The sequence below is a fragment of the Hippocampus bargibanti genome, linkage group LG19 (genome assembly GCF_051943395.1).
Source record: "Hippocampus bargibanti isolate YZ-2025 linkage group LG19, ASM5194339v1, whole genome shotgun sequence".
In the NCBI taxonomy this organism is placed as follows: domain Eukaryota; kingdom Metazoa; phylum Chordata; class Actinopteri; order Syngnathiformes; family Syngnathidae; genus Hippocampus; species Hippocampus bargibanti.
Window position 1 is genome coordinate 6,530,551 of NC_142752.1, and position 106,348 is coordinate 6,636,898.

At 42.5% G+C, this 106,348-nt stretch overlaps 6 protein-coding genes across 9 annotated transcripts; 3 read left to right on the forward strand and 3 right to left on the reverse strand.

The window, feature by feature from the left end:
* Window positions 1-7,166: 7,166 nt before the first annotated feature.
* Window positions 7,167-47,246, reverse strand: adgb (androglobin). The gene is made up of 35 exons (XM_089022458.1): window positions 46,484-47,246; window positions 46,179-46,375; window positions 45,429-45,549; window positions 45,265-45,357; window positions 44,545-44,616; window positions 43,574-43,753; window positions 41,900-42,066; window positions 39,875-39,961; window positions 39,227-39,384; window positions 38,594-38,670; window positions 38,125-38,302; window positions 37,751-37,844; window positions 37,466-37,610; window positions 30,105-30,153; window positions 29,342-29,432; window positions 29,181-29,244; window positions 26,937-27,042; window positions 26,533-26,671; window positions 25,904-26,018; window positions 24,764-24,928; window positions 24,532-24,670; window positions 24,142-24,276; window positions 22,253-22,346; window positions 20,661-20,792; window positions 20,419-20,572; window positions 20,143-20,330; window positions 19,800-20,005; window positions 18,123-18,280; window positions 16,733-16,835; window positions 15,147-15,283; window positions 13,141-13,296; window positions 11,945-12,035; window positions 11,766-11,865; window positions 7,751-7,984; window positions 7,167-7,682 (listed from the first exon to the last, which is right to left on the reverse strand). Exons 2-34 carry the CDS (start codon window positions 46,241-46,243, stop codon window positions 7,771-7,773), a joined length of 4,173 nt encoding a protein of 1,390 aa, XP_088878584.1. The 5' UTR covers window positions 46,244-46,375; window positions 46,484-47,246; the 3' UTR covers window positions 7,167-7,682; window positions 7,751-7,770.
* Window positions 47,247-47,630: 384 nt separating this feature from the next.
* On the reverse strand, window positions 47,631-60,429 carry rab32a (RAB32a, member RAS oncogene family). The gene is made up of 3 exons (XM_089022478.1): window positions 60,147-60,429; window positions 52,642-52,919; window positions 47,631-49,254 (listed from the first exon to the last, which is right to left on the reverse strand). The coding sequence occupies exons 1-3, from the start codon at window positions 60,358-60,360 to the stop codon at window positions 49,105-49,107; spliced, it is 642 nt and encodes a 213-aa protein (XP_088878604.1). The 5' UTR covers window positions 60,361-60,429; the 3' UTR covers window positions 47,631-49,104.
* An 845-nt stretch (window positions 60,430-61,274) lies between these two features.
* Window positions 61,275-86,588, reverse strand: grm1a (glutamate receptor, metabotropic 1a). Of its 3 annotated transcripts, none has more exons than XM_089022029.1 (9): window positions 85,770-86,587; window positions 84,206-85,009; window positions 81,526-81,775; window positions 71,064-71,299; window positions 70,144-70,390; window positions 69,661-69,829; window positions 68,607-68,733; window positions 66,448-67,384; window positions 61,275-63,846 (listed from the first exon to the last, which is right to left on the reverse strand). In XM_089022029.1, exons 2-9 carry the CDS (start codon window positions 84,903-84,905, stop codon window positions 63,255-63,257), a joined length of 3,258 nt encoding a protein of 1,085 aa, XP_088878155.1. In that variant the 5' UTR covers window positions 84,906-85,009; window positions 85,770-86,587; the 3' UTR covers window positions 61,275-63,254. The 3 variants fall into 3 exon arrangements, with proteins under 3 accessions (XP_088878155.1, XP_088878156.1, XP_088878157.1); XM_089022030.1 differs by having other exon boundaries at window positions 63,554-63,811; XM_089022031.1 differs by lacking the exon at window positions 61,275-63,846 and adding an exon at window positions 63,856-64,727 and having other exon boundaries at window positions 85,770-86,588.
* A 4,223-nt stretch (window positions 86,589-90,811) lies between these two features.
* On the forward strand, window positions 90,812-94,698 carry LOC148883788 (arachidonate 12-lipoxygenase, 12R-type-like). Its single transcript, XM_089021992.1, has 14 exons — window positions 90,812-91,172; window positions 91,246-91,450; window positions 91,517-91,598; window positions 91,667-91,786; window positions 91,860-91,963; window positions 92,032-92,204; window positions 92,278-92,421; window positions 92,504-92,707; window positions 93,139-93,225; window positions 93,328-93,494; window positions 93,567-93,688; window positions 93,769-93,869; window positions 94,005-94,175; window positions 94,258-94,698. Exons 1-14 carry the CDS (start codon window positions 91,026-91,028, stop codon window positions 94,435-94,437), a joined length of 2,007 nt encoding a protein of 668 aa, XP_088878118.1. The 5' UTR covers window positions 90,812-91,025; the 3' UTR covers window positions 94,438-94,698.
* Window positions 94,699-94,815: 117 nt separating this feature from the next.
* LOC148883789 (arachidonate 12-lipoxygenase, 12R-type-like) lies at window positions 94,816-101,170 on the forward strand. The gene is made up of 14 exons (XM_089021993.1): window positions 94,816-95,965; window positions 96,073-96,277; window positions 96,361-96,442; window positions 96,523-96,642; window positions 96,721-96,824; window positions 96,914-97,086; window positions 97,169-97,312; window positions 97,379-97,582; window positions 98,196-98,282; window positions 98,387-98,553; window positions 99,424-99,545; window positions 99,676-99,776; window positions 99,929-100,099; window positions 100,248-101,170. The coding sequence occupies exons 1-14, from the start codon at window positions 95,819-95,821 to the stop codon at window positions 100,425-100,427; spliced, it is 2,007 nt and encodes a 668-aa protein (XP_088878119.1). The 5' UTR covers window positions 94,816-95,818; the 3' UTR covers window positions 100,428-101,170.
* A 298-nt stretch (window positions 101,171-101,468) lies between these two features.
* epm2a (EPM2A glucan phosphatase, laforin) lies at window positions 101,469-106,115 on the forward strand. 2 transcript variants are annotated; one of them, XR_016118465.1, is made up of 5 exons: window positions 101,469-102,197; window positions 102,530-102,704; window positions 102,827-103,071; window positions 103,224-103,558; window positions 103,781-106,115. XR_016118465.1 is itself a non-coding variant. In XM_089021994.1 (4 exons), the coding sequence occupies exons 1-4, from the start codon at window positions 101,936-101,938 to the stop codon at window positions 103,499-103,501; spliced, it is 960 nt and encodes a 319-aa protein (XP_088878120.1). In that variant the 5' UTR covers window positions 101,469-101,935; the 3' UTR covers window positions 103,502-106,115. The 2 variants fall into 2 exon arrangements, 1 of the variants encoding a protein (XP_088878120.1); XM_089021994.1 differs by having other exon boundaries at window positions 103,224-106,115.
* The last annotated feature ends 233 nt before the right edge of the window (window positions 106,116-106,348 follow it).

Sequence of the window (106,348 nt, forward strand, 5' to 3'; positions counted from 1 at the left end):
CTTAGCTAGGTTCAAATCCAGTGTCCAGCCGTATGGTCCCAACTGGCAATGAGTTCCACGCAGCAATCAACTTCTTCTCAGAGCACAGCAATCGAGCTTGTGTTTCCCCAAGCTCCACACTCAGAGCCTCTCTGCCTTAAGAGCCTTGCTTGCCAATCAAGCCCTGATCAGCTGCAGGTGTGTGGTTTTAATAGCTGCCTTCCACCAGATGGGGCCAAGACTCTCTCTGGGTGGAGCCATCTTCGGGGGATGTATTTGCCCTCCAGGACACAGCCTCTCGTGACATCACAGTATGTATTGCATTGTATTTTGGATAGCCACCCTCGTTTCAAGTTCATATAACTCCAGCCCATATCATTTCGGAATTAACTCTTTTTTTCTGATGAAAGAAGAGAATCTATGGTTTCTTACACTGCATTGAATTTTTAGGTAGTCCGAAAATTCAATATTATGTGGGTCTTGGAATTTGAGTGACAACGAAGCGCTTCCTATTCCCCTCCTCCATAGACTCTCTTCTTTCATCAGGAAAAAAGAGTTAATTCCGAAATGATATGGGCTGGAGTTATATGAACTTGAAACGAGGGTGGCTATCCAAAATACAATGCACCGCATTTGCCGCACCGCTGTGTCCTTATTCAGCCACTGAAAACTATCATCAAATGACGCTAAGCACTCCTGATAGACGCATTCTCTGTGTCACCGTGTTGAGTCCTCACAACTCGACATGGTCATGTTTGACCCCCTACCCCTTTTGCTCTCTGGAGAAAAGTGGGGAAGAAACACCAGGAGGTCACAGCGGGTGAGGTTACGCAGAGTTGAGGCGTGGTGTGCGGGGAACCGAAGGCCTCGGGTTTTCTCGCATCACTGACAGCTGTAGTTAAATCAAGCCAATTGCAACGCACCTGAGAGCATCACCTACCCTATATGCCCGCGAGGTCGTGACAAGCCACCAAGTGCTTGATTTGAAGCACTAACAAGCAAAAGAAAACTGACTGTGTTGCCATGTGCAGACCATAAACAAGATGCTTGTGGACAGACAGAAGGGGGGGAGATGACTATTGCGCACGATCCATAGTGACAACTGCAATAACACCAGCACTAAAAAAAACATAAAAGACAAGACACAAAACTCACAATGATCCCCCAGAGGGATTTGAAGTTAATGAGCCGTTGCTGAAGAGCCGGCGGTCGACACGCGATCGACGCGCCGTCAAACAGGCACACAAATGAGTAGGATAAAGAATCTCTAACAAAGCTGCTCGCAACCCTTGTAACAGGAAACCTCCTCCTGTCAATCTGCTGTATCATGATATATTGAGCAAGACATCAAATTAATACATTTGATCAGACTTTTAACTCATTCACTGCCAGATGTGCAAAAAATGTGTCCACTCCAGTGCCAGGGTTTTTGTCATTGTATACTTGAATTACAGGACCCACAGAGTATTGAGTTTTAGGACTAGATAAACATGCAAGAAACCTTGGACTCTCTTCTGTCATCAGAAAAAAAGAGTTAATTCCAAAATTGTATGGATCTGGAGTTATCTCAGTTTAAAATTGGGGCATCTGTACAAAATACAATACATACATATTGGTTTATATAGCACTTGATCAACAGCTGAAGTTGGAACAAAGCGCTAACATGGAAAAAAAGGGAAATGCTCCCCCTTGTGGAACGGGAAAAAACAATACCAGAGGCCTAGCCAGAGTTTCATCGGCACTCTAGCAAGAAAACGAAAACCCGAACAAATTCGGGAATGGCGCTCGACGTCATATATCCAATTCCCAAATACATTCGGGAATGGCAGTGAATGAGTTAACACTATTAAACATCTTAGACAATATTAACTCATTCACTATCAGATGGTGTGCAAAAATGTGTCGGCTGTACAAAAAGCAAATGATGTCCCTTCGTGGGAGGGAAAACAATTATCAGAGACCTGACCAGCGCTTTATCAGAATAAATTCAGGAATGGCAGTGAATGAGTTAGAAGGACTGCAACCGCTTGACTGCATTCGCGATACCACAGCTGGTGCCCTTTTCGATAAAGCGTTAATCTGACCCGCTGGTGTCGTGGAGCAGATGGACACCAATGTTGAAAGAAAGGCCAGTGCCAGATTCAAAAGTCAAGAAGCAAGTGGATATTTTTCCCTTTCTTTTTCTCCACCTTCCGCAAAAGCACAATAACCAACTATCGCAGCCCGCAGGCTTCAGATGGTAAATTAAGCGCCGCAATAATCCTCCCAGATTTGCTCTTGCGCAAACCAATCCGGCGGGAGGAACCGGCGAGCTAACATTCTCTGGGCTCTGATGTGTAAACTGCAATCACTGACTTCATTTAGTCGTTTGCAACACAAAAGCAATTAAACTTCATCACATACCCCGGCCCCCCGCATTTATCTCACTATGACAACATCTGAAGAAGCTAAATCTGCCCAAAAAAGCAAGAACGTCGATCAGCTGCATGCAGCAAAGTCATTTCTGTATTACCACCACGGACAATTTGTAGCCGCTTTGACCCGGTTGTTGTTTTGGATCGCTGCCACCTTGCTTGATTGAAATGAGACTGACAGGTCTGCACACACAGAGGACATTTGTCATTTAAGACAAAAATCACATATGCCACTGTCAATTTACATTTTACAAGTATGTGAAGGAGAGCTGTCAACATTTGACACTGTCAAATACTGAGTGTGCACCTCCTCTCAGATGTAGAAATACGCTGCGCAAATATTGATGCCGTTCAAGCCTTTAAAGAGGAGGTTTATCTTCACGGCTAATGGGGAGGTAAAGGAGGATCTTGGGAGACATTGATAAGTGGGGAACGCAGGGGCAATTAGAAAGATCCATAGGAAGGCAATCTATGAGTGACAAAGTGGCAAAGTGAGAAAAAAGGAGCCTTAGCGGAGAGTGCCAATGCTTATGTGGAACTGACGCAGCTTGGAATTGAAGCGGATTTACGTGGTACAGGAGATGTGAGACAATCTCTTTTTGTCAATGGATGCTACAGCTTTGTGTTTGCTTTCAACATTTAGCTTGTAGCAGGCGTGCACATTTCACCATGAAATCCCTGTTCCACTGGTGAAAAGGACGCTTTGATCCTCTCCTCTTTCATCGAGAACTGCTTGAAATAACAAAGAAGGTACAGAAAGTTATTAAGATTGAATGACTGTCTGTGACTTTTGTGTTATAGTAATACATTTCATTCATAAGCGCTTTTCAAAACTCTCAAGGTAACTTTACAGTCACAGGATACGTTTTTTTTCTATGGGTGAGCAGCAGCAGCCACACTGAATAACTCCAATAGATAGAAAGCTAGCTAGCTAGCTAGCTAATAGAGATAGCGAGATAGCCAATAGCTAGATAGTTAGCTAATAGCTAGCTATCTATACATCTAATAGCTTGCTAGCCAATAGATAACTAGCTATATAGCTAATATATAACCAGCTAGAGAGCTAATAAATAGATAGCTAGATAGCCAGACAGCTAACTATTCCATTGTTGTTGTGATGCGTCACATTATTTGATACAGTAAAGTCGCGTTATATCGATATTCAAGGGAGTCCGAAAAAATATCGATATAACCGGGACTATCGATATATCCGACCCTGTTTGCATGTAATTTTCTCCGTGCATGCATAGAAATAGTATCGATGTAACCGGGACTATCGATATATCCGATATCGATATAACGAGACTTTACTGTATTTTGTTTTTTTTTGTTTTGACTTCAAGATGGCACCGCAAGAGTGCCTGCCTTGACAGCAGCTCCACCTTTCTTTTTTCTACTTCTTCCTTTCCTCTTCCTTTTATAACTTTGCTGCTGTGAAATGTAAATCACTCCATTGCGAGACTAATAAAGGCTAATCCAATCCCCCCCCCCCAAAAAAAAAAAAAAAAACACAGGAATTGGGCTATTGTACTTGATGACAACTACTATTTTGAGTACTTTTTATGCTTTTCATGGTTTGTGTATTGTTTTTATTATGACAATTTTAAGTTTTTTGAAGCACTTTGTGGTTTTACCTGTGAAAAGTGCTATATAAATAAATCTTACTTACTTACGGCACCCCCGTACTCCCAATCCAAAGTCTTCTCGGTTGTTTTACAAGCCGAAACACTCCCCACCCTTTCCGAATAACAAATTCCGTGTCTACAGGACTTGAGTTATGCGATCTGACGATGGCGCGGCTGGAGGTCGGCCAACGAACAGCTTAGAGACAGTGAAGTCAATGAGAGGCGATTCAAGGGAGAAGAATTCGCCAGTTTTACAAGAATGAGGTCGCAATTAAGTTAGGACGTCTGCCATTGCGTCCAGCCTCCGGTGCCGTCTGCAGCTTGTGAGGTGTGCGCCGTAGCGGGTGTTACACAGGGCTTGGGATGACAAGACGGAGGAAGAAAAAGCTTGTCAGTCTGTCGGCCTTCAGCTTTTGCTCCCTGGTGATTGTTTTCTATGAAGGTAAGGTCTTTTGCAGACTTTGAAAGGTCTTGCTCCTCGTTTTTTCTTTCAGAAGAGCCATCCTCTGAGACCTGACCTCTCAGCATTTTCACTAACAGCGGGTTGGCATGTACAATAGAGCGCGATGGAGGTGGGGGGGCATGGAATCATAAAATCAGACTGTCTGAAGACTGTCTGTAGCAAAGCCAGCAAGTCCCTGATACCGCCCTTTACCGTGCATGCGGAAATAAATCGATTAAGCCGGCCTTGATTTATTATCTCCTAAATGAAAGGTGAATTAAAGTCCCACCACCGTCCCTGCGCCATTCAGGGAATGTGAATCCAGTTCCCTTTAATTGCATCATCCTAATATGTGGCTCCATTGAAGAATCCAATATTTTCTTATTACTTGTGGGAAGTCAACTCGCACGCGTTTCCTTTCAAGGTTGCACGATCCTTTTGCCTGCCATCGTTGCGTCGTGCCAACAGCCGTCAATTAAGAAACAGCCTCTCCATTAAGATAGCCAATTACAGTGTAAGGGTAATATCTCAGGGCAAAAAAAAGAAGACGCACGGGCCATCCGTTGATCCCTATGGGAAGGTAAGATAGAGGATTTTGGATGGAAAAGCAGTTTTTTTGGGAGGGGGGGGATGAAGGTGAGGAAAGAAGTGGGAGAGTAGAGAGAGGCAAGGCAATGTTTCGAGGCAGGATTGGATTGGATTGGATTGGATATGCCTTTATTAGTCTCACAGTGGAGAAATTTACATTTCACAGCAGCAAAGTGATGAAAGGAATGGATGAAAGGATGAAGAACAAAATGGCGGCAGAATCAATGAGGCCTGACAGAGTGGAGTGAAATACACATTAACTCATTCACTGGCAGGCAATGTGAAAAAATGTGTCCAATCCAGTGCCAGGGTTTTTGTCATTTTCACTCAAATTGCTGCTCGGACCCACAAAATATTGAGTTTTAGGACTACATAAACATTCAATTCAGCGTAAGAAACCTTAGACTCACTTCTTTCATCAGGAAAAAAAATCGTTAATTCCGAAATGATATGGCTGTGGAGCTATCTGAGCTTGAAATACAATACATCGATTTATATAACGTTTTAACAACAGCTGAAGCGGTAACAAAGCACTAACATGGACAAAATGCCAATGCTGCCCCCTTGTGGAAAACCCAAACAAATTCTGGAAGGATTGCTCCACGTCACACTTTTCAATTCCCGAATAAATTCGGGAATGCAAGCGAATGAGTTAAGGAGGAACAGGGCACAAAAAACCACATGAACAAACACAATTTTCCAGTTTTGGACAGCAGAATCACATCGTTGTACATGTATTTGAATGTGAGCACCACTCAGAAAGAAATTTTTTTTCTTCCTTGTGACAAATGCAATTCCACACATTTCACATCAATAATAATATTACAGCCTCTTTCCATTGAACAGATGATACCATTGTGAACAGCTGTTCTATGGAGAAGAAATTACAGTGCATGCATCAGAGTGACAAGTTAGTACTATCCACCATCACTAGATGGCACCATAATCTCATTCATTCTCAACCACCATTTTTGAAATAATCACAACTCACTCAACACTACATATCAATATTAAAACCCCAAGCCACCTTTCAAATATTAATATTCATAAAATTGACTTACTTGGAGTCTTGCGCATGGAGCAGGGCACCCGCTTGGATTTTAAACAGACCAATCAATCAATCAGCAGCTGGCGGGAGGTTGCGTGACTTCGGGCCATCAAGTCAATAGGGTGACCTTTGAGAAAGCAAACGATTTGCAGAATATTATCATGCATGTCGGTGTCAGGGCGGCTGACAATGTCCTTGGATTCAATAAAATGGGTAGTTTACATGTAATGCTGAATTGCATTTGAAGTTTAGTTGGACTCAAATGATGTATTGATACGAGAGAGAGCGATTGGAATAGGCAAATATTGACAAAAACAACCCAATGACCTCTGCAATTGTTTGTAGGGCTCCTGCTATGGTCTTGCTTTCCCATTGGAGGGTGTCTGAAAGTTGACTGTGTTGCATCATTTCTTGACCACCTGTGGACTGATTGCAATTTGTTCTAATTGTAGTGTGAAAAACATACCTGAAGGAAGAGTCAAAGAATTGTCTTCTTTTGTATGAACACAAAAGGAATGTAAACAGAAATCACTTTAAAACACACATTGTCTGAGGTGCACAAGCAAAAAAATGTTTTAATTTGTTTAAAGCATTTTTGTTTTTATTTTGTTAAAAAAACATGGATACCATATTTTCTGATGTATAAGGCGCACAAGAGTATAAGGCGCATCCTCACTGAATGGTGTATTTTCAAACTTGTTCCATATATGAGGTGCACCGGAGTATCAAGCACACATCAATGAATGGAAAAAAGTGAACCAAATATATAAATATATAAAAGTTTTCAAAATATATGGGACACCATATTATGAGGCGCTACAGTAAAGTTTGTTGGTAAATTGTACAGTACAGTAAGTTTGTTTGCCTTGTGGACCAGAAAATACGGTATATTTTTTCACTCCATTACCTAACTGCAGACATGTAGTTGTGTACACAGAGATGTGACTAAGTTCTTTCTTTTTGGGGGGATTACTTAAAAAAAAGAGAATAAAAAATAATAATAATCCAGAATACAGTGAGAGCCCAAATAGTTGAGCGGTGATGGTGATGAAATACAACTATGCAGTCAGTTGATTTTTCATCAGTTTGTTTTGTATTTGTGCAACAGACTGACATATTTGCACACTTCTTCAAAATGTCCCTTCACAGTCAGAAAGAGCCGCCATTTTCTGACAGTCCGAAAACTCAATTCATTCCACGCCTTTACTCCTTTCATCAAGTGTTATTTTCCCCTCAACAATTCAATTTCTAGTGATCACTCTGAGGTCCATGAGTTGCAATACTTTGGTACACCGCAGCTGCCTATCTTCACTTCTTTGCTTCAGTCACTTGTCAATCAATAAAATGGTGTCAATAGTGACGGATTCGCATCTGAACGCGGCCAGCATAAATGCCCCGAGTTGAGTTTTCTTGGCATTGAAATAAAATTTAATGAGGCAGTGAGATGAGATGTTTGTTTCAATGGAGCGTCCGGTTACGTTTCATATCCACTGTAAGTTTATCCTTCCTCCTTTTTATGCCTTTGTGAAGCCATTTGCAGATGTCGTTGGATTTTTGATTTTCTCTTGCTCCTGTAACATCGCCGTCTGTAAAGATGGAAGAGAGATACTAAAGAGGGGCATCGTTTTGAGAGGAGTTTGAATTATATCTTCACCTGAGTCCAAACGAGGACCGCTAAGTTCCATCCGATGACGGTGAGGAAACCTGCGGCTCCTCATACTGCGTCAGAATCCCTTGCATCCGTTCCCTCCTGGTTGTGGCTTTGCGTTCGCGCTCCTCCACCAGCATGTCGCGCTCCACCTGGTAAGCCTGGATCTCTTCCAAGCGCTTCTTTCGCTGGCTCTCCTCCATCTCGGCGCTCAATAGGATCGGGGTATCGTATTTCTTCCTGTATGAATTACGGATTAAACTTGTTAACATGTCATATGGTTGGTTGAGCAATGATGAAATGTTTTTAAAACAAGGGTTCCATCTAAAAGCACCTAAAAGCTAGCAACCACTCATTTGATGACAATGAAGTTAAAATCTTAGCAAAAGAAAATGAATGATTTGAAAGGGGAGTAAAAGAAGCTATTTTTATGAAACAGCAAAACCATTCACTAAATTGCTATGGTGGTGTGAGGTTTAATTTGGATCGTTCTTACAACACACTCCTGAGATCGTTACCACGTAGGCTTAGTTATGCTGATGAGGTAATACCAGAGCAAATGGGGCAATCAGGCCAGTCGTAGACCATAAGCAGTGAGGACAATAGAAGTACAGTAATCAGTGTAGCCTCAAGAAATAGTCCTCTGCTCCCCCCAACCTGAGAGCAAGGACCTATCATAGCAGAGGTCTGGTACTGCCACCTCTGGACAGTAGGGATATATATATATATAGGGGGAGCTACCAGCAAAATTTTAGTTCGCTGACGAAGCCTCTTGAATGAGAAGTGAAATGTCCAACACCTTAAAAGAACTACAGATGACGGCTGAAGAAACCTTTTCATTGATAAAACAAGGGTTGTCATTGTTGGGGATTTTCATCTAGTTTTTATTTTGGTTGACTTTTAACTCAGTAAGGGTATTTGATTGACACTAGAGTGGAAGTTGTGCAGTGGTTGATGCACCCTTTTATTGACCTCTCCTTCAGAATATTTTAGACTATGTGGTGTGATCACAAAGTGCTACAAATAGTTTTTTTTTGTACTTCTAAACACTAAACCTTACAATTTAGACACTTGCCGGATGGGACGGGCAGCCGCGTGTATGCTTCGTGATTGCAAATGTGGCAGTCAGATGGAAAAGTATGCGGCGGAAATTGTAGCTTGACAATTCAGGCTTTATCTGACACACTCGGGCTGTAAATCCCGAATGAAATCAGTGAGAGTGTTGCTGCTTTTAAGGCTTCATTGTAATGCCACTGAACGATGGCACAAGAGTGGGTCTGTCTGTGTTTGATAAGAAGGCAGTGCCATTTGCCAAAGTTTGTCGTTGGAGGAAGAGAAAAGTACAAGTGGCCATCTGAGGTGCAAACAGAGGGGGGGGGGGGGGGTTGCTTTTTTTCTGAAGTTAATGATGAGGGGAAGCCTGTAGCAGTGCTACTGAAGTTAAGAGTTAATGAGCATTGGCCAGTGTGAACTATTTCAGCTGTGTGTGTGTCGTTTCGCCTTTGGACCATTTTGCAGGCCGCATTGTCGGTAGCCATTAACAGCGGCACGCACGCGCACGCACAAACACACACACACACACACACACACACACACACACACACACACACACACACACACACACACACACACACACACACACACACACACACACACACACACACACGCACGCACACACGCACACACACACACACACACACACACACACACACACACACACACACACACACACACACACACACACACACACACACACACACACACACACACACACACACACACACACACACACCCGCCCTGAGAGGGCACTTCTCACTGACGCGATGAGCTCAACGGGGGTCCTGAAATAGCTTTTTGATTAAGAGACCCAAATACCGGCTTCATTTGTCACGGCCTGGGGATGGCCTGCGTGAGGGGAAGGCGAAATGGTGAAAGGCTGAGACGATGACATGAGAGACAAAAACGCACGTCCTCCGGGATGGAGACGCTTGCTTTGTATTCTCGCTGACTTGACACTTTGGATACTGACAAGCCTAAAATATGGCGATATCTGTCAGTATAGTAAAATAAACTTGAGTCAAGCTCATTCATTTTTTTTTTTGTTCTTTTGACTGCAAGACGGCGCCGCAAGAGTAGCTGCCTTTCTAGCAGCTCATATATTTTGTTTTCCTACTTTCATTCCTTTCATCACTTTGCTGCTGTGAAATGTAAATTTCTCCACTGCGAGACTAATAAAGGAATATCCAATATCCAATATAGGGAAAATGTATTATTAGTTGTCAATTCTCCTCTGCATTTCTCTGCATGTCACGAACATCTGCAGCTGACAACAAGGCACTCTAAAGTGGTTACTCCAGGAGGATAAACAACAGGGAAAATGCCTTTTCAGGGTGTATGCATAGCTAGTGCATGTCATAATTAGTGCCGGATGAACTGAGGTACGCAAATATGTACCACATTCCAAAAAAAACTAACAAAATAAGGGATTTGAAAAACAGATGAATGTGATAGCGCCACTAGTGAATAAGACAAAGTTCTTAGTCTGTGTAGGTTTTTTTCCAGTAATGATCCTCCAATGTCATTATTAACTCATTCATTGCCAAATGATGTGCAAAAATGTGACCGCTCCAGTGCCAGGGTTTTTGTCATTTTCACTCAAATTGCAAGACCCACAGAATATTGAGTTTTAGGACTACATAAACATTTCATGCAGTGTTAAAAAAACTCAGACTCTCCTGTTTCATCAGAAAAAAAATGAGTTAATTCCTAAGTAAAATGGGTCTGGAGTTATCTATGGTTGAAGTGGGGGCAGTTGTACAAAATACAATACAATACATACATATTGATTTATATACATTTATTTTGGAGAGTTATCTGGATTGAAAATGGTAGCGGGTATACAAAAAGGAAATGCTGCCACCTCATGAGAGGGAAAAAATTGCCAGAGGTCCGATCGAAGCTTCAAATGCACACCCCGTCAGAAAAAAAAAACTGTGAATGGCGCTCCACATCATGCTTTTCAATTCCTGAATAAATTCGGGTATGGCAGTGAATGAGTTAATTTGAACAAATCACGGAAATTACAGAATTTTTAGTTTAACTCACTTCTAGGGATTTTAAGCAGTACGCATTTATGAGCAGGTAATGCAGCTTGAAGGACAACCGACACCACTTTTTTGTTTCCTGATATAAAAAAAAACGTTTTGTAGCATCTAAAATACCCAAAACACGTAGGATGATATTTTTAGTCAAATGCAAAACACCAGTAAAAATGACTTAGTGTCCAAGAACTACTTCAAATGGAACCCTGAAGTGGCCAGTTTCAGAAGGTCCCGCCCCCTTGTTCGTGATGTCACGCCAAGACGTCTTGCCTTGCTCGAGAATCAAAACAATGGCTTCAGATTCGGACACGATGCTTTCTTGTTACTCATCCAGTTATGAATATGATTCAAATAGTTCTGAAGAGGAAATCATAAATGTTTGCAATAGATTAAAGAAGTTAATCCGTGTCATTTTGAGGCATCTGGACAGAAAATGCAGAAAATGGCGCCAAAGCTCCGTTGGAAATGCGCTGATTTGTCAGCTGGGAATTTGTGTCAGCGAATATCAAATAGTTGTCTTGGTGCAACACACAATGATTCACCATCGCGTTATTTATGTGTTTTCCTTCTAATTTCGCCATCAGACTAATAAAGGCAAATCCAATCCAATCCAATACGGATCAACACGAAGTTTTCAGACCAAACAAAGTACCGCAAAATGCATTGTGTGTCGCTTTCTCGGTCAGGGGCGTTCCCTCCGTGACGTCAGGAATCGTCACCAACTCAAAAACAAGACTTCCTGAATATTCAGTGAGAGTCTTAAAACGTAAAATATAGCTATATGCGGTGGAATCTTTGTAAAATACACTCAGTAGAAGGCATTTGAAGTGATTTTACAAATTGGACACAACTTGTCCGAGGCGTCGGTTGTCCTTTAAGCAACTGTTTCAAAAAGTGACACGTTTAGCAGACAGACCCACCTGACGAACGGTGTGAAGTCCAAGGGAGGAACAACGATGCCTAACAGTTGTTCAATCGGAATACCGTGAGCGTCAGGAGGAATCGGGCTGCTGCCATCATCTTGTGAAGAACAAACATCACATTGAAAGCAAGATGGTTCAAATCTGCGGAAGAATTGATTTTGTTTTTTTTAATCTACCTGAGTCGCTGTCGTCCACCTCTGGAATTGGAATTTCGACATCTTTGGGTGGATAAAATTGACTGATCCAGTTGAGACGTAACTGCCATGCCTTCAACAACACAGAAATCATTACAACACCCCAAAACAGGAGCCGAAAACCAACTACGGGCATAAAAATTGGGACAGGGCTACAGCATATCCAGTATAAACCAGCGACTGATGCGCCATTCCCGATTTTTTGGGGGTTTTGTTTTTTGCCGATAAAGTGCTGGTCAGACCTCTGGCAATGTTATTTCCTCCCATGGGGGGGGGGGCAGCATCTGAATGTTGTACAGTTACCCCAATTTAAAGTTCATATAACTCCAGAACCATATAATTTAGGAATTAACTCTTGTTCTGGGTTTTTTTAGGGGGTACAGATAAAGCACTGGTCAGACCTCTGGCAATGTTTTTTTTTCCTTTCCACGAGGGGGCAGCATTTGCCTTTTGTCAATTTTAGTGCTTTGTTCCTGCATTGGCTGTTGTTAAAGAACTATATAAAACAGTATGTATTGCATTGTATTTTGGACAGCCACTCCCATTTCAAGTTCAGATGACTCAAGAACCATACAAGTTAGGAATTAACTCGTTTGCGTTTTGGTTTTTGCCGATAAAGCGCTGGTCAAACCTCTGGCAATGTTTTTTTTTCCTTCCACAAGGGGGCAGCATTTTCCTTTTGTCCATGTTAGCGCTTAGTTACAGTTTCAGCTGATGTTCAAGCGCTATATAAATCAATATGTATGATTTGTATTTTGTACAGCTGCCCTCATTTCAAGCTCAGATACCTCCAGGCTAATATAATTTAGTATTTTTTTTTATGAAAGAAGAGAGTCTAAGAGTTTTTTTACTCTGCATTGAAAGTTCATGTTTATGTAGTCCTAAAACTCAATATCTGTGGGGCCGGGAATTTGAGTGAAAATGACAAAAACCCTGGCAATGGAGTGAAAACGTTTTTTGCACATGTGGCAGTGAATAAATTAAGGGTGGAAAAAATGAAATTCGTAATGGTTTCGAACATCCAAATGCCCAAATATTTCAAACCTGTAACCACAAGCCTACTGTCCTGGCACAACTGTCCGAAATTGCTTGCAAAAACAAACACGGAGTTCCACTCCAAGGGTGAACTAAGGTAGAGTGTCCCGATACTTTTGCCTCCCATCTCGCCACTCAGTTACCTTGGCAGCGCGGCCCGGCTCAGCCGCCTCCCAGGCTCTTTTAATAGCCTTGATTTGCTCGATTCGCTCAACATCCTTCTTCACCACAATGTTCTCGGCTTGGCTCTTGTCGACAGCCACACGCAGCGTGTAGTTGGCCTTGGTCAGGTCGAGGCCCTGCACGCACACACAAACACACATGAGGGGGGGGACCCACAAAAATCACACACCGGCACAAACACATTTGAAGGTCACACAATGTAAACGCATGAGTCTACCTCCTTCAATGAGCAACCATGCCCGGATTTAGATTTTTATTTTATTTTTGTCTTGATGCACCGCTCGATGAATATTGTTCCGTTAATGTATTCGCAGTTCATGACATCGGCAGCTTCCAACAACGATGTGCCGCTAACGAAAGAAAACATATTCAAATGGAAATGGACTGCAGAGAGCGGGCGCGCCGGGGTGAAAAAAAAGGGAAAACATTTGCCTTTCAAATTTGATTGCAATTTGGATTAGATGTTGAGCAAACAAGAAGCACATCTTAATATTCTGTGATCATTGAAAGGGATATGTTTTAGTCCCATCCCAGATTAGTGAAAATTCACAATTTTGACAGACTAGATAAAATAATGATTACAATAATAATAATAATAATAATAATAATAATAATAATAATAATAATACATTTTATTTATCAGCGCCTTTCAAAACTTTCGAGGACACTTTACAGTTGCAGGATAAGAACAACATATTTTTCTGTCGGTGAGTAACGGCTTGTTGTTCATACCCTCAGGGCAGACAACCAGGCACTCTTAACTCATTCACCGCCATTCCCGAATTTGTTCGGGTTTTGTTTTTTCTCGTTTGTGTGACGATAACGCGCTGGCCATGGCCTCTGGCAATGTTTTTCCCTTCCACAAGGGGGCAGCATTTCCCCTTTTTCCATATTAGCGCTTTGTTCCAGCTTCAGTTGTCGTTAAAGCGCTATATAAAGCTTCATGATGCCTGGTTTTCTCATTACTTCCGATAAAGTGCTGGTCAGACCGACCTCTGACAATGTTTTTCTCTTCCATGGAGGGTGCAGCATTTGCCTTTTTCCCATGTAAGCACATTGTTACAGCTTCAGCGGTCGTTCAAGCACTGTATAAAGCTTCATGATGCCTGATTTTCCCATTACTACCCAGTGCAGACCTCTGACAATGTTTATCCCTTCCACAAAGGGGCAGCATTTGTCTTTTGTCGATGTTAGAGCTTTGTTACAGTTTCAGCTGTTGTTAAATCTCGATATAAATCAATATGTATGTATTGCATTGTATTTTGGATAGCCGCCCTCATTTCAAGCTCATATAACTCCCGACCCATATCATTTAGGAATTAACTCTTTTTTCGGATGAAAGAAGAGAGTCTACGGCACGGATGTCAAAGTCAAGGCCCAGGGGCCAAATCTGGCCCACGACATCATTGTACTCGGCCCGTGAGAACATATCAAACTTGTGAAATTACATGATGCTTGCTAAAGTTTGAACCAGAATTTCAAATGGTCCCATGTAAACAACAATAACAGTCATTATTATTATTCTTACTTCAAATTTGAAAACTAGTAATTCAGTACTTTGTTATGCGCTCTATATGTAAAATGTGGACGGGATTAAACATTTTAATGACTTCCCCAAATTCATAATGGCCCCCTGAGAGGAAACCGTAACTACAATGTGGTCCGCGGCAAAAAAAAAATACTTTGACACCCTTGGTCTAAGGTTTCTCAGGCTGTATTGAATGTTTATGTAGTCCTAAATCTCAATATCTTGTGGGTCCTCGAATTCGAGTGACGATGACCAAAACCCTGGCACTGGAGTGGGCACATTTTTGCACGTCTGGCAGTGAATGAGTTAAGATCCAGCAATGATGTGTTTAAGGTGTGTAGGCAAAGGTGGCTTGTTACATACATTACAGAATTGCCAAGCTTTTCAAAAAGAATCGATTCCTGCTGTAATTGATTATTTTTTTAAATTTGTCATTACCGTTTCTTCTTTGGAGACAGATGAACAACTGCCGGTGGCCTTGTCATCTTCACCTTTTCGGTTGCCTTTGCCTGTGTCAATGGTCGGTTCATCACTGCCTGACGAAACAGATTCCACCAATTCCTCTGGAAAAAACACTAATTTGCAGAAACAGAGGTTTAGGGCGCTATGTGTTTTATCTGCTTGTATTCATGTTTTTATTACAAGTAATTTTAGTGTGTTTATATTATCACCAATTCACAACAAATGGATAGGCGAAAATGCATGACTTTCCACAAGGTGACAGTATTGTTCTCTCGGAGGATTGCATGTCAGATCAAATTCAACTTTGGAGAGACCGTCAAATTGCTGTACATTCTTTTCCAGAGAGAAAAAAATGTCTTACTCGGGAGCAGGATGTGTTGTGTACGCATTCGTATGCCAGGTGGCAATGTTGCACTTCCAAGCTAAAATGAAACTGGGCGTTTAAAAAAAAAAAGTCTCCCTCCATCCAACAATCCATCATTTAACTAGACCTCCAACTTTACTCTCATTGAAGTCATTTGGAAATTCAGCACAATGTCATTTTTGGATAATAAAAGCCCCATACGATAATTGGTAATGTACTGTACAGGTGCACATACCCGTTAAATGAAAACAAAGCAATGTTGTTTAGCATTGAGGGCTTAAGCAATACATCGCAGGCAGCTGTGCATTAAACATGCATACACTACTATTTGGCTTGTTTAAAAGGGGTGGGGGGGTCGAAACACAGCACGGCGTGACCGAACCATGTAGCATATAGGGAGCACGATCAAGGGCACAGCCTCGCCGTTGAGACGTGGCTTAACTGGGCGAAATTAATTCACTTTCCTGCTGAGATATTTCCCAGGGCACTGTGAAAAGGGGTGGGGGCGGGGGTGGGGGCACGAAGAGCAAACTTCATTTGACTTCCCATTGACCCACTTCCTCAAGCCTGGTGGAGAAGCATCGGAGGGCTTCCGTGGTCGACATGATTCATTTATTGACATAGAAAGTAACTATCAAGACAAAGCAGTTGACCTGGCCTGTTAGTTACGGTATTTTCCGGTGTATTATATTATTTCACATACAGTAAAGTCTCGTTATATCGATATTCAAGGGAGTCCGAAAAATATCGATATAACCGGGACTATCGATATATCCGACCCTGTTTGCATGTAATTTTCTCCGTGCGTGCATAGAAATAGTATCGATATAACCGGGACTATCGATATATCCGATATCGATATAACGAGACTTTACTGTATAAGGCGCACCTGGATATAAGGCGCTGGGTCATCTTTAGAAGAAAATCAAGACTTTTGAGTGTGCCTTATACACCGAAAAATATGGAAATTGGCCACTTTAAAATTCTACAGGTTTTGTTCACTCCAGTGTGAGCAGGTTTTAAGGAATAGATGCAGATTTTCGGTACAATCCTACATGATATGTATTTGAGTTTAAAGAGGCAGTAACTTTTATTTCTATGATGCAGTTCAGTCAACTACCCACATATGCGTGTGCACAGCACTTTTTTACGTGTGATCTGAGACTTGGAATAGGTTTACTGCACAGTAGTACTTTACCTTGGGTTTCTTTGAAACTGAGCAGATGGGCAAAAGCCAATTGGGATTCATCCAAATCCCAGCTGTGGTGGAGTACCTCTGCCCTCAGCAAATATCTGTGATCCTGTCATACATACAAAAAAAGTTGAAGTGAAATACTGGAGGTGATGGGGGGGTGCATGGCAGACAAAAATATCACGCAGAGGATATTTAACTCATTCACTGCCAGTCGATGTGTAAAACTGTGTCCACTCCAGTGACAGCGTTTTTGTCATTTTCACTCAAATTCCAGGACCCACAGAATATTGAGTTTTAGAACTACATAAACATTCAATGCAGCGTAAGAAACCTTAGACTCTTTTTTTTTAATAGGAAAAAAAGTTAAGTCCTAAATTATATGGGTCTGGAGGTATATGAGATTGAAATTGGGGTGGGTGTAAAAAATGCAATACAATACATACATAAACTGAAGCTGTAACAAAGCGCGAACATTGACAAAAGGCAAATGCTGCCCCCTCGTTGAAGCGAAAAAACTTTGCCATAGGTCTGACCAGCGCTACCCCCCCCCCCCCCCTCCCAAGAACAAATTCAGGAATGGCACTCCACGTCATATTTCTATCTGTGTTTTTGTGTTGTGTCACATTATTTTTTTTTTTGTATTTGCTTCATGTTTATGTTGTTGTTTTTGACTTCAAGATGGCATTGCGAGAGTGGCTACAGTTACAGCGGCTCCTGTATATTGTTTTTGCTGTTATGGAATGTAAATTTCTTCACTGTGGAAAAAAATAAGGCTCATCTAATTTAATCTAATTTAATCTAAATTTGGGAATGGCAGTGAATGAATTAATGCTAAAACTAAGAATGTGTAATGTGTAATCCTGTCCCACTTTTGTTTTTTTAATAGCTCACACTCAAATTCAAAATGTCTCCCGTGGCTCTCTGCACCCAGTACCATCTCTTTAATCACAGACGTCCGTTTTAATTGATCAGTGGACTTCAGGACAATCAATACGGTATGCGAATGACTCCCGCCTGTAGATGCTTTAGTGGATTTGTCATGATTCGTCTCATTACCGTCCACACTGCTGCTCATTTTTCATTAGTGGCTCTGCATGTGGTGTATAAAATAAATAAATAAATAAATAAATAAATAAATCATGTCCTGCGTGTGATTGTTCATCGACGATTGAAGTGATTACTGCTCCCTGGCAAGTGCTGCAAAGTCAGAAGTGCCCTTCTACTTTCTGCTGCTCTCTCCTCTTGTGTGAGAATGTGAATTGAGTGAGTGAGTGGGTGGGTGGGTGCTGAAGTTCATATATGTGTCTGCAAGTAAGGTGCTATGAATATCTGGCATTAAAAACTGGATATGAAGACAAGCAGAAAGAAGAAGATGGGGGAGGAAGAACGTTACCGCTGCCTTGGTGGGCGGCGGCGAGTGGTCATCTTCGCTGTCTGATTTCCCTGACGTGCTGCTTTCCTCGTTTTCGTCCGTGTTGTCATCTAACACTTTGATCTCGTCCTCCTGGACCGGGGGCGTGTGCTGGTTCTCCTCTACCGCGCCACTGGGAGCTGTAACAGAAGAGAGTAAAGGGCCTGAGTTGGGAGGAAAAGAAAAAAAAATGTTGAGGTCTGTTATGGCGGCGGGAAGTGGAAAATGATATTAAGAGAGTTAGCAAAAGTTTCTCTATGATGGGTAGGTTGGAGACGGGCGCTATTCCAGTTTAGTTCATTCTCAGGACAATACATTGGAACCTAGGATATGGAACAATTTTTTTTGTGCTATTTTTTGTTTATTATTCTTTGTGCTGAATCAAATGAAAACTGTAATTTTTACAGTAATAATAATAATAATAATAATAATAATAATAATAATAATAATAATACATTTCATTTATAAGCGCCTTTCAAAACTCCCAAGGTCACTTTACGGTCACACGATACGTTTTTCGCCAAATAAGACACATTTTCTACATTGTTGTGCACAAAATCAAGGTTTTTTTTTTACATTTGTATGTTTTCTGGAGTGTTAATTGGAAGTCGTGTTGAGGTGAAATATCGTTTTGTTTATCAGATTCATTGAGAATTGGCTGATTTAAATAATCATTAGCGGTATGTACAAGGGCCGCCGTAAACTAGTGTTGTGCCCGACTCTGTCGAGGCTCCGAGACAAATTCCGAAACAATTTGCAAAGCACGATTCAAGGCGTGGGTCAATTTCACTTGTGGCTACGCCCAATGCCTCGCGAGACGGAATTCCGACGTCATCACCCGCTCGAAGATTTGAAATAAAATGGCGCCGGGCGTCAATGAGATCACATGTGGCATTGACACACCCAATTTGCATCGTCAATCGATTTGTTCTGCATTGGACGCACTGTTCACAATGAAAAAGAATATCCCTTGTCTGGGATAATTTGGAGATCTCTCTCAAAATGGTACAAATTACAAAAACAGCGCAAAAACATTACCGAAACTCCTGTGTATCCCTCACTTTAATGTCTTCTACTTGGTGATGTTTTAAAAGGTGAAGTGTCAACTTTGTTCTAAAGAACTTGAGTATTAACAGAACATCTTTCCCGCAACAAAAATGAATGAAAAGGATGTCTTGTTCCTTTTTTTGTATGTCAATGTCTAAAGTAAAGCAATTATTCTTTCAAGCAATACACGTAAATTCATTCACATCACAACCCCCTGCCATTTTTATGCAAGAGCATTAGGGCTAGCAAGAAAAACAATAAAGTTGTCATGATTTTGAATTTGATCTCAGAAATCTGACTTTATTCTTAGAATACTGACTTTAATCTTAAAATTCGGACTTTAAAGTGAGGATTCTCACTTTAAATTCTGAATCCTGAGATAAAAGTGAGAATGCTGCCATCTTTGTTTTATTTCCTTTATTGGCCCTAATCCTTTTCTGTACATTTTGACCCCATGAAATCCATGGTAGCATTTTAATCACTCTGTCATGACATTTAAATGAGGCCTCATGAAGCATTAACCAAAAAAAGCATTGCTTCAAGATCCCTCATTTTGCCATCACTCACGTAAACTCTGCCCCTCAAAAATAAAGAACACTAACAGTCCCAAACCTGTTAGCTCCTCCTCCTCCTTTTCCTCCTCCTCCTTCTCTTCATTAGGCAGAAAGTTGGCGACAGGAATGACAACGTGGCCTTGGCCGACGGCGCTGGCAACTACCGTCTCTTGCTCCAAGATTGACAGACGTATCTTGACATAACGGTTGGATGTTTGAAAGTGAACCGTGCCGACGAGAGGCACGGTCACCTTCAAAGTATAACTGCAGGGAGAAAACAAAAAAGATAATAATAATAATAATCGCAATTTAGAGATAGGAAGCAACACAATGGTGACTTTCACAGGTAGGCTGAAATTCGAGTCGTGGATGCGCTACTGTGGGTGTTTCGTGGGTCTTACCCACATATTATATTGTTATTGTTGGGAATGTAATAATCCTGGAATTCTTGCACGGCAAAAGTGATGAGCGGAGGCGCATGTGCTAATTTTGGGAGAGGCTCTCGTGTGCCAGTCAAGCGTAAAGTCCACTTGGCGTTAGCGAGCGGCGACTCGGGCGTGACGACCTCGGCAACAAACGTGTAACCCAGCTGCAGGCGAGAGACGCAAAAATGATTTGTCAATTGTTTTTCATTGTGTAAGCATCTTTCGCAGTTGCAAAAGTAAAAAGGTACAAACCTCATTGGGTTGATAAAGAAATGGCGGGACTCTTGTGATGAGCTCGCTCAGCTCTTCGCCGGTGTCGTTATTAATGATGTGTAGGCGAGAATACAAGACTGGACTGTAGACTTTTGGCAACATTAACGTCTCCTTTGTAAAAAAGAATACCTCTCTTCGCATGCATACAACATGGAGAAAAATACAAAGACTCAGAGATGAGGGGGAAAAATGCATCTGTCGCAATGATGAATATGTCCAACCTAAAGATCAAGAACCATGAGTTGGTTTTGTCCGGGAGGTTGACGGAGTAGTCGGTAAAGACGACTTTGGTCCATTCATCAAGCTGACATGGGTAGATAATGGTTTCTCTGTCGGATAGCTCAAACATGTACCTGTGTAGAAGAGAAATGATACTTTTGGACATTTCAGTAGTCATCCAGTTTTTTGCAGCGCTTGTCCTCATTTTGGCCGCCGAGAAGAGCTGGACCCGATCCCAGTTGACTTTGGGCAAGAGGCGGGTTACATCGAGGACTGAAATAGAATAACAAGATCTGTCCTGGCAACACAGTACACACAGCAGCAATAAAGCGGCAACAGTGAAAAAGAAGTTCAAGATGGCGGCCGAGTCGGCAGCTGCCAACAAGTTGTTTTTTCAGCATTTTTGGTCATGACATTCATCAAGGAGGAGACTGTGCTGAGCGGTTGCGCCATGAGCATGCCAGCACTGTTTTTGATTGAGAGGAATCTCTCGATGCCATTTGAATGTCATTGTTGGACAGCTTTGTGGTGATTGTGCTTTTTGGGCATGTAATAAGAAGCATTTTCACATCTCCGCTTTGTTTAGCGGAAAGGTCGGTGCTGTTGGGAAGTCTGCGGCTGGATGGATGTGGAACTGTCGCGGCTTGGAATTGAAGCGGATTTATGCAGGACAGGAGATGTGAGGCAATCTCATTTCATCAATGTATTCTACAGCTTCGTGTTCGCTTTCAACATTTATCTTGTAGCAGACGTGCACATTCCACCATGACGGCGCTGATCCACTGGTGAAAAGGACGCTTTGATCCTCTCCTGTTTCATCTAGAACTGCTTCATGCAACAAAGAGGGTGCAGAAAGTGCTTAACATTGAATAACTGTGTGTCTTTTGTGTTGTGTCACATTATTTGTTATTTAGTTTAGTTGTTCTTCTGACTTCAAGATGGTAGCAAGACTAGACTACCTTGACAGCAGGTCCTGTATTTAGTTTTTCTACTTCTTTCTTTCCTTTCCTTGCTCATGTACATTGCTCCACTGCAGGACTAATAAAGGCTAATCCAATCCAAGAAATAAAATGGAAATGCCGGTTTAGGTTTCGCCCAAAGTAATGCACTACTGAAAATAAAGGATCCTGTTTGGTTTATGAGAGATGGCTTGAGTCAGAAAAGCATTAATATTATCCCTCTGGAGGAAATAAACGTCCATCATTTTGAACAAATCAAACAAATGGATTACGTCAAATTTAACCGGACAATCTCCACAACCATCACCGCGGGGCCCTCGGCACTCAAGCACAAACATACTTCCTCCAGGCGGTGGGTCATACGGCAGACGCTGCGAGCGCGTTGGAACCACGTAAGGATAAACAGCAGATGGTACCGCTGGGAAAAAAAAGATGGAACACAATGTGGAAAATGCTCCCCGCCTGGCAGGCGTAACCAGGAGAGGGAGCCGAGGCAGAGCAGAGGAGCTCCAAAGGATGAAACGATATCAAATCGGGCTTGCCATGTTTTAACAGGCTCGCTGCTGGTTTGATGGCATACTGTCTGTGAAGAGGATGTGAAAGCTTGAGAGAAAAAAAGTGTAATCTTCATTTACCGGAGCAGGGATGCAGCGTGTTTGTCAATGTCACATTCCACCTTTGACCACATTTCTGACAGCACTGCGGACGCACGGATGTTCTCCTTGGTGCCTGCATGACACGAGGAGCGCATCAACGTGGGTAAAGTAGCATTAAAGATGAAAGACAATGCACATCGCCAATACATCAAACATTTATTGGGGTTGACCTACTTTTCAGTGGAAAGCCTATTTTGCTTCGCCGGGTGGGGGGTGGGGGGTACTGGGGTGGTATCGCAGCCTATTCCTACTGTACCTCCACGGAACACAAATTGTGTCGACATTGTGTCGCACTTGCACAGGTGTCGCCATGCTAATGAGCGGGCGGTCTGCCTCTTTTAAATTACTGCTTCTTTGAAAGTGATACATCGGGGCCAGGACAGGCCACTGAGAGATGAAGACCTACTATATTTATCACCAGCGGCAGGCTAGAGACAGACGGGAAGAGCGAGTGCGGAAAAAAAAAAATGGACAGGGGGAAAAAATAAAGCCGGCGTGTCAACCAAAAGAGTTGTTGCTGCTGCAGAAAAGCCTGAAGCCTAATTGACTCATTCACTGCCAGACAATGTCCAAAAGTGTGTCCACTCCAGTGCCAGGGTTTTTGTCATTTTCACTCAAATTGCAGGACCCACAGAATGTTGCGTTTTAGGACTACAGAAACATTCAACGCAGCGTTAGTAACATTAGACTCTGTTCTTTCATCAGGAAAAATACAGTTAATTCCTAAATTATATGGGTCTGTAATTATCTGAGCTTGCAATTGGGGCAGCTGTACAAAATACCATACAATGCATACATATTGATCTATATAGAGCTTTAACAGCAGCTTAGGCGGGAACAAAGCGCTAACATGGACAAAAGGCAGATGCTGCCCCCTCATGGAAGGGAAAAAAACATTTCAAGAGGTCTAACCAGCGTTTTATCTGCACCCCCCAAGTTAAGACAGGATCAATTTAACTCATTTACAAATTTATTCGGGAATTGATAAAATGACGTAGAGCACCATACTTGAATTTGTTCGGGTTTTGTTTTTTCATGCTTGGGTGCCGATAGAGCGCTGACTAGACCAATGGCAATGTTTTTCCCTTCCACAAGGGGGCATCATTTCCATTTTTTTCCCATGCTTGCGCTTTGTTCCAGCTTCAGCTGTTTTTCAAGCGCTATATAATATGTATGTATTGCATTGTATTTTGGACAGACGGCCTCATTTCAAACTCATATAACTCCAGACCCATATAATTTAAGAATTAACTGATAAAAGAAGAGAGTCTGGCTCTGTAAACCTGGCCCAAAATAATATATATATATATATATATATATATATATATATATATATACTTAACTTTCCAAATCATGATCATATTTTGAGTATCCACTGCGACATTGTGCAGAACTTGACGAGTAACACTCAATTAACAAAATATGCATTACATTTTTAATATTACATTGCACATAAATATGAATTGCACTTAAACAAATGTTCTCAGACAAACACTCAAAAGACAAAAAGCACACAGATGCAAAACGGGAACGAAAACTATCACCCAGCCCTCAGCCCACCGTGAACCACCGCAGGGATGCGGTGGCATGCATGTGTTTTGTCTTTGAGCGTGTTGATGTGTATGTATCAGCACAGTGGCGACCCGTAGCGTGTCAGAAAGTATTAGAAAGAGTGGCAGTCTCATCCTCCGCTCACAGGCTCAATACAAGCCACAGGGCTTGATCTAACCGTGACCAGAGGAAGCAGACGGTGCCTCGTACATGCTTTTATGCGTTTGGACAGCGCTACGGACTCTACTCATCAAGACAGATGGATTGCTCAGCATTCCCAATGATAAATTCGCAAGACTTTAGCAACGTGAATTTACCTGGTTTGGAGGAATTGTGCACCATTCGCACCAAGAGTCCTCTGAAGGCAGCCTGCAGGACCGTCACTGCCTTCACCTCTTCTGACGTCGGCTCCCTGTCAATCCATGTTTCCGGAGGCTTTAACTCCTGACGCGCTTTTAGGGAATGGCAAGGTGAGAATAACAAGGGGGAAAATGAATGCTTTGACTCCAATGAAGTGGTTCGCACAGTTTGTTCAGGACCACGTTAAATAATATATGCCAGTCAAGGCTTCTCATTGAAGAAATGCCAATTGCGATAAAATGAGGAAGTACTGATTTGTAGCACAGTGGTCATGTAGCGATAATATTACATAATTTGTGCCGAGTCAGCGATATCATCATATAAGCATGAAGAAAATGACATGTTACATGCAGGGGAATACGGTCTGCGTGCCCTAGCCAGCAGTGAAGGGTCAGCAGTCAGGGCCAGTACGGCAAAGCGCTCCGGCGGGGTCATTTCCCTGCCAAAGGCATCACACAGCATATGATAGACAGCCAAGCTGAACACCTGAGGAAGAACCCCCCCAGCACGCATCAGAGGAGAGATGATTTATATTAATAATGAGGAAAAAATAAAGAAATAAAATGGACGCATCCAAACCTTTCGTATCTTCCAGTTTTCCAGTGGGGTTTGTTTGGGACTGTAAGCTCCTTCCAAGTTGCGTCTTAAGTGAGGCTTTGGGCCATGCCGGTCGTGGAAGGAAGCAACTACTTTGGAGAGGGCACGCATGATAACCTTTGCTTTGTCATTGAAACGAAGACTTTCCTAGGAAACATAAATAATTTAGAGATCTCAGACCTCAGAAGTCCAAGACGGCCCCCCGAGTAGGCAGTCGTCAGCAAGTACTCTCACGAGCCGCGTCTTCTTTGTTGTTTTTGTGTTTTATTTTGTCACTGTGTCGTTGTGCATCATGTGGAACGGATACAGATTGTTTTCTGCATTTTTGGCCACGACATTCATCAAGGTGGAGACTGCGCTGAGCGGTTGCGCCTTTTCAGCAGCACAAATATGCCAGCACCGTTTTTGATTGCATTTTTCACAGCCTCGCTTTGTTCAACAGAAAGGTCGGGTTTGCGGCTGGATTGATGCATGGCCAGAGGGGCCCGTGATGAGAAGAAATCAGCGTCAGCGGAGAGCGGCGATGCGTATGTGGAGTGTCCGCGGCTTGGAATTGAAGCGTATTTACATGAGACAGAAGATGTGAGACATTCTCTTTTCGTCAATGGATGCTACAGCTTCATGTTTGCTTCCAAAACCTAGCTTGTAGCAGACGTGTATATATCATCATGACGTCCCTGATTCACTAGTGGAAAGGAGGCTTTGATCCTATCCTCTTTCATCTAGAACTGCTTCATACAACATAGCGGGTACAGAAAGGGATTAAGATTTAATGATTGTGTCTTTGTTTTGTCATATTATTTTGTTATTTTGACTTCAAGATTATTAGAGTGGCTGCCTTTCCAGCAGCTCCTGTATTGTTTTTCTACTTCTTCCTTTCCTTTCATCTTATTTTCATCACTTTGCTGCTGTGAAATGTAAATTTCTCCCCTGTGAGACTAATAAAGGCACATCTAACCTAATCCAAATAAATTATATTAAATGTTAATGGAGACTTCCCATTTATTGCCATTGATGGGTTGCAAAGTGCTCATCTGACTGTTGCTTGAATAGAAATTACACAGTTGTGGTCAGACTACTGGTTTGGGGGAGGTAATATAAAAAAAGGCTTGCGTGATTCACCTTGGTACAGAGCGACATGATGGCATCCTCCTCCCCAAAGGAAAAAGGTGTTTTGCTGAACAGGTGCACATGGTAGCCCAGCTCGGCATACGTGTGGAAGGACAAAACATGACGCCTGAAGGTTGGAGAGGAAGCATGCAATTGTGATTCGTTCGGACACTTTTTTTTAGCATGAACCCCCAGGAGCAGATTTCACGGTCTTTCCTGATACAAACAAATGAAAATTGTAGAAAAAAAAGGAAATCGCAAGAATGAATCGTGTTCCACTTTAGTGGTTGCACAGTGATTTGAAACATGTAATGATCTGGCGTCCTAGTTGAAGAAGTAGCAGCCTGACGTGCTCTCCTAAGCACCAAGAGTTCACAGTCTGGTCAAACCGAAGGAAAAGTAGAACTCCATTTCCAACGCTCCATTAGCGTTACATAATTCAGTGAGCGGATCCCAACTCGACGGATGAGCACTAGCAGGCGCTCTCTGGAATGGACGCTAAAAGTGAAATGATCCCGGATGGAGGGAAAGAAAAAACAACACAAAAATAGAAGAGACAGGGGGAGATGAGCTATTTTTTGTGGGTGTTTGTATTTCATCTTGCCCCAGGTGTAGAATTTGAATACAGAATATGTCCTTACCCCGCGGGTAGGTTCAGCACGGTGGCTTTGGTGCAGTTGGTCTCGATGGTGACGATGGGCAGTTGACACCGTCTGCTCTTCCAATGGAACGGGGCAGCCTGGAGAAGGGCGGGGCAGCGAGTTGCTGAAATGTCATTGGCTGAGAAGGGCACACAGATGCAGAGATGGAAAACGTGCTCATCTGTACGGCACTAATATGAACAGGTGATAAAGACCATATGACTCTGAGTACTATTCTGCTGTCTTTCTACATGTGCTATTCGACCATTTGCATTCAATCATTAGTTAAATTTAAAGTGTAAGAGAACCACAGCATGGAGCTCAAGGCAAAACTGTATTCAAATTGAGGCCGTTAGCGTTAAAATATATTTGTATATGGGTCATATGCATACGTGACTTCTTACAAGTGTTTATTCCTCCCCAGCGCAGCAGGCCAGAGAAACTGATGAGGATCTGGGAAGGCTGCAGGCTGTCCACACACAAGTAGTACGTCCCTCGCGCATAGGAGCACTGAGACAGACGCACATAAGCACACACACCGGGGTAACTTATCAGTAGAAAGGCAGACAAGGAGGTGAAAAGACGCAGTGGAAGCCACGGGCAGAGGGACAGTAGTTGAACTGAGAGAGGCTTGAGGAAGGGTGCGAGAGTGGAGTTAAGTCAGGCGAGATAGACAGGACAAAAGGAAAATACAAGCGGAGTGATAAAAGGAGACAACAAAGTTGTTGGTGGTGGTGGTCTTGACGTGTTGGGAATGACAATCAGAATCGTCCTTATTCCAGGAGATACACCTCCACAAACAACTTGAGGGTCTATTTACAACACCACGATATGGCAGAGAAGGCAATCGGGAATGAGCCGTGACTTAAATGTGGCCCTAAATATTAGCTTTGTGTGTAAAAGTTTGGGATACTGTATGTTACGGTGTATAAGGTGCAATAGATGACCCTGCGTCTTATACGCAGATGCGCCTTATACATATGTGAAGTCATATTGAGCCACAACAGATTTAACAACTACTGTCAGCAGCCATATATGTCTGTGTAAGCTCTCAGTCGTACAGGAGTGGTCCATCGATGACAAGGTTTCTTCAGCCGTCTTTTGTACTTTTTTGAAGGTGTCAGACGTTTTGCCTCCTATCCAAGAGGCTTCGTCGGCGAACTAAAGTCTAACTGGCCGTATCAGCCCTATTCATATATCCCTAATGTCCAGACATGAATCTCACTCCACCAGACCGGTTTAATGAAGGATTTAGTTGTTTTATGAGAATCGCTTCTTTTACTCCCCTTTCAAACCATCTATGTTCTTTCGCTAAGATTTTAACCTCATCGTCGTCAAATGAGTGGTTGCTCGCTTTTAGGTGCAAATGTACTGCCGATTGAGGCCCACTAGTATTACCCCTGCGATGTTGATAGTCTTTTTTTGAGAATGTGTTGAGTCTCCCCAATGTACTGCTCTTTACAATTTTCATTCTTACAATGTATCGAATAAACTACATTACTTTGTTTTTCATTTGGCAGCCTATCTTTTGGATGCACTAATTTTTGCCTTAACGTGTTTATCAGTTTGAAATAAGTAGGAATTTTGTGTTGCCAAAGGACTATTTGTAGTTTTTCAGAAACTCCTGCAATGTAAGGTACTGCTACTCCTCTCCTTCTTGTATCTTGAGAATTTTTGGTTTCATTCCCTATTCTTTCTTTCTGACATTTGTTGAATGAGCACTGAGGGTACCCAGAGTTAGTGAGTGCTCTCCTGATATGTTTTGACTCCTTTTCTCTATCTTCAATGCTTGTTGGTATTAGTTTAGCCCTATGCTGGAGGGTTCTGATAACTCCTAGTTTGTGTTGTAAAGTAAGTATTGGTCAGTGTGCATAGCCTTCCTAAAGACTTCTGTTTTTAGTGCTCTGTGCTTTACTAATTACTTTACAATCCAAGATGGCTAGTTGGTTCTCTTTAATGTCCTCACGAGTAAATTTAATGTTGATGTCCACCGAGTTGAGGTGATCTGTGAAGGATTGAATTTCTTGTTTTTTAATTATGCCAAAAGATCCGTCCACATATCTAAACCAGTGTCTAGGTTTTGTCCCCGGGAAGGATGTGAGGGCCTGTTTCTTCATCTCTTCCATGTACAGATTAGCCACTATGGGTGACGTCCGACACCTTCAAAAAAGTACAGATGACGGCTGAAGAACCTTCTCATCGATACTGTCAGCAGCCGTCAACATTTCACTCTGTAGAAGTATTGTGTAACAGCCTCTATTGTAGCATATATAATGTGGTGTGCCTTAAATTTGGAAAACTTTTATGTATTTATTATATTTGGAAAACTTTTTTCATTCACTGAAGGTGCGTGTGCCTTATAGTCCGGTGCACCTTATATATTGAAAAAGTTTGAAAACACATCATTCAATCGGAGTGCGGCTTATACTCCAGTGCACCTTATACACTGTAAAATACAGTATTTATTTACAATCAACGCATTTGAATCTAACTACTTCCCATTATAAGAACACAGTTTAAAGAAGACACTAAGTTGTCCGTAGGTGTGAATGTGAGCGTGAATTGGAGACACGGTACGGGAAATTACTGCATCTGCCTCATCATCATAATCATCATCATTATCATCCCTAAGTCAAAAAGCAGTGTACCTTAAAAAGGGACTTCTGGGCTTGGTGCGGGTAAGTTTCTGCATTATGGAACACCAACAACCGACTACATGAATTGGGAAAATACATTTTTTCAAAGGTCCTAAAACAGTCTTGAAAAGGTCTTGAAACATGTTTTGAATGTGTCTGCGTGTGCGTGTTACCAGAAACATTTTGGAAAGTCTTCCAGTTGCACCCAAGCTTCTGGTAGGATGGGTTTGACTATAGCTTCCTTTATTACACTTGCAGGTAGATCTGAAAAGACGAGATTAAATTCAATTTGAATAACACGGCATGAATTTCTTCTCTGAACCACTTATGAGCTATGTGTAGGCCTAAGCTTTTTTTCATTTCTTTACCATGAAAACTGATGAAGACTTATTAGTGGAATGGATGGAACAGTCGATTTAGACAATTTGCAGCAACTTTTGAGTTCTTTAGGTAGGAAGATCGACAGGGCGATCGGCAGAGCGATCGACAGGGCGATCGACAGGGCGATCGACAGAGCGATCGACCCCCCCCCCCCCCCCAAACACCCTCCTCTTCGACAGCTCGACAGATAAATAGTTCGATATTAATCAGCCCAATTTGATTTTGATGTCACACCTCCTACGAAAACTCAATGATCAAGGCCGTCATTTGCACATTGGTTGCCCGTTCATTCAAATCTGCAGGTGTTACTAGGCAACTGAATGAGGGCAGAGCAAACTGGCCGGCTGTCTAAAGGAATCATTTCAGCGCAGTCTCCATGCAAGTGTCTTGGCCAACTAAAAGGAGGCGTGTAGACCCAAGATGGATGCAGTGAAAAGTGGGTGATTCCAAACAAGGGCAAAAATCGCCGGTTAACCTTGTGGATTGGTTTTATCTTAGTTTGGCTCTCACAAGTCAATGTGGGCTCTATTTCAATTGCAAAGCGGCAACATTTACCAATGGAGACCACATCTTCGTCCTTCTTCTTATTGTCATCTGCGGGAACCTGAAGGGAAAGAGTGAGTGGGAGTGAGTGAATGTGTAAGAGTGAGCAGTTGAGTTGCAAAAGCATCCATAAGCACACCCGGGAGAGATGTCACAAATTCCTCTGGTGACTCCGTGACAGCTGTGGTGGTGCGCCGTCCCCAATGATCACCACAGGACAGCAGATAGGGTTTAATGTGACAAGAGCTGCTGCTCCTCCCATGCTGCTGCTCGACAACACCACCGGGGAATGGCGCGTCTAATTTACTCTGACTTTCACTAATAGATGAGGATTTATGATGTCCTTGTTTAGCATGTTATTTCTGGTCGAGGAAGAGGGATTACTCAAGTGCTCCAATGCCAATGTTCGTTTGCCGAACCAATAATTCCATTTTGTTATTATGTCATTAGCAAATTCCATCATATTGTATTTGGGGAGCCAGAAAGCACACAGGCACCTTGTTACCTTGTTGTTATACAAGTTTTGATTTATGAGTACCACTAATAATTTTGACCCTTTTAGAACCCATAAAGCGACAACTATTTGAAGACAATGCAATGCATTCTCTTGGGTCAAAATTCCATCTCAGAATCAGAATCATCTTTATTGGCCAAGTCTGTAGCGCACACAAATAAATTGTCTCTGGTAGAACATGCTGCACGAGTATCACCAGAAAAAAAAACATGACAAATAAGTATGGAGCACACTAATAAATGCTAATTTAATTTCATCTAATGGAATTCCTTAATGTTAGTGGGACAACTGTGAGACAATGTGCAAAGTATCAAGCAGACCGTGGTTCAAGTGACTACAGACCTGGAGCTACAGTGATTATAACGGGATGCTGTTTCGCAGGGTTGTGCAAAATTGCATAAAGGCACTATACAGTTATATCTGTGTCACTGTTTAGAGACTTAATGGCGACGGGGGAAGAAGCTGTTTAAATGTCTGCTGGATTTGGTCACGCCTGCCAGAGGGGAATAGCTGGAAAAGGTGGTGGGCAGGGTGCGGAGGGTTCAGTAGGATTTTCCGCACGCTTGTCTTGATTCTTGCAATTTGTAAGTCCTCGAGAGTGGGTAGGGCGGTGCCAATGATTTATTCCAGCGTCCTAACTGTTTGTTGAAGTCGTATTTCGGCCATTTTTGTGGACCGTAATGAAAGAACACAGGATTGATTCGATGACTGCCGTGTAGAAATGCTGTCACACCTTTTCAGAGAGTATTGGCATTCCGTATCCTATCCCCGATACTTGATCTGAATTGTCCCTCTTTCAGAAGCACAGAGTAGCAATCCGAGTGGAAGTTCAACATCTTATTCAGCTTTTGACGACAACTCAACCTTCCTGGGCAAGACTCTGATGACTCAGAACGAGTGTGTGTGCACGTTGGCGCGTGTGCGCGCTCGTGTTTCTGTGAGTCACCCCTTATTTGAATAAGCAGGGTGGGGAGTAAGAAAGAAAACTCAGAAAGAAAAGAGGCTCCTGTGATTAGGTTGGCACATTTTACTTTCTTTCTCCGGCACATAATTCCCGATGTAAATTCCATGTCACGCAAGTTTGAAATGAAAGTAATCACGAACAAGCATCTGGCGAGAGATCCATAGTGCATATTCACAATCTGTATTCCTTTCTGTCACACACCCTAAAGAGATTCACTAAATGTCACTGTCCCAGCGCCCATTCGAACAAACTTAGAAAGCGTCTTAAACTTGCTGCATTAAGACTTTCGGTCAAAATCAAAACAAACGTTACGCATCCTCTTTGCTCACAGATTGTTGGTGTTTCGTGAGAAATCGCATGCGCAAGACTCTTGAGGTGTTAATCTGCTGCCTCTTGATTAGAAAGCTTTTTTTTCTTTTTAAATGACAAAATCACAGTCCTGGGCGGAAAACGGGAGGAGAGACTATTTCTTTAATCCAGACTTCCTGAAGCTTTATTTGACAAAGTCAGCAGAGTTAAGTCGTCTTCTCCCCGAGTGACTTCGTATGAGAGATCTATTTTCTTCTTCTCCGCTGACGTTTTCCCAATTTTTGAATGAAATAAGAAAAGCAAAAACAATAAACTCTTCACCTATTTAGATTGTATCTCAAAGGCCCGTGTTGGAAATGGAACAGCACAGAAGACCTTCGGTGTTTAACCACATTCCGAGAATAGTCGGGGTTAAGGCGGTCTGCTTGCATAAGGGGCCTAATTCTTGAAATCATATTAAACCGGGAGGAAAAGAACTATTGGGTTGGTCATGTGACACCACCATCTTTTCTTTTTCTAATCCTGGCGTCGGGGGAGGGGGTGGCGGGTGGCTGAGCGCAGATGTTGATTCTTTTGGCAAGAGTTGACAGAAACAGAGGGAGGGGGTCAAAGTGGGCAAAAATAAATAAATAAAATGCCATCTCACATCGGCTACAAGAGGACGGCTTGATCCGCCATGTGCAATGTGGCACACACACGAAACGACAGCTTGTGTCCATGCTGCCCTGGTGTAACCTCGTTATTATTGGTCCCAGTTACACAAGAGAGCGATTCATCTAAGCTGTATAACTGTATGCCCAGAGTGATGTGTTACAATCACCCCCCTAATATCCCCCTCCTCTTCATACACACTGATGGCTCACCCTCTAATTACACAGCTTTTCGTTTTTTTTCCCCCTCTCTATCTGCACGACCCGACGCAACCGCCAAAGATTCTATTTCCGCATCTCACTTTCTTGCTCGGCTGCTTCCTCCCATTTTTCCCCCATTTGCTTGCCTCTTCATTTGTCACAATGCTGCCCTATCTTTGTCGATCTCGCTTTGCCGCCGCCACTACTGTCGTTGTAGGAACCACCACCCTTCATCTACCGCCTATTGCTGGCGCAGATGTGCCCCTGGTCACGAGTGGCCTGGCTGGGGGGACAACAGAAGTGACTTTGAGACTTGGTGACGGCTGCCTTGCTGTCACTGACAAAGAAAACCGACATGATGGGCTGCGCATGGATGCGAGGGCAAGAATTGGCCTTTTTTTTAGCTGTGGAGCTGTCCACAGCTAGCGATTACACCTGATCGCATAGTCTTTCCAAACTTAAATTTCGAACTTTGGGGTAAATATCAGTAATTTGAGAATTTTTAGCATAATTTTGTCTGTAATACAAAATATTACTGTGTAAATTCTCCTATGCTGTAGGTGGCGCTAGAGTGCGGCGGTTTGAGACCTCAGCAAATTATGTGCGAAAATGATTTGGTTACAATTTTTGTGTGAAATACTGTAAAATGGCATTGATCAAAAAGCATGAGAGGTTCGATTCCTGTTATCGTGCATCCTTCAGACGTCTGATGGCATTAATCAGAATCAGAATCAGAATCAGAATACCTTTATTCGTCCCGCAATGGGGAAATTTGCAGTCCACAGCAGCAATTGAAGAGGGATGGGGTTGGGGTGGGAGTGAAAGGATAGAAAACAAGATATTCTAAGCATAACAAAATAAAAATGTCAACTGTATACTGTGCAAATGTAGATGTGCAAAAACCGTTCTATAAACAAGACTGTACATAGTGCAGAATCAAGAGATGCATTTAGATATATTGCAACAACCCATATTTACAAGTGTCCAGTTTTTTTTTTGTTTTTTTTTCACATGTGATCATTGGGAATTGTGAAGCCTGACAGCAGTCGGTAGGAACGAGCGGCGGTACCTCTCCTTCTTGCAGCGCGGGTGTAATAGTCTCTGGCTAAAGGAGCTACCCAGAGCTGTCAGGATGGGCAGGAGGGGGTGGGAGGGGCTGTCCGTCATAGCTTTTAGTTTAGCTAGCGTCCGTCTGTTGCCCACCTCCTCAAGAGAGTCCAGCGAGCAGCCCACGACAGAACTGGCCTGCTTGACAAAGCGCTCCAGTCTTTTTCTGTCCCGGGTGGTGATGCTGCCTGACCAGCAGACAATGCCATAGTGGATGGCTGATGCCACCACAGAGTCATAGAAAGTCTTTAGGAGTGACCCCTGAACTCCAAAAGACCTCAGTTTCCTGAGGAGGAAGAGGTGACTCTGTCCCTTTTTGATTAGGGCATCCGTGTTTGTTGTCCAGTCCAGTTTATTGTTGAGAGTAACACCCAGGTACTTGTAGGAGGTCACCCTCTCAATGTCCGAACCCTGGATGTTCAATGGTGCAGGTGACGATTGTTTCCTGCAGAAATCCACCACCAGCTCCTTGGTTTTGCCAGTGTTGATCTGGAGGTGATTCTGCTGGCACCAGTCCACAAAGTCCTTTGTCAGTCCCCTGTACTCCCTATCGTCTCCCTCTGTAATGAGGCCGACAATAGCTGAGTCGTCAGAGAACTTCTGAAGGTGGCAGGTTGGGGTGTTGTAGTTGAAGTCCGAGGTGTAGAGGGTGAAGAGGAATGGAGCCAGGACTGTTCCCTGCGGCGCTCCGGTGCTGCAGAGAAGCCTGTCCGACTCACAGTTCTTTACCCTCACGTACTGTGGCCTGTTTGTGAGGTAGTCTGTAATCCAGGATGTGAGGTGATGGTCGACTCCGGCATGCTGCAGCTTGTCCCCCAGTAGACTGGGCTGGATGGTGTTGAAGGCACTGGAGAAATCGAAGAATGTGATCCTCACCGTGCTCCCAGCATTCTCCAGGTGCAGCGTATGGAGGAGGTAGATGATGGCATCCTCCACACCGATGCTGGGCTGGTAGGCAAACTGCAGCGGGTCCAGCGATGAGCTTGCCAGCGGTCACAGGTGGGCGAGGACGAGTCTCTCCAGCGTCTTCATCAGGTGAGACGTCAGCGCCACCGGTCTGTAGCTGTTGAGCTCTTTGGGGTTGGCAATCTTGGGCACTGGGACCAGGCATGACGTTTTCCACAGCTGTGGAACTCTGCCCAGCTTCAGGCTCAGGTTGAACAAGTGCTGGACAATGTCACACAGCTGGTCGGAGCAGGTCTTGAGGAGTCGGGAACTGATGTCATCCGGACCTCCTGCCTTCCTCACCTTCATCCTCCTCAGTTGGTTCCTCACCTGCGCAGTTGTGACAGACAGGCAGGAACCAGGAGGCAGAGTGGCGGCTGAGGGCGTGGCAACGGTTGGGAGGGCAGATGTTGGTTGTGGAAAGCTGGTCGTGAGAGGGGGCAGGGAGGGTAAGGCCACAGTGAGAGTTGGTGCAGGTGCAGCTACAGGTGAAGTTGACGGTGGGCCGGGGGCGGCTGGCGTCTTGTCAAACCGATTGAAAAAGCGGTTGAGTTCATCTGCCCAGTCCTTGTCTTTTTCGTTCAATGTCACTGGGCTTTTGTGGCCTGAGATGTTTTTCAGGCCCTTCCAGACACCAGCGACATTGCTGGCTTGCAGCTGCTCCTCCATTTTCATCCTGTAGGCCTTCTTCCCCTCTCTGATCTTCCTCCTCAGTTGGATCTGCACGGCCTTCAGTTCCTCTCTGTTGCCCGACACAAAAGCCCTTTTCTTCTCCTTCAGGAGGACTTTTATGTCGGGATTAATCCATGGTTTGTTGTTCGCAAAACACCGCACAGTCCTGGTGGGTACGGTGTTTTGTTCACAAAAGTTAATGTAGTCTGTGATGGTGTTGGTGAGTGAGTCAATGTCTTCCCCATGAATCTCAGTAAAGAGCTCCCACCTGGTTGAATCAAAACAGTCCCGCAGAGCTTCTTCAGCTTCTGTGGACCATCTTTTGATCGTGCGGGTCACAGCTGGTTGCCTCTGGACAAGGGGTTTGTACACAGGCTGGAGATAAACCATATTGTGGTCTGCTCTTCCGAGAGGGGGGAGGGGGGAGGGTTTGTATGCATCCTTGGCGTTTGAATAAAATAGGTCCAATATGTTATTGTCTCTGGTGGCACAAGTTACATACTGTGTGAATGTTGGGAGGGAGAATTTCAGGGAAATGTGATTGAAGTCCCCTGAGATGATAAACAAGGCGTTGGGGGACTGGGTTTGCAGCTTGTTTACAACAGATATGAGGGCATCGGAGGCAGCGCCGCCATTTGCCGTAGGGGGAATGTACGTCGTCACGGCTATGACGTGTGAGAATTCCCGTGGCAGGTAATGCGGCCGAAGGCTAACGGCTAGCAGCTCGATGTCCCGAGTGCAAAGTTTTTCCTTCACCGTGATGTGCCCAGGATTGCACCATTTGTCATTCACAAATACAGCAATCCCCCCTCCTTTCTGCTTACCGCTGCCTTCATTTCTGTCCGCTCGTACGAGTTGGAAGCCCTCCAACTCTGCGTGGGCGTCCGGAGTGATTGCCGAAAGCCATGTCTCCGTGACGAGTAGCAAGCTGGCTTCCCGGTACTCCCTCTGATGTCGCGTTAGCGCCGCCAGCTCGTCCATTTTATTTGGGAGCGATCTCACGTTCCCCATGATGACGGACGGGAGAACGTGTCGGTATTTCCTCGTTCTTTTGCGGCGATCTTTCCCGGCCCGACATCCTGGTTTCCTCCTCTTCAATTCATCGGGGATGTCTGGTGCGGCGGCCGCTAGTCCGCTATTAGCCCGCCACGCTAGTAGCTGGTCTCGACTGTAAACAATGGGATTCCGCGTGCGCGTGGATTCCCCGTTCACAGGAGCGATGAAAAAGTAAAAAATAACGGCGATGAGCAAAAGAAAAGATGCCCATCTCCTCTCCGTAGGTTTATGGAGCGAGATCAGGCAAAACAAAAACGGAAAAGTAAAGAAGTGAAAAAGTAGACAAGAAAGGGAAAGAGCTGCTGTGGAGGCAGCCACACAGGCGGGCGCCATCTTGTAGGCAGAAGAGCTCCTGTATTTTATTTTTCTACTTCTTTCTTTCCTTTCCTCTTCCTTTCATAACTTTGATGCTGTGAAATGAAAATGTCTCCACTGTGAGACGAATAAGGGCTAATCCAATCAAATTATTATTATTATTATTATTATTATTAGCCATCTATTAGCTAGCAAATAATTAGCTATCTATTAGCTAGCTAGCTTTCTATCTATTTGAGTTACTTCCGGGTTGAGTGAACACTGGTGCGTGTGGCTGCATTCTGCTGCTCACCCACAGAAAAACGTATCCTGTGACTGCAAGGTCACCTTGAGAGTTTTGAAAGACACTTAAAAATGAAATGTACTATTATTATTATTATTATTATTATTACAGTAAAGTCTCGTTATATCGATATCGGATATATCGATAGTCCCGGTTATATCGATACTATTTCTATGCACGCACGGAGAAAATTACATGCAAACAGGGTCGGATATATCGATAGTCCCGGTTATATCGATATTTTTTCGGACTCCCTTGAATATCGATATAACGAGACTTTACTGTATTATTATTATTATTAATATTAATATTATTTAAATGATGCCACACGTGCACTGGCAGAGAGATTAGCGGTACCTCGACTTCCTCGACGATAGTCTCACAGTTAACGTCGCTTTCAGCCGCGTTGGCGTCGGGATCTTCTTCGTTCTCTGCCGCTTCAGGGATGCCCTCCAGATGAGGTATGAAGGACCGTTTTTTAGGAATGCTCCACTTGTCCATTCTGACGTAAAAAATGCATAGCATGGGTGTGAAGGTCATGCGCAATCGTGACGTAAACACTAAGATCTTTACGGCTATGGACTGCATTATCTCGAGATATGATTCATTCATTCCTATCTAAATATTTGAGAGCACACCCACCGCTGTGGGGGTCGGTCCGGCGGGCACTTGACACGCTGGTCGATGAAGGGGCTGGCGATGCCAATGAACTCTTCGGGTTCAGGCACGGGAATGACTGCGAGAACAGGAAATAGGAAGGTTACAATCTCATTTCTTGGATGATATAAGTTCTCCACAAGTCTCACTATTAAAATATTGTGGCTCTCTTCCAACGCTGTGTAACCTTCCATGACACTGCTCGTCTTGATTTAGAATTTGCTTTGCTCCCTACTCGTTATTTAGCCATGACAGACACCTACACCTAATCACGGAATTTCACACAATGGTTTGATAAACGCCTGTGTATGCATACATCAGCCTCCTCTCGCCTTGTTTCTCCTCCTCTTGCCACTTACTTCTTGGTTCCGCGCTGATTACAGGCCTCGGGCCTTTTTTGCGGAACACTTTCCATTGCGGCTCAGGCGGAGGTTGGGAGGGTAACACCAAAGGGCACGTTCGGGTCTGGGTCAACAGGACGACGTGGCTGAGGCCTCGACAGAGGTTGTAGCGACGGAGAGCTTCAGAGGAATCGGCCTGAATGAAGGCAAGAAAATGGGGCAGGTGGAGTAGCGGAGTAATAAGACAAAATGTGCACATTTACAAGAAAGAAAATAAGATGAAACTTAAGTGACATTTCCAATGAATCATGTTAAAATGTCATAAAAAAAATGTCAGTCAATTTCCAATTTTGGATCATGAATTTGTGAGAACATTTTGAAAAAGAAAATTTAAATTTCGGTGAAATCATTTGATGTAAAAAAACTCAACAAAACCAGCATCGATTGACAGGGACTATCCAAAAACAAATAACGGCAAAATACATACCATTTTTGTGTATACGTAAGGGTCATCATGCAGCTGATTGGGATAGAAGCTGGCGCACACCACCAATTTGCGGATAACTGCAAAACAGGTGCATCAGGTCTCATTTTACAATAAAAAATTCATTAAGAATGCCCTCCGTAAGACATGGCCCAACAGAGGCTGCACTTTCTGAGGCTGCTGAAGAAGCATGGCCTGCCACAGAAAGTGCTACGATATTTCTACACGACAGTCATCGAATCAATCCTGTGTTTTTCCATCACGGTCCACGAAAATGGACAAAATCCGACTTCAACGGACAGTTAGGATGGCGGAAAAAAAATCATTGGCACCGCCCTTCCCACTCTGAAGGACTTGCACACTGCAATTATCACGACAAGAGCACGGTAAATCCTACTGGACCCTCTGCACCCTGCCCACCACCTTTTCCAGCAACTCCCTTCAGACAGGCGCCAATGATCCATGTGCACCAAATCCAGCAGATATTTAAACAGTTTCGTCCCTCAAGCCATTAACTTTATACAGTAACCCAAATATAACTGTGTAGTACATATTTGCAATTTTGCACAACCCTGCGGATTCTGAGCGGAAAAAAACACAGAGGTAATACTTCGGCACCGTTTTTTGTGATCTGACCTTTGTCGTTGTCCCGATGGTTCTTGTGTTCATTGACGGCCATATTCCACTTCGCACGTGCGTTGTTATTCTTCTTCTGATGCACTTTAGGTGTTTTGTGCTTAAATTCCGGGATCTTGCCTTGTAAGAAATCCCATGTTTTTCTGTGGCACACGGAGCTGGGAGTTTTTTTTGTTATTGGGACAGATTCCAAGTTCTTTGGCCACAATGATGAAGAAGACATAATTACCATATTTTCCGGTGTATAAGGCCACCGGAGTATAAGACATTCACCCAATGAATGGTGTATTTTCAAACTTTTTCCATATATAAAGCGCACCGGACCATACGGCGCACCTTCAATGAATGAAAACAGTTTTCCAAATATATTATCTAAATATCTAAGTTTTCCAAATATAAGGCACACCCACATTATAAGGCGCTATAGTAGAGGCAGGGTTACTTCCTACTTCTTCCACAGGGGGAAATAGAGCTAGTCGGTGGCTGCTGACAGTCGTTGCGAGACCTGTTGTGCCTCAATATTACTTCACATATAAGGCGTATAAAGCGCAGGATTATCTTTTGAAGAAAATGATGGCTATTGGGTGCACCTTATATACCGGAAAATACGGTATATGGAGAAGTACAATGGACACATGGACCTCTTACTTTATCGGACTGATTTCCGGGATCCAGCCGGTAAGATGGTGGATGAAGTTGAACTCTCCAATCTCATCGGAGAGCTGCTCCATTTGACTAAGAGGAAAATTAAATACGGGTGCAGCCATAAGAGATGACAACATGAATACAAATGTAATGTTAACAACGTTGTCTTAAAGTAATCTTTAATATTGAAATATTGAAAATGGTGATACCCTTGGATACAAATTTGACTGAATTATATCATACTTGAGTCACGTGCGGCCATGCAGTAATTGTTTTTCATGCTTATGACTCATCATTAAAAACACAAATTTAAAAAAAATATATATAGCCGATCGATATTTTACTTTTATGAGAAAAAAAAAAACATGTAGTCAATGCTTGTTTTCACTCCCTGGTGCTCCTACTATCTTTGTGACTGCTTTATTTCCTGTCTATGATAGCTGTCCATGTTATTGCGCCAGCTTCAGCTGTTGTTAAAGCGCTATAATAATATTATATTGAATTGTACGCTTTATTCTGTCAATGACAATTGCTAGAGGAACTCGAACAGCGTCAGTGACGCCTTCACCAAAAAACTAAAATGAATGAATGAATACAAATAATATATTTCATTTTTAAGCACATTTCAAAACTCTCAGGGATACTTTACAGTCACAGGGATAAGTTTGAATACAAATAAAAAAATGAAGTTGCCAATCAATGACGCCAGAGAAAATTCCCTCTCACCATGCCTCATTTTAGTCATCTAGTTGAATCCAGAAATATGTTTTATCAACATCCGAGCATTTTCAGAACTTTCAAGCACTCTTGTGGACCTCCGGTATTTGACAGTGAGTATGTCAGCAAAAAACAGATGGCCTAATAAGCTCTAATTGGCCCTTTTGGGACTCACAGTGTTTGGTCCACAGTCATGACACTCAAGGAAATGAATCCTCAACAAATGTTCACCGACTCAGTTTAAAAATACACTTTAGCCCATGAGATGGGAAAAAACGAAAACAAAACTACACTACATACTGTTGTGACTTATGAATGCTTTGGTGATGGAGGGGGCGATTGTCCTGTGTCCTTTGTTTCCTGTATCGGATTAAAGATTAATTTGTCGGGCAACCTTTAGTGGACAGCGGAACACGTACCTTCTACACACGCTACGTTGCAGTGACATGCCGGTAGATTTGACACAGGAATGAGGTCAGACCAAGGTCTGGATGAAGTCAAATAAATGTGGCTGATGGTTGCAGACGTTTAAAGCACTTCATGTGGAAGCGCGGCGAAATGACTCCTTAGTAATATCCCCTCTAATTGCTCGCCGCCGAAATGGGTCTGACGGTTGTATTTAACTCATTCACTGCCAGATGATGTGCAAAAATGCATCCACTCAAGTGCCAGGGTTTTTGTCATTGTCCCTCGAATTGCTTGACCCACCGAATATTGAGTTTTAGGACTACATAAACATTCAACACAGCCTAAGAAACCTAAGAAAGAGTTGATTCCTAAATTACATGGGTCTGGAGTTATATGAGGTTGAAATGAGGGCAGATGTCCAAAATCTAATGCACATATTGGTTTATATAGCGCTTTAACAACAGCTGAAGTTGGAACAAAGTGCTAACATGGGAAAAGGGGAAAAGCTGCCCCCTTATGGAAGGGGAAAAACATTGCCAGAGGCCGTGGCCAGCGCTTTATCGGCCCCCTAACAAGAAAAAAAAAAAAACCAACCGATTCGGGAATGGCGCTCTGTCAGATTTTCAATTCCCAAATAAATTCATGAATGGCAGTGAATGAGTTAATTAAATCGCAGAACCATATTTGTACTAAGTAAATATATTTTTTAATAATCATTTGTACAATTTGAACAAATGTTTAAAAAAATTAATTTTGAGTAAAATATTGAAATAGAGTGATTAACTATAATTCAAACATGAAATTGGTTTATTTGCTTACATTGCAATATGCTTCAAAAGGGTTTTAGTGTTGCATAACAATCCTGAAACAAAAATACAAAAATATGGAAACAATGTCACTCACTTTCTTTTGACATTTTCACTGAGCGGCCTTGTGTTCATAACTTTGATGAGCGCTTTGGTCAACAACATGGGCCACAATTCTGCCCGACAGCTGGACGCCGGCAGCAGCAGATTTTGGTCTTGGTCGAACGGCATGGAATCATCCACTGGTATCTTCCTCCAGCAACCCTAAATGCACAGAGAAAAAATACTTTTTTTAATTCAGACTCATCTGTTGGAAAGAAACAAGCAGTCAATTTGTGTTTTAGCACAGTGTGTCATCAGGACCTGCCTGGGGGCAGCGGAAAACGACACTACATAGAGCAGCGAGCGGTATACACACACACACACACACACCCACAAACTCACACACGAACACACACAAGCGTTAATAACCTGTTCACAGCTGCATCTGTCCGCCACCAGACGAGTACGTGATACGGGTTGATAAAATAGGGCTCTCATTCTTGTCAAGCTACTGCCCCAAAAAAGAGCTCACGGATGGGCAGCTGGCAGCTTATAGGAGAAAAGTTTTCCCAAAAAAGTTTTATTTATTTATTTGTGGATTTATTCATTTGTGTATCCATTTATTTGTGTGTTTATCTATCCATCTGTGTATATATTTAGATATTTGTGTATTTATTTATTTGTGTGTTTATTTTATGTGTTTACTTGTGTAACTACATGTCTATCTATGTATTTATTTAGGTATTTGTGTATGCATTTATGTATTTGTGTGTTTATGTTTGTCTTTCTATCTGTGTATGTATTTGTGTATTTATGTGTGTATTTATTTGTGTTTAGCTATATCTATATATTTCTGTATTTATTTAGGTATTTGTGTATCTGTCTGTCCATCTGTATTTGTCTATTTGTGTATCTATGTACCTGTGTATTTATTTATTTGTGTATTTATTTGTGTTTATCTATGTCTATATATTTCTGTATTTATTATGTATTTGTGTATCTGTCTATCCATCTGTATTTGTCTATTGAATTGTGTAGTTAATTGTGTGTATCTATGTATCTGTGTATTTATTTTGATATTTGTGTATTTAGTTATTTATTTGTGTATCTGTCTATCAATCGATCGATCTGTGTATTTATTTAGGTATGTGTGTATTTATTTAGGTATTTGTGTATTTAGTTATTTATTTGTGTATCTATCAATCAATCTATCTACAGTATCTATCCATCGATCTATGTATTTATGTATTTTTTGTATTTCGGTATTTATCTGTCTGTCTGTGTATTTATTTAGGTATTTGTGTATTTATTTATGTATTTGGGTGTTTGTTTATTTATTTAGTTAGTTAGTTAGTTATCTATTTATTGAGTGTGTTTCTTTCTTTGATTTTTTATTGCTTTTAAATCACTTTTGGAAAACTCTCCAATATCCAGTCAGCAGTTATCCGAGGCAGAGTTAAATCAAGGGCAAGTGAATTTGGAGTAGTTTGTACTTAACTTCTTAAAAGGCTTCTTCTTACATTACACCTGTGGCCATTGAGGCAAAGCTATCTGACAAGTTGAACTGTAGGAATTGTGATGAGCAAGCAACCGTATCCAGGTTTTTTTTTTTTTGTGGGGGGGGGGGGGGGGGGGCAATCGAGATTGATATTTTCTCAGCTTTGTTAATCGCACTACTTCTGCTTTGCTGATTTTTAGGTAGGAATTGACAGACATTACAGACACTCACCATCCAGAAGAGGCGCACCAAGTATTTCCCGTAGCTATTGTAGAGTGGCACGTGGCCTTTTCCCGGCTTGCACAGCGAGTAAACATGCTCCCAAGGTTTCCAGCCGTGATGGTCAGAACCATTGCGGTGGTGAAAGACTTTCCAAACGATGTAGATTTCACCGATGATCCACCTCATTAACTTGAGAAGGACAGAACAATATACAATGCTTATAAACCAGACATGCAAAAAATTGTCCACTCCAGTGCCAGGGTTTTTGTCATCGTCACTTGAATTCCAGGACCCACAGAATATTGAGTTTTACGACTACATAAACATTCAATACAGCATTAGAAACCGGAGCCTCTCTTCTTTCATCAGAAAAAAAAACGTTAATTCCCTAGTTATATGGGTTTGGAGTTAAGCTTGAAATGGGGTGTCTGTACAAAAGGCTAATGTAGGAGGGAAAAACATTGCCAGAGGTCTGATCAAAACTTTCTGTCTTTCATCAGAAAAAAAGTTAATTCCTAAACGATATGGGTCTGGTGTTATATGAGCTTGAAATGAGCGTGTGTGTCCAAAATACAATGTAATACATACATATTGGTTTATATAGCAATTTAACAACAGCTGAAGCTGTAACAAAGCACTAACATGGAAAAAAGACAAATGGTGCAACCTTGTGGAAAAGAAGAAACATTGCCAGAGGTCATGGTCAGCGCTCTATCGGCACCCAAGCATGAAAAAAAAAAACTAAACCTCTGGCACAGTACGTCATATTTTCAATTCCCGAATAAATTCATGAATGGCAGTGAATGAGATAAGGTCTGATGGAGTATCCAAATCTCATTTATTTGCAGCTTATTTCTTTTTGGGGTCTATATAGTCTGTAAAAAAATTATCTTTTATCGTTCTTCGGAAAATCATACTTCCAGAGTTCAGACTATATACTCTGCACACTTTATATTGAACAACGACTCAAGTTCACAAACCTCACTTTGTAGCAGATGTTGGTTGGAGGACAACAGGTCTAAACTCTGTGTATTATCAATAATGATGGGCACCTAAAATAAAACACATTGGTAAAAAAAACAAGCAATTTCATACTAAACACAACTCTGCAGCATTCGCAGGTAATAATTGTTTTCGCTGATGGCGTCAGAGAGGAAGAAGTGAATAGTGGCTGCGTTTCCGGCGCTGGAGACGACCTCAATGAGTTGGCGCTTCCGTTGATAAAAACAGGCTCGAGATATGCGAAATGAAAAGAAACGTCATTACGGGCAAACTGGAGATGACTGGAAGTGCTTGTATTTGGCCTTGGCTTTCCCCGTTGGAGGGATTTAATTAAACTCAATTGACATGAGGAGTGAAAAGGCAGATTGCGATCTGGTAATGACTTATTCAAAGGAAAAAAAAAAAGAGGATAGAAGGCCTGCAAGAATCGCTCATTGCTGCGCTAAAGTGATGTGGAAGGGGGAAAAAATGGTGCAATTAAAACACAATTGTGGAACCAGAAAGAGCATGTTTACTCTTGTCGAGGCTGAGGGAGTTTGTTTGCCCAAGTGCAAAGCGTGCCAGTCGTTTATTTGGAGAAAGAGGACTCATTGGTATTCATTCGTTTTGTACGGTACTTTTCTTCATTAGACCAAAATACTCCAGAATGAATCCTGTGAAATAAATGCAATTTTGTTGATCAATGCGTTGAGGTTCACCATGTTGACAAGAAACTCTGTAGGACGCTTCCAGCTCTGTACGTTCAAAGAAGCCGGAAGACGAATTCTCCCATCTGGATCCTCAAAGAAATTCTGTAATCAGAAAAAAAAGTAAAATGAAGTCGATTTGTATTCCGTCGAAGTTTAACAATCAATTTCTTCACATTTGGCTTCTTTGCATCTTCTTTGCCTGAGTCCCATTTCTCCTTGAAGACATCCCCGTCGTTCCACTCAGGCCATACGTCATCCAGGGTGTCCGCGCAAGTGTTGAGTACGCAAGATGCACTGAAATTGGGAGAGGGGATACAAGTTAGGGGATATAAATCTACAGTGAATGTAAGAAATGGTAAAACTCTTGATTGCATCTCGCTTTATTAATTATCACCATCCCCCCCCCCAAAAAAAAAACAAAAAACAAAACATGAACTCATGCATTGTAAATAGCACAGCCACCTTCTGTCGGGTGTTTTATACTATGCACTATGTACAGTTCTTTTTATGAAACATTTTTGCACAGTTGTACATTTCAGTCTTCTGACATTTTATTTTGTACATACAATATTTTGTGTTTTTTTTATTTATCTTTTTGACCGCCCCTTTCCCAACTCCTTTCAATTTTCCTGCTGTAGATTTCAAATGTACCCATTGTGGGACTATTAAAGGATTCTGATTTCTGTTTTGATATGTTTTTGTCTCATTCCCACTGACGGTAACACATGCACATTGTCCATTATTTATGCATTGAGTTCTACATCATATTTCAACTACTATCGTAAACGAATGAATTTATATTAAAATACATCATCAATGGGTTTTGCTTTCATATATAAAAAAAATAAGAACATATGCTAAATGTTGCTTCTTCTGGCTAAATTGACAATTCTTTATAATAGTACACAAAAAAAAAAACTCACTCAGCCTGTGCGTCGGATATTTTGCTGGAAGTTGATTCTTTTTTCTTGAATTGAGCTTTTGACATCGTGCGTCAATCAAATCCCACGTCGTCATCCGTCCTTCAGTGTCGCCCCTCTATCAAGTTGTTGAGACGAGACAGCGGCATCTCCAAACAATGCAATCGACGGATTGTCAATCTGGATCGACTACTTAAATGCTGGAAAGAAAGTGAACCGAGTGGACGTTTAAAATCAACACAAGTTTTATTTTGAGACTTGTGACAGAACGCAAACAGTAACCATAGGCGACGTGAAACCAAACTCACTTCAAACAGTCGGGTCAAGACACTGCATCATATATACAGTCGTTTCGTATTTGCCCCTCTGTCATACTGTACAAAACTTAAAACGAGCTTTAAAGTAATAACAAATGCGGTTTTTTCTTCCAAATGGCTTGCATTCCACATGTGCGTCGCGTTTTCGATGTCACGCTGTAATGTTTAATCCGTTGCCATGGGCCGCGTCTCGTTGCTATGAGGAAGTCTAGTTCGCATTTTACCACGAAGAAACGAGTACATTAATTCGTTTTGAAAACCTTTAATATATTTTGCTATGGACAAACAAATCTATAGTCAATAAAACTAAAAGTTTGTATAAGGAATAAGATAGGTCAACATTACTCCGTTGTGTTTTGAGAATTAAAAAGACTACGACAGTAATCCCTCGTTTTTCACGGTTAATGGGGACCAGGACCACCCGTGATCGAGGAAAATCCGCGAAGTAGAGTTATATAATTATTAAATAATAATAATAATAATAATAATAATAATAGAGTAAAATACAATAATACAGAGGGGGTGCTGGGTAAGGATGAGAAAATGCACCGCCAATCCACATTGCTATAAACCATGAGATATCGTGCTGTCATTGGGTGAGGTCAGCACTGAGAACCAATCAAGCTACAACCATGTATAAAATCTTTGAGTCATTCGGCATTTTTCTAAATTATAGACATTTTTTTCCCTGAGAAAACAATCTGCGACGCACTTTAACCGCGATAAGTGAACCGCGAAGTAGCGAGGGATCACTCTACTCTACTAGCCAAAATGGAACTGTATAGTGCCACTTAGCAGTTTTTTTGACAACGATACTAGTGCAGCGTGTTCTACCGGAAACAAATTCCTTGTGTGTTCTACATACTTGGCAATAAAGATGATTCTGATTCTGATTCTGATTCTCATAATAGAATCAATACAATGAATGCCCTCTTTTTAAAAAAAATGTTCAAACTAAACCCTGAAGTCCGAGCAATGCTCCAAGTTAACGTTTTATAACTGCAATCGCGATCATGATGTAGAAACGTGGCGCTGCATTTGTATCGGAAATGAATCAACACCCCCGCACAATGCACAATGCAAATAAATTCAATTTAATCGAGACAGCATGAGAACATTTACCCAAACCAGCAGTGAATATACATTGGAAAAACTGTTTATTCTCCTTACCATAATTTCATATATAAACCTAACAACTCTTCATGCACCATTTACAGTAGATCATCTTTTCTTGTTTGTTTTAACCCTGACACTAAATAATGCATGAGCACGAAGGCATTTTACCATACATATCACAAATCAGATCTATCGTCTGAAAATAGAGTGTTCTTTCCTAAGTGTTCAAAACAATGTATTATTGAGTACTCTAAAAATAAATCTGTATTTCCTCAAATAATATCAGGGGGTGATTTTTTTTTTTATTCAATTGCAAAGCTATTTATTTGAGGAAATACAGGCAAATATGTCAGAACCGCGCTGTACAAATCACTTTTACAGCTGTACAAAAAGCTCAGTAACATCATTAATGCTTAAATATGGTACAGCCGGCAAATCGAATGCAGAGCTACAAACAACTCTGCAAGGATTTTTGTTTAAGATTTAGGGAGGGGTTATTACCTCTTTTGCATACATAATGGCAATCATTCAAAAGTGAAGTACTTCATACATAAAAGGCAGCAAGGAGGTGCAGGTAGTCTAATTAGAGCGCCGATGCGTATGTGGAACTGTCACAGCTTGGAATTGAAGCGGATTGACGTAGAACAGGAGATGTGAGACAATATTTTTTCGTCAATGGATGCTACAGCTTCATGTTTACATTTAGTTTGTAGCAGACATGCACATTTCACCATTACGTCCTTAATCCACCGGTGAAAAGGATGCTTTGATCCTATCCTCTTTCATCTTGGAATGCTTCATACAAAAATACGTTGCAGTAAGTGCTTAAGATATGAATGACTGTGTGTGTCTTTTGTGTTGTCATATTATTTGTTATTTTGTTTTTTGTTCTTTTGACTTCAAGATGGCGCCGCGAAAGTGGCTGCCTTGACAGCAGCTCCTGTATTTTGTTTTTCTACTTCTTCCTTTCCTTTTACTTTCATCACTTTGCTGCTGTGAAATGTAAATTTCTCCACTGTGAAAGTAATAAAAGCTAATCCAATCATAAACAAAATAAAAAGTAGCCACAGCCCCTGCAATTGGCTTGCAAATAGCTCGGGGTTTACAGCGCCAACTACCTAAAGTCTGCTGATAGGAGGCTCCAGCGAACCCACATTAAATGTTTCAGATCATTAATGGAGAGCTGGATATCCCGAGCCCTTGTCGACAGGTAAAATCCAGGTCCAATAACAGGCCAATCTCAAGTATTTAATTCCTGGGATTCATTCTTAGTGATGGACTATAAAAGACAATTAAAACAAATGCATAGTGGGTTGAAGGTGGCCATCAAGATAAGATATTGCAGTCGGGAAAGCTTCTATGATAACAAAAACAAAAATATTTATAAAAGGAAACCAAGCCTGAGTCCTCCTAAAACATTCCCGCCCAGGCTTCCTCCGAAAAAGGACGGGCGTCACCTGCACGTTTTGTGTCTGTTAGTGTGAATGTATCAAATGTTAGCAGCAGCCTGGCTTGCTCTCCGCCGCCACAGTTTCCTGGTCCAGTCTGATGCGATCTCCGTTGCTTTCCTCGTACGGCAAACCCTTGTCGTTTGCCAAGATGTTCTCCACCAGGAATTTGGCCGCCTCGTCCACATTGACGTTGTCCTGGAGGAGGAACAAAGTCAATAGTCACTTGTGCAAAAAAGAGAATGTCAAGAAAGTCTGAATCACAGCAAGAGTGGGCAATTGAAGTCCAAGATGGCGCCCGAGATGGCAGCCGTCAGCAAGTGCTCTGATGAGCTTTTTTTGGTCGTTTTTGTCTTGTTTTGTTTTCTTTTGTCACTTTGTGTTGTTGTGTGTCGTGTGAAACGGATACTGATTCAGCATTATTGGCCACACAGAGCGGTGATGCATATGTGGAACTGTCGCAGCTTGGAATTGAAGCGGATTCACGTTGGACAGAAGATGTGAGACAATCACTTTTTGTCAATGGATGCTACAGCTTCGCGTTTGCTTTCATCATTTTGCTTGTAACAGACGTACACATTTCACCATGACGTCCCTGATCCACTGGTGAAAATGCCGCTTTGATATTTTCCTTTTTCATCTAATACTGCTTCTTGCAACAAAGAGGGTGCAGAATGTGTTTCAGATTGAATGACTATCGGTGTCATATTATTTCTTATTTAGTTGTATTTGTTCTTTTTACTTCAAGATGGCGCCACAAGAGAATCGGCCTTTACAGCAGCTTCTGTATTTTGTTTTTCTACTTCTTCCTTCCATAAGTATGGTGCTGTGAAATGTAAATTTCTCCACTGTGAGACGAACAAAGGCTCATTCAATCTAATCGAAACCTGTAAGGTTACTAATGACCCTATCACGTTGACAAAGGTGAACAATATATTATTTGTCAATGAAATCCCCTGGCTGGCCAGACGGCAATATTGTTCCGTTAGTCCAGCTAACATATCTTTCTATGAAATGATGTGTTTGGGCAACAGCTGGCAAATGATTTTAGCAAGCAGCCTGAGGCCATCAGAGACAAAGTGAAAACAGACACTTTTTTGTGTGTGTGTCCTTGACACTGCAAGCCAGAAGCTGTCACGTTGCAGATTGAAGAAGTAATGAATATTAATGTTTTTTCCCCCCACCCTCGTTACAGAACTGTGCATCTTGAAAAATAAATAAATAAAACACAAGTCAATTATTGTTTATGAATGAAAACCCGTGACTCGAGTCCAATCTTCTGTTCAAAGCTCACAGTCGTGATCAATGCAAAGCATGTGACTCTGGTCATATGATCTTTTTTTTCTGCTTGAGAAAAGCAGTACAATCTCCTGACTTGAGTGCTTCGCTCACTTCCCCTCATGACAGGCAGCGGATGGACGTATCGTCATTCCAGTGAAAGCGATTGGTCACCATGTCACGCACAAAGATGAACATGCTTGTCACCCACCACCCCCCCACCCCACCCCAGCCCCCCTCCGCCCCTGTTCACATGATGACAAGTTAAGAATGTGTGTGTGTGTGTGTGTGTGTGTGTGTGTGTACGTATGTGTACAAGATGAGGAAGTGGCGGAACACTGAACCATGCGTTAAGAAATCAGCAAACCGTACTGGGGCTTTTATGACAGTGTGGTGTAATTTGTTTGCATGAAATTGGATACATTTATTCCCAGGGGCCCATTGGCTTGATCATTTCAGCACATTTCTCTTGGCTGTACTGCTTCCAGTACGTGTATGAGAATTTAAGATTGTTATTTGTTGATATATGTTGTTGTTTGCACCCGTTATTAGGTCTGTGTAAGCTCTCAGTCGTACAGGAGTGGTCCATCAATGAAAAGGTTTCTTCAGCCGTCACCGGTACCTCTCTGAAGGTGTCGGACATTTCGCTCCTCACCCGAAAAGCTTCGTCAGCGAACTAAAATTTTGCTGGTAGCGCTGGCTCTATTATATAATAACACATTTCATTTATAAGCGCCTTTCAAAACTCTCAAGGTCACTTTACAATAAGAGAATAAGTTTTTTTCTGTGGATGAGCAGCGGCAGTCACACGCGCCAGTGTTCACTCAACCAGGGAGTAACTCAAACAGATAGAAAGTAGCTAGCGAGCCAATAGATACCTGGCTAGATAGCCAGCCAGCTAGATAGTGAATAGATAGCTAGCCAGATAGCTAACTAGCCAGCCAGATATCAGTGAAAAAAAGATATGTCCAGTGGTGGCGGTGCCAGACCTATGCTTTGATAGTCATGCTGATGAGGTGATACCAGGGTGAATGGGGCAATCAGGGCCAGTCATAGAGCATAATCAGTCAGGAAAAAAGAAGTAAAAGATTAGCTACAGGGAATAGCTACAGGGAATAGTCCTCTGCCCCCCCCAACATTAGAGCATATATATATATACAGTAAAGTCTCGTTATATCGATATTCAAGGGAGTCCGAAAAAATATCGATATAACCGGGACTATCGATATATCCGACCCTGTTTGCATGTAATTTTCTCCGTGCGTGCATAGAAATAGTATCGATATAACCGGGACTATCGATATATCCGATATCGATATAACGAGACTTTACTGTATATATATATATATATATATATATATATATATATATATATATATATATATATATATATATATATATATATATATATATATATATGGACAGGGTTACCAGCAAAATGTTAGTTCGCTGACAAAGCTTTTCGGGGGAGGAGCGAAACGTCCAACACCTTCAAGTACAGATGGCAGCTGAAGAAACCTTTTCATCGAACCACCAGCATTATATAGCTAGCTAGCTAGATAGATATCACAAGAGTGCTGTCTGTGCTCTGACAACCATTTTATGTGAGGGCTATGAAGTGTAATGAGTCACTCCATAAAGAGCAGGCCACCACTAAGCGCAACAAAAGTGGAGGAAAAAAAATTATGTAGTTGGGAGAAAAATGATATGGGGAAAAAAATTATGTTGTCCACATGGAACGGAAAGCATTTACAGAGACAAACAAGCCAACGTATTTTTTTCTTCATGTTAAAAAAAAGTGTGCAGGTCATAAACTTGGTAAACATCTTGACCGCAACAGTGCAACACAATTATCTCTCAGATGACCTCTAACCCTGTTAGCCGTCTGGACTGCATCACTGGACTGATATCACAGGCGCAAAACATCTTGAAGTGTTTTTGAAAACGGCTGTGTTAAAACCAAAGACAGAACGCAGTTGGAACCATCATGATTGCGCCAGACTGAAAGAAGAAGCACGGCTTGGTTTCCTCTATGAGGAAGTTTTCTCGACATTTGAAGAACAGAAACAAATTTCAATCTCTTGACAAAATAGGGGCCAATGTTATTGAGATTTTTGCTCTTGGTATCTCTAACAAGTGGCCCCCAATGCATTTTATGCCAAAGGTCTTTGAAGAAATTGAGATCGAGGCGCCCATCAAATTCAAGCAAAGTACTGTACAAGCATGATGAAATCCCCAAATTTGACTTTTAGGCTCTACTGTGTGTTGTAAGCCCCCCCACCAATTTGCTTCCGAAGTGTGCTTCACCTTAGCAGATGTCTCGAACCAGCCCAGGAAGCCCGTCTCCTTGCAGAAGTTGTCCATGAGTGTCGTGTTGTTATATCCCTCCTTTTTCTGGTCACACTTGTTAGCTAGTAGTACCGAGGGGATGGGACTACCGTTGGCCAGCTTCACCTTGCTGTCGAGGTCGTGCTTCCACTTGGATACGGCCTCGAACGTCGAGCCCCTGGTCACGTCGAAAACCACAAAGGCCCCGACCGCTTCCTTGTAGTACACCCGCGTCATGTTTCCGAATCGCTCCTGACCTGGAATTAGACAGGGATTTTAAGGAACTCCAATAATTGGCTTCAAACCCTCAACATTTTCTCTCCCTTTGAAAAAATAGAAGAAATCATGACCCATTTTCTTTCAAATGCCAGGGGCCTAATCCGTGCAGAAAAGGAATCTGCCATCATAATAAGCCTTTTTGTCTCCTTACAGGCTGTCTGTGAGAACATCTGAGCCGATACATTACAATGGAATTAGCGCAAGCATACGAGGTGGGCGCCACAAAAGGGACGCAGTGAAAATGTTATCAACTTCCACTCGAATGTAGGTACTCAGCGGTCATACCGGCGAGTGGATAAAATGGCGTGAAGCAGGATGTTTGGGAGTGAATCCACTGTGGGGCTTTGAAGGCCTCTATGCTAATTGCTCATAATTGGTAGGCTAATTTTAGCTAACGTCACCCAGGTGAATGCACAAGAGATACGACACAGCGGTGTAAAGACCTGATGTTTTTCCATCTCATGTTTGGATCTCATCCAATGAATGGACAGAACGTCCATGATGCCGATTTCAACTGAAGTGACGATATTTAATAATAACTATACCCTGAGCAATAAAAAACAATTATACTGAGGGTACCGTATTTTCTGGTGTATAATGTGCACCACAGTATAAGGCGCAACCCCGGTGAATGGTGTATTTTCAAACTTTTTCCATTTATAAGGCTCAGCGAAGTATAATGCGCACACCCAATGAATCGTGTATTTTCAAATCGAGTATAAGGTGCACCCGCAATGAAGGGTGTATTTTCAAACTTTTTCCATATACAGTAAAGTCTCATTATATCGATATTCAAGGGGTCCGTCGATATAACCGGGACTATCAAACCCTGTTTGCATGTAATTTTCTCCGTGCGTGCATAGAAATAGTATCGATATAACCGGGACTATCGATATATCCGATATCGATATAACGAGACTTTACTGTATAAGGCTCACCGGAGTATAAGGCAGACATTCAATGAATGAAAAAGGTTTTCCAAATATAATATATAAATATACAAAGGTTTGCCAACTATAAGGCACACCACATAAGGCGCTACAGGAGAGGCATGGGTTATGTACTACTTATATAGGGGGAAATGAAGTCGGTAACTGATGACAAGAGTTGCGAGAGCTGTTGTGGCCCAATATGACTTTACACATAAGGCGGACCTGCGTATAAGGCACAGTCATCTTTTGAGGAAAATCAAAGCTTTTGGGTAAGCCTTAGACGCCGAAAAACACACAGGTATATGGGTTTTTTTGTGTGGTTTTGATGGTTTCCCAAACATTTATTTTCAATTCACGCGCCAATTCTGTATATTTTCTTAAGGAAATCATAGCATTAGAAAAAGCAGCAGTAACTTAATGCGAATAACCTCAATGGTTTACCCACTTTGATTTTGTGACATGCACTGTCGTTCACGCTCGATCAATATCAAACAGTCAGAGTGTCCTCGTCTCTGAAGACTCACATCGAGCGATTATATCGACACGGTGGCGTACAAGCACGAGTGCCATCCGCTACGGGCTAATGACTTATGTGAGGAGGTATTGACACAGCACAAGTCACAAAATATTTCATCACGACAAAGTACATGAAGCATGATCATTTGTACGGGTGTCCCAATGAGGACGGCTTTTCTCTTCAATCATAAAATGTGGAGGTGGCCTTTCAACATTACACGTTTCATTTGTACCGTAACCAAGCGCGGAATTCAATTTACTTGTGTACAAAGGTTCTATCTCGCTATCAAGTGTATAAGGTGCATCGGGGTATAATCCACATGCCTACTAAACTGTGTTTTCAAACTTTTTTTACATACTTAAGGCGAACCGGACTACATAAGGCGCACCGGAGTATAAGGTGCATCACCAATGAATGGTGTATTTTCAGACTTTTTCCATACATAAGGCATATCGGACTATATGGTGGTTCTTCAATGTAAAAAAAATGGGTTTCCAAATATAATTTATAAATAGATCAAAGTTTTCCAAATATAAGGCACACCACATTATCAGGCACTCCAGTAGAGGCTGGGGTATACGCACTACTTCTAAAAGGAGTGAGGTGGGGTTGGAATTGAGTCATGGCTGCTGACAGTCATTGTGAGACCTGTTGTGACTCAATATTACTTCACATATAAGGCGCACCATCATAAGGCGCAGTGTCATCTTTTGAAGAAAATCAAGGCTTTGGGGTGCACCTTATACACCGGAAAATACAGTATATGGTGTTTTCTTTCTTCTGTGTGGTTTTGATGGTTTCCCAAATGGTGGTTTGTTCGTTGGATAGCTAGTCAAATATCTTGCCCTTTTATTTTATTTTAGTCATTTAGGAAGTAGCCTGTTGGCTACAATTCGGACACACAATTTAAAAAAATATATAATGTTTTGGTAACACGCCAACCAAAGTCTACACCCCCCCCTAAGTGCTATTCTAATTTTTAAACAGCTAGTGCATTGTTTGTTTATACTGAATAACTAAAGTTAGACCGGCTAAACAGCGTTAACGAATGTCATATGCCAATAACCCAATTAGCACAGGAATGAAGTAAAGACAGTGTAAGTGCGCACACACACACAAACACACACCACATTAGGCGACAAATGACACATATACAGCTGGTCACATGTCGCCAACATCATTAATGCTAAACTAACGAGGCTCTTTTATTTATTTTTTTTAATTTTTGTGCGTGGGAGAAAGCGGAGACGAGACGGTGTCATCATTATCCATAGTTGCTCTATGCGGGTGCACGTTGCCACTGAGTGGGTGTGCACGTTGCCATGGAAACTGTCCAAGCTAGATGTGGCAGTACAGCAACAGCAGCGGCAGCAGTGGTAGAAGTACAATCCTTTGGATGCCTTCATGCAATCCGGTCATGGGTGATGCATTTAGTATACAGACTGGTAGATGAGCGGTTAGCATGCCAGCTTCACAGTGCAGCGAAATTGTTCCTGGGTGTGAGTGTGAGCGCGGATGTTTTTTTGACTCTGTGTGCCCTGTGATTGGCTGGCAGCCAGTTCAGGGTGTCCCCCACCAAGCGCCTGAAGGCGGCTGGGATGGGCTCCAGCACCCCCCGCGACCCTAATAAGGATAAAGAGGTCTGGAAAATGGATGGATGGACTTTCTGACAGTTAGTACTTGCCTACTTTAATCTATAAATGAAATCAGAAGTCCCATTGCTAAAACTGTCATTAACGCCATTAGCTCAAAAGCTGGATCATTGTTTTTTTTTTCTTTTTAAAACATGAAATAAAATAAAATTTACACTGCATTTAGGATCAGACAGTTCGGACTGAAGGGAATGTGATCAGGTTTCTCTCCTTGGGTAAAATTAAAAAACTAACTTTGCGGGCTAACTTTGCCTATAAAAAGCAAAATGAAAAAAATGGTGCAAAATCATCTTTCCAAAACCGTTAAACATCATTTCAAACTCATCTCACAACAAAATATTTCAAAATAAATGACTTTTTACAAAATAAATATAGCCATGACTACCCACTGTAAGAGTCAGATAGAGGTTGTAGTCACGGGGGCACATGACCACGTTGTGTTCTTACTGAAGATTAGCCGAGCGTTGAGCAATGGCACGCTAACCGCTAGCGTGGTTTCATTCCACGCATACCGTCAACTGACCTGATGCCACATAATACGAGATTTTTTTTCCTACATATGTGATGCTTATCGCCGGTCGTTTCCATAGCAACATTGGATCACCTAGCACTAACATCGGTGATAAAAAACACTTTTAAGGCATGCAAACTGTAAAACTCGTTCCCGAAACAGCATAAACCTTAAGAGAATCATTTCCAAAGTGTACTTTATGGTCTGTCACATTTTTTTGAATTGACGTAAACCATATTGGTTCATTTGACGGCAGAAGTCGCAAATCTCTCCAAGCTAGAGTATCAATTTAGGATAAAAAGGGGGCTTGACATTTCAAGGCTTCAAGCTGATTACTATCATTCCATCCAATGTGTGATGACCATTAAGACTGAGTATAAGCGTGTATGTTAAGACATCTTCTCCTCAAATAGCCCGAGAGCAGGGACTTAACTTGCTCTTTTACATCTTCTTATTCATTTAAGTTTCACCTTGCCCTGCAGCAGGCCCGTCACTTAACTCATTCACTGCCATTCACATATTTATTTGAGAATTGGAAATGGGACGTAGAGCGCCATTCCCAAATTTTGTCGGGTTTTGTTCTTTTATTATTTGGGTTCCGACAAAGCGCTGGCCATGGCAATTTTTTCCCTTCCTTAAGGGGGCAGCATTTCTCTTTGTTCATGTTAGCACTTTGTTCTAGCTACAGCTGTTATTAAAGCACTGTATAAGCCAATATGTATGCATCGCATTGTATTTTGTACATAAAACTCTAGACCAGTGGTTCTTAACCTGGGTTCGATCGAACCCTAGGGGTTCGGTGAGTCAGTCTCAGGGGTTCGGTGGATCCTCCGCCACAGAGGTCCACCTTTCAGGGTAATCTGCAGTTAGTAGGCACAGTCATTGGAATAATGTTTCGATGAATGAGCATATGAAACTGGTGGGGTTCGGTGCCTCCAACAAGATTAAGAACCACTGCTCTAGACCCATATAATTTAGGAATAAATAAAAATAATAATAATAATTAAGTATATTTTATAAATATCTTTGCTTGTATATTGATTTAGCTAGCAAGCAACCACTTGCCATCATCTTACTCAACATTTCTTAAGATCAGTTGCCCTTTATCATGCATGGTCTTCTCCTAGTGAACAATTCAGCATTTATTTTAGTCATGTTCTTATGTAAATGGTTGGGTTAAATGTTGTTCTTCCTGGTTCAGCTCTCCATTTGTATAGCCTAAATATTAAATCAGCAGGAAGTAAGGTGATATACAAAAAAAATGAATATTTATTATCAGACAGCTAGAGGATGTTCTCCAGGGGAGAAGCTAGGCCAAGGGACAGAGAGACAAGAGCGTGCGCACAAGCGCGTCACAGACATTTATAAACAACAGGAGTGATGTCACTTTGGAAAGGACCTATCATCTGCTCGATACAATCATGAATATTTAGTACGTAGTAGACTGAAACATGATAGCTAGATTTCTACACTACAAGCTGAGTACATGTGTACTAATTAACATACACAAATAACTAAACTACATCCATATATGGACTTACTAATTGATGAGAATAAGTAGAAATGAAATAACAGGATGTTTTTAGCATAATTCTAACATAAATATTAATGTGCTCCAAAATATGTACATATGTGGAACTGTATCACAGTCTTGGATTGCAACCAATTTCACAACTTCAAAGTCGTTACAGAGCATCTGAATCTTAAATACTACATTCCTTTGTGCTCCATCATGAGACAATGCAACACATGGACAGCTAAAGACGACATGACTCCAATTTAGGATGACGGAAAAACCCTATTACTGGGTAAATTTTGAGCTCATGCGTCAATATCACATGGCTTACATTTTTCGACATGTTTCACCCAGCACTTCTCTCTATGGTAGCATATTGGTTGCTGTGGTGATGGTTGAAGAAACCAGTGTGTCAAATGGCTCAATTAGTTGGCATTACATGATTTCGTTAGCCAAAGCGCAATCGGAAGTGATAGCATGCACAATGGATGACATTTGTGACCCATCCCTTTTCTGATCATATGTCTTTGGGTAGTAGGCAGGGTACACCCTGAACTGGTAGACAGCCAATCGCAGGACACGCAAATTCAAACATTTGTATTCACAAAAATACCTAGGGACAACTTAGAGTGTTCAATCAGCCTGCAATGCATGTTTTTGGAATGTGGGAGGATAGCGGAGTACCCAGAGAAAATCCACGCTTGGACAGGGAGAACAAGCATAGGAAGGCCGGAGCCAGAATCGAGTCCTGCAACTCTGCACAATGAGATGGAAATGCTCACCAGTCGTCCACAGTGCCGAAAGCAAATATTACAAAAAAAAGTTTTGCAAGTCTGTAAACAACCACAATACAGCTCGGTTTCTCTCTTGCTGCCAGAATGGTATCAATTGTTTGGAACATTTTTATTTGATGGCGTGCCGTGAGATTTATTTCTAATCTAGAATATGTGCGCTGACTCAAAGGATGGCAAACACTGCTTTTTCTTTGGTCCAATCAGATTTCAGCACATTGCTATGTTCATCTTATCCACCAAAAGCCTTCATCGTCACTAGTGGTTGCCTCTTACTTCACTGTAACAGTACCAAGAGAGTATGCAAAGGTAAAACTGGTGGCGGGAAGGCGGATTAGATTCAAAATACGGCACTAATTATCTGCATGCATTAACTCATTCACTGCCAGACGGTGTGCAAAAATGTGTCCACTCCAATGCCCAGGTTTTTGTCATTCTCACTCAAATTGCAGGACTCACAGAAAATTGAGTTTTCGGACTGCATAAACATCAAATGCATTGTAAGAAACCTTAGACTCTCTTCTTTCATCGGAAAAAAACATTAATTCTTAAATTACATGGATCTGTAGTTATCTGAGCATGAAATGAGGGTGGCGGTCCAAAATGCAATGCAATATACAGTAAAAATATTGGTCTATATAGCGTTTTTACAACAGCGAAAGCTATAACAAAGCACTAACATGGACAAAAGGAAAATGCTGCCCCCTCGTGGTAGGGAAAAAACATTGGCAGAGATCTTAGCAGTGCTTTATCGGCACCCCGCAAGAAAAACTAAGACCCGAACAAATTTGAGAATGGCGCTCCACGTCATATTCTCAATTCCCGAATAAATTAAGGGATGACAGTGAATGAGTTAATACATTCAATCATTTGGCATCTCTGATGAGTAGGATCATCTCTCGTTCAAAACAATGCATTTGAGTCATGTTTTTGTGTTAAAATTGATCTGCTTCAACATATGTACAGTACGTATGTGGAACTGTATCAAGGTCTGGGAATGCAAATCATAATATAGCTCATTTTGTGTACAAGTGTCTGAATGAACACGAATCAATATTTGTCGGGGGAGATTTTGGTTATGAAATCAATTGAAAAAAGGTTCCTTCAGACCCCATGAAGGTGGGCCGGCTCTTGTGGCTGAGTGGATAATAACAAAAACGTGACCTACATTCCACGGGCAATTATGGGATGCCATGAACTGAGTGGGAAAGTTTCAGAATTTTTAAAACAACGTTGTTTTTTTAAGGGTGGGTCGATTTCCGTGCGCGTCTGCGTGTGGGTATTACCTGCGATGTCCCACAGCTGCAATCGGACGAGCGTCTTGCTGTCCCAGTTGAGGACTTTAAGTGCGAAGTCAACGCCGATTGTAGCTCGGTAGTGTTGGGAAAAGAGCTGGTGCACATATCGCTTGATGATGCTCGTTTTGCCCACGCCAAGCTCTCCGATCACCAGCACTTTGAACAAGTACTCCTTGCACTCCGACACCGAACCTCCGGCCATACTCACCTGCAACAACTACAAGCACTGCACTTGGACTAAAACTTTTTATTTGAGTGTGTGGGTGTGTCTGCGTGTGAGTGTGTCATGAGTTCTTCCTCATGCAGGAAAAAAAGGGGAGGGGGGTGGTAGAAAAGTGGGCTGTAACGGACTGGGTTGCTCCACACAGCAGAAATGACAGCTGTGCAGTTTCCTCCTCCCCGTTTCTCCTCCCATGAATGCGTCACAACGTCACTATGCAATACTCATATGCCTTTTGAAATTTTACAAAAGGTCACTTAACGTTTGCAAATATTTGACTGTACTTCAAAAACCTCAGTATTATTTCCTATTCAAGTATTTTAATTGACAGAATGTGTCCAATCCACCGCCTGTGGCCAAAATATGAAAAAGCAAACATGAAACGCAGTGGTTGGACGTCAGGGCTTGCTAGGCCTTCTCTGCTGGCCTAAAAACATCTGAATCACAGACTAATGTGAATTATATTTTGTCCATGAATTATTTTAAAATAATTTCAAACTGTCTTTCAGGTTCCTTCCATTGCTTTTCCCCTATAGTGCTGCATCAAGATGTGTTTTCTTATTTAAGCATTTAATTAATCACATTTCAGCCATCATTTGTTTACCGGGGTCAGAAATCTACCTGGATGCCTTCACAATCAGTTCTGTAGGCCCTGGAGCATAAAAACCAATTGCGATGAAACGGTTTTAACCAATCAGAGTTCGAGCTGGCAACCTAAGGCTTGCTCGGAGTTTTTACAAACTAAAAGTTTTCGCAAACTCTGATTGGCGAATCTTTCGCCAAATTCCTCGGCGGTTGCGTTGCTTTCTACCATTGCCCAAGAAGCAATTTGAGCACCCATGACAAATGCAACTTTGGAGCACAATAAATCTAAGAGACAATAAGCAGTCCTTTAATATTGGGCAAGGCTTTGATCAGGGACATGTGTGCCTGCTGGAGGGAAACGCCCTCCACTTCAGCTGGAGTTTTGACAACAACGAGGACAACCCATAGAGTTCCAGCTTTCTCCACATAGATGCAGCAAATACTAAATCACATGATTTTTCCATTGAAACCTTTTTTTATTAGTATTATCATTATTTTACAGCCTTATTCACCTGTCCAAAACATAAAGGCCTAGGCTCATCCTAAACGTTGTCCAACACTGTGCTTCATACTTTTTAAGACATAAAAACCATCACTATAATAGACTGCAAAACATTTGGAAATACAATACACCGGCACCATGTACTGTAAAGTCTTCTACTCTTACCAATAAGATTGCGCATTAAGTATAAGAAATTGAAGATGGTATTAAATATGCCATTACATCAAGCAACTAGCCATTGCAGGTACTTTTCTGAAAGGATACAAGTTAGCTTAAAAGTTGAAAAGCAATCATATAAATTCTTTTTTTTTTTTTGTTTTAAGACAGGACATTCTAAATATAGAAACATGTATCTGTATTACAAACATACCACCTGTGTGAAAAAAACAAGAGATGGCTTAACAGCATTACAAATACGACGATTAATTTGTCTCTTTTTTTATGCCTTCTTATCACGACACAGCTGAAAAGAACAAAGTAGCCTTGTGTCGAAAGCAAATTTCATCCTGCAACTTACAGTGTACGTATTGGCACATTTTATGTCCTCCTGCAGTGCACAGAAAGAGGCTAAGTGGTTCTGTTGATGACAATCACACCTTGCGAGATGCAGAAAATCAAAGCAGCTTACTGTACTTCTGAAAGAAAAAAAAAACAATCAGCGCTTTGTATATTGAAATGAGATTGTATGTGATAGCGAAGGTGAATTAAAAAGGGGAAAATACATATTTCATTTGTATTGTGCTCTTTTTTTAACTCTCTCTCATAGACACCATGCCTCAATTATTCAATGTGCACCCGAATTAATAAACACCACACTGCAAATACAGTAGAAGTCTGCTTATTCCCCTTGTGAATTGAAAAAAAAAACACAAAAAAATGAAAACAGCATCATTGGTTATCTCTAGGTTGTCTGAATGAAAAAATACAGCGCCTCCAAAATAGGGGTGTTGTCTGTAAAGCTTATATTTAAGATTTTAACTCATTCACAGCCAGACGTGCAAAAATGTGTCCACTCCAGTGCCAGGGTTTTTGTCACTTGAGTTCCAGGACCCACAGAATATGTAGTTTTAGGACTACATCAACATTCAATGCAGTGTTAGAAACCTTAGACTCTCTATTTTGATCAGAAAAAAGAGTTAATTCCTAAATTATATGGGTTTTGAGTTACATACGTTTGAAATGAGGGTGGCTGTCCAAACTACAATGCAATACATACATATTGGTTTATATAGTGCTTTAACAACAGTTGAAGCTGTAACAAAGCACTAACATGGAAAAAGGAACAATGCTGCCCCCTTGTGAAAAAGAAAAAAAACATTGCCAGAGGCCATGGCTCACGTCTTATCGGCACCCAAGCATGAAAAAACAAAACCCGAACAAATTGGGGAATGGTGCTCTACATCATATTTTCAATTCCCGAATAAATTTGTGAATGGCAGTGAATGAGTTAATCAGAAATGGCTGCTGTGAGGAGGTGGCTCAATACTTTTGCACAGTACCTGATGGGAATTTGGCATGACAAACTGACGAGTTTTGGCACTGTTGTTGTTTTTGTTTTCCAACATATAGTCCTACTATGTTACTGTATTGGAATTACTCATACATATAAAAACCTTATTTAGTGCAAAGTAAACGTCGAGCGATTCCAAACACCATCATTTTCTTCGATGTGTGTCTTCCATGTAAGCAGAATGACAAAAAGAAGCTAGCAAAATGGTCATATCAATAAACAAAGAAGTAGAAGTAATCAAAACTTGTCAAATGTTGTGCATCATTTCCTTTTTTGCTCTCACAGTGTCGAGGAGCTGTGTGCAAAGTCTCGGAGCGCTTGGGCGCTGTAGTGGGGACCCCCCAGAATAAACTCCATGGAAGGGGACCCTGGGGTGGAATCCTCAGAACACACAGAGTCTCTGAAGGGCGACGGGGGGGACAGTGCTAAGGTGTCCTCCAGGGGAAGCTTGTGACCGTCCGCCCCCTCGTCCTTGGCATCATAAATGTAATCATGCAAAAGGTCCAGCTGCTCCTCCGAAGGCGCCCCCTCCTCGAGGGGTGTCGCTAAAAGCTCCATGAACGGCTCACCGGTAAGGGGGACTGGGGCGTGCGAGCGGTGCGTTTCCACTAAGGGGCCGGGGTGGCGCTTGTCCTCGCCTGGTGGTGGCTCTTGCAGGGGCGGGAGGGGGTCTGTGCCAAGGTCGCGGGCGGCGGCAGGGGGTTGACAACTGTGGGGGTCGGGGGTGTTAGTTAGGGGCCTGATGACCGCCGTCTGATTCAGGCCGGCTTCCTGTTTCCTCACATGCACAGACAGTCTGTGCCACACATTGCCCCCGCTTGGAGGGTGTCTTGCACCTGATTCAGACCATGACACAGACTTGCCGTTAGAACTACGAACGAAGACAAAGACTCAAGTTACCATCTCGGGGGAGGGAAAAAAAAGGCGGCCGCTCCGGAAAAGCAACACAAGACAAACATGGCTGACATTTAGGAGCTCCCATGAGTCATAATGTACGGCGCAACGCAATGCACCTCATTATGATCTCTGATCATTTCTTCTCTCATGAACCGTTTATTTATTTTTGTTCTTTCCATTTTTCATCGGCAATAAATAGAACATCAAAAAAGTTAAAATCTGACCTTTTCTTACAAACATTTTTCATGCACATTTCCAGGTATAAACAATTTTCACTGCATTTTAATCTAAAGATGAAATGTCAATGAAAAAAATACTAATTGTTCATTTTTTTATTTTGTTTTCCAATTACCAGTTCAAAATGGACAGAACAATGTCAGACGGACTTAATGAGTCAGCTAAAATGAATGCACTCGGTCGACCAGCGCTGCCTGGAAGGGGGTTAGTGGACAAATGTCGCAGGGTTGGTGCACGCCGGCTGGTTAGTCAGAGGTGTTCATGCTGCCAAAAGTCAAATATGACACTCATTAGGGGCCAATCGGAAGCACGGGGGGGGGGGGTCTGGTGGGTTAGCTCGATGCCATGCTCGTAGTGCAAAGTCATTATTTCCCACTTGACCAGGGGGCACAATATTTGCTAGTGCAGGACCAACTTTTTCATTTTCATACTCTGTTTTTGTGTGATTATTGTTGTTGTTGATGTTTGTTAAGAAGCTATTATCGCTCAAGCTTCTGACATCTTTTTGGCAAAATGTAATTCTTAAGTGACAAGGCAAAGATATCCTGTCACCCAGCCAGAGTCATGTCCTTTTCAAAACTTGCAGAGAAGAGAAAGGCTGGCGTCAACAGCAGCCAACTTCAGGGAAAAAAAGGAGTCATATTTTTTGTGTTTTTTTTAAGTGCAGGGCATAACCCCAATATACCTTGAATGGACAGAAAAAGTTGCGGCACTCAAGAAATCAGACATCATGACCCAATTAGAGGACACAAGAAAGAAAACTGGTTCACCAAAGTCTGAAGAACCATTCATGATCTGAGTTGCTTTATAATAAAGATTGTTGGAATTAGATTTTTTTTACATACGTTGCTACAGTGGCCCATTTTTGTTGCGAAAAAGAGCACAAAGCATTGCATGAATTTGGTTCTCACAAGCTAAAATGCTAACTAGCTGGCAGCCATTCGCCAAACTGGGTTCACGCAAGCCGCGGTCTGCTTAGCTACGAGTACGTTTTGCAAGCACAGCCCCGTCAGAAAAGGGAGATAAATGGACGTTTGCTAAAAGGCTGCTTATCTAAGGGGGTTAAAAAGGGACGGCATACTGCAGCAGGGGTGAGAGACAGCAACGAAACAATAACTGGGCCCAACTCCTTACTTCACAAAAGTATCCTTGTGCCACTGCTGTGAATCTCAAAAAGAGTCAATCTTATGACTTTGAAATCTTACTCTGCATTCTTTAAACACGTCAAAAAGGGGAGTTTGGATCCATCTGAATGGCCTCTGCATCAATGCCTTATTGATTAGCCAATACTGATTTGATAAGCATAGATCAACACTGAAGAGTACAGTAACACAACCGGAAATCATACACAAACACTCAAATGAAGCATTTTGGGAGTCCACAAATGCAACATATTGCATTTCCTAACCCGCCCCAAAAAACGACCTCCTGCTTTATCAGACGTCGCGCCACTTTTAACTCATTCACTGCCAGATGTGCAAAAATGTGTCCACTCTAGTGCCAGGGTTTTTGTCATTGTCAGTCGAATTTCAGGATCCGTAGAATATTGAGTTTTAGGGCTATATAAACATTCAATGCAACGTAATAAACCTTAGACTCTCTTCTTTCACCAGAAAAAAAAATAGTTATTTCCTAAATTATATGGGTTTGGAGTTATATGAGCTTGAAATGAGGGCAGCTGCCCAAAATACAATGCAATACATACATATTGGTTTATATAGCGCTTTAACAACAGCTAAAGTCGGAACAAAGCGCTAACATAGAAAAAAAGGGAAATGCTTCCCCTTTGTGAAAAAGAAAAAACATTGCTAAAAGTCTGGCCAGCGCTTTATCGGCACCCAAGTAAGAAAAAACAAAACCCTAACTAATTTGGGAATGTTGCTCTACGTTATATTTTCAATTCCCGAATAAATGCGTGATTGGCAGTGAATGAGTTATTTTGCTTCACACCTAGTCTCACATGTGAATAATTGGCTCTTTGAATGAAAATCAAAACTATATTGAATTGAAAAAAAAAACAGCTTTTGTGGAATTTACTGTAAAATGTTCAGCTCTGTTCAACCCCGGATACTTCACTGTTCGTCCAAATGAATCATTTGAGCATTCATCTTGACAGTGACACCTTGAGATATGAGTTCAATTTGTTCGGCGGGTACACGCTGAACTCAAAACAAGTTCGTGGCAAATCATCTGTCCTTGGAATGAACAGAATCTGACAAAAATATGTGTTTGTGTTTTAAAATAGCACTTAATATTCAATATCATAAAATATATATATATCTCAAGGCACCACTGGACTCGCAGAACAGTCGGGTTAATAACTCAAGAGCAAACTCACTTGGCATTGCCGGACACGGCCTTCTTCCTTCGGAACATGTTGAAGAAGCTGTTGGTTCCGCAGGCGGCGGCTGCCTTGCCGTCGCCGACGTGCATTCGCACCACGTCGGACGTGGTGAAGGCGCTTCGGACGTTCCTCTCGGGTTTGGCGATGATAATGTACATCTTGGGCGTGAACATGCAACCCAGCGCTACGGTGACGCTGAGGCTGACCGAGAAGGAGGTGGTGATGATTTTGTAGTTGGAGCCAAAGTAAATGGGCACAAAAGCCAGCCAGATGATGCAGGTGGTGTACATGGTGAAGGCGATGTATTTGGCCTCGTTGAAATTAGCCGGGACGTTGCGCGTCTTGAAGGCGTAGTAGGTGCAGCTCATGATGAGCAGGCCGTTGTAGCCCAGCGGCGCCACCATGCCCAGGTTGCTGGTGTTGCAGATGAGGTAGACCTCGCGGATGCTCGGGTACGACTTGACCGGTTCGGGCGGCTCCAGGATGATGAGCGTAACCTCCAGGGTGAGTTGGACGCTAATCAGCATAAAGGCAATGATGACCTGCGCCCAGGCGCTCATAAAGCGTGGCTTGCGCGTGCAGATCTTCTTCTTGCTTCCCGCCAGGATGCGGGCGATGCGGTTGGTCTTGGTCACCAGCGCCGAATAGCACATGGCCGATGACAGGCCCACCAGCAGTCGCTGCAGGTAGCAGGAAGGAACGCTGGGCCTGGCGATTAAGGTGAACGGGCAGATGTAGCCCAGGAAGATGCCCGCCAGGATGATGTAGCATAGCTCTCGACTGGAGGATTTCACCACGGGGGTGTCGCGGTACTGGATGAAGATGAAGGTGACGAAGGAGGTGATGAGGATGCCCACGCAGGAGAACGCCACCGCCACCATGGATTCCACATCGGCCCAGTCTAGATACTTCAGAGGAAGCGGCTGGCAGCCTGGAAAACAAAATGGAGTGAGTAGTGAGTTGCGCAAGAGGGAGAGTAAATACAAGGGAATTTGTTTCTGGTAGAATGAGGCACTGAAGTGCTGATGCGGCCAAATTCTCTAAACGTAATGAAAAAAAAGTCATCATTTGCTGTAAATGAAAAAAACTGTCTCACACATACCACAACACACCACTAATTGAATAATAATTAAAATCCTTCCATTTGGGGACTAAATGGGCGAGGCATATGCAAAGTGTGTGTACGGAGTAGTCAGTGCAATTGCACCGAAGTGCCACACCGGGAGCGACTGGGCACCATTCGCGCAAACATAATCAGTAAATATCGTGACTTATGGGCCTTTGCAAAAAAATTCACAGGCACCATCAGAGCAGCTCCTGTAACGTTTTTTTATGCTTTCTTTTTGGGGTCCAGTTTTAGTTTTTGGACCCATATGTCAAATGCTCCCCAGGACGTGACTGTGGAAACAGTTTTGTGACCCCACAACATTATAGAAACGAGAGCACATACACACACACACACACACACACACACACACACACACACACACACACACACACACACACACGCACACACACACACACACACACGCACGCACGCACACACACACACAAAAGCCTCATTGGTCAGGAAAAAATATTTCACTCAAAAATGTCAACAAAGCAAACAAACTCACGTTAAAATTCCATGCTTACTGTCTCTTCCACCAAGAAAACATCTCACATTCAACCCCCCCACAAAAACTCTCACACACACCACAAAAATAAAATTTCAAGCGTGAAAAAAACCGTTCACACTCACCCCAAAATTCTCACACTGACAAAATAAATCTCCCCAAAACTCCCCCCCAAAACACACCAAAACCACACCTTACATGTTATACCCGCACATGCCAAAAACCTTCAGCCGCCTCCCAAAAATGCAAAATACCTCCTACATACACACACCAAATATATATATATATATATATATATATATATATATATATATATATATATATATATATATATATATATATATATATATATATATATTTTTTTTTTTAATCTCACTCACACAGAAAACATTTTGCGCATCAAAATTATTATAATTATTTTCCATGAAAAATATATAGATCCGAACTAAATTTCAAAATCAGACACAGCTGAATGTTACAAACTATCAAGATATGAGACACCCCAACAAAAACATCTCGCGGCTTGGGATCACCTACCTGCCAGGTCGTCGGCGGGCCACCATCCCAGTTCGCAAGCCTTGCATGTGAACTCATCCAGGACAATCTCATTTTCCTTGCAGGTGGTGCATATCCAGCAGCAACTGACTTCACCCTTCCTGATCACCTGCCAAGACACAAACAAGCCCCCCCTCCTGTTACACCGTCCTAATTCATCAAGTTGACGATTGTTGATATGTCGTTTTATAGGACAAGGACGGCGTTCTTTTTTTCCGGCATTCTGCGCCTGCGTCGTGATATGTAAAGCAGGGTGATAAGTGGGTCAGGATCCAAAGTGAGAAGACGATGCATCCTCCCTCAGGGGAACTTAGTGTAAAGCTCGACTCAAAACAATGAGCGCCAGATGAGGAAAATCAGGTCATGTCCCCAAACTTGGGTGAACGCAGCGATTTATTTAAATGGAATTCTAAAACTGTTGAGGTGCCTGTTGAAGATTCGGCGTTCATCGATTAAACCGAATGGTTCGCACTGTGTATATCCGGGAAAATGGCTAACTGTATAATTCGATTTTAAACGCATTAATGGCAATTTTTTCCTTCCGTGACGTATATTCAAGGTGAGTTGATTCAACTAGAGGATTAGGATAGGACAATTTGCGGAAATACGATCGCACAGATTGGCGAGAAAGCAACTACCCGACAAATGTCCAATGCTGTACACATTGTGTCCCTGGACAAAGAGGAAACAAGCAGTCACTTTAGCAGCCAAGGATGGTTTGGATGATTACCAAGGAGGACAAAGGGATGACTAACTTACCCCCCCACCCCCAAAAAATCATGTTTAAAAGGCTCGAATGGAAGTATACGATGATGCATGCTGGAAACTATGAAAGGCGAACAGCAGAATGAGTAATAAACTACCGGAATGCTTGTTCAATAACACTCTCGAGTTAAAGACGATTTACAAGCACTAATTGGCTATTGATCCTCTCCTTCTGTCCTCCTTGTGTCTCCTTGTGTCCTCCTTCGAGACATTTTGGTTTATTCAAGTTTGTGGCACAGTTAACCCCCTAAAAAAATAATAGGCCTCATACCTTGATCTGTCCTTTCGAACACGGGTCGCTACAGACTGAGCGCACCATGTCGCTGCTGTTCATCCATAGTTTGTTGTCATCGATGCTCAAAACCCCTTCGTGCCAGGAGCCCACGTTAATGTAGTCGTAATGGCCGTGCTCTACGTTCTGCAGATTCATGATGTCGTACCTGAAACGGCGAGAGTACGAGGTTGGGCTGGGATCTCTGAGGTCAATAACATTTCCGTCTGATCTGACGTCATGGCAACATGTCAAGCGTGATAATGGTCTGTTTCGAACTTCCAGCCGACAAAGAAATGACACACCGGGGCGTTTTGAGTGTCAAACGCTGTCCGTTCGAGTGGAGTCGGATGAAAGCGGCCGCCCTTCTGTGGACGATGCGCTTAATCAGTTGTGGTCTCATCGAATTACATCCTTCGCAGCTCAATACTTTCTCTACGACTGGCCAGATTTTGCATGGAGGGGTGTGCTTTGGCTCTTTACCGTCCAGGGGTGTCTCCGTTTTGGTCAAAGTAGATGTCCTCTCCGGAGACGCCCCTGAAGGAGGTCTTGAGCAGGTAATCGAGAAGCTTGCTGCCGTCGATGGGGTCCATGGCCTCGCACAGCCCTGTCTGGCCCGGGCATAGTTCCCTATGCATGTCGTGGAGTCCGTGGGCCATGGCGTAGATTGCGTTTATGACAAAGCCCATTTTGCTATCCTGAACGTAGTTTTCCTGCAGGCTCTCGTTTCCTGTTCGGGGATAAAAAGACAAAACAAAACGTTCCATTTTCTTCAGTGACATCTCAAAAATGTGGGATTGGGGCTGTGATTGATCAGGTAGTGGAGCTTATCTATGTTTTGGAACAAAAATACAGTGGCACATGCCTCGGAAGTGGTCCAGATTCAATAATTATGTAAAAATACACCTAAAAAAATGATGCAACAAAAACATCATGCATACCGAGTAGAAAACAAAAAGGTGCAATGTCAGTGAATACCTGCTTTGTGATCAAACTATTTTTTTTTTGTGTCCATTTTTAATCGATGACAACCCAACCATCGAAGGACATTACACATTTTTAACCAAATTGAACAATCGAGTGCTCACACTGTGCCGTTCCCATGACCACAAGTGCGTAAGAAGTTGTACTTACCACGCTGCAGGTCTAAAAATAAATTCATTAATTAAAAAAAAAAATGTCAAAAAATGACTGTACTTGATTTGTGACTCAACAGTGTTGATAACAATTATAAAATTTACCATGGTCACCTTATGAGAGCAAAGAGAAGGAATTATGAAGCAGAAAAAAACAGAAAATTGTCATTTTTATTGAAGCTAGTAAAGTCAAGGGAAAAATGTAAAATTCATTTAAGATGACGGTTGGGTTTTTCTATTAAAAAATGCCCCATGGCTTCCACTCACCGGAGCAGACTTTTTTGTAGTTCTTATTTTCCTGAGGATGGCCGGGCAGACGGCATTGGAAGCGATATTGCCAGAACTCTGCGAACCAGGGGTTCCTGGTGTTGGTGTCCAGTCGCAGCTTCAGGTAGTAGTCGTCGAACGACTTGACCACCGCGGACTGAAGCTTCATGGTGATGCCACCTTTGGCTTCCTGCTCGTAGCCCTCAACCACTTCGTCGCGATCAGCCCAACCGTCACTGTATTGAGACAGATAATTGTATTTTATGTTTACGTTGTATTAGATTTTCAGGAAAATCCATTTTGAACGAATCTGTGGACCCAAACGCTGAACCCTGATGAAGCAGAGGAACCGTACCTCTCTTCTGACCCAATGTCAACAAGGATGGACACCAGCTGCAGCTCACATTGGCCTTGTTGGATGGATGGACGGACGGACATACAGAAGGATGGAAGATGGATGGATGGATGATCTTAAAACAAAGACACTTTTGTTCAATAAAAACAACATTTCTCTATGGGAGATCCATGCACTCAGAGCCAGCAACGAGGCATTCTCAAGCAGTCACAGCAGAGATTTAACTCATTTGCTACCATTACTGAATTTATTCGGGAATTGAAAAGTGTGACGTGGAGCGGGATTCCCAAATTTGTTCGGGTTTTGTTTTTTCTAGCGGGGCGTGCCGATAAAGCGCTGGTCAGACCTCTGGCAATGTTTTTCCCTTCCACGAGGGGTCCGCATTTGCCTTTTGTTCATGTTTGCACTTTGTTACAGCTTCAGCTGTCGTTCAAGCGCTATATAAATCAATATGTATGTATTGCATCGTATATGAGACAGCCGCCCCCATTTCAAGCTCAGATAACTCCAGACCCATATAAATTAGGAATTTAGTCTTTTTTTCTAATGAAAGAAGAGTATTGACTGAGGTTTTTTACAATGAATTGAAGCTTTATGTAGTCATTAAACTCAATACTCTGTGCGTCTTGGAATTTGAGTGACAATGACAAAAAGCCTGGCAGTGGAATGGAAACATTTGAGCACATCGTCTCGCAGTGAATGAGTTAACAAGGTGTGAAATCACGTTTCAAGGTCTTCAATTTAGTTGTTGCGACTTTGGAATGAACGAGGCTTCTTCAAAACGCTGAAGGTGAACAGTGGCAACTTCCTGTCAATTGACACAGACGTGTCAAGAGTGACACCGCTAACCGTGACTCTTGGCTTCCCAGTCTAACGTAATCTTGCACTCTACCTAACAAGCTCATTTGGTCATGCAATATGCCAGTAGGCACTAAAAAGGAAATAAAGGGAAAAAAACAGCCAACAGGACACAGGCGAATAAAAGACAAACAAGCGCTCTGGGCTCTGCTCGTTCTCCCTGAGCCGTGGTGGGAGGCAGCCTTAATACCTGCGCTACTGACGTCTACACGCCAATTAGGTATGACTCACTGTGGAAGCAATTATCTCTCTCACACACACACGCACACACACACACAAATGGGCACACGCTCAAATGCTCGGGGTGACATATAAGGACACGTCTGCTTGTGTGTGTATAGGTCAGACATTTCCGCCTTTAATTAGTGTCCATCAAAGAAAGCGTAGGCACACAATCAAATGCAAGACAATATAAGACTGATGGAGCGCGATCTAGGCTTTTACAACTGGACTGAAGCATATCTCCGATGGCAAAAGATACTTCCAGGTGCTTCTGCCTGATCGTCTTCCTGTCCTATTATCTTCTTAAAAGACGTTGGTGATTTTTTTCTCTGTAGAAGATAAAGAATATATCCTTGTCAGTATTTTTTTTTAATTGTAAGTTTACATGTGCTGCTGCACCATTTATGTTTAAATATCTTGACTGATCGTCATGGTGTATAGAAAAAGTATATGTCCTCGACTCATAATCAATTTCAAACTGCAGTTTGTGAGCACACGTTCCTATTGGATCTAATCAGTGAAAAATGGAGACGGGTTTCCTTTTTTTAGGCGCACAGGAGAATCTGCGGCAAGAAGAAGAGCAACTCGGTGCCGCAGAAATAATTCACGAGGCACTGGAGACATGAATGTGTTCTCGAGCAAAAATGACATCTTCTCACTTTGCTCTCTCAGGATGGCGCTGAACTCAACGTGGCGGGGGCAGAACCTCATCATTTCTTTTTGGACCACCGGGGTAATATCTACTTGTGCGACGGAATTTAATTTTGCCGCAATTTGAGAGCGCTGCGGCTTCGCCGTGGCATTATCGAAGGATCCATTACGCTACGACATGCGGCGGATATACCCAAGGAGCACTTTTATTACTCAATTGGAGCAAAGCTGATTGTTTTTTGCAACTTGTATTAACTGAAGAAATGCATGCTTGCAGTCTGAAAGTTTTGTTTTTTTACTTTGCATTTAATGAAGTTTCATTTGTCATATATAATTTTCAGAATCGCTATATATGACCTTAGCGACCTTTTTAATACCCTTATTAGAAAAACGGTTGGTTGGATAAGGAAGCATAAAAACTAACTATCATGAAAAATCCCTCCTCTAACTGTTTCGAGGACATAAAAAGAAAGTTTTTATGTCGAGGAAGCAATGGTGGAAAGCAACCAAGCATGAATGTTTTATTGTGAAAAACATGATTGAGTTTCTACATTATAATCGTCCTCAATACTTTGGTGCACAATGTGAGTTCTTTTGCCAATTCATATTAAGGACGATCCAATGTGTTTACTGTCCTCACTTATCAATCCGATCGATGGATCTGGACGACCGTGATAAATAAGCGTCATCTCCGCCCAAGCTTGGCCAGCACATATTGTGAACCGATTAAGCGCGCTCTGAGACATTTACAATGACACCGTAATGGCCTCTATCACTCTTTCCAAAGAGCCTTCGGAGCAGGAAGAGCTCAGAAGGCTGCGGCGATATATTATATGGGCAGAACGGTTGATAGTAGCTGAGCTGTAATGCTCTTCGGATTGGGGGGGGGGGGGTCGCCCAAAATGTACACACCACAACAACATGAGGGTTTGAAGGAAGGATTGTTGATATCGCAATTGCAAAACTACACACAGGATCTTTCACAATTGCGTTTGAAAATTAAAACATATGAAGAATAAAGAACATTTCCTCCATCATCGTTTGGATCAAGGCCGCCACAAAAATGGACAAAATCAGACTTCAACGGACTATCAAGTCAGCGGAAAAAAATAATTGGCACCGCCCTACACAATCTCGATGACTTGTGCACTGCAATATTCAAGACAAGAGCGTCGAAAATCTGACTGGACCCTCCGCAACCTTCCCACCACCTTTCGGACCACTGAGCCTTGTGGAATATATATATATATATATATATATATATATATATATATATATATATATATTCATTAGTTTGAAAGTCTCCAATCAATTCAAGTACTTCGTACGGAGCCTTGAGGAACGTCGGCAGTCTCCATCTACAATTAGTTCTGAGTGTTCACTAACCTATGTGAACGCCGACATGTCATGATGCCGATATCAGAAAGTAAATAAACAACAGTGATTTTTGAAGTACACAAAGTACTCTCTAGTATATGTATTCAACTTTTTTGTCTTTAAATGGACGACGAAACTCTTTGAAATTGGTTAAATAGCCAACAGATGAATGAAAATGAGAAATATTCGTCTCATCTTAGGAACACTATGTGTATAAGTACAGTGATACCTCGGCTTACGAACGCTTTAGCTAACGAACTTTTCGCCTTACAAACATTATATTTGCGAGAATATAATCTTGGCATACGCACTAGTTTTCAGGAAACACACGGAGTGCCACAATGGCTGGAGTACTAGTTTTCGGTGGAAGAACACCAGACCACATTGCCGAACAGCACCACCGTGGCTGCCGGATTACTTTTCCACACACCCTTTCTCTGAGAGCATACGTGGCAGACGTGGTTTGTCATCAAGTGGATACTTTTGCTTTTTTTGGGACCGAAAAAGACCCCACCACAGGCTAGTTTTCAGCCGAAGAGGACACAAAAGAAAATTATGGTCGAGCAGAAGAAAGAGATCATCCAAAAACACAAACAAGGTGTACGTTTGTTTGACTTAGTACCAGTATGCTAAATCGACCATTCTTACGTGTGGCTAAGGGTGTTTCTGTGTTGTCTCAGCAACAGTCTCAGGCAATAAAAGAGGTTGAAAAACTTCTGTTGATTTGGATTAACAAAAGGCAGCTAGTGGGGGACCGTGTGTGAGGGTATTATTGTCGAGAAAGCACAGCAACTTCACTCAGATATCATCAAGAGGCAACTACATCAACGACCATCACAAAGGTAAATAAAACGACTTTATTATATAGTACAGTTTATATTATTTAATTACAATACAATAGCACATTTATTATACATAAAATAAGGTATATTTTGTGTAGTTTTAAGGCTTATTTAGAAGAAAATTATGTTTTATGGGGACCTGGAAAGGGATTATTGTAATTTTTAATGGTTTCCTATGGGAAATTAAAATTTGGAAGACACACTTTCGCCTTACACACACTTTCTGGGAACCAATTAAGTTCGTAATCTGAGGTATCACTGTATATGAAAAGAAATGCAGCAAAAAGTGTTGACGATATGAGTTTTCATGATTAAAAAAAAAACAGGACCAAGGCTCAGGCTAATCATGGCAGTACGATCTGAATCCCAGTTATTTCTCCTCTTTCCCAAAGACTGAATGTGAATTATTCAAGTCGGTTATATCTCCGAAAGTAAAATTTGCAACCTCAGGCAAGAATATCCTTCTGAGTGACTTTCGGTTCTTGAGATTATTAACTGACAACGGTTGCCATTGGAAAGAGGCGCCTTTCTGATCATCCGTCCGTGACACGGCTTTCTCCAAGCTCTTCCCCCCAATGATCTACATTCGGTTTGGCGCTCTCATTTGTATATTTATGAAGCCATGAATTAATTGACACGGCGGATTTTTAATCAAATGCACTTTATTCTCCTCCTTGGAGGACCTGCGTGAGTAGTACGTTTAAAGAGAAGAAAAGGGAAAAGATTTTTCCCGCATGGCAGAGTCAAAATAAAAGTTTAGATAGTTTATGGAGGTGCTGCTGTTTTGGCCAGCAAAAGGGTTTTGAAAATATTCATTTGAGCAAGGCTTTTATTCTTGGATGCATAATTACAGCCTGTGTTGTTTTTTCCCCCCACACGTCATCCGTATTGTTGCAGCATTGTTGACAGACTGAGTGACAGATCCGTCGCCAAACAAACCCGCCAGCCCCTCTGTCATGAGCTGAAACAACATTTCCGAGACGATGGCGGCTCAAAAGCACCCCACCATTTTTATTGCAATGTGCATGGAATGAAGGAGTTGGTGGGATGTGTGTAGAAAATAACATTTATGGAACAGGAAAATGAAAATAGATATATTTGGAAAGCACTGCCGACTGCATGACAAATAAGTCAGCTGTGTTCCCTCCCACAACGGCGCAAACGTCCATCCACATGCACAAAAACAGGCCCCTAAGACTCATATTGATTTGAATTAGTGTTTTTAAAACGATGTTTACTTTGCTGTGAGTGTAGAGCATGAAAATCTCCGCTCGCCAAACCACTTGTCACCATTCCACATCCTCCGCTTGCTTTTCCGTGAGATGGTGAGGAGATGAAAGCCTGGGAGATGGTGGTGAACGAAACAGCTAAATGTGTCATGCTAGCACTCTCGCGCTCTCTTTCTCTCTCTTTTTCCATCTCTCTTGCGCTCTCACTTTGGAATATTTTATGCGTTCAAGCTCAAAGCAAAAACCCGGACCGAGCTCTTACAAGCACACAAGACGTGTTTGGCAGTTTTCTTAGCAGCAAAGTAATTACACGTCACTTCCAATGGTGTGTCACGTCAACGCTACACAAAGAGGTACAACGTGAACATTCCTTTGTCAGAGGCGGGCGAAGGAAATGGTGCCTGTGTTGAAATTAGTGTTACATGTGGAAAAGAAGCTTATGCAAATGATGTTTAGTAATAAGCGCCTCGGAAAGGGCATTAGAAAGGGAGAGCGGCGGCGGGGTTCGACACCAAGCTGGTGGAGAAGAAGCTGGTGTTGAGATAATTGAGTAGGTGGCAAATGAATATTTAAGAATAGTACGCGGGGAGGAAGGACTCATCGCACATTAGAGAGCGGCACACTACGTGGGATTGTTGGTATTCATTGTGCAGCTAAGGGGGAAAAAAAGAACAAAACAAGAAAAAACAAATCTTATTTGAGAAGATGAAATGAAGAACATATTTTGTCGATCCAGTGTATTCTATGTACAGTTTACCATTGTGATCAAATTGGAGCTTTCATTTTACATTTTTCATTTGATATTAGGAAGTGTTATCAACATCGCAGGGATAATACTAGTGGGCCTCAATCGGCAGTACATATGCACCTAACAGCGAGCAACCACTCATTTGACGACAATGAGGTTAAACTCTTAGTGAAAGAAAATTGATGGTTTGAAAGGGGAGTAAAAGAAGTTATTTTCATAAAACAGCAAAATCCTTCACTAAACCGACATGGTGGTGTGAGGTTCAATTTGGATCGTTTGTACAACAGACTGCTTAGGCAACACTCATTATGCTGATGAGGTGATACCAGCGCAAATAGGGCAATCAGGCCACTCGTCAGTCAGGACAATAGAAGTAATCAGTGGAGACGCAGTGAGTAGTCCTCTGCTACCCCCAAACTGAGAGCAGGGACCAATCATAGCAGAGTCTGGCACCGCCAAGTTTGGACAGTGGGGATATATATAGGGCCGAAACTACCAGCAAGACTTTAGTTCGCTGACGAAGCATCATAGATAAGAATCGAAACGTCCGACACCTTCAATGAAGTACAGATGAAGGATGAAGAAACCTTTTCATCGATGGATGACTGAGAGCTCACACAGACGTTTTTCAGGTTATGTAATAAAGGTCAATGTCTTCTGACAATTCAATCTTATCACCCTGACGACAGAAATTGGCGCAAAAACCTTCAATATAACATGAAAAAAGCCAACAATTAATATTGCAATGAGCCAAACTGGGTGTTCATTCTGCATCATTTCTCACATCTGCTGCAAGCACGTCTATTACCAGACAGACCGCAGGTGTCATGTTATACTTTGTGTTCTTCGGTGAACCACGGCTGTACAACAGAAGAAATACTTGTGATTAATTCGCTCTAAGAACTAAGATGAAATCCGGATATGTCAAAACGCAAACAAATATTTGCCATTGAAAACTTTAAATCAAACAACATGTTTTTTTTTCCTTGAAGTGACCGCTTAATCTATAAATATTTTACATTTGTTGATATTTTTTTTTATGAAGCAAAAAATAACACTATTCAATGACCATATAGTAAGGAAGCATTTGTAATAATAATAAATTTAATTTCTAAGCGCCTTTCAAAACTCTCAAGGAGACTTTACAGTCACGGGATTTTGATTTATGAGGAACACCGGCTCGACTCATTTGCTGCCATTACAAAATTTATTTTGAAATTGAAAAGTGTGACGTGGAGATCCATTCCCGAATTGGTTCTGGTTTTGGTTTTTGCCGATAACGCGCTGGTCAGGCCTTGTCAATGTTTTTTTTTCCTTCCACGAGGGGGCATTATATGCCATTTCTTCATGTTAACACGTTGTTACAGATTCAGCTGCTGTTAAACGCTATATAAATCAATATGCATTGTATTGTATTTTGGACAAGCTCAGATACCTCCATACCCAGATAACTTTTTTTTCTGATGAAAGAAGAGAGTCTAAGGTTTCTAATGATGTATTCAATGTTTATGTATTTCTGAAACTCAATATTCTATGAGTTCTGCAATTTAAGTGAAAATGACAAAAAAAACCTGCCACTGTAGTGGACACATTTTTGCACATCGTCTGGCAGTGAATGAGTTAACATAGTTCACCATGCTGCTGAATAAACTGTCCATTAGTCCAAATGACAGAAACACAAGACGCTAGATCACAGAGGCAAACTGTTGAGTGACATCCCACAGAGGTAAAAGACAAGAGACACTCGGGAGCAGAGTGGATGCAAAGCCTGGCGCTGAGAGCTGTCTGCGGGTCGCCCGGTGAATTTGTGTGGGTCGAGCAGCCGGCACACCTGGCTCTTGTCTGAAGAGCAGCCTGGCGCCCGGCGGTGAAAACAAAAGCCCTCCAAAACCACTTTTCACGCAGCTTATTGGACAGCCTCCATTTTTTATTTGCCCCCCCGGAATGATCAGCCAAAATTTGAATGACTTCCACCGGCAATAAAAAACAACAACAAAAGAACGAGAATGGCACCATTGTTTCCTCTCATCTACTCGGTTCGTAACTGCTTTGTCACAACAAGCTCCTGAGACATGATCACAACAGTCAACTCGGCAGGGATTGCTTCCATTTTGTTTATAAGCAGAAGGGAAACTATAAAACCAGAGAGTGCTCATTAGGTACGCCCCCCACCCTGTTATGTACTTGTATCCTTCTTCCCACTCTTAACCCATTCACTGCCAGACGTGCAAAAATGTGTCCACCCCAGTGCCAGGATTCTTGTCATTTTAACTCAAATTCCAGGACCCACAGAATATTGAGTTTAGGACTACAGCAACATTCAAGGTCTGGAGTTATATGAGCTTGAAATGTGGGTGACTGTACAAGGGTGGTTGGTTTATGTGGCGCTTGAATGACAGCTGAAGCTGGAACAAAATGCTAACATTGACAAAAAGCAAATGATGCCTGCTCGTGGAAAGGAATCAACATTGCCAGAGGTCTGACCAGCACTTTATCGGCATCTCCCTGCAAGAAAAACCAAAACCTGAACAAATTCGGGAATGGCGCTCCATGTCGCATTTTCAATTCCTGAGTAAATTCGGTAATGGCAGTGAATGAGTTAAAAAAAAATAACAGACCAGTAGCTGTTCTAGAAGGGGGGGCAAAGGGGCTCATAGTACCCCTGAAACAGTTGCACATAGTCTGCCTTTCTAAACAAAAATTAAAGTACACCGGTGCCTCGAGTCAGTGTTTCCCCAGGGCCACTTCTTCCTTCTTCATCCATACTTCCACCTTAACCGGAGCAATGTAAACAGTGACGTTCGTAACAAAACGCATTGTTTCACTCATTTGCTCATGACATGCACACACACAACTTATCATGCATGTCAGCGCAGCTCTGTTATTCTCTCTTTTTCTCTGACCCAGAAGCAAGCTTGTCGTCCATCCACGGAGACCATCCGCAAAAAGCTAAACTGCAGACCTACTTCCCACCCACGCCACCCACCTTGGCCCAGTAACTCTCAGCCCATCGCCGATGGACGCAGGAGAAAAAAAAAGATGAATCCAGGAAAAGGAACTCATATCCCGAGAGTGTCGTCACGATGGATAATTTAAAAGCCACATTGGAAAAGAATGAGTGCCTTCCCCGGGCAGGCATCTTAAACATGCGGGGATGAATTAAATATACGTGGTACAACATATAAACGGAGAGACAGAATAGCAGCACACATCACCCCCCCCCCCCACACACACATACACACACACACTTTATCCTACTCCTTTGGGATATGCTCTAGAAAAGAGGTTCTTCTGGATGAAGGGAAGATCATTGATGTCACAACCGTTGCAATATTTGCACCAAAAATACAGTACAGAATTTCAAACTTCATACACAACCATTCCTCAAAATACACAGACTTAACTGTAGAGGTGGGAAGTGTGTGTTTGGGCACGTGTGTCCATATTTTACAAATAGATATTACAGCAAAACTGCTGTTATTGTAAAATTGGGGGATCTAGTAGGAAGCCCTGTGGAATGCCACACCTTTTCTTCTGCTGTTTTTTTTATGCCAAGCACTTGCCATAAAGTCGATGATATTCATAAAAATATGTGCACAAAGTGGAAAACTGCTGGTATCTATCTCTATATCTTAACTACCCACTCACTTTGACATTCATATTAAAATGGACCAAGCATCGAGCCTTGTTAAAACCCACTAATATTCCACAAGGTAATATATCACAATCAGAAAGCCTTTAATCGTCCTACAATGGGGAAATTTGCATATTAGGACGGTGGAAAATAATCATTGGCACCGCCCTACTCACTCTCGAAGACTTGCACACTGCAAGAATCTAGACAAGGGAACGGAAGCTGGACCCTGCGCATCCTGCACACCACCTTTTCCTACCGATCCAAACACAGCAGACATTTAAACAGCCCTCTAGCCATTAACTCTCTAAAAAGTAACCCAAATATAACTGTATAGTGTGTCTTTGCAATTTTTTTATGATGATACTTGTGCAGCGTGCTCTACCGGAGACCAATTCCTTGTGTTCTCTACATACTTGGCCAATAAAGATGATTCTGATTCCAATGCTCTTATGACACAGTTCCTTGTTTGTTGCCGTGGTGACGCGCCTACAAGGGAACACGGCGTCACCCGTTCGCCATCGACATTGAATACTATTCACGTACCTGCCGACCAGAAGGAACTCGTCGTACACGCCCAAGCGCCGCATGGCCATGAGGAGGCCACGTACGGTCATGCCCTCGCAGAAGCACACCACCACGCGCGCTTTGGGCAACCGTTCGCGCAGCTTCCTCAGGAGGCGGTCAAACTGCTTCTCTCCAGCGTTGCTGTAGATCTTGTCGGAGTGGGCGATGCACAAACCCTCCTGGGAGGCCAGCTCCTTGAAGGCCTCCATGCCGCTCTCGCCGTAGTTCCCTGTGGAACCCCAGAGCGCATTAGACAACCATTAAAAAACATTTCAAATACTACGTCCAAGAAAATAAAGTATTGGATTGGATTAGATTAGATTAGATTGGATTAGCCTTTATTAGTCGCGCAGTGAAGATATTTACATTTCACAGCAGCAAAGTTATGGAAGGGAGAGGAAAGAAAGAAGTAGAAAAATAAAATACAAGAGCTGCTGAAAAGACAGCCACTGTCGCGGCGCCATCTGGAATTCAAAAGAACAAATTAAAAAATTAAACATACATACGACAACGTCATTCAATGTTAAAACCTTTCTGCACCCTCTTTTTTTGCATGAAGCAGTTTTAGATTAAAGAGGAGATTATCAAAGCGTCTTTTTTTACCAATGGATCAGGGACGTCATGGTAAAATGTGCACATCTGTCTCACATTTCCTGTCCCACGTAAATCCGCACCACTTCCAAGCCGCGTCAATAAAATGTCCAACAGCACTGACGTTTCCACTGAACAAAGGGGGGCTGTGAAAATGCTCGCCATTACAGGCGCAAAAAAAGCACAATCGCCCAGAGCTGACAGTCAAATGGCACTGACATTCCTCCCAATCAAAAACAGTGCTGGCATAGTTCGTGCTGCTAAAAAGACACCACCAATCAGCACTGTATCGTCCTTGATGAATGTCATGGCCAAATATGCTGAAAAACAATCTGTATCGGTTCCACGTTTGATGCACAACGACACAAAGTGACAAAAGAAAACACAAAAACAACAACAACAACAAAAAAAGGGTTGTGAGAGCACTTCCTGACGGCTGCCTACTCGGGCGCCATCTTGGATTTCCTTCATATTGATCCATATATAAGGGGCATCTGATTATAAGGTGGACTTTTAAGAAAATGAGATGCTTATCATGTGGAAAATACAGTCATCATCCTAATATTATTTATTTTAAAATGTCCATTCCTAATTAAAATGTATGAATACATGCCTGCCCACGTATGAAAAGGCCTGTAGCTCAGTCTTGTTAGCCCAGATTTGATCCTGTGATAATGAGCGTCGGGGATTTTAGCCCGATGCAATCAAAGGCACTGGCACAGCATCTCAATCAAGAAACCCAGCAAAGCTTTTTTTTTCTTTTTTCCCCTGTCCTCACTTAAATCTTCTCCATCCACGTGGTCGGCTGTGTCGCCATGTGGATTGAGCATAAAGCCGCAGTGCTGGATTATACGCACATACGTATCCAATCAAAGAGTGTTGTCACAGGAAGAAATTAACAGGACAAATCTTGCGGATGAAAACATAAAAGGCATCATGTGACGATTTTGTGTTTTTGACTGACTACTGTCACTCTCCCCAAGTATTTACGTGCGCATAAAAAGACAGACCGTTTGAGTACAACAGCAGCATCCGAGCAGGTACTTGGCTGGAGTCTTTCACAGCCAGCCTTGACTGTTGCCGTGGCAACCCGAACTGCATTTATATTTATCTGGAGAAAACCTTCATTATTGCCCACGTTCGTAAAACTCCGCTGTGATTATTTCGCATTTTATAACTATGAGTTTTTTTTATTATGAATTGACAGGATAATTTTAACTGATTCACTGCCATTCACATATTTATTCGGGAATTGAAAATATGACGTAGAGCGCCATTCCTGAATTTGTTTAGGGTTTGTTTTTTCATGCTTGGGTGCTGATAAAGCGCTGGCCATGGACTCTGGCAATGTATTTTCTTTTCCACAAGGGGCAAAATTTCTACTTTTTAAATTTTAGCGCTTTGTTCCAGCTTCAGCTGTTGTAAAAGCGCTATATAAACCAATATGTCTGTATTGCATTGTATTTTGGACAGCTGCCCTCATTTCGAGCTCATATAACTCCAGACCCATCATTTAGGAATTAACATTTTTTTCTGGTGAAAGAAAAGAGTCTAAGGTTTCTAACGCTGTATTGAATGTTTATGTAGTTATGTAGTTCTGTTTGTCCTGGAATTCAAGTGACAATGACAAAAACCCTGGCACTGGAGTGGACATATTTTTGCACATGTCTGGCAGTGAATGAGTTAACCAGTCACTGTGCCATATCCAAGCAAAAGTCAAAAATGTGTCATTTCATGTGATATTGTGTATTTGTGTGTAATTGTAGTCTGAAGAGGTTCTAAATGTGTTTGCGGCGTAAAAACAAACCTAAAAGATTGCGTTTAGGCTGAGTTACGTTTGCAAATGCGGCTCAATGTACTGAGCATCTGGCACTTCCTGGCCATAAAGAACATCAAGGAACTTATTTTGAAGATGTGGACGACTTCAAGACCTGAACAAAAGGCCTTTGGGGGATCCTTTAAGAACCCTCCCATAAACAGACGACTTCGGATTACTTCCAGGTGTGAAAAGCTGAAGTCGAGATTCGAAATGGATCATTTGTAAGAGAAATCAGACAGACGATCTTACCTTCCGTGTGCACGGCAGACACGTAGGTCCAGTTGTAGCGCTGCACAATATCCAGCATGGCTTGGGCCTGGAGGGTGTCGGACGGGACCACCCGCAGAAAGTACTTGAACAGCGTCTTGTCGCTCAGATCGATGCTGGTCGCCGAGTAGGCGATCTGCGGGATGTTGAAAAGCTGCAGCAGGTTCTGCACCTGGATGGCCACCGAGCTGGAGCCTGGCCCGATCACGCCGGCGATGGGCTTCTTGGTGGGCGGCGGCTGGCTGGAGTGGGACTGGCTGTCCACGCACCACTTGGAGCCATCCTTGTCGTCCCGGATGGAGATGAGGGAGTCGCGGATGAACTCGATGCTTTGCTCAAGCGCCACGGAAGAGTGCCAGCACGAGTCACGGATCTCGCAGCCGAGGCTGATGTTGGGAAGCAACTGGCGGTCGGCGTTGATGCGGTCCAGGGTGTGAAACATGGCCTCCACCCGCTGGATGCCATACTGCTCGCGGACGTCGCCGCACTTGCGCTCCGCCACCTTCTCTGCCGACGGCTGGTGGTGGACGGAGAAAAGGGCGCCGATGATGACGTCGCCGTCCATGCGGGCCACCGAGCGGGAGATGGCGCGGGGCACGGCGGCCCGTTCGTGGATGCCGGCGGCGTGGCAGGAGAGCAACGCCTGCACCACGAGGAGCAGGAGCAGTGCGAGGGGAGCCATCTTTAGCGGGCCTTTGCCGGTGAGGCGCGCATAGCAGCTGAGGTCACGTCGGCGTTTATCCCAGCCACCTGCGGACGCCACGCCTGCACCACGAGGACGCGCATCTAGACGGGGGCAGGAGAGAAAAAAAATACCTTTTCACAAGTCAACCTCGGTAGATTTTTGCACCATAAACTGGAATAGTGTCAGAACATGAGTCAACATTTAGAAAAATAAACAAATGGTCATTTGTATTGAGCTGGAGTGGTTGGCTGGTGGTTTATCGCCCCATAGACAAAAAAAATAACTTTAATCCCAACAATAGAGTGGTCTTGGAAAAATGTAAATCTTTCAAATTATCCTTCCATGTTTTATTTCTATTGACTATGACTCATTTCTCAGGATTGACACACATTTTGCCATCACACTGTTTTCAGCACATTACAATTTGATCTGCTTAACGTTATAAATTATGCATTTTAACATATGATGTCCACATTTAAAAGAAGCAGCAAGATGACAAATCTCCAAAAGTTGCACAGGGACAAAAATTGGCACATTTAAAAATCAAGTCGCCGATAGGTCCGAATCTGAACCTGATTTTTAACATTCCCGTGGCTGCCTGGAGTAAATCGGATGCTGTGGATTTGAAAAAGAACGCGTGGTGAATTCCACCACAATGAACAGACGACACCAGCACGAAGAGCATCCGTAAAAGTGTAATGACGGATCTGGTCGCTCGCCTTGTCATGACTGAGGCGACCCTCGAACACGACAAAAGGCGCTCCGCGGGTGCCTTGCTGGGGCTTGTTCACCCGCGCAAATGCAGCTGAGGTGGAAATAGGACGAAAGGGCGTTTGAGGCGTGGAGAAAAAAGAAACTTACCTGAATCCTTGAGACATGCCGCGTGCCTCCTTCGCTCGTCTTCTTGAGCGTGTGTTTCTCTCGCGCTCGTCTTCTCTCACTCTCCCAGAGAACCATCTGCAGATCTTTCTCACTATCTCACAAGCAGTGCACGCACATACAGACACGCATTATAGCGCTCCCTCTCTCTCTCAATCTCTCTATTCTTTAACCATGCATACCCACCCACCCCCTCTCTCTATCTCTCTCTCAGCCATATCGCTCTTTAATAGGCCATGGCAATGTCTGTCTGTCTCTTTGTAATCCACACCAATTTTTACTCCTGCACAGCTCCCACCCTCCCTTGAACCATTTACGACCTGCACCCTCAAGCATTCTTTCTTACACCACAGCTCTTTTAGTCTCTCTCTCTCACTCCCTCTGCATCCATCTCAGTGTCTTCTCTTACACCCGTTCCCCACAGAGGTCTCTCACACACCTCAGAAGCATAACATGCAAGTAAAAAAATCCTAATTCATGACAGTGTAGTCATTCTTATTACATAAATACATGCAGTTTCAGAAATGTTAATATGGTCGGCGTTTGAAGGGTTTGAATGGGGACAGATCTAAGGTGGTAGGACGTCGACTGGAATTCAGCACCAAGGACAGCAGCCCACAGTCTCATTGTGCCATCTGGCGTTCATCCATTAGATTAACAGCTTCCTCAAATTGATCCAAATAGCGTTTTTGGGTGGGTTTGGGAGTCACGTCACCGTATATGGAGCAACACTGACCTCACGTGTGGACTACAGGGCATTTCAGTCCATAAAATAGAGCGATCGCATCAATTCGGAGAGTGGGAAGCTCTTTCAATAATTAAACGACAAGGTCGTTGTTTTTTTAAAGATTTTTTTTGCTACTTGTTTCTTCTTTTTAACACATTTTTGGTTTACTATTCTTTACATCCGACAATACTATTGTTTTTCGCCAAAGTTAGCATAACCGCTCATGTTCAACAGAAACCCAGACTTCTGTCATTCATCCAGTAAAATCATTGAGAGTAATATGAATCGATAATTAACTGCATTATACATTACAATTCATGCTGATTTATATAGCGCTTTAACAATGGCAGCAGGATATCATTGATGTTCTTGTGCGCAAAAATGAATGTTAATGTGATTTGTTCTTAAGAATGAGAGCAACAATCTTGTTTGTATCACAATCCTGATAAGTTGATTCAAATCCATCTACTTTTCTTTTTTTTTTACATTGTGATTGATTTTATTTGGTCAACATATTTGGACTACACATTTGCAATAATTGTTGCGTGTTTAGCTGGCCTGGAAACCCCACTTAATCTCTTCCCTGAACCGACTTTCTGTCAGTAAAGACGTCACTGTTATGTAATGTAATATAATGATGCAATGTATACTATCCTAAACATGCCCATATAAGGACGAGCACGTTTTGCCACTTGACAGGTAGTTAAAGATGTCAGTGCACGCTTTTAACCAACAATCAGCTCCAGCTGTATGTACTGTACTGTATATACTGGACGATGTACTGTATATACTGTATATATAAATATGCTATATGCTAAAACATGTTGAGCAAGTTAGTCACGTATGTACTATGGCTTGTGCCGCTAACGACGGATGATAAAGGAGTTTCAAGCGGGCTTATCGAGCCTTAGTGATGACATCAATGGGATAAACGCCAAGATTGGCGTGCCGTACGCATATTTGGACCCCGGTCAAATTGAAAACAGTATTATTCAGTATTTTTTTTAAATGGGTGACAATCGTCTTCCCAAATTTGCAATTTTGCAAATATAACCTGAAAGCTTTTTTTTAACCAATCTTTGTTCTTAGCTATGGCAGTACATAAGACACAGGTGACCACAAACCTGCCCTTCTTCTTGCAAAATCTATACTAGTGGGTGTTTCAGGGTCTGAAAATGATTTTCTTTCCTCAGAATTATGGATTTTGGTTAATCTCTCCATGCTAGGTACACAGGGACATATCATTATAGGAAGACAAAAAAACACATTATGGGCTCTTCCACACCATAGCAGAAGTTCATCATTAACCCTTTCTTGGACCGTGTAACCCAGGGGTCGGGAACCTTTTTGACCGAGAGAGCCATAAAAATAAAATATTTAGAAATGTTTTTCAGTGAGAGCCACACGCGCACACACACACGCACGCATGCGCGGCCACTTTTCAACAAAATGTCAGAATGTATTATTTCAAATAACTTTGTGATCATACTCACCGTTAACATGAATGGTTTTCCGTTCCTCATGATTGTTAAAAATCCAGCCAAACGATCGGAATGAAAGTCAACTGGCCGGGTCTATATGCGAAGTTACTGCTGGCTAGCTTGCACACGGCTCATTCGCTTCCACACTTGCTTTCTGCTGTCTCAGAAGTATATTGATGTTGATGTTAACATGGGGCTTGTCAAAGTGCCACTGACATTCGACTGTTTCATTGCAAATTAGAATCTGAACCTTTTCTCCCGACAAAGGCAAATTCTTCGGTCCATTCCAACCTGAAGTGTAAGATACTCGTAATTGTTTTTACTCGTCGGGCTTATTTAAAAGGGGTGTTTACCTGTTTCAACATGAAAGGCCAACTAGGTCAGTATCATCCAATCAAAATTGCGCTTTCCGCCAACTGGCGCCCCAACAGAAAATGACCAGCGAAAAGGCGAGAATATGTATTTAGTTTTATCGGTGAGCCAGATGCAATCATCAAAATAGCCATAAATGGCTCCCGAGCCATATATGGCCTGATAACACAGTAAACTGTATGACTCTAAAGTCAAATATGGGATTTGTTGATTATCCCATGTGATGTGAACACTTTCAGGTAATTTAGGATAAAACCAGGTCCCGGGAAGGTTCATCAAAAATAAGCAAATGGATTCTTTTTGAGTAGATGCAAAACGGTTCGGCCTCATCTGAATTTTGTTGGTGTTTAAACGGATGAGAGGTGATACGGTTATTGTTTTTAGTTATCATACTTTGGCTTATGATACATTGGTTGTGCTTGCAATTAATGCTTATGCTTATAATAAAAATGCTCATACATGTAATCAAACATTCACCTTTCTCCTTCGTCTTTCACGTTCCCACTTAATCATTCAACTAACTATATATACAATAATGGTGTGTAGTTATTAATGTGTGCTGTGAAGATGTTACTACTGCAGGAAGGACTGAAGGAGAGAAGTGAAGATGAACGTTTCTCTTGGAACCCAGCTAATCTTCATTTGGATGCCAGAGTAACCCAGCTGAAACTTTGTTTAGACTAACAAAATTTCCTGCTCACGAGAAACTGTCTACCAAGGCTGGTCACTGTAATAAAAGGGAAGGGCGTAGAAAGATTGTTTAGAATAGGTGAGAATGCTGGACCCTGTACTCTGTCTTGTCTATTCTCCTTGCAAGTAAAAATTCAACAAAGAGACATCTTCCCTCCTTTTTTGTGAGTCTCAATTATTTCTTAATTTCAACTCTGACAATAGCTTCAGAGAAAAACCGTTTAAAAGGTCGGATATTAAAAGCTGAATATGTGAGGAGAGCAACGGGGATCACGCCGTGACATGTTGCCCTCTCATTTTAAATTCAGCCTTGGGCTCAACAACCAAATGTTTGATTACACAAATAAAAGGAATTGATTGACAGTTTTGTGACTTTTGGGCGAGACTCTGTGGAAGACAGGAACTCATCGGGGACTTTGGTTAGTCATCACTGGGTTTTGTTTTTCATTCCATCTGGTTGAATTTTGCCGACAGGAGATGGTGACGCCTGATATTTGTGGGGGTTTGCAGAGGTCCCAAGCATGTCAAACTACCTGAAGGACTGTCAATACAACACTGTGACGCACCAGAGCAAGTCGGTAACCCTCCCCGCGTTGGAAAAGGAGAACTTGAGCAAGCTCTGAAAAATATTCATTTGAGATCTAAGCACTTAGGGTGAATCGAGCATTGAATGATCACAATGCAACGATTTTCATGTTCTACTTGTCCTCCATTGTGATGGAAATAATCATTGTTGTGATTGAGAAATGTCCATTCACTTGATATCCGAAATGAAAGAACAACTCACATAAGAAATGTCACCTGATAGTCGTCTGTGTAAGTTCTCATTCGTACAGGAGTGGTGCATCGATGAAAAGGTTTCTTCAGCCGTCATCTGTACTTCTTTGAAGGTGTCGGTCGTTTCGCTTCTCATCCAAGAGGCTTTGTCAGTGAACTAAAATTTTGCTGGTATCTCTGGCTCGATCTATATACAGTAAAGTCTCGTTATATCGATATTCAAGGGAGTCCGAAAAATATCGATATAACTGGGACTATCGATATATCCGACCCTCTTTGCATGTAATTTTCTCCGTGCGTGCATAGAAATAGTATCGATATAACCGGGACTATCAATATATCCGATATCGATATAACGAGACTTTACTGTATATATATTCCAACTGTCCAGAGGTGGGGGCGCCAGACCTCTGCACTGATAGGTCCCTGCTCAAAAGTTGGGGAGAGCAGAGGACTATTTCCTGAGGCGACACTGATTACTTCTATTGTCCTGACTGATTATGGTCTACGACTGGCCAGATTGCACAATTTGCTCTGGCATCACCTCATCAGCATCACTAAGCTTATGTGGTAATGATCTCGGGAGTGTGTTGTAAGCAAAATCCAAATTAAACCTCACACCAATGTGGCGATTTAGTGAAATATTTTGCTGTTTTAAGCTATTTTAATAAAACAGAAAAACCCTTCATTAAATCACTTTTTTAAGCTACATGTATGTTAATAATAACGTAATGATTTAATTTATACGATCCTAAAAACGCCCATATAAGGGCGACAGAGTTTGACCACTTACAGATCGATAAATATGTCACTGCGCTTTGAACCTCAAATCAGCTCCAGCTCAGCGATTTTTGCTCAAACATGTTAAACAAGTTCGTAACGTTTTACGCCTGGTGCTTGCTAACAATGACCACCCCGAGGGCTAATTGCAGGTAATTAACTGCTTTGAGTATGTGGCAACTCCAATTTTGCTAAAACATGATTCCCGTCGTGGCTTGTTTGAGGGCACATACTGTCCTCTCTCTCACCTGAGGCAGAACTGAATCGTCTGCCGTATTATCACTTTTGTCCGTTGCATTGGGGACGGAAAGACCGTAAAAAGGTACAGTCAGATTCAGAAGACTCCGGGGGAAAAAAGCACATTTTGAGGTCAGGTTGGACGACATCCTTTCAAATTGCTACAAAGCGACCATGGCGGAGTACAAGATGGAAGTAACGACAGGTGGGATGGACTCCGCCGGCACATTTGACCACATCTTGGTCACCTTGCTTGGCAGCGAAGGGCAGAGTGAGAAAACCGACTTGGATAACTGGGGAAGAGATTTTAAAACTGACACGGTGAGTGAGACAATCCGGAATGTGAAAAATCTCCAATCTAATTTTTCACCAGCATGTTTTGATTCAATTTTAGAGTGACACGTACACCATCAAAACCGCCGCCCCTCTTGGGGAACTTCTGTTGGTGAAGATCGAGAAAGAACCGCGGTTTTCCTGTAAGGACGATGAGTGGTTCTGCTCTAAAATAGCCGTGACCACCCCGGAGGGAGAGACGTTGCTTTTCCCGTGTTACCAGTGGCTGTCCAATGATGAGGTCGTGGAGCTTCGCGGGGGAAAAGGTTTGGTTGATAACTCAATTGAAGCTTTGAAAAAGTAGTAAAATATTTGGATTTTTTTCCCTCAAGCCAAGAAAGCTTTTGAAGACGAGCACCCAATGTTGATTGAGCATCGGAAAAAAGAACTGGCAGCGAAAAAGAGCAACTTTCAGTAAGTTCTTCTGAATAATGCAAACATGCAGACTTTCCATTGCAGTCTTACCACGTTATCTTCTCTAGATGGGCCTCGACGGATCAAAAACTACCTTATCACAGCCAGTTCAGTTCGTCAAGCGTCCCTGCCGAAATCCGGATGTCAAAGTCCAGAGTTCAAGAATCTCAGTCCGCCATACAGTCTGGGTAACTTGAGAACCATTTGCCATTGGCGTCCCGACTTTTTGGAGTTGTCAATGAAAGCGTTTCAATCCTTCAGGTTTATGGAATTGAAATTTAAGGGGATGCTTGGATCTGAAGAGAGCTGGAAAACCATCGAAGACATGAAAACAATCTTTGACGACAGGAAGTCCGACATGTCAGGTAGGTTTATGGTATTCCAAGTATCTCGTTTAAAGATTTGGCAATTTCTTCATTTCCCACGGCTTCAGAGTATGTTTCCGAGCACTGGAAGGACGACGACTTTTATGGGTCCCAGTTTTTGAATGGCGTGAACCCCGTTTTGATCAAGCGTTGTTGGGAGCTACCGGCAAATTTCCCCGTCACAGAGGAAATGGTGAAGCCATACCTGGAGATCGGCATGCCTCTGCACAATGAATTCAAGGTATCTACTGAGCTCTTCTGACTTTGACGATGGCCAGTAGACATTCCATTTCATTACTTTCGTTGTCACACAGCGAGGGAATATGTACCTCTATGACCAGAAGATTTTGAGTGGAATAACGGGGAGGCTCAATCACGGTGAACATCCGTCAGTGCCTGCACCTCTCTGTCTATTGTACCTGAATCCTGAGAAAAAACTCATCCCGGTTGCAATCCAGGTATTTCACAGTGCAATGGTCCCGCTGTTCGATTAAGAACCGATTCTTTTCCGATCAGTTTTGCTCACCCCTGTTTGGATAGGTCCATCAACAACCCTCGGAGGAAAACCCGATTTTCTTGCCCAGTGACTCTGAGACAGACTGGCTCTTAGCCAAGATATTCGTCAAAAATGCTGATATGATGACTCACCAGGCAGTCTCCCACCTTAAGAACACTCACTTGGTTGCTGAGGCCTGGGCATTGAGCCTTTTTCGCAACTTCCCCCTCATTCATCCCATTTACAAGGTAGCGCTTGCGATTTCTGGAGTAGTGTCAACGTTAGAAAGGATATCGGTTAGTACTGTGGAAAGCTGGGGTGAATATTGGCTATGATAGCCTGACCCAAAAAAATAAAATAGTACAAGACGTCTGAGGAGATGAGATAACAGGACATCGAGAATATGTTCCTTCACCTCTTCAAGCAAATGCAAATTGCGGTCGGATGCTAACATCTGCTGCTATCTTGATAGCGGGGACAATGGAAATGCCCCAAGTAGCAGTCTCATATTTATTTATATCAAGGATGAATAATTGACACGTCCTGAGGATGCGATCAGGTGTCCTCTGCAAGAAGCACATTTCAGCCACCAATCATTATATTTACCCCAGCAGCCTAGTACACTCAAATGAACACACCTTTTTGGCAATGACGGAACTATTCTTCCCATTCTCTGAAGTTGCTGATCCCGCACTTCCGGTGGATTCTACATGTCAACACTAAGGCCCGTGAAATCCTGTTGGGACCTTCCGGATCGTTTGCAATGGTGCGAGTGTCCGACTAATGACTGTAGCACAGTTATTTGCTTTATGTTTTTTTTTCCACGTCTGACACCAAGTCATGTGTATCTTAAACTGTACGAGATTAGAGTTCACTTGGAATCAATGGAGCGCTGGAGCTCATGGGGCGGGCACAAGCTGAGCTCACGTACAGCTCACTCTGTATACCGGATGACATACACAATAGAGGACTTGAGTGTATCCCCGGCTTCTACTACAGAGATGATGGACTGAAAATATGGGATGTCATCCAAAGGTTTACCATCATAAGTAAATCACACAAGCGTATTGAAGACAACGAAAGGATAGATTGTTTTTCCCTTGGCAGATTTGTGAAGGCTGTGGTGGGACACTACTATCGTTCAAACAACGAAGTCGTCAAAGACTCTGAGCTGCAAGGATGGATCCACGAGATATTCACGTACTGCTTTTTAGGGAATAAATGCTCAGGTATTATATGCCAGTAAATTTGCCTACACACTATTTGTGTATAGCAACTACATTATTTTTAATTTGGTTTTGGGTGACAGGATGTCCAGAGGCCTTTCAGAGTGTTGAGGAAGTGGTCAAGTTCATCACCATGGTGATCTTCACGGTTTCCGTTCAACATGCTGCTGTCAATAACGGACAGGTGATAACTTCCATTTTCGTAATTTATTAAACTCGGATTACGACCATACCAGATGGTTTCCAAACCCACCTCCGAGTACCGTTTGTGGGCATATGACTCAAAAGGACACTGACCTAAAGTGTTTTGTTACTTTAGTTTGACTACCAGACGTTTGTCCCCAATGGTTCCTTACTGTTGCGCAAGCCATCTCCAAACGTAAAAGGACAGTCCAGTAAGGAGACCATTTTGGAGACACTGCCACACATTGGCAACACGGTTATGACTGCGAACATTCTATATGTGCTCACACTCAACTACTCCGATACCGTAAGTTGAGCGCCGTTAGCTTCTCCGAGACGTCTGCCATCTCTGGTTTCGAGTGTTTTCTGCTTGTTTGCAATCACGGCAGGTACTCCTGGGTTCGTATCCCGATGAACGATTCCAAGAGCCTGAAATCAAGCAGATGATGAAGGAGTTTCAAGAGGGCTTATCGAGCCTTAGCGATGACATCAAGGCCAGAAATGCAAAGCTTGGTGTGCCGTACACGTATTTGGACCCTAGTCAAATTGACAGCAGCATTATTAAGTAATTTTTTTAACTGGGCATCAATCTTCTACTCAATTTTCCAAATATAATCTGAATGCTTTTTTAAATATCATTCTTTCTTCTTATCTACGGCAGTACATAAGACACAGATGACCACAAACTTGCAGTTTTTCTTATGCTAATGGGTGTTTCAGGGTCTGTAAATGATTTTTTTTCCTCCTAATAGAGAGATTAACTCACCCCATGCCAGGGACATCTTGTGATAGGATGCCCAAAAAAACATTAAAGGCTCTTCCAGACCATAGCAGAAGTGTGATCATTAATTCATGGACCGTGTAACCTGATAACACGATTAGTTGCCTCATGTCGTAACAGCTGTCCCTGAAAGAGTTGACTAGGACAGAAGCTTGTTGCAATTCATACAAGAGAAACGATCACGACACGCACACCAAGTAAATTGTCACTCAACCATCTTCTTATCTTTTGGCTTTTCCCTTCAGGGGATGCCACAGCAAATCAGTGTCCTCCATCTTCAGAGGTTTGATTCACATGTTTGTTTTGGCCAAGCTTTTAGGTCGGATGCCCTTCCTGACACAACCCTCTGTATTTATTCTGGCTTGGGACCGGCCCAATAAGACACCGGCTTGTGTCCCCTTGTGGCTACAGAACAAGCAACTCTATGAACTTAATAAAGATGAAGATACTTAGTAAAAGGCTCCCAAACACAAAATGGTCATCGGCACAGCAGCATTCAAACAAAGCAAAATTATACGCACAAATTGTCTGTCAACCTTTGGGCTCTAAAGTCAAATATGGGATTTGTTGATTATCCTGTGTGACGTGAACCAGAAAGGTTAATCAAAAAGAAGCCAATGGCTGCTTTTTGAGCAGATGCAAAACAGTTCCACCTCACTTGAACTTTGTTGCTGTTTAAACGGACGATATCTTCAGAGAAACACTGTTTAAAAGGTCGGATATTTGAAGCTGAACATGAGAGGAGAGCAACAGGGATCACGCCGTGACATGTTGCCCTCTCATTTCAAAATAAGCCTTAAGGGTCAACAACCAAATGCTTGACGACAAGAATAAGAGGAATTGATTGACAGTTTGCAGTTTCGTGACTTTTGGGGTGAGAGACGTGGAAGACTGGCGCTTGTCGGGAATTTGTTGAGTCGTGACTGGGTTTTGTTTTTCATTGAATCTGTATGAATTTTGCCTACTGAAGACGGTGGCGCCTGGTATTTGCATCTTCATCTTCAGTCGATTTTTTTGCATATTGCATATTGTTGCAATTTTTTTTGCATATTGCATAAAGTTGCCAAGTGGTTAAAAAAGCAGCCAGTTGAGACTACGGCCTAAACCACTTCAACGCATTGAGTCGGGTAGGGTGTTCGGTATTACGGGATTGCGACAACTAAGTGAGCATGGCGGAGTACAAGCTGGAGGTAACGACGGGAGGAAGGCGCTTTGCCGCAACCTTTGACAAAATACTTATCACCTTGCTCGGAAGTGAAGGTCAGAGCGAAAAAAGCCAGTTCAACCATTGGGCTGTCGATTTTATGACCAAGACGGTGAGTTGAGAGGCGGCAAACGCATGAGAGGCCCACGCCTCGATATTTTTACATTGATCATGCCATCAGAGGGCCATAAATTTTCTTTCGGATGTCTTTCATTCCAGACTGAGACGTACACCATCAAAACCAGTTCTTCTCTGGGGAAGCTTCTCCTGGTGAAAGTTGAGAAACACTCACGTTTTTCCCTCTTTGAAAATGACCTCTTCTTCTCTAAGATATCCGTGATTACCCCAGAGGGAGAGACTCTTCTTTTCCCCTGTTACCGATGGCTTTCCAATAATGACGTATTGGAATTGAGAGGAGGAAAAGGTTTGGTTCATATTCCCGTAAAAATTATTTGATCAGACTGCTTGGGGTTTGCTACACATTGAACGTGCTCCCCCTCCCCTCAGCCACAAAGCCTTTTGAAGACAACCATCCGTTGCTCATTGAGCACCGCAAAAATGAACTGGTGGGGAGAAGGGTTCTCTTCCAGTAAGATTCATCCCAAACATGATAAATGCCGTCCGCTGTAGTCCTCGAAAGGGTGAAAAATATGCCACTGCTTTTTCTAGATGGGTCTCTAACAACAGGGGGCTTCTTGACCACAGCCATTTCACAATGTCCAACATCCCAGCTGATCTCTGCATGTCACTGTCTCGACGCATTGAGGGAAAGAAGGCCCTGTTTGCCGCGTACGTTTATTTATTTTATTTTATTTTATTACTTCATTCTGAGGAGTACGATGGCATTTGAATACCGTTGCACTTCAGACTCCTAGAATTCTGGCTGAAGGGGATGCTTCGATCGGAGCAAAGTTGGCCAAGCATAGAAGACATCAAAAATATGTTCTGGATCAGAAAGACACAAATATCAGGTGGGTTAAGGTCCCTAGCAATCTGTCGTCGATTTTGAGATAATGGGAAGAGAAAGTTGTTTCACACCTCGTATTCCATTCATTTCCAGAGTACGTTTCCAAGCACTGGAAGGAAGATGACTTTTATGGGTACCAGTTCCTGAACGGCGTGAACCCCTGTTTGATCAAACGCTGTTCACAACTTCCTTCAAATTTCCCAGTCACCGAAGAAATGGTGAAACCCTTCCTGGAGAATGACAGCACTCTGGAAAATGAAATGCAGGTATCTGCGACACTCCACTCATATTCAAGATGCTAATATCCTTCCCAAAACATAAATTGCTACTTGTCTCCTTGTCACACAGAATGGGAACATATTCATCTGCGACCTGACACATCTGAATGGAATACCCGGGAAACTACATAACGGGGAAAATCTGCCAGTGCCTGCTCCCTTCTGTTTGTTTTACCTAAACCCTGAGGAAAAACTGATGCCGATCGCAATCCAGGTACTTCCACCATTCAAGTGGTTCGCGAATCAGTTGTTGAAATATTTCTCACAACCTTTGTCGCAGGTGCATCAACAACCCTCAGAGGACAACCCGATTTTCCTGCCGAGTGATTCGGAGACAGATTGGCTCCTAGCCAAGATATTTGTCAAAAATGCAGAAACGCTGACTCACCAGGCAGTCAACCACGTTAAGAACACTCACTTTGTTTCAGAGACCTGGGCGTTGAGCCTTTATCGCAACTTCCCCTTCATTCATCCCATTTACAAGGTAAAGCTGATGTTGGTTACAACCAGCGGTTTGACGACTCCCGTTTCAATCCTTTCAGGGGGCGGTTACTCCACTGGACAAATTACTTATTTTTATGTTTGGTCAGAGAGAGGCCCGGTATCTGAGTGCACGCTGGATTCACATTGCAGAGGGCATGGGTTTTAGTTCTGCCTTGGCTTCCCTGTGTGAAGTTTGCATGTTCTCCCTGGGCCCGCGAGGGTTTTCTCCAGGTCCTCCGGTTTATCCGCACATTCCAAAAACATGCAGGCTGATTGAACACTCCAAATTTTCCCTCGGTTAGAGTGTGGGTGCGGATGGTTTATTGTCTCTGTGTGCCCTGGGATTGGCTGGCAACTGCTTCAGGGAGTCCCTTGCCTAGTGCCCAAAGACGATTGGGATAGGCTCCAGCACTCCCCGCAACTTTAATGAGGTAGAAGCGCTCTGGAAAATGGATGCATGGATGTTTGGTCAGGTAGAGGAGTCTCAATATTGTCAGCTAGAACTTCCATCTGTCAACAAGTTATCGGTAGACTTTTGTGAACAAAATGCTGAATTATGCATTTACTTTTGTAAACTGATTTGTGGTGTTCCTCCTTCTTCCTTCCGTGCCTAGTTGCTTGTCCCACACTTTCGATGGGCTTTCCACGTCAGTACTCTAGCTCGTGAAATTCTGCTGGGGGATACAGGGTATTTTTCAAGGGTAAGAAACTGTCGTTTGCATGGCGAAAAAACAAAGTGTTACTTGCTTTTTCGTTTCTTCACATTCGACTCCACCCATGTGTGTCTCATCCCATATGTGACTAGGCTTCATTTGGAGTTGACGGCACCATCGAACTCATGAAGAGGCATCAACCCGAGCTCACATTCAGCTCGCTGTGTTTCCCGGAAGACATTCACACTCGTGGACTCGAATCCATGCCCAACTACTACTACAGAGATGACGGCCTTAAAATATGGGACATCATCCACAGGTTGTTTTAATATTTACACAGGATGACCCTGGATATACCTATACATACACATATATATACAGTATAGACAGACAGTCTTTTTTTCCTTTCAGCTTTTCCCTTCAGAGGTCGCCAAAGCGATTCAGTGTCCTCCATTTAACCCCGTTTTGTGCATCCTCTTCTCTCACACCACCTCCCTTCAAGTCCTCTCTCACAACATCAATAAACCTCCTCTTCCTCATCAATAAACCTCATCTCCCAATATATTCACTCTCTCTCCTCTGGACATGTCCAAACCATCTCAGTCTGGTCTCTCTGACTTTCTCTCCAAAACCAATAACAGCAGTTGTCCAGAGATTATCCAACCTGGTCAATCCTAAAGAAAACCTCAACATATTCATCTCTGCTACCTGCAGCTTTGCTTCATGTCTTTTTTTCAGTAGCATTGTATCCAGTCCAAACATCATGGCTTGTCTCACCACAGTTTTATACACCTTTCATTTCATCCAAGTTGAAATTCTTCTATCATACATTATGCCTGCCTGACATTTTTCTCCAGACACTCCAGCCTGTCTAGACACATTTCTTCACCTCTTTTCCATAATCTCCATTGCTCTGGACAGTTGACCCAAGTACTTAAAATCCTCCATCTTCTTGAGCTTTCCTCCCTGTAAACTCACTCTTGTATTGTACTTGGGTCCATCTCATTGACATGCAGCTATATTGCGTCTTGCTGCGACTGACCTGCATTTCTCTCCTTTCAAGGGCAAACCTCCACGTCTCTTGTTTCTCTTCCAATATCTCTTCTCCTCTCCTCATACTGTACATTTCATTAACATTTGGTCATTCAAGCTACTCAAGTAACAGAATGTTAATTTCTTTTACTTTCAGATTCGTGAAGGCAGTGGTGGGACACTTTTATCAGTCGGATGACGAAGTGGTTAAAGACGCAGAGCTGCAAGGATGGATACATGAGATTTTCACTCGATGCTTTTTAGAGAGTAAATCTTCAGGTATTAACCCTTCTCTGGGACGATGGTGGCGACAGTGGCCAGATTATCATGTTCTCAGGTTACAGGCTGCATGAAATTGAAATTATGAAATTAATTTTGTCAGACAATGTCAATGGTCTTTTCCCCCTAGGATGTCCAGAGACCTTCAAAACTGTTGAGGAAGTTGTCAAGGTTGTCACCATAATGATCTTTACCGTTTCAGCTCAACATGCCGCCATCAATAATTCACAGGTGAAACGATACCTCCCATGACTTTTCAGTCATGGGAGTTTGTTTTTTACTTTTGGGGATATATCACAACAGGTTCCTTCTTCTTGAGACACGTTTTGGAACTAAACTGTGAGCAAAAATGTTTTATTTACTTATTTGTTTATTTTCTTTAGTTTGACTTCCAGTTATTTGCCCCCAACGGCTCCTTACTGTTGCGCAAGCCATCGCCAACCACCAAAGGACAGTCCAGCATGGAGACCATTTTGGAGACGCTCCCATCCATTGGCGATATGGTCATTTTAGTGAGCCTGCTTTGTGTGCTGACACAAGACTACAGCGATTCTGTAAGTTAATTCCAATTCACAACATCCTTTATTTTTCACTTTAGAAGGACTGATAACTTGCCAAACTAAACTCAAAATGGCCACATCTCAGGCTTTCCAAACAATGCTAAACAAGTTCAGGTGTCTCCCTGTTCTGCAATGCTTGCAGGTGGTGCTGGGTTCCTACCCTGAGGAACAATTCCAAGAACCTGAAATTCAGAAGATGATGATGGTGTTTCAAGCAGAGTTGTCCAGCCTCAGTGCAGACATTCAGGCCAGAAACACAAAGCTAGCTGTGCCGTACATATATTTGGACCCGAGTCGAATTGAAAATTGTATCATTAAATAAGAATAAGCACAACGGGGCATCTCATTATTTGAGTCATGTTAGCTTTATTGACAAATCTGCTCTACGCACCACATGGAGCTGATCTAAAAAAATAATAGATATAAAAAAAGACATTCTTGTATTAAAAATGATGCAAATTATATCGATATTTTTGCAGAATACCCCCATACAAGCGACAGTCAACATCATTTTCATCAACCGTCCTTACATGATTAGATGTGCTAAAAATTAAAGGGAGGCTCAGAGAAGATCGAGCCTTTTCCATTGCTGGTTCCACTCTCAAGAATGACCGGTCACTCACCTCAAAACTCAAAACTTTGCCATTTGACTCAACATGATTCCAACTTGATCTTAGTTTTACTCCCTGGTGCTTTCTACTATCTTTGTAATTGCTTCATTTTTCCTTTATATGATAGTTGTTCATGTTAAGTGGGACAATACAATATGTATTGTATTGTAACCATCGGTCTACGAGTGCACTGAATGTCTTATTGATGAGGAGTTCCGGAGCGTGCATATGGAATAGTGTAGATGCGCAAACTGCTTTCTATAGAGTATATTAAATGGATGCAAGCAAAGTCCAACATCGTTCCGGTGGCTGCATCTCTGCTTTAGCCTGAAGTGACTATTGGGTTAAGGTTTAGCCTTCTTGACCATTACACACTTGCATTGAGTTGTTATAAGAAGTATACGGGATGTGGGTCAAAAAAAAGTTTAAAATAAAGGTGACTTGTTGTGTGGAACCTCTTGGCGTTGAGTCTTCTTGCGATGTTTAGGATCCCTCATTCACACACATATATATATTCGGTTTTTCTGCGACTGCTTCATTCCTCTCATTTCCAGGGCATAACTCCACCTCTCTAGTTTCTCCCCCAGCTGTTCCCTGCTCTCGCTACAGATCACAATGTCATCTGCAAACATCATGGTCCAAGGGGTGTCTTGTCTCACATCTTCTGTCAGCCTGTCCATCTCCATTGCGAACAAGGGGCTGAGAGCTGACCCGTGGTGGAGTCCTCCTTGAACAAATAAAATAATAATAATAATAATAATAATAATAATAATAATAATAATTGTGGTGTATTGAATGACGGAGCATCAGCATCCTTGCATCAGCAACACGGGGTAGGAACCCCAACATTTTAACGCATGCGCAGTCGATGTCAATACGAGGTACGGAAAGTCTGTCATCCAAACAACCTACAAATACATTAGTGGTTATTACACCAAAATAATAATAATAATACTAATAATCCCATACCTCTCAACTATGGCTAATATCTGCCCGTATAAAAGTAAGACGCCTATTATTAAATTATTAAAAATACAGTAATGTTTATAATAGAGTCGGGCTGGTGCACTTGCAAATGCCATGGATAGTTAGCGCTCCTGTTCGTGCCTCTTGCTTTATTTAGCCCATGTTTACTTCCGTCAATACGCTTCTAAATATACACATAAAGTATATCAGCAAAGCTGCAGGCCAAACTCCGACTACGTTTTAGACAAAAAACATGTCCATGTCCAGCATGTTGTTCCGATTCGGCGTCATTCTCACTGCAGACTCACCGCACGTCGAGCTGTTTATTTTGGGCTCGCGCGAAGAAATGGGCCAGTGGGACCCGTGCAAAGCGGTTCGGATGAGCGCATGTCGGAGTTCGGTATCGACCCGGGAGCCATGTCTGTGGCTCGGCGACGTGCGTCTGCGGGAGCCCTTTAAGGACACGTTGTGGTTCAAGTTCATCCAAAGAACGGACGGTCGTTTCGTTTGGGAAGGTACACTGCATGCAAAATAAGCTTCTGAATACAACACATTTGTATTTTGAATCAAACGCGTGTATTTTGTTTAAACGATCCTCAACACATTAAAAAAACGTTTTTTGAGGTCATTGGTATGGTGTAATTACACAATTTGAACACACGAAGGCACTAAAGTCCTAAATTCGAATTGGGTCTTTCTGTCATTGTGTTGAGTAACTTTTAGCCAATTTTCCAATCTTGTTGATTCATGTACACAACTATTTTAACTTCTATGAATGTGCATTGCAACTGTTCTGGAGAATAAGAAAAAAACAAACAACGCCCCAATAATATTTCATTGTCCGCAGGCAACGGGCCTCATCACGACAGAATGTGCACCTTTGACGAGGATAACGTGGTGGACGGCGTCTATTGTCATCCGATCGGTCACTGGATCAAAGAGACGGGCCACACGGATGAAATGAAACACACCACCGACTTTTACTTTAGCGTGGCTGGTCAGAATGCGATGCATTTCTCCAGGTGACGCCAAAAAATTGTTGTTTCAAACTCTACACGATAAATATGGCATGAAGGATGCCACGATCTAATGTAATATTCCTGGAAAGACATTTTTAAACTGACTACATCCTGCTGGCTCCCAGGGTCCTCCCAAGGCTTTGGCTGGGCAGCTGTCCTCGTCTTCCGGAACACGTGACAATCAAGATGAAGCACGACCTTGGGATCAGCGCCGTAATGAACTTCCAGACAGAGACGGACGTGATGAACAACTCCCACGGCTGCTTACGGAACCTCGGCCAAGTAATGACGGCAGACGGCATGATGCATTTATACAACCGGTGCGGCCTCGCGTACGTCTGGATCCCCACGCCTGATATGAGCACCGAAGGTAAACGCAGCGTGGGACTGGAAGGTCGACGTGACAAACCACGACTGGATTCCGAAAGTGATCAAAAAAAGTCAATTCACAATAGCAGTAACGTCATTTCATGACATCAGGACTCAAAGCTAACTACGCTTTACTCCCGTTCCTTGTCACAGGTCGCATCCGGATGCTTCCCCAAGCCGTATTCCTCCTTCACGGTCTCCTAGAGAACGGTCACACGGTATACGTCCACTGTAATGCCGGCGTGGGCCGCTCGACGGCGGCCGTGTGCGGTCTGCTCATGTACGTGCTGGGCTGGAGCCTCAGGAAGGTCCAGTACGTGGTGACCGCCCGGAGGCCTGTCGTGTACATCGACGAGGAGGCTTTAGTGAAGGCCCGGGAAGACTTTTTTTGCAAGTTCGGACGACTGAAATCGTCCATTTCAGAAACATGAAGACGGAGAAGCTTCTCATGACTTTTTCATGCATGACGACGGAAGGCGGCGTAACGGGTAAGCGGCTTGAGTCACGCATGCGCACGAAAATCCATATGGATGATGCGGGCTAAAAATAGTGACATAACGTGCATGGAAAATGAGCAAATGTTTTCAGTGCGTGAAGATGAGTCTCAGTCGGCTATATGCAGATTTATATTCACCCATTGCTGCTTTTTCAAACAGCCTTGCTTTCTTTTTCCGTCTCTCTGAGCAAGTCATATTATTCGCTCCGTGCAGGTAAGGCGCCTAAGAAAGAATCCTGCAATGACTTTTGACTTTGCTCCCAGCCAGGAAGACAGATAAACACCCTCACGTGAAGCCCCCTAACAGGTAGGGGACTTATCCCCGTAATTTCACACCATCTGAGCTATAATTCAGTAACGCGGAGACTGACTGAGGGACTGGTTTCAAGTATGACAACTCACTTTGCAGTTTGCAACCTTTTTGGCATTAGAATCAGTCTCTGGATTTGGTGGGCATCGATCGGTAAAGCCTGCCTGAGGGCTGGAAAAGGTGGTGGGCAGGGTGCGGAGGGTCCAGTAGGATTTTTCGTGCCCTTGCAGTGTGAAAGTCTTCGATAGTGGGTAGGGCAGTGCCATTTTTTTTTTTCTGTCGTCCTAACTGTAAATGCTGTTGATACATTTGTCTATAACTGCTATCCCATAGTTGACCAGCAGATGACTGTGCTTTATTTTTTTAAACATTCATTAAGGTTGGTTTGTTGTCACTTCAGGTTTTTCTTTACTCTAGTTTCATTTTACTGACAAGACGGTGAGAATTGACATGCTTTATCACTGTAATATTTAGCAAAGAAAAGATAAAAAACACGAAGATCAAATCTTCCATTTCGTAGTGGAAAGCGGGCAAAGTGGTTTGTACGATTTTATTGCATGTGTTTTATTTCATTGATGTAAAGTCCAAGTGTTTATATTTTTATACTTGTTTGTAGTTCTACGGAGATGTCGTTGGTGATTCATGATGCAAGTGAAATCACATTAAAGAATTAACCATCAGTACAAAGAACCGGAGTCGTGGGTGCGTTGAGATGCAATCGTTCATGTAGTGGGAGAAGAGCAGTGGATTGGATTGGATTTGCCTTTATTAGTCTCGCAGTGGAGAAATTTACATTTCACAGCAGAAAAGAGAGAAGACGCATCCCTGTGGGACTCCAGTACTAGTGGTGCACGTTGATGAACAATTGTTCCGAAAAAAAGAGGCTTCGAGCTTTTAAATGATGCTCCCACTTGACATTTACTGTCAAATTTAACATAAAGAAAGAGAGGTCCACATTATGTTTCAAAAAACAACCCGACAACTTTGTCCAAAGAGTGCACAACTTAGCTTAGCTAACACATCAAGAAAAACTCAATTGGAAAGCTAATGATGAGCAATGATAGCTTTGTTTTAAATCAACCTTTTTTTTAATCACAAAGTAATATCACACCAAATCTCTGAGGAAACAAAAGTAGGACATTGTCCAATAGCAGAGATCTGTGAACTGACTTCAGCAAGCAAGTTGAACCCCGACGCCTCATTTGCATTTGCAGTCATTGTAACGACAATCTGAGCCGGCGCCTCGTTGATATTCAATTACAATGCAGCCTTTGTCTCAGGGCACCGTAGTAATGACCGCACTAATATATGCAGCCGCTTTGTATCTTCTGCAGACTGTGTAAAATATCACAAGTGTTTACTGTTATGCATAAAATTCTCCTTTCATTGACTTTGGACTTTTTTCCGAGAGGGGTCCTCTTTATGCTTTTTTTTCCTTAAATCATGGACTTGAAGTGAAATGCATCATGGGAAGCCATGATCCATTTCATTTTCACAGATTCATTACGCCACACACTTCACTTTAATATAAATGTAGATTATTTTGGTAAGCAGAAGGTGGAGGGGTGAGCAGTTACACACTGAAAGGTAGGTAAGATCCTATTGACTGCAAACACGGATGCCTTTTTACTCAATTGATTCATTTGCTTTAAAAATGGTCCCAGCAGGTCACAGTTAGCTCCTCTGAAGACGAAAGTAGGTCATGCATTTTCGGGGAAAAGCATTTCAACTCAACATCATCATCCATCTTGGGAGTTAAATCACATTCACCGAACGTACTGGAAACACTCTTGCACCAAAAGAATAATAGGAGGTAATTTTACATAGTGACTGTGCTTATTAATTAAAAGATAAGTGTGATGGTACCAGTGGAATAAAAAAACAAATTTGAACAGTGCGTACTTGGGGAATGGATTCAAGCGGAATATGAAGTCGGCACTTTTCTTTGTATGGGGGTCATTCCGCTTTTTTCGAAATTGTGTTTTTTTGTCTTCTTTTCCCACACGAGGCAACCTTCTTAAAGTTTAAAACCCGTCCAGAGATGATTTCTTTCCCAGCTATCGTCACTGTGCAATAAAAAAGATGCTATTAACATATTTGAAGAACCACAATCATCTGAGGGCAATTGTGCCAGTTCCTCCGGGTTCAAATGTGAAATTTAATCTTCAGATGAACAAATGGCACCTCGTTGAAGGAGAGCGCCGAATAATGACTGTCATCCGAATGCACATAACAGGATTGAATAAGAGGAGCCCCGCGGGGGGAGGTAATTGAAAAAAAGCAGACGTGATTGACTCTCAAATAATGAATCGGGTATTACATTACGGCGCTGGATATAGCTTATTTTGAACGGCAAACGGGATACGGGTTTTGTTTTTTCATGCTTGGGTGACGATAAAGCACTGGCTATGGCCTCTGGCAATGCTTTTTTTTCCAAAAGGAAAGCATTTCAATTTCTTTCATATTAATAAT

Coding starts and splice junctions, on each gene's coding strand:
- adgb (XM_089022458.1), bottom strand. CDS start 46,243: ATGTCAAAAGCTCAATTCAAGAAAAAAGAATCAACTTCCAGCAAAATA. Junction 43,754..44,544: donor AACATCTGCTACAAAGTGAG/GTTTGTGAACTT, acceptor GTCCTTCTCAAG/TTAATGAGGTGGATCATCGG. Junction 15,284..16,732: donor CAGTTTCAAAGAAACCCAAG/GTAAAGTACTAC, acceptor TCTGCAAATTAG/TGTTTTTTCCAGAGGAATTG.
- rab32a (XM_089022478.1), bottom strand. CDS start 60,360: ATGGCCGGAGGTTCGGTGTCGGAGTGCAAGGAGTACTTGTTCAAAGTG. Junction 52,920..60,146: donor GCAGCTGTGGGACATCGCAG/GTAATACCCACA, acceptor GTCTAATTCCAG/GTCAGGAGCGATTCGGAAAC. Junction 49,255..52,641: donor GGTTCGAGACATCTGCTAAG/GTGAAGCACACT, acceptor TTCCTCCTCCAG/GACAACGTCAATGTGGACGA.
- grm1a (XM_089022029.1), bottom strand. CDS start 84,905: ATGGCTCCCCTCGCACTGCTCCTGCTCCTCGTGGTGCAGGCGTTGCTC. Junction 71,300..81,525: donor GAGTTCCTTCTGGTCGGCAG/GTACGTGAATAG, acceptor GTCTCAATACAG/TGACGGTTGGGCTGATCGCG. Junction 68,734..69,660: donor GTTCGAAAGGACAGATCAAG/GTATGAGGCCTA, acceptor GTGTCTTGGCAG/GTGATCAGGAAGGGTGAAGT.
- LOC148883788 (XM_089021992.1), top strand. CDS start 91,026: ATGGCGGAGTACAAGATGGAAGTAACGACAGGTGGGATGGACTCCGCC. Junction 91,451..91,516: donor GGAGCTTCGCGGGGGAAAAG/GTTTGGTTGATA, acceptor TTTTCCCTCAAG/CCAAGAAAGCTTTTGAAGAC. Junction 92,205..92,277: donor CTCTGCACAATGAATTCAAG/GTATCTACTGAG, acceptor GTTGTCACACAG/CGAGGGAATATGTACCTCTA.
- LOC148883789 (XM_089021993.1), top strand. CDS start 95,819: ATGGCGGAGTACAAGCTGGAGGTAACGACGGGAGGAAGGCGCTTTGCC. Junction 96,278..96,360: donor GGAATTGAGAGGAGGAAAAG/GTTTGGTTCATA, acceptor CCCTCCCCTCAG/CCACAAAGCCTTTTGAAGAC. Junction 97,583..98,195: donor TCATTCATCCCATTTACAAG/GTAAAGCTGATG, acceptor TTCCGTGCCTAG/TTGCTTGTCCCACACTTTCG.
- epm2a (XM_089021994.1), top strand. CDS start 101,936: ATGTCCATGTCCAGCATGTTGTTCCGATTCGGCGTCATTCTCACTGCA. Junction 102,198..102,529: donor CGGTCGTTTCGTTTGGGAAG/GTACACTGCATG, acceptor CATTGTCCGCAG/GCAACGGGCCTCATCACGAC. Junction 103,072..103,223: donor GCCTGATATGAGCACCGAAG/GTAAACGCAGCG, acceptor TCCTTGTCACAG/GTCGCATCCGGATGCTTCCC.